The sequence below is a fragment of the Lontra canadensis genome, unplaced genomic scaffold (genome assembly GCF_010015895.1).
Source record: "Lontra canadensis isolate GAN:19392208 unplaced genomic scaffold, GSC_riverotter_1.0 scaffold109, whole genome shotgun sequence".
In the NCBI taxonomy this organism is placed as follows: domain Eukaryota; kingdom Metazoa; phylum Chordata; class Mammalia; order Carnivora; family Mustelidae; genus Lontra; species Lontra canadensis.
In genome coordinates, this window is record NW_022631103.1 from 1800560 (window position 1) to 1941616 (window position 141057).

At 41.5% G+C, this 141057-nt stretch overlaps 1 protein-coding gene and 1 pseudogene across 2 annotated transcripts; both read right to left on the bottom strand.

Annotated features, from left to right (window-relative positions):
- Positions 1-212: 212 nt before the first annotated feature.
- FYB2 (FYN binding protein 2) lies at positions 213-119913 on the bottom strand. 2 transcript variants are annotated; one of them, XM_032839717.1, is made up of 21 exons: positions 119677-119913; positions 91328-91360; positions 90454-91195; positions 87187-87354; positions 84050-84083; positions 55097-55197; positions 45056-45090; positions 42469-42500; positions 38496-38604; positions 35473-35632; positions 28416-28530; positions 28287-28327; positions 26506-26569; positions 25148-25246; positions 20657-20685; positions 18457-18517; positions 6995-7081; positions 4065-4146; positions 1429-1585; positions 1275-1308; positions 213-1030 (listed from the first exon to the last, which is right to left on the bottom strand). In XM_032839717.1, exons 1-21 carry the CDS (start codon positions 119911-119913, stop codon positions 1018-1020), a joined length of 2433 nt encoding a protein of 810 aa, XP_032695608.1. In that variant the 3' UTR covers positions 213-1017. The 2 variants fall into 2 exon arrangements, with proteins under 2 accessions (XP_032695608.1, XP_032695609.1); XM_032839718.1 differs by lacking the exon at positions 91328-91360 and having other exon boundaries at positions 119677-119761.
- LOC116856426 lies at positions 57905-58061 on the bottom strand (annotated as a pseudogene).
- Positions 119914-141057: the final 21144 nt, after the last annotated feature.

The following is a 141057-nucleotide window of genomic DNA, read 5'->3' on the forward strand; positions in this document are numbered from 1 at the left end:
AAGAACAGAGCAAAGTGGGTGCCTGAATGGCTTGTTGGTTAAGCGTCTGACTCGGTTTCAGCTCAGATTGTGATCTCAGGGTTGTGAGACAGAGCTCTGTGTCAGGCTCCATGCCGAGCATGGAGTCTGTTGGAGATTTTTCTCCCTCACCCACTTGTGCTCTCTCTCTAAAATATACAAATCTTAAACCAACAAACAAAAACAATGGAGCAAAATTGTCCAGTTTTTCAGTGTTGAAAATGCCAACATTTTTTAAAACAGCTGTATGCCCCGTAAAATGTCTCCCCTGGCTAGGCAGTTATTTACAGCTCCATCTCATTTTTTCATAGGTGTTCAGGCATAGAATTATTTTTCTTACTTTGGACGACAGGATGTTTTAAATTGACAGCATATGTATAGTATTTAAATTGTGTTAAATATATTTAGGCTCTTCGTTTAGGAATAAATTACTATTTAGCATGCTGTTCTCAAAAGGAGCCAATATTGAACAACATTGATATTTTTGATTAAGGAGAAGGATATTTATAGACTGAGCCATAATTACATTTTAAGATTATACCTTAAATCTGAGTATTTTAAAGACCTTGGTTACACTATTTACTTCTCAGAAGTAAATTGCACCCAATTTAAATGCACAATATCTTCTGGAAATTATAAACATTCATTTGCTAATATTAGAAGCAAACTAACCATATGCACAGCTGCCTAGGTGCCATAAGGCATGATTTCCAACTTGGGCTATGGCTCATTAAATAGATGCTCAAATGCTAACACACAGTGTTTCATACTCTCTTGAGTCAGCAGTGAAACAGAGACTGAAATAGACATTGAAAGATAATCATTTAGGAGTAAAACCAACATCTGAATGTGGAGGGTTTGTTTTTCTCTTCTCCGTTTCCACAGATCCCCCAGCCCATTTGACATGCCAACTGAACCTGAAGTGAGGCAGGTCTGAGCTCTCAGACAAGTCCTTAATAGAGCAGCCCCTGCCACTGGAGCTTGATCTTCCTAAGGTGATCAGCCTTGATGCCTGAGAAGACAGAAAAGTAGAGGCCAGTGGAGTAGTGAGTGGCAGATTTCTTACCCAGTTTGATCATTCTACTCTGTAGAGAAGTCATAATGTACACAGGAGACAAGAATAAAGTCTCTTCCAAAGTAATCCTTAAAACTTCCTAAATTAAAATAAATTCAGTAGTCTTTCTTTGAGACTAATGTGCACAACAGTGTATTAAGTTTTTTAGAATTCATGACTTGTATAAAAGCAAACCACTTACTTGAAATCTAGATGTTCAATCAGTACATATCCGTCTGTAGAAACAAAAGTCACCATTACTAATCTGAAAGTTATAGCCAGAATGCTGCAAGAATGCTTTGATAGTTTTCTTTTAAACAGTGAGAGATTTTATGGGTGATAAGCCAGCAGCTTACATTTGCCTTTGGAATTGCGACAAATCACTAGATTTTCTTCAGTGGTATCAATGACTTGTAGTTCTTCTCCAGGGGTTATTGGCAAATCGAATATTCCATTCCTTGAATTACTGGAACATGCCATTGCTGTGTTGATGACAGTAATCTCTTTATCATACTGAAAGCAGAAATTACTAATCAGACTGTGTGTGCAGTTTTTATTCTAACAAAATTAATGGAGGCTCTAAGATAGTAACCTCAAACTCAAAATACTAAATATTAAATAACCTCAGAAGGAATAGGAAAATAGTAGTAAAATGCTACAATCTTACATTTAATTTGGCACAGTCATATTTTCAAAGTGTTTTCATACTTCTTATCTAGTTGTACTAGAATGACTTCCAGTGGATGAGATATTTATAACATGGTTATAAATTAATTTCCATGGATGTTAAGTGTTCCAGTAATAAGGATACCACCCCACTCAGGAATGGGGAAGTTTAAAAAAGAGGGAAAGAAAAAAACCTCCTTGTGTATAGCGCTTTAGAGTGTATAATGTCCTTACATACCTAGCATTCCTAAGTGGCCCTCTTTCTACTCTTCCTCTCTGGGTGGGCTTATATATAAAGTAGTAGGTATAGGGGGCAATTCCCACTCTCCTGGCGTCAGAGACAGGCATTTGTGAAAAAAAACTGATGAGAAATTCAATTTATGACCTTAAAGGAGGTTTTCTTCTGTATGATAAACTAGCCAGCCTATACAACTCTAGGTATACCACCTTCTAATGGGCTGATATCTATTGACTCAGAAAAAGTTCCACAACACAAAGCTTATATTTACAGATGTGTACTTAACCAAATTAGGGTGGCCAGACATCTCCCTCTGCTCAGGACAGTCTGCTTCTATTTAGTGTCTCTATACATACTTAGGATTAGGATTAGGTATGCCTTCTTCCACTCTCAGAAGTGTGCGGAGTTTGAATGATAAAATACATCATTCTATACCAAACGGGATCTGATCCACAAGATAGATTTTTCTTTTGTCTAACAAAGTGATAGCTTCCTCACTGATTGATTTCTTACCCTTTTCCAGGCCATTGTTCATTATGAATACAGTGATTTCTTAAAATGAAAATTAATCAGGCATTTTGCTTATTGTCAAATTCTAAAGATTCTTCATTGCTTTCATGATAAGATCCACATTTCTCAGCTTGACATTCAGGTTCTTTGGCATATGGTCATTTCCCATGCTCCCATTTCTGTCCCATTATGAAGTCACATCAAACTATGTGATGGTCCTGAATATACCAGCTACCTTTTATACTTACCGGCCAATGCTCATGTGGTTTTCTCTGCCCAAAACACTTTTTTCCTCTTAAACCACTTCTCATGAAGACTTAAACAACAGCAATGTATAATTTTCTGTTTAACTACACTTTGTATATACTCCTATTACAGTATTTAATAAACATATTATCTTAAAATGAAAATGGAAGACAGTTTTATTCAATCTTGTACTCTTAATGCCTAGCACAAATGAGGCACTAAACTTTTGTGATTTGAGCTGAATAAAATTACTAATGTGGCATAGTTTTTCTAAGGATATATAAGGAAAAGTCACCACAGGTAATAAGGAAGAATGGAATCATACACATGAGATATGAGACAGTCACAAAATGAGAAAAGCACTAAATGGAATGTAAGGTCAATTCAGCAAGTAATTGTTACACTAATGTTTCTAAATTAATAATATCACAGTTGCAGTAAATAATTTCATATCATGGCTTCTAGATATAACAGCTCTAATCAGCTTGGGTCCAAAGCAAGAGTTATTAATGATTATGAGGGATTTATGTATATTCTTTTTTGTTCAGTCCAAAAACATTTTTGGACATTTACAAAGGTAATTTTATTCTGCTCTGCACATGGATATAAAGATAAGATAACCCTGTCCTCCAAGAGCTCATAGTTTAATTGGTGAACACATAATTGCCATAATGTCAATGCTTGTAATAAGCTCAGATGTAGAGGAAATAGAGGAAGAGGAATTTCCTTAATGAGCAAGTGTGGGTCAGTCTTCCTGGAGGAGAGGAGATGCCTTGATGGGTGTTGATAAGTGAATGAAAGCTAGTTAGATGGGGAAAAAGTAGTAAGAGTATCACCAGATAGTTGGAGCAGACCAAGTAAATGCCTGGAGGAAGGGAGCAGCAGGACAGGGACTGAAGTGAATGTTCATAGAAGGGACAGAACTGAAGAGTTTGTTGCCAAAGCCTGAAGTGCAAGGTGAAGAACAGCAGGAAATAAAACCTGAAAGACAAGAAGTTATGAAATGAAGAGCTTTTTATGTCAGGTTAAGAAGCCTAATCTTGACCCATTTCGTAATGGGGAGTAGTAGTGACGTGGAGAAATTAATTACTTTCCCAAGAAGAGTGGGTGACAGTTGAACAGAGCCTTAAGAATAACTTAGTTTTCCAGACAGAGGGGATAGCAGGTATAAAGGCATGATAATATAAGAACGCATCAGGAAAAAACGTTATCAGCTGTTTAGTTTTGGTCCTATCTATCCCAGAGGCAGAGGTGCAACACTTGTAGGATCTTTAGTAATATTAAAAGCTAGGAATTTCTGTTTATAACTTTTACCTTCAGAGGAGAACATACCTCAAATTGTTCTCTAAAACGTTTTTCTTCTTTTTCCATTCTCATCTTTTCTAAGTTTTGCTTCTTGGTTTGGAAGAAATTTCTAGAAGATAGAGTGGCAAGAAATATGCAGGTCAGGTTAAATGTACCATAATAAAACTCTTAAGTTCCCAAATCTGAAAACTCATGCTACTTCAGGATAAATTCAGGTATAATTTTGTATGTATATACTTTTATATAAAATCATATATATATATACACATATATATGTGTGTGTGTGTATATATATGTATTTGTAGATGATTATGTACATAACACATATTTCCAGTAGAGTGTCAAAACAGTTGAACAGTGTGACTAATACCAATTGCTTTTTCCTGTAATTAAAAAGGCTGTGCGGACACCTGGGTGGCTCAGTTAATCATCTGTCTTCAGCTCAGGTCATGATTCCAGTGTCCGGGATCAAGCCCCACATCTGGCCCACTCTGAAACAGGGAGTCTGCTTCTCTTCTACCTCTCCACCCACCCTGCTCGTGCTTTCTTTCTCTCTCAAATGAATAAATGAAATCTTAAAATAAAAATGTTGTGGGGTTTTTTTATACCAAGATAATAATTAGGGATAAAATAAAATTGGTTAAGCAATTTAAGTTAAACAAAAAATTCTGAATCAGGATTCAAAGTATAATTAGCTTGTTCAAAAAATCATAAATCTTTGTACTTCATTCAGAGAACTGTTCTGTTTGCTGAATGGTTCTGGAGAAGATTCAGATTAAGAAAATAAAGTAAGATACCACAAAATAAGTGCAAAATTGTCAGTATGTAAAAGTCGATAGATAACCCTACAGCAGAGGCCTATTACACTCTTAATCCTCCCTTTTCCTCCCTCCTGTTCTTCACATGGGGGTTGGTGCTTTTGTAGCAGTTCAGTATATTGACAGAAGGAAAAAAGCAAGTCCTGTTAGTTTTATTCAGAAGTGTCTCCTACATCTTTTTCATTCTGTCCCAAGATTATAGCCACTGCCACATTTTCACTTCTTACTTGAGATACCATCTTCCTCTTGCCTCTCCTTCCTCAAATCCAACTGCATACTTGTCTCCAGAGTCATCTTTCTAAAATGTAATTGATGTCATGCTTTTGCTTAAAACCTTGTCTCTAGTGCCCACAAGATAAAGTCAAATTCCTTAGCGTGGTACACACAGCATTTTATAAGCTAGCCCCAATCTACCTTTCAAGCTTCTCTCTCTCTCTCTCTCTCTCTCTCTCTCACACACACACACACACACACACACACACGTCTATGTTAGAACATCTTAGAAAGTGGGCTATTGTTTCTATGCCTTTGTACCTGGGATATCCTTCTCCAACTTCTCTGAAAATTTGTCATTTTTGTTTCATAAAAAGATTATAAAAGGGTTGAGCTAACATAGAATGCATTTCTTACTGGTGGAACAAGTTATGGCAGAAACCATTTTAAGGGGCACCTGGGTAGCTCAGTGGGTTAAAGCCTCTGCCTTCGGCTCAGGTCAGCCTGCTTACCCCCCTTCTCTGCCTGCCTCTCTGCCTACTTGTGATCTCCGTCAAATAAATAAATAAAATCTTAAAAAAAAAAACATTTTAAAAGGAACAAAAAGCACTCAAAATTGATAATCTACAGGAATATGATAGCTCCAATATCACATTTCAAAATTTACCATATTTTAAAATTAATCCAGTTGAAAGTAAAAGTAAACTATAATATCAGTTTGTTATAAGAAAAAAAGCACTAGGGGCACCTGGGTGGCTCAGTGGATTAAGCCTCTGCCTTTGGCTCAGGTCATGATCCCAGGGTCCTGGGATTGAGCCCCACATCGGGCTCTCTGCTCTGCGGGGAGCCTGCTTCCTCCTCTCACTCTCTCTGCCTGCCTCTCTGTCTACTTGTGATCTCTGTCAAATAAATAAATAAAATCTTAAAAAAAGAAAAAAGCACTAGAAAATTGTTTCCTGAAAGACGTATGTGTACATTGAAATACTAAACTTTTTTTTGTGGAGAAGGGTCAAAAATTCCATGGATATTTTCTTTCTTGAAATTCTGTTTTGGTATGTTATATAAAATTATGAAGTTTAAGGTGGAGAGATGCTTTTGTAGTCTACATCTTTTGAACTTGGGGAGAGTAAATTAACATCAAGTCTAAGCCCAAAGAAAATAAGGTTATGGGAAAGGCCATCCTGTGCCATCCTCTGTGTTTAAATATGTTATAGACAGAAGTCTGCTTTCTTTTGGGCTTCCCCTTTACAACTTTTCTAAACAGGTTTCCCAGAGCAGACGGACCACACAGTGTTCCCAGTTCAATGGCTACTTAAACAAGGATTTCCCCAAGACAACTGTTAAAAGTATCCCAGATCCTGTGCCCTGTGCTCCACAGCACAGATCACATAGTAACCACCTGAGACAGTAAAAACAGCACCTCCTGCAACAGCCAGCTGGAAACTTGAATCACAAGAATGAAGGTTTGATCGTGAGTTGATAAAACATTCTTTTTAAAATTCTAACACTAATATAGTCATAACTAAAATTGTGTTTTAGGGAAATTAGTCTTGTTATATGATCGTATTTCTCAAAGTTTAAGTTCCAATTGGTGTATTATTTAAGTTCCATCTATAGGGGAAAAGTTCATATAGCCTAAAAGAAGACAAAGTTTTTTCATCATTTGATAATGGTTGGTTTGAAATCTTTCCTTACTCCCTATCTACCAAAGTCTGGATGATGACAAGAGAAATGTGTGTGGCACTGTACATTTTCTTTTTTTTTTCTCTTTTAACCCTCTCAACTATGTGCTGTAGGTGCTATTATTCTCATTTTATAGATGAGGAACTTGACAATCAAATTTAATGACTTGCCTAAAGTCACACAGCTCTAAGAGGTATAAATTTCAGCAGATTAGCAGTAATCAAAGTATACCTGTGCTCCTACCTTTCTGATTCTTCAGCACCTTTTCTCTCTCTCTTTTCCTTTGCCATCAAAAACTTGGGTTTCCAAGTTTTTAGTTTATTTTCATCTCTAAGGAGAAAGACATTTTGAGCAAGTAAATATTTAACTGAAACTTTTATGGGAAACATCAGTACTTTTGGGACAATAAGGTTTTATTAAAAAAAAGTTAAAACATCACCTAGAAGTATATTTGGATAATCCATGTCAAGATCAGGTTGTATATATCTTAAGCATTGCAATATATCATCTTTGTGGTAACTACTAAACTCTGCTATTGTGACTGTATTTACAAAAACAAGTGGCCAGCTGTTTTGGCCCATAGATCATAGTTTGCTGACCCCTGATGTGTGGTGATCCAAATTTGAAACCAGAAGCAAGAGATCAACCTGCTTATAATCACATTTCCCCTCCTGAGCCTCAGTGTCTTTGCCTCTAAAACATGAATAATATTAACCATTACCTTGAGATCAGACAAATCTAGTGTTTAGCACTAGCAGAAAAGGATAGAGGGAGGAGCTGGGGAAGATGGCAGAGTAGGAAGACCCTAAGCTCACCTTGTCCCATGGATACAACTTAGATAACATCTACATCAGTGTAAATAACCCAGAACATGATTTGAAGACTGGCAGAACAGACTTCACAGCTAAACGTAAAGAAAAAGCCATACTGAAGAGTGTAGGAAGGTCAGAGTACTGTAGGGAGCTAAATAGACCCTTAGGACTGTACACACGAGGGAGGGATGCTGTAGGCATGAAGAAAAGAAACAGACACTCCAGGGAAGGTGAACCCACACCCCAATATTTGGCTTTAAAAACCAGAGGGGCTAAATTTCATGAGTTCTTAAAATCAGGGGCTTAACACCTGGAACTTCAAAAATCAGCAGGCTCGGGGTGCCTGAGTGGCTCAGTGGGTTAAAGCCTCTGCCTTCGGCTCAGGTCATGATCTCAGAGTCCTGGGTTTGAGCCCCACATCGGGTTCTCTGCTCAGCAGGGAGCCTGCTTCCTCCTGTCTCTCTCTCTGCCTGCCTCTCTGACTACTTGTAATCTCTGTCTGTCAAATAAATAAATAAAATCTTAAAAAAAAAATTAAAAAAAAATCAGCAGGCTCAATCTGGGAGAACCAAAAGGACTAGAGTAAGTGGAGTCCTTGCCCTTAAAAAGAAAGCAAAACAAACAGCTCCAAGGAGATACATGCTAGAAGCAGCAGTTTGAAAAATGCCTGGGGCAAGCAGGAGGGAGAGTTGTTTATCGATATCTGAACAGGCACTGGAGGGATAAGAATCTTCTCCAGAAACAAAGGAGCAGGCAGGCATCCTTTCCTCCCCTGCCTCCTAGCCTTGACACCACTGGGAACCAGTGCCGTGAACACTCTCCACCTAGCTTGCTAACACCACTCACCTGCCCCCATGCACTTTTGGGGATCCACCCCCTCCAACCTCTCCTACCTCACCCTAGAGGTTGCAGGTCCCCTCCCATGGTGCAAGGGGGGAGACCTTGCTGGCAGTGCACCTACCCTTCCTTGTCTTCTCCTATGAACATGCCCCTCCCATATGCACTTGGCTGAAGCCTGGCAGTGTGCAAGCAGCCCCTGCAGGGGCCAGCACCACTACAGGGTGAATCCTGTTCCAGGAGAGGGAAAGATAGTCATACACATGGGTCAGACTGTCGCTCCAGCAGTGGCCTGGGAGCAGACATCTGGTCTGGCTGCAGGCCCCATCCACCAATGAAAGCTTCTTAGGGAACAACACAAGGAAACTGCCCTGCAATTCAGTGCTACTCCACCTCTGGCAAATACCTGGACTGAGTCATCTCAAACCCAAGACAATTCCAGACTGGCCCACTAGTAACACAGGGAACAAACCCTGCCTGCAACAGGTTAGAGAGCCATTGGGATGACTGAAGGCCATTGTGGCTCAGCCACAACAGCAAGAGCCACACAACACACATAGGAGAGATTCCAGAAGCACCAGGTTCTGGTGAACAGGGGACACTACACTGCAGGACACTATAGGACTTCTTCATAAAGCTCCTACTTTCAAAAACAGGAGATGTAGGTGACTTTTGTAACACATAAACACACAAAGAGTTAGACAATGTAGGAGACAGAGGAATTGTCCAAAATGAAAGAACAGGACAAAATCATAGCAACAGACCTAAGCAAAATGGAGATAAGTAATATGCATGGTAGGGAATTTAAAGTAATGGTCATAAAGATACTAGACTAGAGAAAAGAGTGGAAAACCTCAGTGAGACCCTTTACAAAGAGATAGCAAACAAGACAAAAAAAAAATCAGAGCTGAAGAACTCAATAACTGAAGTTAAAAATACACTAGATGGAGGGGCACCTGGGTGGCTCAGTTGGTTAAGCATCATACTCTTGGTTTTGGCTCAAGTCTTGATCTCGTGGGTGGTGAGAGCCAGCCCCACTTCAAGCTCCCTGCTCAGAGTAGAGCCTACTTGAGATTCTATCTCTGCTCCTCCCCTGGTTCATGCTCTCTCTCTCAAATAAATAAAATCTTTTAAAAAATACACTAGATGGAATAAAGGGTTAACTAGAGTAAGTGAAATAACTGATTAGAGACCTGGAGGACAAAGTAATGCAAAGGAATTAAGCTGAATAGGAGAGAGACCACCACTACCACCACCAACAACAAAAATGGAAAGAGACTTAAGGAATTCAGTGACACCATCAGATACATTAACACTCACTTTATAGGGATCCCAGAAGGACAAGAGAAAGAAAGGGGGGCTGAAAATGTATTTGAAGAAATGATAGCTGAAAAATTCCAGAATCTGGAGAAGGAAACACATTCAGAGCCAAGAGGTACAGCAAGTTCCCAACAAAATCACCCTAGGAGGTCCACACCAAGACACATACTGATTAAAATGGCAAAAAGTAGTGATGAGAGAATTTTAAAAGCAGTAAGAGAAAAGAAAACAGTTACATACAAGTGAAACTCCATAAGGCTATCAGCTGATTTTTCAGCAGAAATTTTGCAGGCCAGAGGAGAGTGAGATGATATCTTCAAAGTGCTGGAAGAAAACAACAACAACAACAAAACAAAACCCCCCGAAACCCTGCCATCAAGAATACTCTATCCAGCAAGGCTATCATTCAAAATAGAAGGAGAGATGAAGATTTTCCCAGACAAATAAAAGTTAAAGAAATTCATGACCACGAAATCAATTTTACAAGAAAGTTTAAAGAAGATTCTTTGAGTGGAAAGGAAAGACTTTATGTAGGAGTAAGAAAAATAGGAAGCCTAAAAGCAGTAAAATATCTATAAAAATCAGTCAAGGGATTCACAAAATAAGAGGATGTAAGGCATGACATCATATACCTAAATGTGGGGAGAAGAGGAGTAAAGAATGGGTTCAAACTTAAGCAAACATTAACTTATAACAGACTTCTATATGCAGAAGATGTTATATATAAATCTAATGGTAACCATATATAAAAAACCAATAATAGGTATGCAAAGAATAAAGAGAAAGGAATCTAAATCTATCATTAAATAAACCAGCAAACTGTGAGACAAGAGAGCAAGAGAAGAACAGAGAAAAACTACCAAAACAACCACAGAGCAAGTGACAAAATGCTAATAAATATATACCTATCAGAAATTACTTTGAATATAAATGGACTAAACACTCCAATCAAAAGACACAGGGTGACAGAATAGATAAAAAAGCAAGACCCATCTATATGCTGCCAACAAGAGACACTTTAAACTTAAAGATACCTGCAGATTGATCATAAAGGGATGAAAAGGCATTTTTCATGCAAATGGAAGTGAAAAGAAAGTCATGGTAGCAATGCTTTTATCACAAAAAATAGACTTTAAAACAAAGACTGTAACAAGAGACAAAAAAAAGATACTATATACTCAAGAGAATGATTCAACAAGAAGATATAACAATTGTAAATATTTATACATCCAACATGGGAGCACCCAAATACATGAAAAAGGTAATAACAAATGTAAAGAAAGTAACTGACAGTAATATAGTGGTAGGGGGCTTTAACATCCCACTTACGTCAATGCACAGATGATATAAACAGAATCAACAAGGACACCGTGGCTTTGAATGATACATTGGATCAGATGGATCTAAGAACATTCCATCCTAAAACAGCAGAATATAATTCTTTTCAAGTGTACAAGGAACATTCTCTGGAATAGGTCACATATTAGGTCACAAAACAAGCCTCGATAAGTTAAAAAAAAAAAAATCAGTCATACCATGTGTCTTCTGATCATGACACTATGAAACTAGAAACCAACTACAAGAAAAAAATCTAAAAAGAACATGCATACATGAAGGTTAAATAACATACTACTAAACAATGAAAGGGTCAACCAAGAAATTAAAGAGGAAATCAAGAGATATATGGAGAGAAATGAAAATGAAACACAAGGGTTTCAAATCTTTGGGATGCAGCAAAAGCTATTCTAAAAGGGAAGTCTATAGCCACACAGGTCTACCTCAAGAAGCAAAAATCTCAAATGACCCAACCTTATACCTGAAGAAGCTAGAAAAAGAACAAAGAAAACCCAAACCAGTAGAAAGAAATAATAAGATCAGAGAAGAAATAAACAATATAGAAATTAAAAATAATAGAACAGATCAATGAAAACAGGAGCTGCTTCTTTGGAAAGATCAATGAAATTGGTAAGAACTTCCAGCTAGACTCACAAAAAAGAGAAGACTCAAACAAAATCAGAAAAAAGAGAGGCAAATAACAAGATACCACAGAATGGAACGGATTATTAGAGAATATTATGAAAACATATAACCTACCAAAACTGAATCAGGAAGAAATAGAAAATTTGAACAGACTGATTACCAGCAATGGAATTGAATCAATAATCAAAAAATTCCCAAGAAACAAAGCCCAGGAACAGAAAACTTCACAGGTAAATTCTATCAAACTTTCAAAGAAGATTTAATACCCATTCTTCTCAAGTTATTCCAAAAAATAGAAGAGGAAGGAAAGCTTCTAAATTAATTCTATGAAGACAGCATTATCCTTATTCCAAAACCAGATAAAGACACATCGAAAAAAGAGAACCTCAGGCCAGTATCTCTGATGAATATAGATACAAAAATCCTCAACAAAACAGTATCAAACCAAATCCAACAATATATTTAAAAAGTCACTCACCACGATCAAGTGGGATTTGTTCCTGGGATGCAAATGTGGTTCAATATTCACAAATCAATCAACGTGATATGTCACATCAACAAGAGAAAGAATAAGAACCATATGATAATTTTCATAGATGCAGAAAAAAAAAATTGACAAACTACAACATCATGCATAATAAAAACTCTCAACAAAGTTGGTTTAGAGGGAACACACCTCAACATAATAAAGGCCATAACCGAAAAAAACCCACAACTAACATCATCCTCACTGGTGAAAAACTGAGAGCTTTCCTCCTAGGATCAGAAATAAGGCATATATGTCCATTCTCACCACTTTTATTCAACATAGTACTGGCAATCCTAGCCATGGCAATCAGAGAAGAAAAAAAGGAATAAAAAGCATCCAAATTGGTAAATAGCAAAACTTTCACTATTTGCAGGTGATCTGATACTCTATACAGAAAACCCAAAAGACTCCACCAAAAAAAACTACTAGAACAGATAAATGAATTCAGTAAGGTTGCAGAACATAAAATCAATATAAAGAAATCTGTTACATCTCTATACACTAATAATGAACCAGCAGAATGAGAAATTAAGAAAGGAATCCCACTTATAATTGCACAAAAAATAATCTAGGAATAAACTTAACCAAGGAGATGAAAGACCTATAATTTGAGATCTACAAAACACTGATGAAAGAAATCGAAAATGACACAAATGAATGGAAGGATATCCCATGCTCATGGATTGGCATAACCAATATAGTTAAAGTATCCATACTACCCAAAGAAATTTAGAAATTTAATGCAGTTCCTATCAAAATACCAATATCGTTTTTCACAGAACTGGAACAGACAATCCTTAACTTTGTATGGAATCATAAAGGACCCTGAATAGGCAAAGCAATCTTTAAAAAGATGAACAAACTGAAGCCTTCACAATCTCAGATTTCAAGATATACTACAAAGCTATAGAAATCAAAACAGTATGGTAGTGGCACAAAATAAACACAGATCAATGGAACAGAATAGAAAATCCAGAAATAAACTCACAATTATATGGTCAATTAATCTTTGGCAAGAAAGCAAAAATATGCAATGGGGAAAAGTGTATTTAACAAATGGTATTGGGAAAACCAGATAACTACATGCAAAAGAATGAAACTGGACCACTTTCTTATACTACAAACAGAAATAAACTCAAAATAGTATAAGGACATCGGCCACAGCAACATCTTTCAAGACATGTCTCCAAAGGCAAAAGAAACAAGCAAAAATGAACTTTTGGGACTTCATCAAGATCAAAAGCTTCTGCACAGCAGAGGAAACAGTCAACAAAACAAAGAGGCAACCCATAGAATGGAAGAAGATATTCACAAATGCACTACAGACAAAGGGCTGATATCCAAGATCTATAAAGAACTCCTCAAACTCAACACACATAAAACAGATAATCACATCAAAAAAATGGGCAGAAGACATGAACACTTTTCCAAATAAGACATACAAATGACTAACAGACACATGAAAAAATGTTCATCATCATTAGCCATCAGGCAGATTCAAACCACATGGAGATACCAGCTTACACGAGTTAGAATGGCCAAAATTAACAAAAGTAAACAACAAGTGTTGAAGAGGATGTGGAGAAAGGGGAACCCTCTTATATTGTTGGTGGGAATGCAAGTTGGTGCAACCACTTGGAAAAGTGTGGAGATTCCTTAAGAAATTAAAAATAGAGCTACCCTATGACCCTGCAATTGCACTACTGGGATTTACCCCAAAGATACAGATGTAGAGAAAAAAAGGGCCATCTGTACCCCAATATTCATAGCAGCAGTGGCCACAGTCACCGAACTGTGGAAAGAGCCAAGATGCCCTTCAACAGGCGAATAGATTAAGAAGATATGGTCCATATATACAGTGGAATATTATGCCTCCATCAGAAAGAACGAATACCCAACTTTTGTATCAACATGGACGGGACTGGAGGAGATTATGCTGAGTGAAATAAGTCAAGCAGAGAGAGTCAATTATCATATGGTTTCACTTACTTGTGGGGCATAAGGAATAACGTGGAGGACATTGGGAGAAGGAGGGGAGACGTGAGTTGGGGGAAATCGGAGGGGGAGATGAACCATGAGAGACTGTGGACTCTGAGAAACAAACTGAGGGTTTTGGAGGGAAGGAGTGTGGGAGGTTGGGTGAGCCTGGTGGCGGGTATTAAGGAGGGCACGTATTGCATGGAGCACTGGGTGTGGTGCATAAACAATGAATCTTGGAACACTGAAAAAATAAAGTTAAGGACATAAATTTGAGACTTGAAACCATAAAAACCCTGGAAGAAAGAACAGGTAGTAATTTCTCTGACATTGGCCCTAGCAACATTTTTCTAGTTATGTCTCCTAAGGCAAGGGAAATAAAAGCAAAAATAAACTATTGGGACTATATAAAAATTAAAAGCTTCTGCATAGCAAAGGAAACAACAAAACCAAAATGCAGCCTATTGAATGGGGTAAAATATTTGTAAATGACATAAATGATAAAGGGTTAGTATCCAAAATATATAAAGAACTCACAAAGGTCAACACCAAAAAAATCTAAATAATCCAATTAAAAAATGGGCAGAGGACATGAACAGATAGTTCTCCTAAGAAGACATACTGGCACATGAAAAGATTCTCAACATCTTTCATCATTAGGGAAATGCAAACCAAAACCACACTGAAATGCCACCTCACACCCATCAGAATCCAGAGGGAAAGTTGGTGGGGGGAATGGTTGAAATGGTGAAGGGGATTAAGAGTACATGAAAATGATGTAATATACAAAATTGTTGAATCCCTATATTGTACTAATCCCTATACTGAAACTAATATAATACTTCATGTTAATTTAACAAATACTGGAGATGGGGAGGTAGGTGACAGTGTAAACAAGGTTCATCACAAACTAGTAATTTTTAAAGCTGGGTATTGGGTATATATGAGTTCATTATAAGATTCTATGGAATTTTCCGTTTGGAATTCTCAGTAACAAAAAAAATTTTAACAAGATCATTAAAAAATGATGCAGAGAGGGGAGAGGGTATTATAGAAGGAAGTAATACTTTTTGAGCACCTACATGTCAAGTTTTATGCTGGCATTTTTTTTAATACTGTAATTTTTTTTCAGTGTTCCAAGTTCATTGTTTATGCACCACACCCAGTGCTCCATGCAATACGTGCCCTCCTTAATACCCACCACCAGGCTCACCCAAGCCCCCATCCCCCTCCCCTCCAAAGCCCTCAGTTTGTTTCTCAGAGTCCACAGTCTCTCATGGTTCATCTCCCCCTCCGATTTCCCCCAACTCACGTTTCCCCTCCTTCTCCCAATGTCCTCCATGTTATTCCTTATGCCCCACAAGTAAGTGAAACCATATGATAATTGACTCTCTCTGCTTGACTTATTTCACTCAGCATAATCTCCTCCAGTCCCATCCATGTTGATACAAAAGTTGGGTATTCGTTCTTTCTGATGGAGGCATAATATTCCATTGTATATATGGACCATATCTTCTTAATCTATTTGTCTGTTGAAGGGCATCTTGGCTCTTTCTCCTGTTCGGCAACTGTGGCCATTGCTGCTATGAACATTGGGGTACAAATGGCCCTTCTTTTCACTACATGAGGATTTTTATTACCAAATCATAGGTTAAGAAACTAAGGTTCAGAGAATTAAGAGGATATACTACAAGTCCCATGGAGGCCATGTTGTAGAAAATGTACCAGCGTCCTTTTCAAGATCCCCATCTTCTTCCTTCCCTTGCTAAGTCCCTAGGAGACATTCTAGTGAACAAAAGGAAATGAAAGCAGAGGTCTGGAATATCTAGTGACCATCATCTAGAGCTCTTTAGGTTTCTCAATCTAATACCTACCCACCAAGGTGTGACATGCAAAGTAGCCACGTTTGTGGAGAAACTGACCCATCTACCATGTTTATTTAAGATTTCAACCCATTTCTTTCAAATACCGATGGGTAAAGCATCTTAAAATGCACAAATAAATAGATTTTTAACAAGAGAATGATTTAAAGAACATCAGTTGATCATTGTACCAAACAATTAGAGAAGTCATGTTTTTCTAAAATGTTCAAAGAACATTTATAAAAATTGACCACACACTAGGCATAAATCACGTCTTAGAACATGTCAAAGCACTAATATCAACTACTCTCTCAGTGTACTATTATCTTATCTATACTTCTATATCTTATTACTTTAGTATTTATTATTTAGTACTTACTAATATCTTATTATGTTTCAGAGCACCATGCAATTAAGATGGAAAGGACAATAGAACAGGGAGCGTGGACACAGACCTTCAGACATATGGAAACTTAGTATGACAAAGATGGCATTGTACCTCCATGGGGAAAGGTGGGACTAGTCAATTAATCATGCAGGACATTTATCCATATGGTAGAAAATTTAATTGGATTTCTAGCTACTTCATTATAGTACGAAAACACAAAAATCAATTCCAGATAGGTCTAAGGTTTAAATATAAAAGGCAAAAACTTTAGCAGTTTTAGAAGAAAATACAGGAGGATATCATATGATCTTAGAATGAATATTTCTTTAAAAGATTTTAAAAGGAACACTCAATTGATAAATTCAAATACATTAAACTTAAGAATTTCTATTCATTTCTATTCAGTGTTCTAGGAAGAACACTGCAAAGTCAAGTTACAATGTACAAGAAGGTGTCTGCAACATATGTAACTGACAAAGGAATGGTATCTAGAATACATTAAAAAAAAAAAGCTACCGAATGACCCAGATATTGCACTACTGGGTATTTACTCTAAAGATACAAATGTAGTGATCCGAAGGGGCATGTGCACATGAATGTTTATAGCAGCAATGTCCACAATAGCCAAAATATGGAAAGAACCTAGAAGTCCATCAACAGATGAATGGATAAATAAGATGTGGTGTATATATATATATATATACAATGAAATACTATGCAGCCATCAAAAGAAATGAAATCTTGCCATTTGCCACAACATGAATGGAACTAGAGGGTATTATGCTGAGCGAAATAAGTCAATCGGAGAAAGACAATTATCATATGATCTCCCTGATATGAGGAATTTGAGAGGCAGGGTGGGGAGTTGTGGGGGGTAGGGAAGGAAAAAATGAGACAAGATGGGATAGGGAGGGAGACAAACCATAAGAGAATCTTAATCTCACAAAACAAACAGGGTTGCTGGGGGGAAAGGATGTGGAGAGGGAGGCTGGGGGATGGACACTGGGGAGGGTATGTGCTATGGTGAGTGCTGTGAAGTGTGTAAGACTGATGATTCACAGACCTGCACCCCTGGGGCAAAGAATACATTATATGTTAATAAAAATAATATTTCAAAAAGAAAAAAAAATCTACAAATAAATAGGAAGACCATCAGCCCAATAGGAAAATAGGAAAAAAGTGTCAACAGGCCTACAGAAGGAAAGATATGAATGGTGAATAAACATATTAAAAGGGGCTCAATACTTAGTATTTTATACCTACTAAATTGATGAAAATTAAGAATTTCCTCTGTGGTAAGTATTGGTGAGAAGGTGGATCAATATTCCCCTTAGAAATGGGTGGGAAGGGTGTAAATTGGTATAACAACCTGGAAAACCAGGTTGGCACTTTTCTTATAAATTTGCCTTCTCTACATAATTTGCATTTCCCTTCCCTTAAGTATCTCCTAGACAAATTTTTAGACATAGTCATAGAAGAGATTAGTAAGAATATTTATAGCAATAGTGTTTATAAGTGCAAAAAATTCAGAACCCTATATGAATAAAAAATGTGCACAGGGGACCTTTATTTTTAGTCATCTAGTTGAGATAGAAAGCACAGATAACAAATAGCTAGAGAGAGGTTATCGAGTTTCAGGACAGTTTCTCGATATGTTATAGTTATTTCATATTTGAGACCAGAGGTTCTGTCAGACAGTGCTTGCTATCCTCCAGGCTGCCTTGTACATAAGAGGCTATTAAATAACGGTGTGTTACATTGAAATGAGTTCCAAGCCTCTATATTCAAAGATATGAAACAGATTGAAAAGCTCCAGTAACTTCTGAATCACCTACTAATGTTAGGTGATTCAGACTACTAACTGTCTATGTTATATCACAAGCTGACTTTTCATCCAGTCTCTAAGTCTCTGAAAAGGTGGCCCTCTGACCATATTTAACAAAGCATTGGAAAATGCGTTGCATATCAGTAGGGATGACCAATGAGGTAAAATGACTTACCTTGACTCTTTTTCACTTATGTCCACATTATCATAGATAATAGCTTCCTGAGACCTAAGTTCTGGGTTCAAGACAGGACCAAAATAGTCATTAGGTGTGGTTTATACAATCCCTCACTTTACAAAATTATCCACAAAATCCAATTATCCAGGTATATACCCACAACTGTTTTATCAAAATCTTATCATAGAATGCAGATAGGCTGGAAGAATCAAAGAACAAAAACAATCTCCATTTGAGAAGAAATTTAAATGAGAGATTAAAAAACAGTAGCATGCCCTAATATCTCAAACACAGACATATATTTATATCAATTTAATTTCATGCAGATTTTTAGAAAATATGCATTGCTGAAAGGATCATTTTTAGAGTAGGTTCCCATCATCCTGAGCTGGACAAAGATATTCTACTTCTGGAATAGTAAGAGGGCTTTTCCTAATTCCTGGGAAAAAGACAGTTTAAGTAGAATATTCATGTAGATTTTTCTTCCATTATTTTTCTTTCAAACCATAGGCAACTTCTCTTCTATAATAATCTTGCATAAAATTGAATTTTAGTGCATAGTCACAATTAGACATTTTCTGTTTAGGATATTCACATTCCTGGGGCTCGGCAGAGAATTCCATAATTTTTTTTAAACAGGTGGGAGTGGGACAGAGGGTGAGGGAGAGAGAAAGAATCTTAAGCAGGTTCCATGTCCAATTGTGGAGCCCAGCACAAGGCTCTATCTCACAACCCTGAGATCATGATCTGAGCTGAAATCAAGAGTCAGACATTTAACTAAGCTACCCAGTGCCCCAGAATCCATAATGTTTATTTAAGTGATTCACCACTTGAGTCTGAGAACTTCTTGTATAATTATTCATAATTCATATTTGATTATTCATAAATTTGGGTGGCAGTACAATGCATACCTGTTCTTTTTTTGTTTTTTATTAACACATAATGTATTATTAGCCCCAGGGGTACAGGTCTGTGAATTGCCAGGTTTACACACTTCACAGCACTCACCATAGCACATACCTTCCCCAATGTCCATAACCCCACCATCCTCTCCCTACCTCCCCTCCCCCCCGGCAACGCTCGTTTGTTTTGTGAGATTAAGAGTCCCTTATGGTTTGTCTCCCTCCTGATCCCATCTTGTTTCATTTATTCTTTTCCTACCCCCTAACCCCCCACGATGCCTCTCAACTTCCTCATATCAGGGAGATCATATGATAATTGTCTTTCTCTGATTGACTTATTTTGCTAAGCATAATACCCTCTAGTTCCATCCATGTTGTGGCAAATGGCAAGATTTCATTTCTTTTGATGGCTGCATAGTATTCCATTGTATGTATATACCATATCTTCTTTATCCATTCATCTGTTGATGGACATCTAAGTTCTTTCCATAGTTTGGCTATTGTGGACATTAATGCATGCCTGTTCTAAGTTGGCTTTTTAGATTTTTATTTGGACCAAGGGAATTTTGAGATACCTGTGATTTTACCAGGTTTATTTATATAACCTTCATTGGTTTAGTACAGCCAACTGATATTTCTGAAATATAATATACATTTATTTGAATTGCCTAATCAGAGAGAACTCAAAGTACCATCATGACTAGAGCTCAAAAACAAAAACCGAGAAACAACTCAGCCCTCTTTTATTGATAGATTCAACTTACTGAACATGTATTGAGATCATACTGTATATCAGGCAATATGCTAATTTGTGCACTACTGTTTTCATATTGAAGCAAAGAATATTCCAATGACCCATTCTTGATGTAATTAGTATGTGTACTGCAATGTGATCCTGCCCAGCTTATTATGTCTTAATTAGGGTGATTTGGCTGTCAATTCCTTCAAGAAGCTATGTGGTATACTGTAAAATGCACAAACTTTGTAATCAGAGAGATTTGGGTACAAATCTCATATCACTAAAGTATGGATGTGGGTCTAAGCCTCCCTGAAAAGATTATACCTATTTTTCTGGGATTTTAAGAGGCCTGGTATACAGTAGTTATTTAAGGAATGTTACTCGTTACTCATCTTCCTCAAAGTAAGTAATAAGGTTGTGTAAAACATCTTTGATTTTTATGTATCAATTTTTCATTAAATGTAGAATGAAGGAAGAATGACTCCTTCTCTCTCCTTGCCCCTGAATATGCTAATGCTGCATAGTTTTGTACCAGCAATTACTGAACGTCACTTACCTAAATCAGGCAACGAAATTGAAAATGCACTGTAGATTGACAAAAGACATAAAAGGGTTACAGAAAAAAAACAGGTTCAGAGAGATTAGTTGATCCATCTCAAATAACCTATTGATGACTAGGTTTCTTGATGCAGGTGTGTCTAGGCAAAGTTGTGAAGCAAAACTTCCCTACAGCTTTGTTCTGATTAACCTTCCCCTTGATTCCAAACCACCATTTAAAAATGAGCTTATGTATCCCCAGGACCACCCATTATCTGCTCCCCTTTCCTAACTAGACAACCTCAGGCTCTGCCTTTGTCCATCCACAAGATCCTGTTTCTGCCTTCTAACCTTTCCAGATGCCTACCAAATACAGTCATGCCTCATTTTATTGTACTTGGTTGTACCGCACTTCATACATAAACTGCGGTTTGTATAAATGGAAGGGTTATGACAACCCTACATCAAGCTAATCTATCAGCACTATTTTTCCAATAGCATTTTCTTACTTTGTGTCTCTGTTTTGTTTTGGTAATTCTCACAATATTTCAAACATTTTCACTTTTATTATATTTGTTATGGTGATCTGTGATCAGTGATTATGACTCACTAGATTACTTTTTAATTAAGTTATATACATTTTTTAGACATTGTTCTCACTTAATAGACCACACCATAGTGTAAATACAACTTTTCTATGAATTGGGAAATCAAAAAATCTGATTCATTTGATTGTAACATCTGCTTTGCTGTAGTGGTCTAGAACCCAACCCATGATATCTTGAGGTGCATCTGGATATCCCCTGTGGGATAAATATGGTGAAAGAGAACTACCCTCTGCAGACACAGGATCCTGCCTTGGTATATCATTAAGCCAAAAGAATATCTTGAGAACAGAGTTTCAAGCCAGGGAGAAATGGAAGATAGCAGATTGCTAAGTGGGAGAGGACATTTGGCCCAAGTAGACTGGTTACACAGTTAAGGAGATGGAAGGAAGTATGGTGAGGTAGAAAAAAAATTCATGTATTTTATGCAATTAATTTAAGTTCAGCCTTACAGGTATTAAGGGGACGCTGACCATGGTCCAGGCCCATGTGTTGTGTATACAAAATGATCAGGCCAAGTTTCTACCCTGAAGTAGCTTAGTGTTTAATGAGGGAGACCTAAAGTAAATTAGTACAACACTGTGATAAGAACACAATACAGGATTGTCCAAAGAAACAGCACTTTTAGGAAAAACCAGCTAAACTTTGTGCAAGTGTTGGTTTCTTCATTTCTAAAGTGCATACCAGCTCTATCTCGCGGGGTGAATATTAGAGCTGGGCGGGGTGTACCTAAGTGGATGTGCCTGGCCAAGGAGCTGAGGGAGTTCACTGGTCCTGATGTCAGTAACTGTATGACCAGACTGGGTGCTGGCAGAATAGAGGAGAGGCAGCACCTGGTCCCTGGAGTTAGACAGCTGAATCCGACTCTCAGCTCTGCCACTTACCCACTTTGTACAAGTCACATAACTTTTCAAAGCCTTAATTTTTCATCTGTGAAATGGAGAGAAGAGTTTCTATCTCATGGGGTCATTGTGAAGATTGGACAGAAAACCCATGTGAAGCACTTCACCCTCCTTGTCCTCAAGGCCTAGTTAGCACATATCCTTGGCTTCTCCACTCAAGGGCTCTTCGATCAACGGAGCCTTTCATAACACTGTTTCAGTTGGGCCAGGGTGGTTGTAGCACCTATTTAAACCTAGAAATTCAGGCTACAAAATATCTAGAATATTTCCTTCCTTTAGGTCATTTGTTCATTCAATAGCCATTTATTGAGTACCTATCATGTCCCAGGCATGGTTCTTCATGTTGGAGATCTAGCAATGGACCAAACAGTCAATATCCCTGCCCTCATGGATTCCGGTAGGGTAAAGCAGACAAAACAAGGAAATTTAGGTTGGGTCATGCAAGGAGATAAATACAATTGAAAAAAGTAGAGCAAGATAAGGGGGCAGGAGAGCTGTAGTTGAAGGTTGGTTTGCCATTTTTCAGAAGATGGTCAGGGAAGGCTTTACTGGTAAGGTGACTTGAGCAGAATCCTGAAGGGAGTAGGGGAGTGAGCCACATGGTTATCTGAGTAAGAGTGTTCTGGGAAAGGGAAGAGCAAATGCTGAGACCTTAAGGCAGAGGTGTGCTTGGTCCTTAAAAGAAAAGCAAGGAAGTCAGCGCATCTGGAGGAGAGGGAGTGAGATCAGGTTTAACAACTAACTCCCGTATAAAATTTGTAGCGTAGCTACGTCTGGTGGCATTTAATTCTTGACTTATTTATACCTAAATCAAGCCATTTAATGACTATCCTAATAGGCAGTGTGTGTGTCTGAGACAAAGAGAGGGTGGAGAGCCTTACTCTTTTTTTGTTTTGTTTTTGTTTTTGTTTTTTGGTTTTGGAAGAACCTTACTCTTTTTAAATGTCACATTCCCATGGTTACAACTTCCCTCTGAAGGCAAAGTAATCAACAGGAGTTGGTGTTCAAAAGAGGAGCCCTCAATCAAAAGGCTCAACAGAAGATAATGAAATTTCTTTCCTGTCTTGTTATAGCTACATGATATTAAATGAAACAATTAAGGCAGAGAGGCAGATTTTGCTAAAATTTATGAGAAAAAATCTTAATAGACCTTTCTAAAGATGAAACATCTTTTTCTGCAGGTGGTAACTTGCTTTTATAGAGGTGTGCAGGCACAGATACTTTTTAGGAAGTTTGGATACTTCCTAAAGATACTTTAGGAAGTTTTTTTAGGAAGTTTGCAGAGAAGCTTGTGTACTGGGTTGGACTAGATAATATGGATTTCTCTTGTACCTTGAGGCTCTCTGACTCTAAGAAAAATGGTTTCTCAGAGTATTAATAGATGTTATAAGGGAGATACACAGGAGAAACAGGAGATTCAGGTTTGGGGGGGAGGTTTAGGGAGGGTATCCCTGAAGGGATACTATTTGGACATATTTTAAGGGAAGACTACAACTTTCAAGTCTAATTAAAGGAGGTTGGAGGAGGGCAGGTGCATTTAAGACCAAAGGAATGTCCTGGTGGAAGGCAAGAGGCATGCAATATGATGGCAGAGTTAGATCTGTGGGGCATTTATAGGGCATGGTAGAGCATGAAAATCTGAGTGAAAGACAAAACTGCACAGGTAAGAAGGGAGCTGCCATAAAGTATTTACTTGCCATGGGGAGGTACTGGATATGTGTCCTAAGGTTGTAAGGATTCACTGTAATAGTTCTAAGAAAAAGGAAATCAGATTTGCATTTAAAAATATTAGCATTCTCACCTAGATCAATTTTTTAAAGATTTATTTATTTATTTCAGAGAAAGTGTGAGTGGGTGGGGGCAGAGGAAGAGAGAGTCCCTTTGCGGGACTCCATGCAGACTCCATGGCAAGTACAGAACCCAATGTGGGCCTTGATCCCATGACCCCAAGGTCATGACCTGAGCTAATACCAAGAGCTGGACACTTAACTGACTACACCATCTAGGTGACCCTCACTTGGATCAAATTTCTAAGGGACCACAGACATAATTTTTTGTCAGAAGCATCTAACCCGTTAGGCCCAGAGAATGCCTTTGTGCAGCTCTATTTCCATGATCAGGACTATAATTTATGAACCTTATGTTCTTTTGGCTCTCTTGGTAGATCTAGATCCAGCAGACAGTTGGACTTAAAATCATGTAACTTTGAGGTTTTATAATTGACAAGAACTTCAGGGTAGAGTAACAGTCCCATGCCAGTATGCCTGATGACACTGGGGAAATTATTTTATCATCCCCTGACTCATAAAACAGATCTATCCATTTCTACATATTAGAGAAGTACCTCTGAGTCTCCCTCGTATGCAAGAGGAAATGTGGGCTGGATCATGATTTGCCCCCGACTGCACAATGAAAAATGGCAGAGCTGAAACTAGAACCCAGAATTCAGGCTTCCCATCTCTATTGCTAGTAAATCTGTAGCCTTCTCAAATGTTGGTAATTAGGGAGATCTGGGAGGGTCTTCTCCAGGTCTAAGACCTTGAGATACATGAACCACTTAGCTGGAAAGTTCATCTCCCCTCTATACACATTGCCTCACTCCAGAGAGGCAAATTAGAATACAAAGTGCAGACAACGAAAACCACTGGAACTTGTAGGGCTAAGAAGGCATAAAAGGATACAATTAATAATAGTTAGTGCTACCAGGAATATATGCCAAAGGTGATAGAAAAAATTTACTGTCTAAACTTTGCTTAAGACTTTCCTTCTATCCTTGTTTACAACCACTTATTATCAATTTTTTTTTCTCCAAAAGGGATGTGGTCACTGTCTTATTAGTATGGTTCACTCACAAATTGGAAAGGAGGCAGGTGTTAACTAGGGCCTTTGGTTTTAGTTTCAGATATCCTCTGCTCTGTTTCTGAGAATAGGATATAAAACTACCAGGTTAGCACAGCTAGGCCTCCCCTGGAGGGGGGGGGGTGAGTAAGAAAGACTTTTTACCTTACGTTTTCTTTCAACTTGTTTTTCTTCATTTTAAATCTATCCTTTTCCTTCTTGAAGAATTTCCGCAGTCTTTTCAGTGCTTCTTTTCCATCTAAACTAAGAGGAATCAGAGGATATAAATAACATGGCATTTCAGAGAGTCCTGGAGATGGAAGAGGCTCATGCCAGAACACACCTCACTCCAGGAAGAGACAGGAAATGCCTTATCAACATCCATGCTCTTCTTCTTTGTTTAGGTACCAATATGAAATAACACATACCAGCCAGCTTTGAAAGGAATTATACTTCAGTGCAAATTTTCATCTACCCCAAATGGTCTCTATTTTGAGGATACAAAGCAAGGTCTTCCTTTTAGAGAAGATGAGTTAGGGAAGCATAGTTTATAAACTATACTGGAAATAGGTTTTGAAATTCCTAGCTCCTGAAATCTATGTCATTGACCTTTATTTATTTTTTTTAAAGATTTTATTTATTTATTTATTTGACAGAGAGAGATCACAAGTAGGCAGAGAGGCAGGCAGAGAGAGAGGAAGGGAAGCAGGCCCCCTGCTGAGCAGAAAGCCTGATGTGGGACTTGATCCCAGGACCCTGAGATCATGACCTGAGCCGAAGGCCGCGGCTTAACCCACTGAGCCACCCAGGCGCCCCTGTCATTAACCTTTAATTTATTGAATGATGTCACAACAATGGTGGTATATTTACTGCCCAGTTAAGGATTAAAATTCTTCCAGATATGCTCTCAGGTTTTTTAGGGGGTAGGGAGAAGGAATGATACACCCACGGCATCCCACCCAGTATGGATCCCTACTCTTCCCTTTAACCCGCATCCTTCTTGCTTTCGACCATTGCTATCTCATTTCCAAAAAGTGCCCCACTAACTAAACTTGATGCATAATGACCATTTGAACAAGTATTCCTGATAACATGGAATTCCAGATATTAAATTAAGCCAAAATCCTAGAGACAGTCTTATTAACTTGCAGAGACATAAGTTACGTCATAACCATTGATTTCTTCCTGGACTGCTATGATGGAACTGAAGCAAGTTTTATTGATATTTACTTCTCCTTTCTCGTTTATGTCCTAACATGATATGAAAGCCCTGTACTTTGAAAGGTGGACATTTTCTCAAAAGAGGAAGCAACATAATTAAAGATTATAGCACACGATTGTATCTAATCACAAGTCTCTTATTCATCACAATATAGTATTAAAATATCTTATCTTTCCTCTTGATGCAAATCTTCCCTAAGGATGATAGGGTCAAGGGAAGGGGGTTGTTTCTTGAACTCTGGTTTTCTTACACTAACAGGGAAATACCATTAGCTATAAAGCTGAGAAAGACAGAAACTCACTCTATTTTTGGGTAGTTGCTCTTTGTTTTATAGACCTCTTCATACATTTCTTCATTATTTTCTTCTGCAATTAAAAAAATGATTTTCATTTATTATAATGACAATAGTTCAGATTCATATTTCATAAGAAATTACTGGATACCTACCAGGTGCTAGGTACGATGTCAAGCACATGTTTTTTGTGTTTTTTTTTTTTTTAATAAGCATATGGTAAGAAATAATTAAACCTCTATAAAAGTATATACAAAATGAAAATTCATATTGGCTTCCACCTGATTCCAAGTCTGATCTGATGTAGTAAAAGAAAGTGGGTTTACTAACAGATTTTATCCTTCTACCCTCGTCCTTTGCATATTTCATATAGAACATTCAGAGTCTATTAAACATCACACGCTGTGTTGAAGGCTGGGGCAATAATGGAGAAAAAGAAAGCATCTTGAATTATCTGTCCCCTAGCCCAACGCATGAGCTTAAAGCATATAGATACACTTTGAGGCTACCCGGCAATGGAGGATTTTCAAGTTTACAATGTGAGTCACACATAGTGAGCTGAGGAGAGTCTCTTAACTTCTTCTCCATGCCTTAGTTCCTTTCTAAAATGGCATACTGGATTTCATGATCTCTGAGGTTGTTTTACCATCTAAAATTCTGACGTTCTGAGGAAGACAAAAGCAACCAGAGCGGCATTTGATTATCCCTCCTTTATTATTTCTTTATCCATTCACATTCAGTAGGTAGTTTTGGTGTGTCTCAGATGTGCCTGGCATTATGCTAAGGGCTAGGAAAAGTAGCAAGCATGAAGAAAGTAACAATCCAGGAAGGAAGATGGTTATTAATGGAAGAATCGCGTACATACAAAATTATAACTGTAAAGTGCTAAGAGGGAGGGCCTAGGTATTAGGAGACTGATGAGACTGTATACCAAGGGCAGTATTCCCTGGGGCAATAACGAAGGAGTTGGGATCAGAGGAAATATTAAGAGTCACATGGGCAAAGGAGCCCAGGGGAGGGAAGAAGGAGGAATGCACAAGAACACCCTGTGGTGGAGCTTGGCAAGTCAGAGAAGCTAAAAGGAAGAAGGCAAGAATGGATCTCGAGGGTGAATACTGAGTATGGTGTGAAGAGTGCTCAATGGCAAGTAGAGGCAAACCACTCAAGGCTCTAGACCATGCAAAAGTTGATCTTAAAAGTATTGGGAAACCATGATTCTGTGTTAAGTAAGCAACGTTCCTGGAATTTAAGAAAGAAAACAGATGAACATACGGGAAGGGGAAAATAAACAAAGGAGAGAGGGAAACAACCCATAAGTGACTCTTCATGATAGAGAACAAACTGAGGGTTGATGGAGGGAAGTGGGTATGGGATGGGGACTAAGGAGGGTATTTATTATGATGAGCACTGGGTGTTGGATGTAAGTGATGAACCACTGAAATCATACCCCTGAAACCAATATTGTATGGTATATTAGCTAACAAAATTTAAATTAAAAAAATAAGCATTCCTATAATCAGACCTGCACTGTGAAGCAGTCAGGAAGGAGGACATTTCATAGTGAAGCTGATTTATTGCCGCAAAAGCCCCATTATTAGCGTCTTCACCTTCATGATTCTAAGTGCATTTGTTAACATATACCTTGGACCACTTCTCCTACCCAGCTTATCATCACCCTGCCCGACTGGCATTATTGAAAGTATATATAGATAAAAGACACCTTACACTAATCAGCCGCAGAAGCACTCAGCAATTCCTACTGACAATTCCAAATGTCTTCTTATACTTACCATTATCAGAAGCAAATGAGTTAGAAAGGTCTGACTGTGGTCTGCAAGGAGAAAGAATGCAAAGACCATTAACCTGTTGTGTTGTACCTTTAGTCTCGCCACAGTCATCTCTGGTCTCACCACACTTACCCCGCTTTCCCGGGGTACTCAACGTCATCATATGTCTCCTCTGAGTTGGAGTGAGGCTTACAGGTCCCCCCACCTGGCATTTCTGTAGTGACTCCCAAGGCCTCCACATACCCACCTATAAAGAAAACAGAGAAAGTCCCGAAGAGTAGCTCATCTACTGCTACCATAAATGCATTCGCATATGCCATGGCGGTGGAGGCAAGAATAGGAAAAGCAGATTTCATATGCTGAAACTGGGTTATAATCTCTGTATGTACACTTCTTTAGCACACCGCTTCACCTTGCAGAGACTCAGTTATGGTTCTCTGAAGCTGGGACAATAATAACACCAACTCTTATAGGACTGTGGCAAGGATGAATATGTATTTATGAAGAGTGCTAGCCTAGTGACCAGTAAATTTTTTTAAATTATTTTTATTACCATATAATGTATTGTTTGCCCCAGAGGTACAGGTCTGTGAATCATCAGGCTTATACATTTCATAGCACTCACCATAGGACATACCTTCCCTAATGTCCATAACCCAGCCACCCTATCCCTACCCTGCTGACCAGTAAATTTTTTAGATGGCTCTTCTCTAATCTCTGACCTCAGATAGTGAGATCCTCCAGGGTACAGCCCTGGAATTTCTACCTTTTTCTACAGATTGATTTATTTATTTGAGAGAGACAGAGCACACACGCATGCATGGGGGGAGGAGCAGAGGAAGAAGAGGGAGAAAGGATCTCAAGCAGATTCCCCACTGAGGGCAGAGTCCAATGATGTAGGGCTCTTTCCCACGACACTGAGATCACAACTTGAGTCAAAATGAGAGTCAGATGTTCAACTGACAGAACCACCCAGGCGCCTCTTCTCTCTCTTTAAATCTAGATGAACTCATCCTGTTTTGTGGCATTTTTTTCTTCAAATTTCTTAGAGGAGTTGATTGAACATGTTAACATTTCTTATTTCTTAGTGAGGGAATTAGCCAGAAGATGGTGTGCCAGGTTGAAAAATGTACAGGGATTGTTGGCCCAAGTAGCTAGTTGCAGGTGCTGGTTTATTTTACAGAGCTGTAAACTTGTCATAACCATAAAACTGCCACAGTTTTATCAACTGGCATGGGTTAATATTTTGAATATTGATTCAGAACAATTCTTGAACTATTAATCAGGAAGAAGAAGGGATACATCTGAGAAATAAGCAATAAGCAAATTGCCTTGTGTCAATTAAATGAACCAAGCAACAAGGTGTTACCCCCTGATCAGAAGACAGTTAGTAGGCAGACCCTGAACCATCTCAAGCATGTCACCTCCTTATTACCCCATAAAGTGCTCCTTTTCCTTAAGGAGTTACCAGTAAATTTCTCCAGCACAAAGCAGAGATGCTAAACACCCAGGTGCTTAATTCCTAGTTCAAGACATTTTTTTTTTCTTTCTTAATCCTTCCTTTTTGGCTGCGGCATATGTAAAAGTTTATGGCATCTTTTTAAAAACACAGACAACTCCCAAATTTACATCTCTAACTTAGAGATCTTTCACGAATTCTAGATACTCCATCAGCCTTCACACCACTCCCATTTGGTTGTCTAAACACATTATGCTCCAAACCAAACTGACAGTTTCTCTCTGCAAATCTGCTTTTCCTGAAGTCAACTCCATCTCAATAAAAAGTGGCAACCCGTCCTTTCAGTTGTTCGGGTCCCAAACACAGAGACATCTTTGAGTCCCTTCTCTAATTCCAAATGCTATCCTGAATCCAAACGCATCTCAAGTCTACCACGTATGTTCCTCCAGGCTCCCATCATCTCTCTCACGTTACCGCAACGAGCTCCTAACGGGTCCCTGATTTATCCCTCCGCATTTCTTCTTTCATGACTTCAGCCAGGATGATTCTTTAAATACAATCTGATCATTCTGTTCTTGTGCTCAAAACCTCTCATTCATTCTTAAAAATCTGTCAGAGGAAATGCCAGAGTTCTTGGAATGGTCTACAGGAGCCCCCACGCTATTTGGCCCGCCCCTTGTCATGTCTCTGACCTCATCTCCTACTACACCCTGCTCCAGCCGCACAGCCTTCCTGCTCTTCTGCCCCCACATCTGGGAGGTTCCTGCCTCAGGTATTTGCATGCTTTCTCCTCTCTCCCCAGAACATTCTTACCCTAGACACATTTGGCTCTCATCTACTTGACATCTTTGGAGTCACCTGTGAACAACTTTAAAATTGCAACTGCTACTGCCTGCACTTGCTTGATTCTTTTTCCTCATGTTATATTTTCCCATAACATTTACTGCCATACCATTCCACAGAGTGGGTATTTCATTATTTACATATTTACCATCTGTCTCCTCTGATCAGAATGCAACCTTCATAAGCATAGGTATACTGGTCAGTTTTGTCTACCGCTATAACCCCAGCACCTAGAACAGGGCCAGGCACATAAAAGGCACTCCCATATTTTTTAATACTGGATGATTTGAATGCGTACATCTTCTAACTGCAGTGTTTTGTGTATTGAGTTAATAATGTTTACTGATATATTAAATTTTACACCTGCTATCTCATTACATACTTTTTGTATGTTCTATTTTCCCTCCTCATCTTCCTCTTTCTTTGTTTTCTGTTTGTTTGGAAGGAATATGTGCTATCTTTTAATAGTTATCCTAGTATGTTTTATTTTATTTTATTTTATTTATTTATTTGACAGAGCTCACAAGTAGGCAGAGAGGCAGGCAGAGAGAGAGGAAGGGAAGCAGGCTCCCTGCCAAGCAGAGAGCCCGATATCCTAGTGTGTTTTAAATTTTAATGGTAATGTACAGGAAAAAGCACAAATCTTAAGGGTCAAGCTCAATGGATTTTCCCAAATCTAACATATTCATCTAAAAACCTAACACTGCCAGTGCCCCCAAGCCCTTCCCATGCTCTGTTCTAGTCCTTGTTCCCTCCCACAAGAGGAGCCATCATCGTACCGCCTAATATCAGAGGTCAATTTTGCTCATTTCTGAACTTCATGTTAATAGAATCATTCAGAATGTTCTCTTGGTGTTGCCTACTTCTCTTCAATATTGTGTGACATTCATCCGTGCTGTTGCGTATGGCTGTAATTTGTTCATTCCCGTAACGATTCCATTGTGTGAACATGCTACATTTATCCTTTCTACTTTAGATGGACATGTGGATGGTTTCCAGTTTGAGGTTATTATAAAAAGTTCTGCTGTGAACATCTTGTATATGTCTTGGTAAATTGAAGTATGCATTTCTATTGGGTATAAGAATAGGCATGGGGTTGCTAGTCATAGGATATGCATATGCTGGGCTTTAATAGATACTGCCAGACAGTTTTCCAAAGTGATTACCCCAGTTACAGTCCCAGCCATGTAGGAGAGTTCTAGTTCTTCCATAACTTCACTAAGACTTGATATTTTTAGTGGTTTTTATTTTAGCCATTTGGGTGGGTGGGTAGTGATATCACATTGTAGGTTTCATTTGCATCTCCCGGAGACGTAATGAAGGTGAACAGCTCCTCCATAATGTATTTGCCTTTTGAGTATCTTCTTGAGTGAAGTATCTCTTCTTTTCCCAATGTCTCTCAATTTCTTTTTCTGATTTCTACTTTATATTTTCTGGATATAGTGATGTTTATAGAAGATTTATATATTCCATATTGGAGTCCTTTGTCAAATATATGTATAAATCAAGTAACTTCTCCCACTCTGTGCCTTGCATTTCACTCTGGTATCTTTTGATGAATATTTTCTAGCTACTCTTCTAAAGCTTGCATAAATTACTATTGTTACTCACAATTAAAGACCTTAGAATGCTTTGAGTTACCTTCCCAAAGTATGTGCTATTAACGCTCAATATTTTTCCCCTCTCCATAGTTTGATGTTGTTTTATTCGGTTGACACTTTTGCTATTCTTTCTTGTATCCAAAATTCTCCATCTGGGATCATCTTCTTTCTGCCTTAACTGAACACTTTAGAATCTCCATCAGAAGGTTTTATTTTGTGATTAAAATCTCTTTTTATTTGTTTTAAAATACCATATTTTTTCCTCCATTCCTGACATGCATTTTTACTAGTTATACAAATCTTGGTAGACATTCAATATCTTGCAATAGCACTGTTGTATTCAAGTTACACACTCTTGTTTTTGAGAACTCAGCAATCAGCCTTCTTGTTTCTTTCTGGGTGACTGGCCTTTTCCTTTGTCTGCTTTTAAGATATTTTAAGATATTTTCTTATTCTTCAATATCTTTCCATTTCCTTAAGATATAACTAGGTGTGGAGTTCTTTTATGTATGCTGCTTGAGAACTTAAGGGCTTCTGGATATACAAATTGATATTTTTCAACAATTCTAAAAAATTATCAGGCATTATCTATTTTTTCCTCCTTTCCACTCTTTCTAGGATCCTTTTGTAGAACTCTGATTTGAGATTTATTTTAAGTCTTCTCCTTTTATCCTGGAGGATCCTTATCCTCTCTTTCATTCTTTCCTATCGTTTCCTCTGTGGAATATATTTTGAATAATTTCTCTAGATTTATCTTCTCATTCCTTAATTTCTTCTCCTGTGTCTAATCTGATGTATAATTAATTCATTTCTATATCAACTTATCAAATTATTTATCTTTTTCAAATCTGTTTATTTTCTGTTCATATTTTTTAATTTTTAAAATATATTAAATATTATGTTTTGTGTTTAATAATTCTAATATCTGTACTATATTGCAGGTTGGCTCCTAGAGTCTGTTGTTCCACGGGTTTTCAGTCACTGTGACTTGTTTACTTGTGTGTTTAGTAATTTCTATCTATGAACTGTTAATTTTTAGAAGTATATATTGTGGAATTATTTAAACCTGGGATAGAAGTTTGTTCCATCAAAGAGGATTTTGTTTGCTTCTACCAGTTGTCTGGGAGAGCTACCAAGCTGATATCACATTAGATTACATTGGTCTTCTTTTGGACCACACACATAGTGGTGGGGATTTGAACTGCTGATGGATACGAGGATCAGCTCATGGTAATCATTCTTTTTTCTTCTCCCAGCACCAAGTTTCCTTTGATTACAAGGGTTTATGTTGTGTTAATTGTTTTCAACGAAAAGAAGTGATACTTTTATTTCATTCATTTTTCCAAGAGGTCTATTTGCATAGAAGGAGTATAGAAAGACACTCTATTGTATTTTTTTCTTCTCAAAACTTTCTGATTTTATGCCCACTGTCCTTGATTAGACATTTTGTGCTACTCAAACAAGTACTGCAAAGAACTATTAATGGACTCAGCAACTCCCTTTGTGCTTTAGCAGCATGTACAGTTTACTCAGAATAATCCTCTTTGGACTATTTTCTTCATGGTATAATCTTCAAATCTACAGTGACTCCTCACAGACAGTACACAATTGCATGAAAATAGCTTTCAGCCCCATATTCAAGGCTCTCCTGTAACTCTTTAGTTCACTTCAGCTGGTCTTCTCACTTCTGGTGTGTGTTTGTTCCCCCCCCCCCCCGTATTCCAGATTGAGTCTACCTACTTCTCAATTTAAGGCATGGTTTTTGATTTTATGCCACCTTTGTGCTTTCTCATGTGTCATTAGTATCAAAATGTCTTTTCCTCCCTTTTCCATTTATTTTTGAAAAAATTTGTATTGTGTTCAGAACGCTTGAAATCTTTTTATAACAAATTTATAAGTACACAATATGGTATTTTTTACTATACGCACAGTCTTATTCATTCTGTGTAGACATAATCCTGTGAGGTCCTGACTTCATACAGGAGTTCCCAATTATAAACTCACTTGGGGCAGGCCCTGGGTTATAGCTCCTGTCCTCTGTACATCACACAGTCAAAACAGGAGCTCAAGAGATTCAGATCTCAGTAAAAACCCCTACGGCCAAGAGTAGCTCTGGCACTCACCTTCCAGGGTTCCTGGTTCCTGCGAGTATATGGATGCTTTCTTTTTACATCTGTTCTGTGATACTTTAATACATTTTCCAAAAATCTATTTTCTTAGTCAAGAGAATAATTCATGTTGTCAAATCTACCATAGTTTCACTGAAGTTGGATTGATTCTTTTACTCCTTTCTTTAACAAAGTTTTGTTGGGGGATCTCCAGTGTGCCAGACACTGTGCCAGGTTGCAGAAATACAGAGAAAAATACCAAATGGTCTTTGATCACATGGTGCCCACCATGTACCATGGGAGACAAACATGTACCCCATGTATTATAATGTAAGGTATGCTATACTTTTTTTAGAGAAGGAAATAAATGAAGAGAACTAACAGTTAGTGATCACATGAAATATACACTTTACAAACATTAACAAATAGCCCTGGAAAATAATATCAACCCCATTTGTACATGAAACCCTGTAAGTTTCCTAAGATGATGGGCTTAGTATATAGGGGGCCTGGGTCCCAGAAATGCTTAACTGCAAAGCCTAATATGGAGATGAGGTCACTTGGTTGTCGTTTCAGTGCCACAGAAACAGAAAGAGTGGGGAATTGTGGTCCCTGGGGAGCAGGGAAGAGGAGGATGGACGGAGGTAAGGGAGACCTCAGAAGAAGTGACTTCTGAGATAGAACCTAAAGGATGTCCAGGACATCAGCAGGTAGAGAATTCCAGACAGAGATCAGGTGAAATTACAGGGACATTTAAACACTTAAAATAGGATATGCAGAATACAGCAGAGTATACAGGGAAGGACCTGTGAGGCAAGGATGTGGCCAGTTAGCCCAGAGGCATATTTTAAGGGACCTGGAGTTCATCTTATGATCACTGCATATTTATTCTTCTTATAACTGATTTGTAACACATGAAATGTCAGTGGTCTGCCGTGGTTTATCGGGCTGGAGTGGATATCTGTTTTCTTTGTGTAACCAATACCTATTCCTCTCTGGTCTTCTACTTCTAAATCCAGTGCTCTTTCCATGACTGCACAACTGCCTCATGAGGGTAAGTTTCTTGGCACATAATAAATGTTCAATAAATATTTATAAAAGAAAGGAACATCTTAGACACCCACAACTTGTAAATCATGTGACGACGGTGAACAGAACCAGGAAGAAAGGCAACTCACAGTGGCCTAGGGAGCGCCTGGCCGGTTTCTGGTCTTGGAGGCAGGCCTTCGTCTGGGCGCCATCGCTCACAGGGCCCTGCTTCCTGGGCAGCACGCTCCTGCGGCCTCCAAGGACTTTCATCACCTGCTTTCTTCCCAGCATCCCTCCATGCGTGGCTCCCTAAATACATGCAATAGGGAGGGTGCTATAGAGCTCTGACTCACCTGCTCCGCTTCCCACTTACTTGTGCTTTTCTTCCGTCATTCATGCTTCACGGATAGCAAGGATTTATCGTGGTACTGAACGCAGTCCCCCTAGACAAAGTTTCACAAGGATGCACACCAAGTCTTCGGCTCACCTCTGAATGGCCACCGAATGCCCAGGGGAGGCAGCCCCACAGGAGGCCGCAGCATGTAACAGAGAAGGTTCTTCAAATATCTTATCTCACCTCATCTCCAGGACCCCCCACTGGGAAAATATCACTAGTCCACATGATAAAGAGTTTTGAAAGGTTAAATAACAGGTCTCCAAATCCTCTGGTTTCCTAGCCAGTGGTCTACTGAGGCAGAACTTGATTCCTGTGCTCTTGACCACCAAGGGATGCTGTGTTCCTTTCGCCTGATATTTCTTCTGGCCCCCTGCCATTCTGTTCCTCTGTACTTCCTTTCCCACTCCCTCCCTGCAGTGTTGGTCAGACATGAACGCTGAGTTCCGGAGATAGACACTAAGGGCACGGTGGCCTACACTGATCACAGAGACAAGGCACACAAACATTAAGGTACCACGTGGCAAGGGCCATTTGCAGCTGTGTTGTTCACTGAGACAGAAACGGAGGAGGGGAGGTCAGTTCTCTCGGCTGGGAGACAGGGTGGAGGAAGACTTCCAAAGCAGATCTTATTAAAGAGTACTTTAAAATGAAAGGAAGAGATTGACCAAGGGGATAAAGGGACAAATCAGCACGAGCAAACACATGGGTATCTGGAGAATTTAGGGTCCTCAGATGGGTTTTCGGAAACTGATGCTGAAGGAAGACTGGAAGGGACAGGTTGAAAAGACGAGGTGAGAAAGATGTGACAGAATGAGGCTGAGTCATGCAGGGTCTCGTGTGCAAGGTTCAATGGGGGCCTCACTGAGCCCCAGGCAGCAATCTGAGCAGATGTGCATTTCAGAAAGCTCTGGATGGATTTCCAGGAATAGACACCGGAAACCAAGGAGAATTACAGCCTTTCTGGCTATTTATCAGATGGCGATAGGAGAGGAGATTATTGTCCTTCCGTTGGCAAGTGGACAGGACCATTGACTATGACAATACATCTGAAAGCAGTCGGAAGAAGCCGAAGTACTTAACAGTTATAAAGTATGGGATTTCCTGAGCTCTTGGTGTGGTCTGGACAAACTAAAACGAGGGACATTTTTTCAAGTCACAGAGCCAAGAATGAATTTTTTTTTAAAGATTTTTATTCATTTATTTGATAGACAGAGATCACAAGCAGCAAAGAGGCAGGCAGAGAGAGAGGAGGAAGCAGGCTCCCTGCCGAGCAGAGAGCCCGATGTGGGGCCGATCCCAGGACTCTGGGATCATGACCTGAGCCGAAGGCAGAGGCTTTAACCCACTGAGCCACCCAGGCGCCCCACCAAGAATGAATTTTTTAACGGGGAAAAATGACAAAGTAATAAGTCAGAGTTTCACACAAATGCGTGACTGCCTTCCTTCACTGTGGCCCCTAATAAGGCCCTGTGTGGGTTCCCCTTGGCCTGTCCTTGGGAATGCTTCCTAGGGTCAGTTTGAATTTGTATCTACTGACGTACCATTGACACCTGACCCCAAACAGCACTGCCCAGCTACACCACCCACTACTTTTACCTAACATAATCCAAATCACCTACAACAATTTCCAAAACTCAAATCCACATCACAAAAGCAGGAATATGTCCCTTTGGTGGCAGCCTGACCCCATACCTGGCTCTTGTCAAATGGCCAGCACTGATAAAGAACATATCCCTGCTTTTGCTCTTTCATGGTCAATGTCCATAACCGTGACTTCCCCATTATCTTTCTCATCCTCCTGATAACCCCTTTCTGATCTCTGGCCCCATCACCCACTTATGGCCTTGTCTGCTCTCTGGCCTCAGGATGCAATGCCCCTTCCCTAACTCTGGTCCCCTTCTTTCACAATTAGTGACTTACTTATTCCTTGAATTATGCTGCTTTGTGATACTCTATAAACACATAGTCTTGGCTCTGAACCCTGTGGGCCTACCCACCAGTTCAGGCCCACAACACCACCAAGCTGCTTGATTTTCCCAAGCCCTGCAGCTGGGACTGGAGCAATCTGATATTCTACGATAGGCACATCTCAAATAGGTTTTCAGAATGTTGTGAGCATTACTAGCAGCACTGGTGATATCGATAATTTAAGACTCTGACAACTCTAGCTGTTTTGAGGGGGACAATGTCAATTGGATAGGAGTATACAAATGCATATAGTATTTACTAATAAGTAATAATTAAGAATACCTTACATTTTTTATGGTATCTCATGGTCTACAAAGCACTTTCACATACATTTTCTTATCAACATAAACCAGACAGAATCAGGGTGGGACTGGGGATGGTAATTGAGTAGGGATGATTTGTTCTTCTATTACAGATAAAAAGACTGAGCTCAGAGGTTAAATTGTTCTTCTAAGTAGGGCCCTCAAGCACACACCTTAAGGAGGCCCTCCTTCTGGGGCTGTTCAATTGCAGGGTATAACACCCGAATGAGTGTCTATGTTTTGCCCTCTGGATGCCTTGCTGAACTCATGCTAGACCCAGCCCCACCCCTAAGGCCTGCTTCATGGCTAATAAGTGGACACCTGAGGCTAGAGCTCATTGTTACTGTCAAGTTCATTTCTTTGAGAAAACATCCAATACCCCAGGGTCTTCTGATGCTGTCTGTAGAGAGCTGCTGTCTCAGGCTCTAAAAAGTCACTCCATGAACTACTCCCATGATATCCCTCAACTTTTACTATTTGGCCCTGAACCCTAGAACACTGATACCTTGAAAAGATGACTTGAAAGTAGATCTTTTTCTGGTTTTTGAGGTTCCAATTCACATGGCTCTTTTTCCTTCTCCTCTTTATCTTCATCTTCATCTTCATGTTTAGGGCTTAAATGTGAGGAGATAACAAGGGAAAAGTGAGGTTTAGAGTGTTTAGATCATAGTGTATTACCCAATCCTAAAAAAAATGAATGGAAAAAGTGAATGTAAACAACTGAATAATTCCTCTTCTCTCCCTACCTTCTTCTAAGATGAGGATCAGGTCACCCACTAGATCATTTCACTGAGTTTCTACCCGCTCCAATCAATGCCAGAAGGAATCCCTGCTTAAAATCTCCTAGGAACTCCCCATTGCCTGTAGGCTAAAATATAAACCCATCATGTTGTGGTCGTAACCTTTCTTTCCAACCCCACCTCCCTCTACTCCTTCCCTCAACTTTTGCTCTAGACTGACATTCCCCAAACCAACCATCCTGGTTCAAGCAACTCTTCCTTTTTAGTTGCAATTTCCCTTGACAGACATGCCTTCTGCATCTTGCTGGAGAACATCAAACCCTTCTCAATTTGTCTGAATCATCTTACTTCTGAGAAACCTTCCCTGATTCTCCCAGTCATACCTTCTTATATGCTGCCCCAACACTTTGTCATTCTATTTGTATTATAAAGCACTGTTTATGGATCAGCCTCCAGTTCTTCCACTTTGTCTTGTAAACGAACAATCAAGTTATAAAGCGGCGGAGCTCCGCTATTTCTATATGTATTCCCAGCACCAATGCTGTGTGATCTAGAGCAGCAACAGCATGGGACCTGAGGTCCAAGGAGAGAATGCTGAGGAATCATCAACCCCCAAATGAGGACTTCTGTTCTGGCACAGTGAACTAGACTTACAACCACATTCATACGGAAGGCAGAAAAAGAGGAACCCTCAAAGAAACTCAGAAGAGGAGGTCAATAAGGGAGGAAAAGCACCAGAGTCAGTACTGTTCTGAAAGACAATGGAAAGAGTTGTCAGGAGTTTCATTCATTCACATAATTACTGAGCACCGTGCCCACCAGTAAGGCCATCTGCCAGTTCCATGATGATCAGGGGCAGTGAGGGAGGGCTGGCTTCTTCTTCTTTTTTTTTTTTTTAAAGATTTTATTTATTTAACAGAGGGAGAGAGATCACAAGCAGGCAGAGCAGCAGGCAGAGAGAGAAGGGGAAGCAGGCTCCCCGCTGAGCAGAGAGCCCAATGTGGGGCCCAATCCCAGGACCCTGAGATCATGACCCTGGCCAAAGGCAGAAACTTAACCCACCGCACCACCCAGGCACCCCAGGAGGGCTGGCTTCTAATCCCCACTATATATCCCTCTTTCTGCAAGGCCACGATTAACCTTTCTATAAAAAAAATCATATTTTCTCATTCATAAATGAAAGGTCACAATGCCTATGTCCATGGTTGCCAGGAGAATGAAATGTGAGAAAAATGTTGAAATCTCAGCATTGTTCAGAGCACATAATGGACCTGCAATAATTGTTGGGATCTTTGTCTTCATGGAAGCATTTGCTGTGTTAGAATTACCCAGTTCTTATTCCTCATGGCACATTGTTGGTATTTCTCCTAAAACATAAATCCTTGTTGATGTACATGCCCTTGGTAATCCATCCTAACTTGTCAGGTCTTGTCCGGTAACTTATAACTGGATCTTTATAAGTAATTATCAAAGTAAATTCAATATGGTGACTTCTAGGAATACTGTGAGGGGATGGAGTACATTATCTCTGCTTTGAAACTCTTTGTGGCTCCCCCTGACCTAGAATATAAAGTCTAAATCTGTGCTCTCCACCTGCGGCCACTGTCCATGTATGGATATCGTGCATTCAAAATGTAACCGGTCTAGACTGAGCTATAAGTATAACATATATTTGGATCTTGAAGAATTAGAGAAAAAAGACTATAAAATACCTCAGTAATAGTTATTATATTGATTACATGTCAAAATGACAATATTTTGGATATACTGCGATTAATAAAACACATAATTAATTTCACCTGTTTCTTTTCACATTTTTAAATTTAATTTAATATTATGTTAGTCACCACACAGTATGTCAGTTTTTGATGTAGTGTTCCACGATTCACTGTTTCCATATAACCCCCAGTGCTCCATGCAATCCGTGCGCTCCTTGATACCCACCACCAGGTTCACCCATCCTCCACCCCCTCCCCTCCAAAACCCTCAATTTGTTTCTTGGAGTCCACAGCCTCTCATAGTTCGTCTCCCTCTCTGATTCCCCCTCATTTTTCTCTTCCTTCTCCTAATGCCCTGCATGCTATTCCTTGTGTTCCACAAATAAGTGAAGCCATATGATAACTGACTTTCTTTGCTTGACTTATTTCATTTAGCATAATCTCCTCCAGTCCCATCCAAGTTGATGCAAAAGCTGGGTTTCCTTTTTACTTTTTAACATTTGGCTACTAGAAAAATTTTAAATGACATCTGTGCTTTGCCTTACAGTTCCATTGGACAGGGCTGGTCTAATTGTAAATTAGGGGGTGCAGGCCCTCCTGGACCCAGCTCTGCATACTCCCCGTGGCTTTGTTCCTTCTGCTTCCACACTGCACTTCATGCTGTTTGGGGAGTCCTTGACCGACCTCATGTCTTTGCTCATACTCTTCCTTATGCCTTAATGATGAACAATCATTATGACAACTCCTATAGGTCTTTCAAGATTGAATTCAGCTGTCAGCTCTTCAAGACAGTATGCCCAGAGCCTCATCTCTGTGTTCCTACAACTACTTAGCAGTGATTATATTTTAACTTCCTACTGAGATGATCATTTCCCCCCCTTCAAATAGCCCCTTTCCCCCATCCATTCTAGCCTCCATGCCCATCTGGAACCAAGGGCAGAGAATATACTCCATTCCTTTTTGTATCTCAGAATCTAGCAGCATCTGAAAAGAGTAAAATCTCAATAAACACAGAATTAACCATGTGACATGTACCTCTCAAGCGCCCAGCACCATGCTAAATGCTAGAGGGTAGATACGGGGGGCATGAATCGAGGCAGACCAGAACTCAAGGACAGACATGAAACATGGTTTCCCCCATGATCCACTGCTTAGGTGTTTAACCTCAGCCAGGGAATTCTGATACTTGCTTCTCTAGACTTCACCAACCATGCTTCCTCTAATGCATTAAAAGTAACTCCAGGGGAAGAATGATAGACACAGACTCTGAAGAGGGGGGTCAAGCACAGCCTTGCCAAGGCCCTGCTTTGGACCCAGAAGTGTGAGAGGTGTCAGGAACACCAAGAACGAGAAACATAGGCCCTTCTCATAAGGAGCTCACATACAAGAAGCAGGGAAGGGAAGGAGAGTCAGGATAAACTGGCACATTAGCAAACAAATGACATACAGTGAGGTTAGTGCAAGCTTGTGTACCTTGGTGGGGGTGGGTGGGAGGGTCTGGCTACTTCTCTTTGAAGGAGGGGAATTAGGAAGGCTTCTTACAGGTGGGAATGTTTGATGGTCATTAGATATTTACCAGATCATTAAGTTGGAATGAATTAATGAATTAAGGAAACAAAGGCACAGAGATTTAAAACAGCATGGTGCATTTTGGAAACTAAGTTCTTTGGCAGTCACATGATGGTTATATGCCTATTTAACTGTGTGATTCCCACAGGCCGGGAGCCCCTGAGGGTAGCGGCCAGGTTGCCATCACTGCTACTCCCCCAGTGGTTAGCAAGTGACTGGCCCATGCTGGAGACTCAGTAAGTGTTACCAATAAGGGTGGTGTGGCCTAGAACAAGGCAGGAGGGAAAGGCCAGGCAGGACCCTCGAGCACCTTCTCTGTACCAGGTACCTTACTAGGCACTGGGGAAGCTGAACCAGCTCAGTCTCTGCAAGCATAGCTGACCCATATAAGAAAACTTGTTCAGTCAACAGAGGTTGGATTAATGCTTTTCCATTTGAAGATAAAACTCACCTAAGTTCTTGATGGAGACCATTCTTCCAAGGCTGAAAGTAAAGAGGGAAATGGTCATTTTCATAAATCAATCCAAGCCATGCCTTTGATGTGTGATTACAGATCATTAGAGACTTGACTAGAAGACCAGGCAGGTGAGGTCTCAGGATGGAGCAAAGGTAGACACTGACAACAGAAACTTCCAGAAACCCTGGTCAGTGGAACTGAAGGTCAGTGGAAAAGGAAAAGCAGCATGCCAGAGGGAATGTATAATCTAACTTAGAAGAATAAATTGTTTTCTGCATGCTTTTCCAGGAATGTGTTTGCAGAATAGAGCTTTCCATCATTTGGGGAAATACACACTTGGGCTATCAGAGCAATGTTTCAGTGGGCAGAATCGGTAACACAAATGTGTAAGTCATGCTGGGAATTCTCCCTGGCTGGTCACACACCCCCTGATCCCAAATTCACTCCCAGACGATCTAGATTTGGCTCCGTTAAGATTATATCCCAGTGACCACAACATAACTCTTTGATTCAGTCATCACATAGATCTGATTCATTATTTTGAATCTAGACAACAACGTTGAAGAAAACAGAAAATAGCTAAGCCTTGAACATGCTGTGACCAAGACCAGCCTAAAAGCTCATTTGCCCTCCTTTGGGGAGGGCCCCGCAGGCCTTCATTCAGGGACGACTGGTTCTTATCTCCCGTATAATTCTAACAACATGGATGGTAGAGTGACAGGTAAGATGGACCCCTGCTGCATTACTGACAGGTTGCTGAACCTCTCTGAGCCTCCAGTCCTCACCTGTAAGAGGCAAGTTGTGATACTAGCTCACCGGGGAACATGGAGGATGAAGTGCCCCACCTTTGCACGAGTGCCTGACATGCAACAAGGTCTTGGTACAGAATTATCTATGTGAAAGACTCCCTGCTCAACACAAAGATATGATAGAGAAATTGAAACTGTCAGAGAACAGGAAACAATGACAGCAGACAGACTTGGGGTTTGGTGGAAAGACAGCTAACTCTGAACACCTGAGAAAGGCCTAACATCATCTTTTTCTTTTTTTTTAAGATTTAGCACACGTAGGCAGAGAGGCAGGCAGAGGGAGAGGAAGAAGCAGGCTCCCCGCTGAGCAGAGAGTCCGATGTGGGGCTCGATCCCAGGACCCTGAGATCATGACCTGAGCAGAAGGCAGACACTTAACCAAATGAACCCCCCAGGCACCCTAAGGGACTGGGAGTGTAGAGTGTGAACTGTAGCCATTCAATCCCTTATGTTACAGAGGATTCCATGTCATGAAGACAAGGTAAGATCAGATTTCACCTGCCGAGACAAGAATATGGAGATGAAAGCAATACATGTCTGAAAGTTAAGATTTAAAATTTAAAAATATATTTTTAAATTTTAAAGGAGTCTACTGGAGATTCTCTCTTTCTCCCTCTGTCCTCCCCCCCACCCTCTCTATCTCTCTCTCTCAAATAAATAAATGTCTTTAAAACATGTTAAAAATACTTTATTTTTTTTTCTTTTGAATGGGATAAACTCTAGTTATTTACAGAGTTTACTTGTACAGAAAAGTTTATTATTTTGGAGATATTGCCAGATAATTGAAGCATTTTAATAAATGTTTCTACTTTCATTAATAAGAATAATCATTTATAGTTTTCTAGCTAGAAAGTATACCACAAATGAACAGGCCTTTCCAGTAGGTGTAAGAAAACAAGCAGAAAGATGAAAGGTCTGGACTAAATGAACTCTGTGAGAAACAAGTGAACCTTCATCGACCGAGCTGAAACATGAGGGGAGGCCCTACTGTGTACCAGGCTCTGTACTGGGAGCTTAGCTAATTTGAGTTCTCTCAGCAACTCAGTGAAACAAGTACAAACCCCCTTATTTATTGGGCATCTACTACAGCAAATGTGGTCACCACAAGGCATCTGCTTTCTGCCCTCACAGAGAAGATGCCATTTTCCAGAAGACCCAGCAGGAGCCCAGAGAGGCATAATGTCTGGGAAAGGTACAGGCATTTACCATCACACGGGTTCCTTGAATTTACCTCACTCTCATTTCCACAATGACCCAGACTCGGATACTTCTACTATCTCTATCTTACAGGTGAGGAAATGGAGGTTCGAGATCACAGGGTCAGGTGCTGGGACTGGGGCCAGCAGGGACTCTGCTTGGGCTCTAATCAAGTGGCTCCAAGGGGCACCTTGCACTGTGCCCACCAGGAGCCAGAAAATGTGCCTTCAGAGGGCGGGCCATCCTCCCGAAAGCACAGGAGGTACAAATTTGGCTTGGGCCACAGCACTCCTCTCTCTGAAGGGACCGTTATTAAAGGCCAGCTGATGCTGTTCGCCACAGATAACGGGCCGGGAATGGATTAGGGCCAGCTTTCCCTCCCCACCAACACCACTTTTTCTATCTCTGTTATTACAGGCGACAGAATCTTAGCAGCTGGAGTCTTGGAAAAGCCTCAGGAATGGGGAGAAAACCGAAAACAAAGACCTCCCTCCTGGCTCCTAAAAGAAACCACTCTACCGTCAATTCTGCATACCTGTTGTAGTTATGAAGTTGGTAAAAAGAGGGAACAATACCTTTCGGGGTTCTTCAATTTCGACTTCATAAGTTGCTAAAATAAACATGAAAAAAATGATGTCAGAAGCCGTTTATTCACCATTTCTTACAGCACCCAGGATTCAAACAATTATGCAGGACGGCAGAGTTCAGTTTTCTCAGCCTCCGGAACACGGAACGGTGTGAGGCTTTGTCTGTGTGGGAAGTTCTCGGGTCACTGACCATGGCTTTTATCTCTGTGGGGATTTCCAGGACGGAATGTATGGTCAGTGAAAACATGTGAAACAATTTTCAGTTTCCTGTTTCAGTAAATAGATATCCATACTGAAGAGACAACACTGAAATTTAGTGGTTTGCAGTCAGAAGGGGAACGTGAAAGGGAAAGGAGAGGAAAAAAGCCCCCCTCCAAAAAAGAAAAAAAAGAAAAAGAAGAAAAAAAAGGAAAAAAAAAAAAAAAAGCCTAGATCCCACTTCAACAAAATGAACTCCACAGCACACTCATAAGTGTTTTTGTTCCTTAACTGTTCTGTTTCCCTAGCACAGCTTGAAAAGAGGAGACTGGCCACCAACTGAGGTTTGAATTCCTTTTGGATTTTTTTCTGATCGTTCTGTGGATTTTATTGAATGATGTGACACTGACCTTCATTAATAACAAACACAAGTAGTGGCAAGAATGTGGGTTCAGAGCCCAGTCCTGCCGCTTCCTACCTGAGGGATTGCAGACAAATTACTTCATTTCCTAGAGTCTCAGTTTGCTCACTTGAGAAATGCAGTCAATTAGTACCTGCCTTACACAGTTAATGGGGAGATTAAAGGAGATGATGTAAAAAAATGGGACATGCCTAGCAGAGCACCAGATATTGTATAGAAAGTGATGGGTTTTTGATAAAATTACTTATTTGATTTTTCTTTGCTGAAATGTCATCTCTAAAAGTTTCCCCCTACTGTTAATGAATATGCATGCATAATAAGTAGGACTCCCCCTGTTTTTCTTCTCTTTCTTGCTGCTAGGTTACTGAAGCTGTAGTTTAGAAAAGTGACCAAGAAACATGTTGCATTTTTTTTTTTTTAAAGTAGGCTCCATGCCCACTGTGGGGCCCAAAGCAGAGCCCAATCTCATGACCCTTAGATCAACACCTGAGCTGAGACCAAGAGTCAGATGCTTAACTAAGTGAACCAGCCAGGTTGCATTTCAAGGTCATTGTTATTCGACACATAAAATCCATTGATAAAACAAATGAAATCCTAGGTTTTCTTTAGACACTGCCTGCACGCGATTGCTTGACACAAAGACCTAAAATTCTCTGTGGATGATTCATACCATGCACTTCAACTGGAGCCATTGTACACTTTTATTTTTACTGATTTTTGAATCAAAATGTATTATTTTGCCAGTTTACTTTAAAACCGTTGTTTAGCTATTAATACACAATGAATATTTGCTTATAATGCAGTTTGCTCCATATCCATTCCAAACATGGGTTTCTTTTCCAATTTTAAAAATGATAATCTCCCTCCCTCAATTGATGTATCATTCTTTGTTTTACAAAGAAATAACACATCATGATCTTTTTGCTTCTCATTGTCACCTGGGGAGAGGGGAGATATTATTCTTAGAAATGGGGAAACCAAGGCTCAGAGGAAGCTTACTTGTCAAGGCTAGTACACAAAAATACACACTGAATTAATAATGCATTCATAACTTGATTATGATTTTTTAACAAACCAGATGTTCTCCAAAGTTTTACCATCACAACTTGCTCCCATGGAAGGAATATAAAAGACAAAGGATTCTACTCCATGGGGTCAGGAAAGGACAGGGACTCATAACTGGAGGATATGTCCCACAGCACAGGAGCCCATTCTCTCCACTGACGAGCTTTGTTTCAGCTGGGGGAAAAGGACACTCATCCCAAGATGGTCCTCAGTACCCTCCAACTGCTGGCCCCATAACATGACCACAGCTTGCAGGCTTTTTCTCAGAGTACTAACTCGCTGTATGACCTTGGAAAACTAGGAGGCGAGAGCACTGTTACTAATAATATAAAAACAATAATAAAAAGCAACAAACATTTTTTATACTTACAAATAGTAGGAACTGTGCTAAGTGCTTAAATGCATGACCTCACTTAATTCACTCAGTGATCACTACTGACACTGGCATTTCACCCATGAGGAGACAGCTGCCCAAAGAGTAAAGTAACTTGCCCAAGGTCACTCCATTTAGCAAATGGCTTTCAAACTTCCTCCCAGCTACGGAATCATTCATTTGAGTGGAATATTGCCCACGGGCACACATAGAACTTCTCTGGTTGATGTCATGCTCAAAGTCTCCAGTAACCCTCAGGACCGCCCTAGGGCCTAGGAAGCACAGTCTGAATGGGTGGTCTAGATGACCTCTGAGGACAATTCTGCAGAACTTTCAGAACAGCCTAAATCCTGCTTACCCACATTCTATATAAAAGGGCAAAGCCTCAGAAAGACACCCATGCTGAACTATGCACCCTAAAGGGATAGTCTTTGTTTTCCTGGCATTGTTTAAGGGACAATCTCGTACAATGGTGACAGTGAAAGCTAACCACCTCATCTTTCCCCTTGTTTTCCTCCCTCCCTCTCCCCCTCTCCTCCAGAAAGGTAATACTTAGATTCCTCACCCTTGGTGGGCAGAGAATGAAAGAAGGATCCCCTTTGAGTTAATCTTTATAGAAGATGTGAGACTTACATTAAGATTGATTGATGGATTGAATGATTTTTATTTATGGCTATCCAACTGCTCCAACATCACAAAAGGCAATGTTTCCTCCACTAAATTTCCTTTTACAATTTTGTAAGGGAGAATATTTTTTTCTATATGCAGTTTTTCAATCCATAAACATGGTATATCTCCCCTATTTATGTAGGTTTCCTTTGAATTATTTCATCAGCAATTTGTAGTTATCAAATTTAAGTCTTGTAACATTTTGTTAAACACAAGTTAATTTCTCTTTCTTTAGCTTTTGTGAATGTTGTAGTATTTTCTGATTTTAGTGTGTTCATTGCTAGCATATAGAAATAGGATTTTAAAATTCTATTTTGTATCCCGTGACCTTGTTGAACTCATTTGTTAGTTCTAAGATTTTTTTTTTTTTTGTAAATTCCCTGGGATTTTCTATCTAGACAATCCTGTCATCTGCAAATAAGGGCAGTTTAATTCTTTGATTTGTATTCATTTGATTTCCTTTTCTTGACTTGTTGCATTGGCTAGAAGTTTTAGCACTATGTTGAATAGGAGTGGTAGAGTGGACATCCTTGGGGCACCTGGGTGGCTTGACCATTAAGTGTCTCCTTTCTGCTCAGGTCACGATCCCAGGGTCCTGGGCTTGAGCCCCCTATCAGGCTCCCTGCTCAGCGGGAAGCCTGCTTCACCCTCTCCCACTCCTCCTGCTTGTATTCCCTTTATTGCTGTTTCTGTCAAATAAATAAATGAAATCTTAAAAAAAAAAAAAAAAGTGACCATCCTGCCTAGTTCCCAGTCTCTAGGGGAAAGTATTCAATATTTCTCCATTAAGTATATTAGCTATAGGTTTTTGTTTGTTTGTTTGCAAATGCTCTTTTTTTTCAAATTGAGAAAGTGGCCCTCTATTCCTATTTTTCTGAGTTTTTTTTTAAATCATAAATGGGTATTAAATTTGTCAAATGCTTTTCCTGCATAGATTGATATGATCATGTGATTTTTCTTCTTTAGCCTGTCAATAAAGAGTTAATTGACTGATTTTTTTTGAGTGATCTTTGAATATTGAACTAGCTTTCCATCCCTGGAATAAACAGCATTCTATTGTGGTATAATTCCATTTTACGTCTTGCTGAATTCTATTTACTAATATTTTGCAAAGGACTTTTATGACTCTGCTCCTGAAGGGTGTTAATCTGTAGTGTTCTTGTGCACTGTCTCCGTCTGGTTTGCTGTCAGGGTAATACCAGCTTCTTGAATCAGTAAGGGTTTCTTCCTCTTCCATTTTTCTTGGAAAGATTGTACAGAATTAGTGTTAATTCATTTTTAAACATTTGGCAGAATTCTCCAGTGAAATCTCCCAGGACTTTGAGATGGTCTTTTTCAGAGTTCTATTTTCTCTTAACTAATTTATTTATAAATTTTAATTCCAGTATAGTTAACATACAGTGACAGTGTTTTAGGTTTTTTGTTTTAGTTTTAAAATTATAGATTCAATGTCCTTAACAGTTACAGCGCTATCCAAATATTTATATTGAGTGATTTGAGGTAATCTGAGTTTTTGAGGAATTGTTCCATCTTTAAGTTGTCAAATTTAGATGTGTAGATTTATTCATAATATCCTCTTATAGTCCTTTTGAAGTCTGCAAAGTTTGTAATGATATCTTTGTTTCATTCTTGATATTGTTCATTTGTGTCTTCTTTCTGTTTCTTTGTTAGTCTTGCTAGAGGTTTGTCAATTTTATTGATCTTTTCAAAGAACAAGCTTTTGCTTTCATTGATTTTCTCTACTCTTTTCTGTTTTTTATTCTTTATTCTTTCCTCCCTTCCACTTGCTTTAGATTTATTCCTCTATTCTTTTACTATGTTCTTGAGGTAGGATCTTAGATTTAAAGATTTTCCTCTTTAATGTAAGCATTTAGTGCTATTAATTTCTCTTCTGCATTCCTTAGGCTCTGTCCCAAGGATTTTTATATGTTTTCATTTTGGTTCAGTCCAATATGTATTTTGATTTCCTTTTAGAAATGTGTACTTTTGTTTCTAAGTGTTTAGAGAGTTTTCTGTTATCCTTTGGTTACTGATTTCTAGCTTGATTACATTGTGGTAAAAAATACACTATGATTTCAATTTTTCAAAATGCACTGTTGTAAGGCCTAGAATAAGGTCTATCTTGTATATGTTTATGGATGCTTGAAAGTATATGTATTCTGCTCCTGGTGCACCTTCTATAGATATCAATTAGATCCTGTTGTTGATGGTGTTGCTGAATTCTTCTGTATCCTTGCTGATTTTCTGAGTAGGTGTTCTGTCAATGTGGACAGAGGGGTGTTAAAGTCTCACACTATGAGTCCATTTGTCTATTTTTTCTTTCGGTTTGTGCTTCACATATATTACAGCTCTGAAGCTTGGTGCACACACACTTAAGATTGTTTTGTCTTCTTGATGGATTGACCCTATTATCATTACATAATATCCCTCTGCATCTCTTGTAATTTTCTTTGTTCTGAAATTTACTTTATCAGTTATTAATATAGTCACACTAATATTCTTTAGATTAAATTTACATCTTCCAATCTCTTTCAATTGGCATATTTAGGCAATTTACATGTAATGTAATTAATGCAATTACTGATATATTAGAGCTTAAATCTGCCATTTATTTTTTATTTTCTGTTTGGGTGTTTTTTTTTTTTTTCTTCTCTGTTACATATTTCCTGCTTTCTTGTGGGTTATTTGAACATTTTTTAGAATCATTTTTTATTTACCTATAGTTTTTTGTTTTATGTTTTTTTAATATCTCACTGTATACCTGTTTCAGTGGTTCCTCTAGGGATTACACTATATATACATGTAACATCACAGTCTACTGGTATGGACATTTTATCAGTTCATATGAAGTATAGAAAACTTATTTCCCTCTATGTCCCTTAACACTTTCCTTATAATGGTCTTATGTATTTCTCTTATAAACATTTAGAACTATATCAGATAATGTTAAGAGTTTTTGCTTCAACCATCAAACATAATTTAAAAAAATCAAAAGAAAGAAAATATGTCATACTCACATGTGTATTCTTTCCATTTTTTCTTTCTCCTGAAGTGAAGGTCCAAAGTACTTCCTTTTATCATTTATTTTCTGTCTAGAAATCTTCCTTTAGCCATTCTTTTAGGATTGGTCTGCTAGAACAAATTTTCTTAGTTTTCCTTCATCTTAGAATATCTTGATTTCCCCTTCAATCTTGAAGGATATTTTCACTGGTAATAGGATTCTAGATTGATAGTTCTTTTCTTCTTGTACTTAAATGTTGTGCCACTTTCTTCTGGCTTTCATGGTTTCTGATGAGAAATTCAGTCATTTAAATTGTTTTTCACCTATAGGTAATATATCATTTCTTTTACTGCTTTCAAGATTTTTACTTTTTATTTTTATTTTTAGAAGTTTGATTATGTTTTTGTGTGGATTGGGTTATCCTGCTTGGGATTTTCTTGGCTTCTTCAATCTTTTGTTTAATGTCTTTTACCAAATTAGGAAAGTTTTCAATTTCTTCAAGTATTTTCAGTAGCATCCTCTTTCCCCTTTCTTTCCAGTACTAGAATTTAAGACTTTCATTATAGTCCCACGGGTCCTTGAAGCTCTGTTCATTGTTTTCCCCTGATCTGTTTTCTCCTTATTGTTAGATTGGGTAATTTCTATCATTTCTTTCAAGTTTATGAATTCTTCTATTCTCCCCATTTTGCTGTTGAGTCCACCCAGTGAGCTTTTTATTTTTCTTATTGTGTTCTTCACTTATAAGTTTCTATTTCTTTTTCTTTACATCTTCCATTTCTTTGCAGAGGCATCCCATTTCTTCTAAAAATAGAGTGAAACTATTCTTTGTGTGTTTCAATCATGTTCATAATTGTTCACTGAAGTCTTAACAGCTGCTTTAAATTGTCTCTCAGAACATGCTAATATTTCAATTGTCTCAATGTTGTCATCTATTGATTATCTCTTTTCATTCAAGTTTAGACTTTCTTGATTTGTGGTATGATGAGTAATTTTCTGTTGAAACCTGGGCATTTTAAGTATTATCTTATGAGACTGGATATTATTTAAACTTCTGTTTTAGTTGGCTTTTCTGGTGACAGAAATGGGATGACTTTTTTCTGTCAGCTGAGGGTACACATCTAGGTTCTCCACTTCTTGGCCTTCCAATATCCAACTGAGGGCAAGGCTCCTCACTGCTCCTGGTCAAGGGTGGGCATTCCAGTTCCCCACTCAGCTTTTGCTGATAACATCCTGGTGGTAGGAGTGCTTGTTTTTGCTTCCCATTTGTCCTACTTACTGCTGGGTAGTTGTGAAAGTCCTGATTCTCCAATGGGTCTTCTCTAATAACAGACCAACAGAGAGGAGAAGGGTACTTTTGTTGGGTGGGAGACAGGAATACAAGCTCCTCATGTGGTCTTCATTATAGGTGGAGTTTTGTTACTCCTGGAAGGGTTGAAAGTCCAAGCTTCTGACATAGCTTTCTCTGCACCACCTCAGCCAAGGGGTTGGGGTACATAACTGCAGCCTGATAAGGGTGCGTGTCTAGGATCCTCACTCATCACTGGCTGGTGGGGTAGAGCCATAGTTTTTACTGTGATGTTTGGCTAGAACAGAACAGTTATTGTCTAAGGCTTTTTGTTTTTCTAGACTGCCCCTTTTCTGGCTCTTAGGCTAGAGAGAACAGTCTTTTGTTGGAGATGTTTCTGTTTGTACCCACTGGTGTTTCTGGATTGCCAGCTTCTTTGGCTCCAAGTCTGGGATATATGAGGCAAGAAGAAAACCCAAGGAACTCACCTATTCTTACTTGGGTTCCTAGGTCTCTAGCTGCTATACCTTCTTATTTTTAACTTTTCAGAGTCTCCCAGTTTTCTTATGTTTGTTTCACATATGATATCCGACAGTTTTAGTTGTACTTAGCAGAGGGAATAAGGAAGAGTATACATGTTCCATCCTTCCAGAAGCAGAATTCCACTTGAATTTAAATGTATTGTTTTATCAAACTCTCAGAACAATGCCATGAAGGTGATATTATACCCACTTTTCAGATGAATACACTGAGGTTCAGATGTTATTCATCTAGTGAGTGGTATAAAAATAATTAGAAGATAAATGAAGAAAGAGCCAAGTGAATAATACAAGTGGGGGGAAAATAGCTCAACCCCTACTTGTTTGTTTGTTGTTTTGTTTTTTTCTAACTGCATCTTGGTCCTTTAAAGAGGAAGAAGGAAAGGGGTGGGGACATGTAGCAGGATCCTTTTGATCCCAGGCTGTAGTACTTCAGTTTCTTTAGCCCTGGTAGGTCTATTCCTATCTCCCACCAAGATGTTCTCTCTGGCAAGGGACACCCTCACCGCCCTCACCTGTCTCCCACCTTCCTCCCTTTCTGCTACTCCATGCTCTGTTACTCTCAATTGCGTCAATGGCTTATTTTCTGAGCCCTTTCTCTTTCAGCCAAAAACACTTGCCTCTTTATGAAGTACACAAAGAATCCCTCAGTGAAAGACTGAAGAGAGGCTTGAGTTAGCGGCTTCTTCTTTGGGTACCTTAGGTGATTTCCCCTGGCAGGCCACTTTGAGCATTTATGGCCTGGGAAGAACAAATACAGGCCTCTGGTCCAGCTTCCCACTTTTAATCCTCAGCTTCATCCTACATGGAAAGGGGCCCTGCAAGGTCCAAATCCCATGCACACTATCCCCCATGAACTTCTCTCTCTGCAGCCCAGTCTGTCCTGGGACTTAGGGAAGAGACCCAAGCATGACTTGGGAGGGAGCATTCTGGGGGTCTCCTGTATCCAGAAAGGGAAGGTATAGGCTCCAACAAGGGCATCTAAATAGCCCTATGAGCCCTTTGCAGAAAGGCATGCAGTTGGAATTTAGTCCAAATAGGGCCCAAGGCCTTTCTATTCAAAGGCTGGTTTATAAACCAGCAGCATCAGCACCACCAGGGAAATTGTTAGAAATTGAGAATCTCAGGCCCAGCCACACAGCTACTGAACCAGAATATGTTAAACAAGATCTCCAGATGATTTGTATTTTAAGTGTTAGAATTTGAGAAATCATATTCTGATGCAGGTGCCTAGATGCTCCAAGATTGGAACAATATTGCCTTATGGTAAGAAGGGACAGGAGTTGCTTGTCTTATGACTAGTATTTTATAAGCCATATGGGAGAGTCTAGACTTTGCCTAGCCTAAGAGAAAGAGAGAGAGAGATCTTCCAGTAGTTCTTCAACCCTTTATTGCCTTGGGAAGGGGAGGGAAATTTCAATGGATCCTAACTTCCACCTCACAAACCTTTTATGTATGTATTCTCAGGCAAATGACTTCTCCCACACTCTCATGCTTTTTCTCCATACAATAAAGAAGCTAAATCAGATGATCTCTCTCTAACCCTCCCTCCAGGGAAACAAAACATCCTTGAATGGGAAGCAGCATAAAACTGTGAAAACAGCATGCATCTTAGAGGCAGTCTGAGCCTATTTCATATTATGTCTCTACCATATATTCCTCGTGTGACCTTGTACAACTCAACATCTCTGGTCCTCAGTTTCTTGTCTCAAAAAGTGGGCTAATAAAACTGCTGTATCAGCAGGGATGCACACAGAGAACCTACTACTGAACTGTGATCCATAGTATATGTTCACAAAATACTAATGTTTATTCCAGCACAAATGTTCATGCCTTTTGTAGAGAACCAGCTGATCCTACAGGCAGAACAAAGACACAGAAACTGTAGAAATGTTATGAGTCCCTGCTTCTTCATTTTGTTACCTGACAGGGTTTCTTTTCTTCATAGAAAGGTCTGAGCTTTGTCGGCAATACCAGAGGTGGGAAGATTTAGCTCTGAACCAGTGGTCAGATCCATTAAATGAATTCTCTGCTCCTATTCAGACTAAACAGAGGGACCTAATTCTCATAGTCTGTTATCTCCCTCTCCACACACGGAGTTACCAGGGGAGTTCAAGAAAGACACCACAAGAAGAGAGATGAAGTTTCTATAGGAGAAGGAAGAAAAATGGATTATTGTATCTTGATTTTCCCTCCCACATATCTACAGAAGGCAAGGCATCTAAGTAGATTGGTGAAGGAGAGAATAGAAGAGGTAGAGAGAAGGCAGCACTAGGAGTTGTGAGATAGCATTGATGCCCAACTGGATTTATTTATATTTTTAAGAGACCAGGCAGGGGAAAAAAAAGAAAGAAATGAGATGGTAGAGCAGCATGGCTTTGAATTTTTAAATTTATAGTTAGCTAGAGGGAAAATACCATTTTTGCCCCATTTTCATTCCACACAGGGTTACAATATTAATTGGCTTAGCAGACTTACAATCAGCAATTTCTTTTGCGGTGCACAGGTTAATGGAGTTGCCAGAGTGTTTCAGATATGAAATTGTTGCCTCATAATTATGTGGCTCTTCAAATTCAGCACTGAGAAGCATGGAGAAAAAGGTTACTTAAAATAAAACATTGCTTTAAACATATTTTAAAACTTTTTGTATTTTTTCTTCATTAGAGAAGTAATATGTTTGACAAATATGGTGATTTAAACAGATATGGAAGACATTGCCCCTACTCGAAACATACAGAAATTTTGAAAAATACAACAACACAAAGAATTATATGAAAAATACATAACTCATCTATAGAAATCAATAAAGTCTCCAGGTGCCAGATATAGGGAGGAAAGCAAAACTAAACATGTAAGTGAGAATTATATGCAAAGGAAAAGTGAGACAGATAAAGAAAAATCTTAATGACTGGATGGCTGAGGATTTACTTTGAGTCAGGAGTTAATTCTGAGCCACAGGCCTCATCTGATTGGGAATCTAGAACCAAGCTATCAGCATAAAGTTCAGAGTCACAAAATTCCATTTGATCTGTAAAACAAATTGTAAAAGATATGTATACACTTTCCCAGGGAATAACAGGGAAGCTTAGTATAGAGCTATGACTGCTGGAGCTAAAAGAATCACCCATGAGAAATCAGGAACTTGAAAGCCAAGTATAGGTGGGGCTCTAAATGTACACTGTGTATTTCAGAGACACAGAGACAAAACCGTGCTTGTAATCTAACCACTGTAAAGTAAATCTGAAATCATTCTGTAAAGCTGCTTACAACCCAAGACATGTATGGTAGGCAAAAGAAAGAATTTCCACTTAAATCAAGTTTATAGTAAAAAAAAGTAAACCACATAGAGATGGGCTACCACACATAGTCAGATGATATAACAGAATGACAGGATTCAGTAACAGAATGACATTAAAGTGACTTTAAAATAACTATTTTTTAAAATGTTCAATGAAATAAAAGAATGAAAACCATTAGGTAAAAAACAAAACAAACAAACAAAAAACACTTTCAAGAGTGTGAAAAAAGAACATAGATTTAGGGACAAGAGAAAGGAGTACAGAAATCATTAGTTCTTATAATAAAAAAAAATTAATGTAGAGGTTGAAAAAGAGATTAGACACAGCAGAAGAGAGAACTGGGGAATTACTTAGATCTAAGGAAGACACCCAGAATGTAGCATGGAGAAATGAAGAGATGCAAAATATTAAAAGAGAAGTTAACAGTGGGGAAGACAGACAGGGCTCTCAACAGCTTAGTGACCAAACCTTGAGGGTGTGCTCACAATAGGGAAAGTGGGTCATTGCAACAAGCTGGTCTGAAGGCAATCACAGCTCAGATGCAACAGTGAGGCCCACATAGCCCATAAGGGGGACACCCCTGGAATGCCTGGTTCTTGTGACCCAGAGGGACTGTGCTACAGGACATGATTGGACCTCTCGTACACAAGGCCACTACTTTTAAGACCAGGAGATGTAGCTGACCTCCTTAATATACAGAAACAAACAGGGAGTTAGATAAAATGAGACAGAGAAATACGTCCCAGATATAAGAATAAGACAAAAATCACAGCAGAAGAGCTAAATGAAACTGAGATAAACAGTATGTCTGATAAAGAATTCAAAGTAATGGTCATAAAGACATTGGACTTGAGAAAAGAGTGGATGGTCTCAGTGAGAACTTCAATAAAGAGGTAAAATATATATAAAAAAGAACCAGTCAAAGATGAAGAACTCAATAACTGAACTACATGAGAAATACATGAGAGGAGGGACATCTGGGTGTTTCAGTTGCTTAAATGTCTGACTCTTGATTTCAGCTCAGGTTATGATCTCAGGATTGTGAGATTGAGCCCCACAGTAGGCTTCACACTGGGCACAGAGCTCACTTAGGATTCCCTCTCTCCCTCTCCCTCTGTCCTTCACCTCCTTAAAAAATACATGAGAGGAAATCCACAACAGATTAGAGGACATAGAAGAAAAGATAAGCAATCTGTAAGAGAGGGTGATAGAAAGCACCCAAGCTGCATGGCAAAAAGAAAAAAAAAATTTAAAATGGGAATAGATTAAGGAAACTCAGTGCCATAATCCAGTGCAAAAACATTCACATTATAGGGGTCCCAGAAGGAGTAGGAAAGAGCAAAGGAGAGGCAAAAACTTATTTGAAGAAATAATAGCTGCAAACTTCCTGAATCTGGGGAAGTATACAGAAATCCAGATCCAGAAGGCAAAGAGAGACTCTAGCAAAATTAACCCAAGGAGGTCTACACCAAGACACATAATAATTAAAGTGGCAAAAAGTGATGATAAAGAGAGAATTTTAAAGGCAACAAGAGAAAAGATTTACATACAAGGGAAACCCCATAAGGCTATTAGCTGATTTTCCAGCAGGTATTTTATAGGCCAAAAAGAATGGGATGATATATCAAACTACTGAAGAAAAAAAAAAAATCCTGCAATCAAAAATAACATACCCATCAAGGTTCTCATTCAGAAAGGAGAGGCAAAAAATTTCTCAAACAAAAGTTAAAGGAGTTCATCACCACTAAACAAGATTTATAAGAAATATTAAAGGGAATACTTCCAGAGCAAAGAAAAGGCCATGAATAGAACAAAATCATTAATGGAAAAAAATTCACAGGTAAAAGCAACATAGAGTGAAGGTAGTAGATTAATCACTGATAGAGCCAATATGGAGATTAAAACACAAAAGTAGTAAAATCAATTATATCTACAAATAATAGTCAATAATACATAAAAAGATGTAAAATATGATATCATATACAAAAAACATGGAGTGGGAGTAAAAATTTAGTGCTTTTAGAATGTGTTTAAACTTCAGTGACCATCAACTTAATAAAGACTTGTATATACATAAGATATTATAGCAATAATCGCGCCTCGGATAAACCTCATTGGCTACGATACTGCCACTGCGCAAAGCTACATAAGATATTATATATGCACCCAATGGTAACCACTAATAAAAAAACCTTTAACACGTTAAAAAAAAAAAAAAAAAAGAAAGGAATTCAAGTAAGACACTAAATAAAGACATCAAATCACAAGGAAAAAGAGTAAGAGAAGAAATAGGGAACAAAGAATTACACACACACACAGAAACCAATTAATACCATGACAGTAAGTACATACCTATCAATAATTACTTTAAATGTAAATGGACCAAATGCTTTGATCAAAAGACACAGGTTGACTGAATGGATATAGAAATAAACCATGTATATACTGCCTATAAGAGATTCATTTCAGTTCTAAAGACACATACAGACTGAAAGTGAAGGTCTAGAAAACATATACCATTTAAAGGAAAGTGGAAAAAAAAAAAGAAGCCAGGGCCACAATACTTATATGAGACAAAATAAACTTTAAAACAAAGACTAGCAAAAGACAAAGAAAGGCACTACATAATGATAAGAGGATCAACCCAACAAGAGGATATAACAATTATAAATATCTATGCACCCAACATTGGAGCACCTAAATAAACAAAGCAAATATTAACAGACTTAAATGTAGAAATTGAGAGTAATACAATATTAGGGGACTTTGGCACCCACTTGCATCAATGGATAAATCCTACAGACAGAAAATCAACAAGGAAATAGAGGTTTTGAAGCACACATTAGACCCAATGGACCTAAAAGATATATACAGAATATTCATCCAACAACAGAAGAATACACACTCTTTTCAAGTGCTCATGGAACATTGTCTAGGACAGATCACAGTAGGCCACAAAAGAAGTCTCAATAAATTTAAGAAAACTGAAATCATACCAAGGATCTTTTTGAACCACAACAATATAAAACTACAAATCAATTTTAAGAAAAAATCCAGAAGGAACACAACTATAGGAGGCTATGTAATATGCTACTAAACATTGAATGAGTCAAACAAGAAATAAAGGAAAAAATTTAAAAAATACACAGAGATAAATGGAAATGAAACACAATGGTCCAAAATCTTTAGGATCCAGCAATAGAGGCCTACCTCAAGGAACAAGAAAAATCTCAAATAAATAACCTAACTTTACTCCTAGAAAAGGTAAGAAAACAACAAACAAAGCACAAAGTTAGTAGAAGGAAGGAAATAATAAAGATTAGGGCAGAAATAAATGAACTTGAGACAAACAAACACAATAAAAAAGACTGATGAAACAAGAAGCCAGTTCTTCAAAATGATAAACAAAATTGATAAGCCTTTAGCCAAGTTTCATAAGAAAACTGGAGGAGTTAAGTAAATATAATCAGAAATGGAGGAGTAAGATCTGACAGTACAGAAATACAAAGGATGATAAGAGACCATTATGAACAATTTTATGCCAAAAAATTGGACAACTAGAATAAGGTCCTAGAGATATGACATCTTCAGAAACTAAATTAGGATGAATTACAAAAGTTGAACAGGCTGATTACTAGTAATCAGTAATCAATATTGAATCAGTAATCAAAAAACTCCCAACAAACAGAAGTCTAAGATCAGATATTTTCAGGGTAAATTCTACCAAATACTTAAAGAAGAGTTAATATCTATTTTTCTCAAGCTATAACAAAAAAAAAAACAACAGAAGAGAAAGTAAACTTCCAATTTAATTCTATGAGGTCTGATACCAAAACCAAACAGACACTACTAAAAAAGAAAACTATAGGCCCATATTTCTGATATACCAAAAATACTCAACAAAATACTAACAAACCAAATTCAACAATACACTTTAAAAAAAATCAAGATCAAGTAGGATTTATTCCAGGATGCAAGTGTGGTTCAATATTTGGAAATCAATCAGTGAGATACATCACTTTAATAAGAGAAAGGATAAAAACCTTATGATCATTTCAACAGAAGCAAAATAAAAGGGCATTTGAAAAAATACATCCAAAAAATAAGAAAAGAAAACATACATCTATTTACAACAAAAAAAATCTCAACAAAGTGGGTTTAGGGGTAACAGACCCGAACATATAAAGGCCACATATGAAAAACAGCTAATGGTATATTCAAAAGTGAAAAACTGAAACTTTTCCTCTAAGATCAGGAAGAAGACAAGGATGTCTTCTTTAACTATGTTTACTCAATACAATACTGGAAATCCTAACCACAGCAATCAGGTAAGAAAAAGAAATAAAAGGCAATCTAAATTGGTAACAAAGGACTAAAACTGTAATTATTTGCAGAGGACATGATACTATATATAGAAAACCCCAAAGACTCCACCAAAAAATTATTCAAACTGATAAATGGTTCAGTGAAGTTGCAGGATACAAAATAAGTATACAGATATCTGTTGCATTTCTAGACACTAATAATGACATAGCAGAAAGAAAGAGAAATCAATAATTCCATTTACAATTATACCAAAAAGAATACATTCAACCAAGGAGATGAAGACCTGTACCTGAAAACTAAAAAACACTGATGAAAAAGATAGAAGATGAGACCAATGGAAAGATATACTATGCTCATAGGTTGGCAGAATTCATATTGTTAAAATGTTCATAATATGTAAAGCAATCTAGATTCAACACAATCTCTATCAAAAGACCAATATTGTTTTTCATAGAATTAGAATAATTGTTTATAAATTAACATAATGCATATAAAATATTTATAGCATGTAAAATATGTAAATGATAAAATTTATATGAAATCATAACAGACCTCAAATATCCAAAGCGATCTTAACAAGAATAAAGCTAAAAGTATCGCAATCCCCAATTTCAAGATATACAATAAAGCTGTAATAATCAAGAAAATGTGGAGCTGGCACAAAATTAGACACCTAGATCAAGAAACAAGATAGAAAGGCCAGAAATAAACCCATGCTTACATAGTCAGTTAATCTAGGACAAAGGAGGCAAGAATATACAATGGGGAAAAGACAATCTATTCAACAAATGGTGCTGGGAAAAACTGGACAATGCAGCTGTCCAGAAAGTTGTCCAGAATGAAACTGGACAACTTGCTCGCAACATACACAAAAATAAACTCAAATGGATTAAAGACCTAAATGGGAGACCTGAAACCATAAAACCCCTAGAAGAAAACACGGACAGTATCCCTTTGATGTTGGCCTTAGCAATATATTTGTGGATAGGTCTCCTCATGTAAGAGAAAAGCAAAAATAAACTATGTTGCTGCATCAAAATAAAATGCTCTTGCACAACAAAGGAAACCATCAACAGAACAAAAAGCCTGGGAGAAGATATTTGCAAATGACATATCTGATAAGTGTTAATATCCAAAATATATAAAAAGCTTATACACATCAACACTGAAAAAAATAATCAAATTTAAAATTGGGCAAAGAGGGGTGCCTGGGTGGCTTAGTTGGTTAAGCATTTCTCCTTAGAATAGGTCATGATCCCGGGGTCCTGGGATAAAGTCCTGCTGCTGGTCCCCCTGCTTCTGCTCTCTCATTTGTGCTCTCTCTCTCAAACAAATAAATAAAGTCTTAAAAAAAATAGGCCAAGGACCTGAACAGACATTTTTCAGAGAAGACATACAGATGGCCAACAGACATATGAAAAGATGTTCCACATCACTCATCATCAGGGAAATGCAAATTAAAACCATGATGATATATTACTTTATACCTGTCAGAATGGCTAGAACCAAAAAGTCAAGAAATAACAAGTGCTTGCAAGGATGTAGAGAAAAAGGAACCCTCATGTACTGTTGGTAGAAATGTAAATTGGTATGATCAGTGTGGAAAAAGGTATGGAGGTCCCTAAAAAATTAAAAATAGAATTCCCAGACAATTCAGTAATTCCACCACTAGGTTTTTACTCAAGGAAAATGAAAACACTAATTTGAAAAGGTATACACACCCTTATGTTTATTGCAGTATTATTTAAAATAACCAAGTCATGAAAGCAGCTCAAGTGTCATCAGTAGATGAATGGATAAAGAACAAGTGGTATACATACACAATGGAACATTACTTACCTATAAAAAAAGAATACAATCTTGCCATTTGTGGCAACATGCATGGACCCAGAGGGTATAATGCTAAATGAAATAAGTCAAAGACAAATACCATATGATTTCACTTAAGTGTGGCATCTAAAAAACAAACAAATGTACAAACAAAGAGGAAACAGACTCATAAATACAGAGAACTGGTGGTTACCAGAAGGATGGTTGGCAGGAGAATGGGTAAAACAGGTGAAAGGGATTAAGAGGTACAAACTTTCAGTTATAAATAAATAGGTCATGGAGATGAAAAGTGCAGCATAGGAAATATAGTTAATAATATTGTAATAACAGTATGGTGAGAGATGGTGACTACACTTATTGTGGTGAGCACTGAATAACATGGAATTGTTGAATCAGTATATTGTGTACCTGAAACTAATAAGACACTGTGTGTTAATTATATTTTAATTAAAAAAAGAAATGGTGATCAAATAAATTAATAAAGCTATTGGTAAATATAAGTACATATCAACTATAAAAATGACTAACTTTTAGAAGTTTAAAAATAAGATGGAATTAAAAATATTAAATAATAATATGAAAGATAGTGGGAGAGGGCTGTAAGCGTTATTCTCACAGCTTTGTATCATTTAAGAGCAAGAGAAAGATTTTGATTAACATTAGACTTAGTTAATTGGATGTCAAAATTTAACTGTAACCACTAAAAAGAATAGAAATAGAGTGTTTAACTTCTCAGCTGGTAGAAGGAAACTATGGAATGAGAAAACTTAAAGAAGGCAGAAAAGGAAAAAATATACATGTAAAAAATTTGTAATATATTTAAAACATAAAGTATGATAAAAATTCAAATAGATCAAGAATCACAATAAATGCAGATAGATTACTTTAATAAAATAGTATCTGCATGTTCTTAAAATCTAGCTAATGCTGCCAAAAAGCACCAAGCAAACCAAAGCTCCTTTATAAATGAATGGAAAAAGAGATGCAAACAAAATACTAAACAAAAGAAATCTTAGGTCAGTTTATTAATATTAGACCATATTTCAGCATGACTGATCAAGAAAATGAGAGGAGGTACACACATGCACACAAATTATAGATAAGGAAGACAACAAAACTGGACATAGATTTACATTTTCAGAAACCTAAGAAAATGTTACGATGAGCTTTCTGTTAATAAATTTGAAAATTTGGAATGTCCCTCAGTAAAGGAATACATGAAATGTGTTATGTTCACATAAAACTGGCAAACTTATAAATATAAAATTACCCCAGCAATTAAAGAACTACATACAAAGGCTGATAGGCCAATAAAACGTTAATGAGCCTGAATCAATAGTATACACATCTACTCTCCCTCCCATTTACCTTCACACTCAATCTATCCCTCCCTTTCTCCTCCACTAAATAGTTTAATGGGCAAGTTTGAATAAGTAGTTTCAGAGAACAGAAAAAGAGAAAAACTACCCTACTATTTTAAGAGGGCAGTATGATTTTGATATGAAAACTACAACAAGACCAAAAAGAAAAAAATATAACCCAATCTCACTTAAAACATTTAGCCCAAACCCACTAAATGCTAAAAAAAAAAGAGTTAATCAGTAATAAAATTAACCCAAGAAAAACTAAAATTTATTTCAAGATATCAATGATCGCATGAGAAAATCTACCATTGCAACTACTTACACTGAAGCAATAAGAGAAAACCAGATTATTTTAATAAATACAAAAAAATTCCACACAAACTCTCTTAACTAGATTAATCTCCACCAAATATCTTAATTGTGAACTCTAACAAAGAGTTAATATCTCTAACAAAGAGTTAATATCTCAGCTCCACTCGAAACTTCTGCAATAGGAAAAAAAGAAACTCATAGAAAATTGGACAAATGGGTATTACAGACACCACAGGAGAGAAATTTTGAATAGCTCATAAAAATAAATTCACACCAAAAAAATTAAAAATAAATTCACAACCATGTATTAAGCAGGGAAGTGGAATGAAGACAATGAGAATTAGTTCACACCCACCAATTTAAGAATCCCAAAGTTTGAAAATAATATCTCATTTCGCAAGAATACTGAGAAACTGGAACTTCACACTAGCTGGAGAACATAAATTGGCATGACCATTTTGGAATATAGTTTTTCAATATAGAGTAAAACTGAAGTTATTTACTATTGTTTAGGAGTTTTATTTCTAAGAAAATAACCTAGGGAAACCTGGTTACACATATATGAGATGATTATTATAGCATCATTTGAAAGGGTGAACATTCAAAACAACTGGAATGTCCCTCGGTAAAGGAACCCATGAAATGTGTTATGTTTGTATGATGGAATGTCTACAATATGCAATTATATTGAATAAACTAGACTCATGCATCAATGTAGATAGAATATGAAAGCACAGCTCTGGGAAAAATCATATAATAGGTTAATAAGATGCCATTTATTAAAGAATGTAAAATACTATATCATTAACAAATATGAATTTGTAGTTAAAGATATACACTAAATGGATACATTCTTATATCCATATTACAATTTGCTGCTGGGAGGGAGGAGAATGCGATTAGGGATTGAAATGAAGGGGACTTCATTTGTATTTGTAGCAAATGGAAAATCACTATTTCACTAAATGTGGAGCATAGGAGAGAAAAGAAAAGAATCACCTATGATCTTCCTACCTTAACACAAGTGAGGTCTTAGTATTTTGGTATTCTTCCTGATTTTTTCCATTTATTGGTATATTTGTCTACTTGCAATTACAGACAATGAAGAGGCTGGAGTTCTCTCTTGTCCCCCTCTTCCCCATTTATTATTACAAGCACATTCTATCCAATTGTTTTCCCTCATTTGACCAGCTTGGGTATTTTCAGATTTTTCTAAAATCATATTCTTTAAAGATGTATGAATAGTTCATTTTTGCTGAAAAGGAAAAATTATGAACTCTAATGCATCAGTAATTTCTCCTCTATTTTGTTTCCCTCCCCTATCATAAAGTAATCGAGAGAAAATTTCTTAAATTATAGACTATGCCATGTATCTCATGCTCCAATGACCTAACAATCTCATCAGGTCTATGGTAAATTAACTTTATTAATAAGAAACAATTTGTGGAAAAATTGAAAGAATATGTCTAATCAATTTCTTGGACTACTTTTGTCAGAAATGAATAAGTATCTGACTTTAGATGATCAAAAAGAATTTCAACTGAATATAAAAGAAAGCATCTTTCAGATCAATTGTCTTTACAGAGGGGTAGTCCCAGGATTAACGTTAAAAATGAAAAAAGATATTGTGGATGTATTTAAACCTCCTTTTTTATACCTGAGAATATCTTTTATCCTTTTCCTGGTCCATTAAAACCAGATCTGAAATCTGCTGTGATTTAATACAGCCTGGGTCAATATAAAGAACTTGGATTGTAGAGAAGAAATAACTATGATTTAAGTAAATCTTTCTGTCAATTTTTTTGTTTCCACATTTATTAAAATTTCTGTCTATAGTCTGTCTCCAGGACTATAGACATTATTGGGAGGCAGCACAGGATTATAGACAAACTTGGAACTTGGGGTCAGAAAGATATAAACTTGAATCTTAGCTCTTCTACTTTCTAATTATAAAGTACTGAATAAATACCTTAATCTCAGTTTCCTACTCTATAAAACAGTAATAATAAAATCTAATTTAAAGTGTATTGTGGATATTGAATGAAATATTTGCTCTCTGCACACAAGCATTCCAATAAAGTGTGCTAGTAATATTATTATATTGGAAGAAAGAAATTATAATATTAAAAAAAATGTTTTGACACACATCTAATGGGTGACTGTGATCCCTTCCAAAAACCTTGGAGGGTGGGTACTATCTTCTCAGTTTCGCTCTGCTGTGCTCCAGGCATGTGACTATCTCTCAGAGAGGAGCTATTACACATACCTGATGCCCTGGTTTTTAGTCTAGTGCCATGGTTTTTGTGGATGCTATCCAGAAAATGCTTCTTGATCACCTGATTCTGGTAGCCAGAGGGGCTTAGTACCTGTGTCGCACAGAACTGAACAATTGGAGAGATAGTTCTTGGCAGGCTGTCACCCCTAGAGTATTATATAAACATCAGACTGAAACACAACCCCAGTCATTTTCTAAAAGAGGCCCATTTGCTTATCCTGGAGTTTCACCCTGAGGGACAGTCTTCAGGTGTGCCACATATCTAGAGGCCTATTGAAGGGCTCTCAGGGAACATAGGCCAGTGGCCACCATCTTCGTACTCTCCCTCTGCCTTGCTAGTACTCACAGACGTCTTCCAGAAAGGATCTTATACACTCATCTGGTGCCTGGATTGTTCTGACTGTCACCCAGAGAACACATCCAGATTACCTAGCTCTGGTAGCCAATGGGGCTTATGTATGTAGTCACACAAGACTGTAGATATTTGCATACTTTGAAAGCTTCTGCCAGAGGGTCTGGCTCCTAATCAGCCTGAATCTGGGTGCTGACTGAGGCTCTCTCCTTTGGGACACTGACAGTTCTCGGCATAGCCTCACTATTGGGAGCTATTAAAAATATAAAAATAGAATAGGCTGCTTGGATGATCAGAAAAGTTTGAGAATACCAAGAGCTAGGGCCGCGAATGATAAGGTTTATTTCCTACACAAGGCCACTCCTTCAAGACTGGGTGAGGAGGCTGTTTCACCTACTATACAGAAACCAAAAGAGAGAGTCAAGCAAAATGAAGGAATGGAGGAATATGTTCTAAAAAACAAAACAAAACAAAACAAAACTCATAAGATAAAACCATGGGAAAAACCTTCATGAAATAGAGATAAACAATCTAACTAATAAAAAGTTCAAAGTAATGGTCATAAAGATGTTTACTGAACTTAGGAGAAGAATGGATGAACTCAGGAAGGACTCCAACAAGCAGAAAATATAAATAGTACCAATGGAAGTCACAAAGTTGAAGAATACAATAACTGAGCTGAAAAGTACAGTAAAGGGGTTCAAGAGCAGAGCAGATGAAGCAATACAAAGGATCGGTGACCTCAAAAACAAGACACTGGAACTCACTCACTCAGAGAAGTAAAAAATAAAAAGAATGAAAAAAAGTGAAGAAAGCTTAAAGGACTAATAGGGCAACATCAAGCTGACTAATTTTCACATTATAGTGTTCCCAGGAGAAAAGAGAGAAAGGGTCAGAAAGAAATAATTACTGAAAATTTCTCTAACCTGGAGAACACATACATACATACACACACACACACACACACACACATCTAGGAAGACTAGAGAGTTCCAAATGAAATAAGCCAAAGGAGACTCACACAAAGACACATTATAATTAATATGTTGAAAATTAAGGAAAAAGAGAATGCTGCAAACAGGAAGAAAAAAACAATTTGTTACATACAAGGAAACACACATAAAACTGAGATTTCTTCAGTAGAAACTTTGTAGGCCAGAACAGAATGGCATGATTTATTCAAAGTGCTGGAAGAAAAAAACTTCAAACAAGAATATTCTACCTGACAAAGTTAATGTTAAGAACTGAAGGGGAGATAGAATTTTCCAAACCAGCAAAAGGTAAAAGAGTTCATCACCACCTAACCAACTTTACCAAAAATGTTAAAGGAATTTCTTCATGTGAAAAGGAAGGGCACTAATTAGTAACAAGAAAATATATAAAAGTATAGGCAAAGGTAACTATATGGTAAAGATAAATCTATAATAAGGTAGTGGATTAATCACATAAAGCCAACATGAATGTTAAAAACAATCTAAAACAATTTATAAATCTAAATTGCTATATGTAAGCCTTATGGTAACCACAAAGCAAAAACCTATTGTATATACAAAAAAAAAAAAGAGGAAATCTAAGCATACCCCTAAAGAAAGTCATCAAATCACAAAAGGAAAGAGAAAGAAGGGGAGTAAAGGAAAAGGGGAAACTATAGAACACTGAAAAACCAATTAACAAAATGGCAAGAAAAACTTCTTAATAATTACTTAAATGTAAAGGGGTGAAATTCTCTAATCAAAAGACAAAGAGTGGCTGAATGAATGAGAAAAGAAGACCCACCTATATGCTACCTACAAGAGACTAATCTTCTGATTTAAGGACGCACAGACTGAAAGTGAAGTGTTGGAAAAAGATATTCCATGCAAATGAAAACCAAAAGAAAGTTGGGGTAGCTATACTTACATTAGACAAAACAGACTTTAAAACAAAGACTGTAATAAGAGACAAAGCATTACATAATGATAAAGGGGCCAATCTAATAAGAAGATAACAACATTTGTAAATATTTATGCACCCAACACAGGAGCACCTTAATATAGATAGCATACATTAACAGACCTAAAGGAAGAAACAGACAGTAATACAATACTAGTAAGGGAATTTGATAACCCAATTCCACCAATGGATAGATCATTCAAACAGAAAATCAGTAAGGAAACATCGGCCTTAAATGACACATTAGACCAGATGGACTTAACTGATATAAAAGAACATTCCACTCAAAAGCAGCAGAATATACATTTTTCTCGATTGTGAATAGAACATTCTCCAGGATAGATCACATGTTAAGCCATAAAACAAGTCTTAACAAATTAAAGAATATTGAAATCATATCAAGGATCTTTTTGGACTACAATGGTATAAAAGCAGAAATTGCAAAAAGAAAACCAGAAAATTCATGAATATATTTTTATAGCAATTAAACAGCATGTTATTTGTCAAAGATGAAAAGAGAAATCAAAAAATACCTTGAGGGACATGAGAATGGAACTACAACATACTTAGACTTATGGGATGCAGCAAAAGCAGTTCTAAGAGGAAAGTTCATAGAGATAAATGCCTACCTCAAGAAACAAAAAAAATCTCAGATGAACAACCCAACACTAACCCTCAAGGAACTAGAAAAAAAAAGAACAAATGAAGCTCAAAATCAATAGAAGGAAGGAAATTACAAAGATCAAAGAAGAAATAAATGAAATGAAAAGACAACAGAAGAAACCAACAAAGTAAGATCTGATTCTCTGAAAAGATAAATCTTGCACAGTGAAGAAAACCACCAACAAAATAAAAAAAGCAACCTACTAATGGGAGAGAATATTTACAAATCAGATCTGTGATAAGACGTCATGATCCAAAATATATAAAGAACTTCTACAACTCAATAACTAAAACCGCTAAACCATCCAGTTAAGAAATGGGCATACTATCTGAATAGACTTTTTTCCCAGAGAAGACATAGAGATGGCCAATAGGTACTTTAAAAGATTCTTAACATCACTAATCAGGGAAATGCAAATCAAAACCGCAAAGAGATATCACCTCATATAAGTTAGAATAACTATTACCAAAAGATAAGAACTAAAAAATGTTAATGCAATGTGGAGAAAAGGGAACACTTGTGAGCTGTTACATGAGAATGTAAATTGATGTAGTTGTTACAGAAAACAAAATGGAGGTTCCACAATAAATTAAAAATAGAACAACCATATGATCCAGGAATTTCACTTCTGAGTTCTTTTTTTTTTAAGATTTTATTTATTTATTTGACAGACAGAGATCACAAGTAGGCAGAGAGGCAGGCAGAGAGGGAGAGGAGGAAGCAGGCTCTCTGCTGAGCAAAGAGCCTGATGCGGGGCTTGATCCCAGGACACTGAGATCATGACCTGAGCTGAAGGCAGAGGCTTAACCCACTGAGCCACCCAGGCGCCCCCACTTCTGAGTTCTTATCTGAAGGACCAGAAGACATTAACTCAAAAAGATATATGAGCACCCTCATGCTCATTGTACCATTATTTACAATGGCAAAGATAGAGAAGCAACCTGAATGTCCTGATGGATGGTTAAGGAAATGTGGTACATATATACTATGAATACAAACATACACACCCATTCAGCCATAAAAAAAGAAACCTTGCCATTTGTAACAACACAGATGGACCTTAAGAGCATTATGCTAGGTGAAACAAGCAGATATAGAAAGGCGAACACCATCTGATCTCACTTGTATGTGTCATCTAAAAAAAAAAAAAGAAAAGAAAAGCAAGCAAGCTCCCAACTCATAGACATGGAGAACAACAGAATGATGGTTGACAAAGGTGTGGGGTGGAGTTTGGAGAAATGGGTGAAGGGTGATGGTCAAAGGTACATACTTCCAGTTATAAATAAAATCAGGGAGACATAATGTACACCATATTGATTACAGTTAATACTATATTACATCTCTGAAAGTTGCTAAGATAGTAGAGCTTAGAAGATCTCATCACAAGAAGGAAATTGTAACTATGTATAGTAACAGACGTTAATAGACTTATTGTGACCATTTTATAATATATATACAAATAATCATTATGATGCATGCCTGAAAATGATATAACATTACATGTCAATTATACCAAACTGAAAAAAAATTTTTTTGAAGTATGCATTTTGGAAAGTCCTTTTTATTCCAGATATAGCATCAACTTTCTCTCTTTTCTGACTTTCTCATAGAAAACCTCTAATAACTTAAGTATTACATTGTCTCTTAATGATATCTTCAATGTTATGTATGTTGGAGAAGAACCAGCAGCTCTGTAAATGCAGACTTAGTGTCACAGATGATTTACAAAAGAAATTTTCCAATTATGTTTGAATTCTTGGAATCCTATCTTTAAAATCAGTTTTTGAACAGTGGGGTCTCTGGTTGAATCATGGGCTTGTGACCTCCTCTGATAGTTGTTTCTACTTGCCATGTCAACCCCTAGACCACAGCCTTCTTTTGGAAAATAATCTAGTCAACCTCCGTGAGGCTGTAAGTTCTCAAGACGCGGCTCACACAGCTCATTCCAACACCTGTTCACCGGTGGAATGGTGAAATGATCCACCACACTATTAGCTACAATTGTGGAAGGTTTGCCATGTGTTAGGGGCCATACTGAGACTTGTCACATCCTCTCTTACTGGCTGTGTGGGTCTCAGGCAGTCATTTAAGATCCCAGAGCCTTAATTTCTTCATTGGCTCACTGTGCTTTAGTGTAGGAGTAACTCCATTAACATGTGGTCAATGCCTGACAACAATCTCAATGAGACATATTCTGTCTCATCTTCTCCTGTGCCACATGACAAGAGGTTAAGATGAAAATTTCTAGGCCAAGAAGGCTCTGGAAAATCTAAAGAAGATTTTCTATTAGGTGGAAAAACTGAGACTTGAACAGCAAAGCCTGTTAGGTGCACTTTTGTATTTATTTTATTAGGGAGGTAAAGCAAAGTTGAAAGCCCAGCTTCTTTCACTTCTCCTTTCAGTGGGCCATCCATTTTGCAGATAGGAACAGGAGTAGCTTATGGGGCACCTGGGTGGCTCAGTGGGTTAAGCCTCTGCCTTCAGCTCAGGTCATGATCCCAGGGTCCTGGGATCGAGCCCCGCATCGGGCTCTCTGCTCAGCAGGGACCTGCTGCCCTTCCTCTCTCTCTCTGCCTTCCTCTCTCTCTGCCTGCCTCTCTGCCTACTTGTGATCTCTCTCTGTCAAATAAATAAATAGAAATCTTAAAAAAATAAAAAATAAAATAAAATAAAAAAGAACAGGAGTAGCTTAGCCAGGCGTGGCTCTATGTGACATTCTGCTGGTGCCTGGTGACAAGGAAGTAGAAGACCATCTGATTTGCCAATTATTCAACATCCCAAACTGGGCAAGTTCCATCTCCAATAAATAACTTTCAGTAAGATTACTCTGCCCACAGGACTTCACCTTAAGAACTCCTCCTCTTGAGTTAAGTGACTGCTGCTGAGACTTTTTAAAAAAGACTATGACTAGATGCTACAATGGATCTCGGAATGTGTTTATACCAGGTTCACAAAAATACACGATACATTTTTAAGGACACTCTTCTTTCACAAGCTGTTGAAACCCTGTCCTCTACATTTCGTCTTCTACTACTTCTGCTACTCTACACTCCTACCACCGGTGCTCAACTGTCCCTACCTTGACCACTTCCTCCATTTCAACAGAACACACACAAGCACGTTTGTGCATACATAGCTCTGTATATGTTGCATATGGTTTTTTTTTTAAGATTTATTTATTTATGCAACAGAGAGAAAAAGAGAACACAAGTAGGCAGAGAGGCAGGCAGAGAGAGGGGGAAGCAGGCTCCACACTGAGCAGAGAACCCGATGTGGGGCTTGATCCCAGGACCCTGGGATCGTGACCTGAGCCCAAGGCAGAGGCTTAACCTACTGAGCCACACAGGTGCCCTGATACATGTGGTTTAAATGTCTATATATACATATGTGTGTCTGTAGAGTTACATATATATGCACATGCATATGTGTGTGTAAGCTCAACCTTACTAGTACATGTTTGATGACCTTCCTAATTCTTTGGTTTTAACAACAGCTGCAACAAACAACAAATTCAATGCCCCCAACATCACTCTAGAGACTAGGTACTTGTTTTTAATCTATGCATATAGAACCCCATTCTTCCTATAAAGGGCCACAAAACTATGATGCCTGTGATAATTCTACGTGTTAACCTGACTGGCCACAAGGTGTGCAAATTAAATGTTATTTCTTTCCGTTTTTTTTTTTTTAATTATTTATTTGAGAGAATGAGTGAGCACGCACAAGCAGGGGAGGGTCAGATGGAAAGGAAGAGAGAGAGAATCCTGAAGCTGCCTCCCTGCTGAGCACAGAGCCCAATGCCGGGCTCGATCTCATGACCCTGAGCTGAATCCAGAGTTGGCCACCCACCCAGCTGAGCCACCCAGGAGCCCCTTAGGCATGCATGACTTTCTTAAAGCACTCTGACTTCTGTAATGCCACCACTAAAGCAGAGTCTTAAATACTGGCCACTTCTGTAGCCTGAAAAAAAATAACCTTAAGACCTCATTTTCAGTAGTAAGGTCAGCTTGTAACATATCAGCATGTCAAATTTCAGGGTGTCTCTTTGAGGTGGCCACAATATCCAACCCCACCCCTTTCACCGAGAGTGAGAGCAGGTCATCCTTGGAGCTAGCAGCAGACTTCAAGTTGGAGCCCTGTCTGCGGACTCCAGCCCTTCTGTGCACTAGACCTTGTTACAGACAAACCGTGCTCCTCCCAACAAACAACGAAGAGTGGCCATTTATCAAGTGTTGACAACACTGCCAGGCATGCTGTGGAGTTAAAGATATTCATCTCAACCCTCACAGCAACCCTAGGAGGTAGGATTTATTGATGGCACCATCCCCTATGTGAGGAAATGGGAGGCTCAGAGATATTAAATTACTTTCCTAAGATCACACAGCTCATGTGCAGAGCTCAAAATAGGAATCTGAGGTCATCTGACCCAAAGTCTATGTTCTTAACCCTTTACAACATACTCCCTGGATCTTCTGATTCTCAAGGGTTGCAAAAGCATTCCATTTAAGCAAACTTCAGTTATGTAGCTGGTAAGAGGTGGCAGATCCTCTCCCTGCTTTCAAAGAATTTCTAATTTAGGCAGGAAGGTGGGGGTGCGGGACACCCAAGAAGCTGGGAAGTAACAAAAACAGATTGTACATAATCATACACAGTTAGGTACACAAAGTGCCATCTAATTCAGCCAACACTTAATGAACTATTCCGTGCTACACTGCCCCACACTCACCCTGCCACCATCCATTCTAAACATGTCAGGTGATGGTTCCTGAACACACCAGAGTGCCTCCTGACCCTTAGTTTCCATATATGTGACTCTTCTGCTTGTCAGATCCTTACCACCAATGGCCTCTTCACCAACTTTGACTTCTTCTTTAAAATACAAAGTAAGTGTCATTCTCTTTGTTCCTTCTATAATCTATTGTCTACATCTCTACAAAGTGGTCAGCATGATCTTTTAAAAAGAGGATCTGAACCTTGTCACAATCCTGCTTAAGACTCTTCTGAGGCTTCCTAGGATTCTTTTTTTTTTTTTTTTTTTTTTTTTTTTTTTAAGCAGGCTTCATGCCTAGCATGGAACCCAGCACAGGACTCCATCTCACGACCCTGAGATCAAGATCTGAGCTGAGATCAAGAGTCGGATGCTTAACTGACTGAGCCACCCAGGCACGCCCTTCCTATGACTCTTTTTTTTTTTTTTTAAAGATCACAAGTAGGCAGAGAGGCAGGCAGAGAGAGAAGAGGAAGCAGGCTCCCTGCTGAGCAGAGAGCCTGATGCGGGGCTCGATCCCAAGACCCTGGGATCATGTCCTGAGCAGAGGCTTTAACCCACTGAGCCACCCAGGCACCCCCCTTCCTATGACTCTTAATGAAAAACAGCAACAAAACCATCAAGTGTCTCCCCTTCATTATCTTACTTCAAGCAACCTCTCCAAACTCCTGTCCAACCATTCTTCTCCTCCCCTATGACACTCTGACCACACTGGCCTCCCATCTGTCTTGCAAGGATGCCACACTCTCTCCTACCTCCAGGACTTTGCAAAGGCTCTTCCTGACACCTGGAATGACTCTGTATGCCCAGCTCTTTTTCGACCATGAGGTCTCCCCTTATAGGTTGCCTTCAAGAAAGTCCTTCTACTTCCTTTTCCAAATAGCCCTCTTCCCAACCATCTGTAGCTATATAACCTTTTGCTTTATATTATACTTAGTAGTTGTCCTCATCTTTAAATCATTTCATTACTTTTTATTACTTTAATTTTCTTTTTTAAAAAGATGTTATTTATCTGAGAGAGAGAGAACAAGCAGGGGAACAGCAGGCAGAGGGAGAGGGAGAAGCAGGCTCCTGCTGAGCAAGGGGCCCAAGCGGGGCTTGATCCCAGGACCCCGGGATCATGACCTTGGCTGAAGGCAGCCACTTAACTGACTGAGTCACCCAGGTGCCCCTAATTATTTTTCTTTTGCTCTGCGATCTTATAGATCATTCAATGCTGGGACCCTGGTGACAAATACAATGCCTGGCACATTATAGGCTCCCAATTGTCTAGAACCCCCTCTGACATGCACGCTGACACTAAAAACTCTTACACAGACAGATGATGTCGCATCATGAACATTTTCACCGAGCTCCTCCTCAGTGCCAAGCACTGTGCCATAATATAAAAGCAAATAATAGACAAGGTCCTTGAACTCAAGACTCTCATGGTATAGAATAACCAAGAAAATAAGTCAGAATAATTATTACTCGAAGCATTAATAAGTACTAACAGAAGAGTTAAGCAGGCCTCTGCATGGAAGAGATGGTGCTTTGGGACAGGAGACACAGGTGTGGTTGGGGAAGTAGACATGTAAGCATTTACCATTGCCTTACATTTTATCATTATTTGCTTCTTTGTCCTTCTTCCCAACTAAAAGGTATATTCACGACGGCAGAGACTTTGCTTTCCGTTGCTTTATCAGCATCTAGAACCACGTCCGGCACATAGCTGGACTCAATAAATGTTCACTGACTAGCTCACGGACTGAACGAATCCTGCACAATGAGAAGGAACCATCAGCTAAAGATATGGGAGGAGATCACTCTCCTTCCTTCCCAGGAAGCAGCGAACATGTGTGCTTGGTATGAACGTGCTTGCTGTGTTTGAGGAGAGGCCAAAAGGCCAGCCAGGGGGCTGAAGGCAGTGATCCGGGGAGAGAGCACAGAATAGCCAGAACCTGGAGGGCCCTCTTGGCCCTGGTAAAGAGTTTGGGGTTTCTGGATTTTATTCTAAATGTAAAATGGAGGCAAAGTGCTTGATGACTAGTTTGAGTAAATAACTATAGAATGGGGCACGAGAGGGGAGTGCCTTCTGGGACGGCTAGAATAATAAGGATGAGCTTCGTGGCAGGGTCACTCGGAGTTGACCCAGACTAAGGAGGAGCAGAGGACAGAGAAGCTCTCGTGGGAGTCCACATCTTCACAAGGCAAGAGCCCTTCCATGACACACAAGGGCAAATGAAGAGCTCAGATTGTCCTGATTATTTGGCTTTGTTTCATATCAGAAGGACATGATACTGGACATGCAGGTCAATACAACATATACAGATGACAGAGCCTAGAAATGTTTTATTTATATGAAAGTTCATGGAAGGTGGTATCATTTTATTTGTCTATCTTTCTCCCTCAATCTGTCACTCAAATGGTCCATTACTTACTTCATCATTAAATAATTACTATTTGTACATCTACTTTCTGGTAAGTGAGAAAGGTGAGAGAGACAGACAATCATGGAATTTAGAATCTAACAGATAACCTCCCCAAATCGCTCATGTTGGGAAAATTCTGAGACAGGACAGTGCAGTTGCAAATTCTTACAAACATCCAGTCCTGAGTTCACATCCTCGATTAGCTCTGTGCTATCATATACTTTAAGGCAAGTCATGGAACCTCTCTGAGCCCTTGCTTTCTCCTCTACAAAATGGAAATATTAATTTTGCCCTCCAAAGATGATCACGGGGCTAAAATGAGTCTAACAGATGGAAAGGGCCAAGCAATGCCTAGCCTGTGCCCATAGTCAAAGATTAGTTTCCAGTCAACCTTTCTGAACAAACCTATGTACCAAAAGGGGCTCCAAGTCTGCAACGTTACTGCCTGGTTTCTTCCTAACTCATGAGTCTTTCCAGCTTGTCATGTGAATGCAACGGAAGGGAAAAGCTGAGAATTGGCTCCAAATGCTTCGATGCTTTAGCTACAACATGGCCAGGCTCCCTCATACAGATCTCTCTGCAGATAGAAAAGGAAATCCTGAGGCAGGAGAGGTATTCAAGAATACCCGCCTGGAGAATGTCTCGGCTCAACTTGAGGAGCAGACCAGGAGTCTGGTAAGCCCTGGCCGCCTTTGTTGTAGGCAAAGACCCAATGTGAATCCTCAGGAAGACAGTCTGCAGTGGGGGGTGAGAAGTGAAGCTCTGGAGCCACACTGACCAGGTCAGACTCTACAAGGGTGATGGCCCAGAGGCATCAGGTTGGGTTCCTAAACCCGATTCTATGGTCAGAGCGTCCACTGGCCACCAACTTCATGGTGTGGTTGTGGCTGAGAGTTTGCAAATGAGAGAGTGGACATTAAGTATGGAGAACAAGCCTTTGTCTATGGTAAGTGTTCAACACACAGAATCTAGGTGAACTTTTTAAAGGAAGAATCCTTGAAACTATGAAAGAAAACCCCCAAATAAATGTACCATTCTGGCCACCACCGCGCTTGGAAAGACAGGCCAAACAGTAGCCTTGTTGTGTTTCTAGAAGCCAATTCAAAAGGGGTAATAAGAATTTACTGAAGTGACTTGAGCTGAAGCCACCTGAATATTCTGGGTCTAAAACTTCATAAGGCACAGGTTTAAAAAAAAATCCCGGGTCTTCCTTCTTGCCCGGTAGTGATTGCGTTTAGCACACTGGGATGTGATGGCCCACCTTCACCTCCCAGATACCATCATGAGGAACCTATTTTGCTGTTGGTCAGTCAGAGCTGGTCTATACCAGTCCTGACTACCTGAAACGCAGCCATTTACGAAAGAGCGCTGTTGGTCCAAACAACTTAAAAACCAGTCCTAAGAGCTTCTGGTCCTACATGCACATGTAAGACATGCTTGTTTTAAATAAAGAACAATCCCAAATAGTTTTGAGGGAAGGTCAGTCTTGTACTGAGCACTGACAGTGTACCAAACATTCCACACATGCTGATCCCAACAACGATGGAAACAGCAAAGCACCTGGAAAGGGTCTTATAGACCTCTCTTGCCCACCTGTCTCATTCTCCACAGCTGATCCCACAATCACTGCATGTCCTCCAAAATACAACTCGAGTCCCTTCTTTTTCTAAATAACAACAACAACAACCCCCCCCATTTCTACCACCTTATCCATATCAAGAGATTAAACCTCTTTGTGACTCAGTTTCCTCATCTATAAAATTAAAATACCCTCTACCTCTTAGGATTGCCATAAATGGAGCCCTATATTTTAAGTGCTTAAAACACCATCAATACGAGTGCGAATCACTATATTTATTGTTACTGTTCTGTTGTTGCAATGGCTTCTAAAGCTGTCTCTACCTGTTTCCACACTAATTTTTTTTTATGCAGCCTCCAAAGTGATCTTTACAAAATAAATGTCAGCTCATGTCACTCCCTGGTTTAAAACTCCTGTAGTTTCCCAACATATTTAGAGAACAGCCTCCAGATTCCACGACTCTCAGTACAACCACCATTCCATCAGTGCACTGTGCTTAGCTATTGTCCCCCTCCTTTCTAGTTACCTCAGTGTGCCAACACTGTTCTCCCCTGAGACGCTGCTCCAGCTGGTCCCTCTCCTGGAATGTCCATCTCCTAGACCTTTCATGACTGGGGTCTCATCATGCAGGTCTCAAATCACAGGTCACGACCTCAGGCCTGATCATCCGACACTTCCTTTATGCCACTCCCCGTCCCCAGTTACTATCTGAAGGCTCTTTAAAACACTCTCTTTATAGCACTTAACCACTATTCAAGTGAAGATAAGAGATGCATTTTGTTTTACCACAGTGTTGTTGTTCTGCTATTATCAATATTTCTTTTAGACTTTTTAAAAATTTATTTGACAGAGAGAGATCACAAGTAGGCAGAGAGGCAGGCAGAGAGAGAGGGGGAAGCAGGCTCCCTGCTGAGCAGAGAGCCCGATATGGGGCTCCATCCCAGGACTTTGGGATCATGACCTGAGCTGAAGGCAGAGGCTTTAACCCACTGAGCCACTCAGGCACCCCATTATCAATATTTTAATTGAATGCCTAAGGTAAGGTATCTCTTCCCATTTCCACAGGTTCTCTCCTTCCTGTTGTCTAATGTGGGTTCTACACAGAGTCACATAATCCACCGAGCCCGGGGAGGCATCTGTGTTTTTCACTCTGCAGGGGGTAGAAATATCAAAAACACAAATACAAAAGTGTGTTCCAAATTATTAGGTCGAAAGAGATCATCTGAAAGACTCAAAATAAACTTATATTATCTTTTAAAGACTGTCATTAAGATGAGACCCAAAATTAAAAAGTTCAGGAGAGAAAATGGTGGACTCCTGGGACCCACCCAAGGATCCTCATCTGAGAATCTGTAGGAGTCTTCTCTTCTGAAATAAGAAGGCTCTTCCCTCCTTAGTGTCTGAGTCAGAGATTTCCTGAGTCAGGACTAGCCTCTGACATTGCTTAATGGGAGAAAAGCCATATTTATAGCTAATGAATAAAATATTAGCCGACTCTGCTAAGTACTGACAGAGACCCAGTGCTAATTGCTGTCATGGGACTAACCTGCTTTGCTCACGCAAGTAGGGGCTGCTCATTCTAGAGGGATGCCAGCCAGCGTGGTTTGCGTGAAAGAGTGATGACAAAGAAGAATCTCCAAAGAATCATTGCACTGTTGGGAACTAACAAGATATTTATTCCAGAGATAACAAGGGATGGAGAGGTCAAGGGTTGAGGACACCAAGACTCACCGAGCATCTTCTGTATACTGCATGCTTTATGCAATTCATCTCATTTCGTCTTCATGACAGTCAAGGAAGTACTATTGTGTCCACTTCACAGATGTGTATATCAATGCTCTGAGTGGTCATAGGCGTAGAGGAGGGGTCTGGCTCTATGGGAGTCGGACTCCAGACCTGTACTGGTGGCAGGACACAATGCTGCTTCTCATATTTAATACAGGATGTGAAGAGGTTCAAAGGTGAAAGTGGCTACTGTAATGCACTGAGTTTCTGACAAGATGACTAAAAACATATATCCATAAAAATATGGCAAAAACATAAAACATATTTGGGGAATAGTGGTTGAAAATGATGACAGTTTTATTTAACAGAATGCAGTCCCTAGATGTTTTAAGAACTGCCAGGTAAGGAAGGGTAAAGACCCTGTCTACTCAACCAATGAGCAGATCTTGGACAGAGGGTTGGGAGTCTGCGGTAGGGACATCAGTTTTTGGTCCCAGTTCAATTGGGACTTTGAATAGATAAAACAAATGCATGTGTGCCTGTAAGTGTGCATGTGTGCCCTGCTATATTCTCAGTGTACATAAGAGGCCTTGACATATAGTACGTTGTTAGTAAATACACGTTGAATGCATATCTGATGAATTGTTGAACACTGCCTCTGAAACTAATGATACACTGTGTGTTGGCTAATTGAATTTAAATAAAAAAATATATATATATGTTGAATGAATAAAATCTGTCCCAACAGGACAAATACGTTACTTGTTTAAGCTAACTCATCATTATAAGCTACGGGTCCAACTCCTCAGCATGGTACCTAATTAACTTTAGGATCCAACCTCATATCTCTTATTGTTCAGGGAATGAGCTCCTCCTCCAAGGATTTTAGAAGAGATTAAGGTTCTGATCATGGATTCCTGCCTTTAGAGGGGTTATAGGAAGCTAAGCAAGCTTTATGGAACACTTTCCAAATGCTCAATTGCGCACTCGACCCTTTACAATCATTGTTGCATTAAACATCACCACGACTGTATGAGTTAGGTCCTATCAGCCTCCCATTTTATGTAAGTAGAAACTAAGGTTTGCAGAGGTTAAGGCATTTGCCCAAGGTTACATAGGTATGAAGTGGTAGGGCTCAGATGAAAAACCCCAGACTTGTTAATAATTGCCAAGTCCCCCTCCAGTAATGAGACCCGATATATTCTGTTTCTAATCTGGTATCTGTACTGAAGATTAATACCATGAACACGGGAGATGTTCTTTCCAAACAAGCACTGGTTTCCATGGAAGTTGTTTCTAAGGCTGCTTAGCATCATGGCATTTACTTGTTTAAACTACATCATGCAAGCTCATGGTCCTAACTACTCAGCATGGCTCCTAATTAACATTAGGCTCCAACCTTCTCTCTTATTCTTCCACATCAGAATACTTCGTGTCTGTTTGTCCTCCACTTTCTTACTACTGCCTTGCTTTCGGTCATGGTCTGTCTCTGCGCTGAACATCCATTGGTCCATCCATCATCCATTAACCAATGATAAGTCAGGAATGTGGTTCTTTCTGGGAACCATGTCCTGCCCTCACCTACTGTACAGTTTCACAAAAGGGAATAAGTAAAACTACTAATTCAGACCCATCACACAGAAGACATCTGAAGATCTTTCATCCTCCATGAAGCCACCCCTAAGCATCCCGGGTCCCTCTTGGTCTGTTTTGCTTTGCACTCTGACAACACTACGGTCTGTATCAAATCTGAGGTACAATGAACCTCATTTCCAATGACGGTTAGGTTCTAGAGCCAGTGTGAAATGACGCAATAGTCCAACTGCCCTTCCACAACCCTTAGGAAGAAGCTGTCACATTGGAGACTCGTCACTGTTTCCCAATACTTGCCTGTCAAGCAATTTTGTCTTCCATGTGGAGACAGACGGCTGTCTTTGAGTAAAGGCCAGAGAAGAAGTCAGCTTAGTTCAGAGCCAAACGGTAGGAAGAATACCCATCTAGTCATACACTACAGTCGCAGCACACAAATAGTCATGCTGAGAGGCTCACAGAATGTGTGTCCTGACAGAACCGAGACTGGCTCAGAGCACAGCAGAATTACACTGTCTACTCAAACTGTCACCCTGGGGGGCCCAGGCTCATTGAGTGAACAGTGCAAATCATTGTCTTAGCTGTCTAAATTTTCTCTTTCACACAAATGCACATAGCATGTGGCTTCAGTGACCCATGCTGTGCTGTCATTTTATTCTTCTGAATGGGCAACTAAACTAGGAGATCCTGGGACACATGAACCATGCCCAACACCACACAGTCAGTCCCTTGAGGAACAAGATTATCGTATCTAGTCCTTGGTAGACAAGAACATCCAAGATTTGGTTCCTGTCTTCCTCTGCGATAGCTTTTATCTCCATTCATACCACCCTTTCCACACCAAGTCTACTTAGCTATTTCTGATTTTCCCTGTTGGGACCTGCTTCCTTACACCTCCTGCCTCTGCCTACAGCACCCCTCCCTATGTCACCCAGCACGTGTCTATCCTTGGTACTCCCTGTAAATGTTTCCTTCCTGGATCCCTGCCCCCATATAGGTAAAGGTTTGGCATCCTCCCACTCCAAAGCTGGGCCATGTGATTTGCTTTAACCAATAGGAAGTTAGCAAATGTGACATGGCAGAGTTGAAAAAGTGTTTGTGCAATGGGGATTGTCTTGTTTGTCAGCTGTGGCTGAAGATCGTTCCTCAGGTAACTTGCTGGAGGATGAGACAGCTGTTGCTGAGTCATGTTGCCCCCCTTGTGCCAGCCAAGGCAACCCTAGATCAGCTGATTACAGGCTGATCCTCCTACACATAAGAAACCTGGGTCCATATCAGCAAAACTGCCTGGGTAGTCTGCAACATTCTAGCAATACCAGCAGAGCTCAGCCCAGCAGACCCCACACTCCTGCTGTGTGCTATTGATATTTTGTTGCTTATTATGTGGTATGATTGTAGCAAAAGATAACAGATACATTTTCTATCAACACTTTCCTGGCCTGTCCAAGGACAGGTGATCACTCCCCTATTTGCGTAACCTCTAAATCTTACACTTTCCTCTATTAGAAAACTAAACACACTCTACTATTATAAAAACTTAGTAAATAATAGGATTATTTGTTTTTATGCTTACTTCTTTGAAGGCTGACCTTCTTGAGAAGAGGAATATCTTTGTGAGGGAAGGGACATGATACAATCAAAACAGTTTGGGCATACCTGTTAGCACAATCATTACAGAAAGGAGTAGAAAAGTTCCATTAAGAATTGAACTGTCGCATGACCCAGCACTCCTGGGTACGTAGCTGAAGAAAATGAAATCAGCATCTCAAAGAGAGACCATTACGCTCATGTTAATATGGCAGCATTATTCACAAGAGCCAAGATATGGAAACAACCTAAGCGCCAGTCAACAGATGAATGAATAAAGAAGATGTGAAGTGTATATACAATAGAAAGTTATTTAGCCACAAGAAAGAAGAAAATCCTGCCATCTGTGACAACATGGGTGGACCTTGGGGGCATTACGCTAAGTGAGATAAGTCAGACAGAGATAAACAATTACTGTATGGTATCACTTATACACAAAATATAAAAAACCAAACCTTATAAGAACAGAGTAAATCATAGTTACCAGGGGCTGAGGGGTGGGTGAACTGGAGAGATATTGTTTAAGTAGTAGTAGATAAGTAAGTTCTGGAGATCCAATGTACAAAGAGTGATTATGGTAAAAATATAATGTATTATAAATTTTAAGTTTGCTAAGAGATTAGATCTTAACTGTTCTCAACACAAAAAAGAAATGAGAATTATGTGAGGTGATCAAGGGGCTAGCTAACACTACTGTAGTAATCATACTGTGATTTGTAAATGCAACAAACTAACACCTTGTACACCTCAAACTTACACAATCTTATGTTTCCCTTATAGTCAATAGAAAAAATGGTTTAGGGATACTTGGGTTGGAATCATGGTTCTGCAAGTGGCCAGACTTTCTGAGCCCGAGTGTCTGTAGTTACAAAATAAGGACAGCAGCAGCAACTTTCCAGCCTTGAGGAAAGGAAGTAAGAAAATGTGTAAAAAGTAGCCAGTTCAATGCATGACACATCAAAGGGCTCAAGAGATAGTATTTGGTTGGGTGAATTAACGGACTGATGGTTCCATGGCAAAATTCTCAGAACAAGTACAGCAAAAACAGAAGGTCCTTTGTCCCATTATCAAGTTCTAATGTCACACCAGCTGCCCACGGCATTCTGTAGCCTCTAATTCGATTTATTACTATGGAAGCTGATGTTTCAATTTACCCAACCCTGCTGTATAATAAATAAAAGTAGCTCAGAGGACCATCTTTGCAACTTAATGTCAGCACAGCAGTTAAATGGAGTTTATTTAATCTCGCCTCTAAAACAAAAGTTGCAGTTTGTTGCTTATAAATCTGTTCTTCCTGCAACCCTTCTGAGATACCCAGACACCTGGCTTGGGCTTTTTGCCTGCTCCCAGGCTGGCTAAGCAGTCTGTCAATGCTCCACGCGCTGTGCTCCCCCACGACAAAGAAACAGGTACTCACCTCTCTGGAGGCAGGCAGCCCTCTTCCACAGCTGCTGCAAGAGCAAGAGGTAGAGTGAAAAGGGGTGTAGGCGGTAGCCTGATGAAAGCAGCCTTTGTTTGTGCAATGCCCTGACCCCAGACACAGAATGAGGAGTGGTGACTCACTGGTGCTCCCCACCCCGGCACCTAGGGGACCCTCCATCCTTCCCACAGTGCAGTGCTCACCCACATCATATAGTGCTTCTTTATAAAGATGATCTTGAGCTTTCGGATTAGACTTTGACCTTCTGGAGCACCCAGAACTGGTGTGGGGGTTCTCTCTTTAACTCTTGTGTCTATCACAGGGTCCAGGGCAAGGAGAGCATAGCTGCTCAACACAAGCTTCCCATAATGATAACTGATAACCGTGCATTTACTGAGTGCTTCCTGGTGTGCCCAGCACTGTTTAAACCCTGTCCGTGACTCATCTCATTTATCCTCACAAAAATCCTGAGAGAGGAGTGTTACTCTCATCCCCATTTTACAGATAAGGACAATGAGGCTCAGTAAGTAACATGTGCAAACTTAAACAGCTAGTGTCAGGGGGGCTGGGATTTACAAAGGCCATTTTATGACAGAAGACTTGGTGCTTTGTTCTATGTTCTCTGACAAACTTCTTCACTTTCAGAAAGAGGGTTTGAGGTCTGAATTATTTAATGTTTATAAAAATCATACTTAGTCTTCTCCGTTAGTGAGGTGTCCAAACTATTATTCAAGTATACTTATAAGAGAGCTCTTTCATTTTCTTTTCTTTTTCTTCTCTTCTTCTTCTTCTTTTTTTTTTTTTAAACCAAGTAAAGAACTTCATGAACCTTGTTTCAAACTTCCCAGGCTTCTTCAGTTTAATGAGCTGCAAAGAATGAATAGTGTCTAAGCAAAAACTGGAAAGTGCTGATGTGTCCAAGGGGCTGAGCTTAAAAATACTAGAGATCTAGAGTCCACCAGATCCATGAACAAAATTTTAAAAAGCAGTCATCATATAAAACAGCAGCTCCAGTCACCTCTTTAAGTTCCATCTTCTTCAGAAATTGACTTAATTCTGTTTGCTTCACTCTTGGAAGCTTTGTCAAAATTCTCCACAAGATCTGGAATTTCTTCCTCTTCCTCCTCGTCCCCCTCCTCCTCTCTGGTAGCAAGTGGTGTGGTCCCATCCATGCATTGTGTGGCCAAAGCTTCAGCCGGTCTTCTCTGACTAGTCGGACTCTCTGCACTAAGCTGGTTTAAGACACTGGGTAGCATTCCTGTCAGCTGCTTCCTCTCAGCATGGCCTGTGATGGTGAAAGCGTTCGCTGCCCCTGATACCTGGACTTTCAGGTTGTGGGAAGGGATCATGGTTCCTTGGTTTGTGAACTTACTCACTTCTTCAATACCAGAGATATTGTTTACCCCTAACTTCTATAAGGAGAACTAAGGTTTGGGTCCCTGGGTGGCTCAGTCAGTTAAGCATCTGCCTTCAGCTCAGATCATGATTCCAGGGTCCTGGGATTGAGTCTCTCATCGGGCTCCCTGTCCAGTGGGGGAGTCTGCTTCTCCTTATGCCCCTGCCCTGCCCCACTCATGCTCTCTTATGCTCTCTCTCTCTCAAATATATAAATAAAATCTTTAAACAAAAGAGAGAGAGAACTAAGGTTTTATCATCTGCTGTAGCCATTCTATAAGCCATCCTCTTCCAGCCAGCTGTTCCTTTTCTACCAAGGCGTACCTGGGCTTTCAGTCTGGTGTGTTTCTCCTGGTTCATGATAGTTTCTCTTATCTTGGTGGAAATGGGACTAGAGTTGGTGCTCAGGGTCTCGGTCAAACCAACTGAGATTAGGTGCATGCACAAGGGGACACAAGGTGGCAGCCAGAACTCTATTTCTTTATATAGAATTTCTTTTAGGATAAGACTTTAGATGTTTTGCAGCAGTAATTCTTCAAGTGTGGTCCCTGGACCAGAGAGCATCAGCATCCCCCTGGGGAAATTGTTAAAAAGGCAAATTCTTAGGCAGCCAATCCAGACCAAATAAATCAGAAACTCTGGGAATGGGGTCCTGGGATCTGTGCTTTGACAAGTCCTCTAGGTGATTCTGGTGCAGGCTGAAGTGTGAAAACCATCAAGTGAGTTCAAGAAATTTAACAACAATGAGGTTGTTCGAAGCGGTCAAAAGAACAAGGCAGGGGTGCCTGGGTGGCTCAGTGGGTTAAGCCTCTGCCTTTGGCTCAGGTCATGATCTCAAGGTCCTGGGATTGAGCCCCACATCAGGCTGTCTGCTCAGTGGGGAGCCTGCTCCCCCTCCCCGCGCCTGCCTCTCTGCCTACTTGTGATCTCTGTCTATAAAATAAATAAATAAAATCTTAAAAAAAAAAAAAAAGAACAATGCAAGATGGCTTTAGCTCTCTGAGCATACCATCTGCTGGCACTCGTGGCCCCAGTAAGATCAATGTTAGCATTTACATAGGACCCCAAAGTGTGTGCTCCCCTCATGTTTCATTAGAGCAAACATAAGCAAAGGCATTTGAAGTGTCCACAGGATCAGAGCACAGTGCAGGTAGAGAGGGAAGGAGAAGGTGTTCCTTTAAGTTGCAGAGGAAGACACAAAAAGAGCACAGAAAAAGGACTTGTAAGGAAGCTTTAGTTTCTGGAAAGGACCAGTGGGGGTGGGGGTGGGGGTGGGCCCTTCAACTAATTACTAAAGGCCAATCACAGAGACCTGAGGGACCCCCATTAAGATCACAGGTCAAGTTCACACTGCCTTTCCTCCCTTTCCACTCCCTCCCCTCTTGTACTGCACCAATTGTGTTGACAACACAGGCTTTGTAGGAAACACAAAAGCTGCCTGCTCCCTGCTCGACTACTTTTCTTTTTCTTCCTCTTGGACAGATTCCCAGTGATCAAATGCAATGTTCTCAGGGGAAGCAGCCTGGCCTGGGAGCGATAAGGGGCCAATTCCCGCAGATTTGTCATTTCACGGGCAAGCTGCCACAGCCTCTACGTGAAATAACCAGTGATGGATGTCCGGTCCCGTGGAAAAGCAGTTGGGCATTATCACCTGGGAGTTGACACGGAGAGGGAGGTAATAGTGGGGACACGGGCATTGGGGCTGTGACTTGCGCTGGCTGGCTGGTGCATTTCCGTACCTTCTGTGTGGGTCTTAGAAATTGCAGCTGCCTGCCTCTGGAAGGCCTGGAGATCCACACCTGGGGGTTTTAGAGGCTTTGGGGGAGGAGGCCCCAGGGACTCAATGGAAGGCAGTGGTTTCGTTTTGAGAAGTTGTTGATGCTTATCAACAGACTGTTTCTCTGAGCCTGGATAAGAAAAGAAAACATGTTATTACTATTTCCATTTCATGGTTTCTCAGATGAAACTGACCAGTCCCAGCCTCAATCTCTCTCCCCTCTAATCTATTCTCCTCCTATTGGCCAAAGTGCCCTGATCAAAACACAAAGCTGATCATGTCACCAGTCTGCTGCCCAGAAGCTGAAGCCTGGCTTCCTTGGCATGACGTCCATGTATGTACTCCAGCCTCTGGCATGTAAATATTACATGACCCCAATCCACATTTCCAGATCCTTCTCTTACCACACTTTACCATCCTACTTTCCCAACCTTAAGCCCAAATATCTTTCACTCACACCAATGGCTTCTCAGTTCTCCAAATTGGACTTAAAAAGCCATTGTATATCTAAGACTTTGTTCATGCCCTTCTTGGTTCTGGAATGTTCCCTCACTTCTGTCTTAGACTCATTCTTTAAGTCCCTGCTCCAAAGACACCTCCTCTGGGAAGCTTTCATTCATTTCAAACTCAAGGGGAGAATTAATCATTCTCTGTTTGGTACCCCCATGACGATGTATCATTAACACCTCTCTATCAGGGTTGTGGCATATTGGAGGGGTGAGTCCATCCTCACATCGAGTGATGGCTGTCAGCATCAAGCACAGTGCCTACTTCTGAGGAAAGGGATGGTGACTATTCCCCGAAAGGATGCTTCAAGCACTGAGAACATACAAATTACATGGGGGATCTGAAGAGGAGGATGAGTTGATCTCTGGTTTCCAGGACTCATAGCCTGGGACAAGCTTCAAGGCTAACTTTGAGGTACATGGCACATGTGGGTTTTGTGGGTTTTGTGTCCTGGAATTTTCCAGGACAGTCTCAATTTCATACATTTTGTCCTTCTGTACTCAGAAGCTAAACTTCAACAGAAATTCCAATATTATATATGAAAATCATATCTGCCTCTTACACAGAAAATAGCACAAAACCTTATATGATCCAAACGCCTTGATTTGGGGTTCATATAATACTGAATGGACCATCCAGACCAAAAATAAAGATACTGGCCAGTGTTTTACAAGTTCCTCAGTTCAAATTCCTCAGAGCCCTGCTGCCCTCTGGGAGCCAGGATAGGGGAGAGAGGCAGGGAGGGAAGCTTCCTTCTTGACCCTCCAGCAGGGGTTACAGTAGTCAGGACCAAGCTCCTCTCTTCTTAGGCTTTAATTAGAAGTCTTGATGTCAGAAATTCCAGTCTTTGTCAAATTAAGGAGAAAATGTAGTGAAAATGAATGATCCCTTACTAATTTGGTTCCTAATTTTTTTTTTACCAGGTGCTGTGCCAAGAGATGGACATGGATCATCTCATTTAATCCCCTCAACAGCTCTGTCAGGCAGGCAATCAATCCTTCTTTCCTTCCTCCCATTCATCCTTCTCTCTTATCCCTTTGTCGGTAGCAATTTATCTACTAAAGTCCAGGCGTTGTTCTAGAAGCTGGGTATAGAGTTAAGAACAAGAACAAACAAACAAAAGAATGGATAGAGCCTTGCCCTCAGGAATGTTCATGCTAATAGCAGGAGACTGATGAGAAACATACACACAAACCAGATAATTACAGAGACCTGTCAGTTCCATGAAAGAAAGAAAACGGGCTGATAGGAAACAGTCACCTGCAGACGGTGAAGGAGTGGTGTTCAGATAAAGAGGTTAAAGAAGGATTATCTGAGAAAGTGTCATGTGAACTTAGACCTAAACTTATAGCTACAGAAAGCTCAGAGAAGAATTTTCTAGGAAGAGGAACAGCAAATGGAAATGTTCTGAGCATAACAAGGTCTCTTCATGGAATATCAAGAAACCAAGTGTGTCCACTCATGAGCAAGAAGGAGAAAGGAAGCAGTAAATAAGATGCCTAAGCAGGGCCCAGAAGGTGCAGAGCCATGAAATCAGTAGTCAGTAGTTTATATTCTTTTCCAAATACAGAGAGAAACCATATATGGTTATAAGCAGGAGATCCCTCCTCCCACCCATCTGTCTACCCATTCAATCAGGTATTCTTAATAAATAGTTTTTGAGGACCTATTGAACCTGGCCTTGGTCTTTTAGGTGCTGGGGATATGGTTATAAAGAAGGCAGTTTTTATCCTTGTGTAACTTACATTTTACCAAGGTAAACAAACAGATATGTAACAATATACTGGGTAAGGATGGGCTATAAAGAAAAAAACTAAAGCAACATAAAGAGACAGAGACTCGGGGTGGGGTGGGGTGGTTATTTTAGCCGGTGACTTACAAATTCCACTCATGACAGGTGACCCTCAGCAGAGGCCACGATGAAGTGAGGGAATGAAATATCAAAGACCTGGGGAAAACATGTGCCAGGCAGAGTGATCAGCAAGTGCAAAGGTCCTGGGGTGGAACTAGCTTGGTTTATCTAAGGAAAAGCAAGAAGGCCAATGTGATAGAGAGGGTAAGAGAGGTAGGAAGGGCCAAATGGCATCAGCTGGTGTAAGATGGCTTGAGTTGAATTTGAGCAGGGGGGTGGTGTGATCTAATTTGTGCTTTAGAGGATCACTGTGACTGCTAGGAGGAGAATAGGGTAGGAAGGGGCAAGAGGCTGGAAGCTAAGAAACCAGCTGCACCACTGTGGTCCGGGTAAGAGATGACAGTGGTATAGATAGGACAGAGGGCAGAAATGGACCAAAGCGGAGGGATACGGAACATATTTTGGTGGTAGAACCAGGAGCTTGCTGATGGACTGGATGCAAAAAATGAGGGCGAGAGAGGAATAGAGCATGGCTCCTAGGTGTTTGGCCTGAGCAACTAGGCGGATGGTTGTGCTATTTACCAAGCTGGGGCAGATGGGTGATACATCTAATTTACAGGACAGCAGAACAGGCTATAAGAAATAAAGTAGACTGCCCAAGTTCATTCATGTTGTGAGAATCGGAGCTAGGATTCAAACCCAGCTTGCCCAAATTGCCTTTCAATAGAATTCCAGGAGAGTAAGCACTTTACCCAAACCTGCCCTGGCATTTGGAGCAAAATTCACCCAGATCATACAGGACCATCAGCAAGCTCTAAATTAGAAAAATGTAGTGGCTCCTCCCCTGGGGCCACAGGGATTACATCTCACCTGGGGCCTGACTGGAAAATTCACTCTCATAGACAAGCTGGCAGGAGCCTCTCACTGGGCTCTTCTCAGGAAGACAGTTTTCTAGGTTCTTCCTGCCATGTTGAAAAAGTAGAAAAGTGGGATCTTCAGGAAAGGTAAGTGATTCTCTTTGAGCCACCAAATGCCTCTGGGAAGGCAAGGTCTGTGTTCCTTTTATTTCCAGCATTATCCTGGGCTCCTTTGGAGGAAGCCCTCTGCTTTTCTGCTCCTCCACGTGGCAGATCCTGCAAGCGCACCTGGCAAGGAGAGAGGCTGAAGACGACTCACTTTTCTGAGATGAAAACTTCTCCCAGTTCCAGAGCTTATCTTTGAAGCTATCATTCACTGTGACTCTCCTCTTGTTGGTTTTCTCAGCATTTGATGGGTTCCTGTCTAACAGTGGAGGACTTTTCTGGGAATTTACTGCAGGACCAGGGGACCTTTCTGGAGGTCCTGGGGAATTCGAACATTTCTGAATCTCACTCCTCTGGGCCAGCTTCATTTCCTGGTCTTTAAGAAGCTGGGAGTCAGCACTAGAACGTAGTGGGAGTGAACTGTGGTTGGATGAGAGGGGTTTCCCATTGGCCAAAATTCTTGTTGACTGTGTGTTTCCAATGTCACCCTTTTGAGAAACACCCGCTGAGAATTTAATAGGTCCTGGAGGCAATGGCATATCAAACTTTTGAAATTTGGCTCGAAGTTCCTTGAAGTTTCTTAACCCTTCCTAAAGCATCAGAAAAAACAAAACAAAACAAAAAAAAAGTCTTATTATTCTAGGAAAAAACCGGTGTGGTTAGCTGATGTCACTGTGCATGTAAGGGGTTCTTGGCACAGGTACAACACATCCATCACTCACCCGGTAGGTGCTGTCAGCTGGTGATGCAATGGCCTATGTGAGATACAACAAAAATAAACACTTCCGATATGTTTAACTTCTTTACAACATGTAACAAATACTTATAAAGGAGACAATATTGATCATTGCAGATAAATCCCTTGATACAAATTTTTGGTGGTGACTTGTTGCCTACACAAGTAAGTTCTACACAAGGAACAGCATGGAGGACATTAGGAGAAGGAAAGGAAAAGTGAAGTGAGGGAAATCAGAGGGGGAGACAAACCATGAGAGACTGTGGACTCCGAGAAACACACTGAGGATTTTAGAAGGAAGGGGGGTTGGGGGAATGGGTGAGCCCAGTGATGGGCATTAAGTAGGGCACAGATTGTATGGACCACTGGGTGTTATATGCAAACAATGAATCACAGAACACTACATCAAAAACTAATGATGTATTGTATGTGACTAACATACATTAATATACAATATTACACTATACACATATATATATTACAGTAATATATAATAATACACTAATACATTTTTTTAAATTTTGTTGTAACATAACAACAGAATTTTTTTTTAAATGTAAAATATCTTTTAAAAAAGTAAGTTCTAACCCTCTTAGTACAGCATTCAAAGTTCTTCATCATCTTGTGCAGTTCTGGTCTCCAACCACAGCCCAACACAACTACCCTTAAACCAAACAGGATTATTTACCATTTTCTAGAAATCTATATTCTCCACCAACCTGACTTTGCTTAAGTGTTCTTACTTCACAAAATGCACCCTCTGTCTCCTTGTCGATTGGTTTCTTGCAACTTTGGTGCCTACATTTCTCCATGCAGATTTTCCCGGGGGTTGAAAGGTAGAGCTAACTTCTTCTCTGTCTCTTCATGCTTCCATAGCTCTATATAACTTGGCTGTTGAATTTAACTTTGGAACTAGACAAATACTGACTCTGTTCTTTATCATCTAGGCAAATACTCTGGGAAATATGATAATACCTCTCAGTGTATTCTCATGATAAAAAGTTTTCAAGTAGTAGAAGGGTTAGGGCTAATATACGTGAAATGTCCATCACAATGCCAGTAAACCCGTGATGAACTAGAGCTATTTTGAAGAGGCTAGCTGATCCCCCCTTGGGAGAGTGTGTGCTCTACCTTCTAAATTTAGTATGAATTCAGTAATGGAAAATGGTGGTAGGAATAGCAGCCCAACCCTTGGGGCTGAGGAAGGATGTGCCCAGACTTACATGGGGAGTTGGTGGTCTGGGCAAGTAGGATTGTGCCTAACTCCTGCTCAGAGCTGTTCCTGCTGCTCCCCTTTTCTCTTACTAGGTCTGATTTAGTTTTGTAAGCACATTTTGTCATCTTTCGTCTCCCCAGGAGCTAGGAAGGCGTAGAGGTAAAGTGTGAGAGGACAGCTAATGGAACCATTTCTAAGAGAGCCACTGTCTTCTCCTGGTCGTCTTACAGGGCTGAGTTTCATGTAGACAAACAATCCACACCAGTCACTTCTCATTTTGTCATCTGAGGGAATGCCGGGTGACCTTTTCTCGCTGTGTTTACAGTTGACTCACAGCTGCCTTCTGAAGATCCAGGGAGGGAGGGAAATTGAAGAAGCATGAGGCAGGTGTCTAGGAGCTTTCTTATATGCTCTCTCTCCCAGTCCGCCCACCTGCCCTCCCCACCTCAAACATACACACACACACACACACACACACACACACACACACACACATGCATTATAGTATTTTTCCCTCCATGAAATAGTTAAGTCTTAATTTCTTGCATGTATTTCAACCAGAGGTCAAATTAATTCAACTATCCTTTCTCTCCCCCGATGTGAGGGAAGCCAGCATTGGGCACGGAAGCAGGAGATCCAAGCATGAGGCTCTGCTTCCCCATTTTCTAGTTATGTGCCTTGGGCAATTCACTTTACTTCCTTGAGCCTTATTTTCCTCACTATAAAATGGGACCATTCTAACCGTTCAAGGTTATTATAAGGATCAAGCAAAGAGCTATGCATACCTCAGTGTCCATACTTTTAAAACTGTGGTTAAGGGGGCGCCTGGGTGGCTCAGTGGGTTAAGCCGCTGCCTTCGGCTCAGGTCATGATCTCAGGGTCCTGGGATCGAGTCCCGCATCGGGCTCTCTGCTCGGCAGGGAGCCTGCTTCCCTCTCTCTCTCTGCCTGCCTCTCTGTCTACTTGTGATCTCGGTCTGTCAAATAAATAAATAAAATCTTAAAAAAAAAAAAACTGTGGTTAAGATACACATAATCTAAAATTCACCATCTTAACCATTTTATGCATACAATTCAGTGGTGTTAAGGGTACTCACATTGTTGCAAATATCGAGAAAACATTTTGCCTTGCAAAAAAAAACCTCCACAGCCATTACACAATAATTCTCCACTCTCCCTACCATCTACCCCCAGCAACCACCGTTCTACTTTCTGTTTCTAAGATTTTTTTTTAAGATTCTATTTATTTATTTGACACAGAGAGAGAGAGAGACAGCAAGAAAGGGAATACAAGCAGGGGGAGTGGGAGAGGAAGAAGCAAGACTCCCCACTGAGTAGGGAGCCCGATGTGGGGCTCAATCCCAGGACCCTGGGATCATGACCTGAACTGAAGGTAGCAGCTTAACAACTGAGCCACCCAGGCGCCCCTCTGTCTCTATGATTTTGACTACTCCAAGTACCTCGTATAAATGGAATCATACAATAATTGTCTTTTTGTGTCTGACTTATTTTTCTTAGGATACTGTCAAGTTTCATTCATGTTGTAGCTTGTGGCAAAATTTCTCCTTTTTAAGGCTGAATAATAGTATTTGTATATATTTACCTACATTTGTATGTATCCACCTATTAGATCTATCTATCTAATCTACCACAATTTGCTTATCCATTCATCTTTTGGTGGAGGCTTGTCTTGCTTCCACCTTTTAGGTATTTTAAATAACACTCTTATGAAGATGGATATGCAAATCTTTCTTTGAAACCCTGCTTCCAATGCTTTTGGGTGTTTGCCCAGAAGTAGAATTACTGAGTCATATGGTAATTCCATGTTCATTTTTTTTGAGCAACCACCATACTGTTTCCCATAACAGCTGTACCATCTCACATTACTCCTAACAGTACATAGTATTCCAACTGCTCTACCTTCTCGTAACATAGTATTTTTACAGCAGCCATCACAAAGGTGTGATGTGGCCAGCAGTTAATATTTTTAAGGGAATGTAAGGATGAGTGAAAGGAATATAATGATGATAAGGTCATTTAGCCAAATGAACCATTCAGGCGCCCCACTGATGTCAGCTCTTAAGGAGCCCACTAGCCTGTCCCCTCTTCATGCCATGGTCCCTGCCTCTGAGTCCTCCTCATGCACTGCAATGACCCGTGGTCTCCTCATTGTCTGTCTGCTTCTACTCTGCGTCCCTCCAATCCACCACTTACCCAGTTATAAGACAAAGTGAATAAAAAAACACACATCTGATCAGGTATGTCCCTTGTTTAAAGTTTTTCAGTGCTTCCCCAAAGCTTTCACATCAATGTAAACTCTTTTGCTTACACATAATGCCCTTCCAAATCCCTACTCTGTTCATTTCGGCCATGATAGCCGGCCCTTCCCCAACATGCTTTCTTCCTTCTGGCCTCATTGAATTAGCCATGTTCTCCCACCTATTCTGCTTTTTCATGCCTGGGCCTTTGAGTGTACTATTTCTTCTGCCTGGAAAACCCATCTCTCTCCCAAATTCTGGAATTAGCACTTTCCTGCTTATTCACGGTTTAACTCACGTCACCTCAAAGTGTTCATTGGTTTCCTGTTATGTCTAGGTATGAGGGCTACCATGATGATTAGGTGTTCCTGAACTTCCAGAGCTAGTGGAACGAAGGAGAAGACACAACCTGATCACTATCCTATAGGAGAGATGGTTATCAGATACACAGTGTGACATCTGTGAGAACATGGAGAATGGGTCATGATGCCAGTGGGGGTGCAAAGAAGGCTCCCTAAAGATGACTCAGCTGGAAGAGGCAGGCAAGTGAAGGTGGCAGGAAAGGTGACCCCAACATCAAGAAGAGCAGAAAGAGAGAAGGCTTGACAGTGTGAAGCAGCATGGTGTAGACCAGAATAAGCAAGCCCACGTTGCTGAAGCCCCAGTGTTCAGAGTGGAAGGCTGAAGAAGAAAGTCAAGGGCAAGTCTCCATAAAGTAATTGGGCTTAATCTTCAGAGTTGATGCAGAGCTACTGATGAGTTTGACATGGGGCTAGGACAGACTTTGGCTTATACTTCATGTATATTAGAGACCAGGAACAAATTAGGAGACAACTCGAAGGGCCAAGTACAAATGATGAAAGATGGGACTTGGGCAGTGTTGGCAGGAATGGAGAAGAGAAATGTGCAGGGGGTGGTATGAGCCAGACCCAGAGAGGGGAGGGAGGACTCCAGGATGATCCCCGGGTTTCTAAATTGGGAGAGAAGATGGATGTCGGTCCCTGAAACTAAGACTAAGTACAGAAAGAAGATAAAAGTACTGGGGAAAGATGATCAGCCCAGTTCTGGATGTGGTTTACCTTCTTAGGGAAGCCATCTAACAGGTAGTTAGTTATGTATGGAATCTTTGGGGGGTTAGAAATTTAAACTGGTAGTTATTCATTTCTTGGTGAGCACAAAGCTTAAAAATATGAACCCTGGAGTCCAGCTGCCTAAGTTTAAATTCCAATCCTGCCGTTAATTGTCTTTAGGACATTGAGCAAGTGACCTAACATCTCTGCATTTGTTGCCTTCTCTGGGATAGTAATTACACCCTACCTCATAGGGTTGTTGTGGTATGTAGAATGATGGCCCCTTAAAGGCGGCCACATCCTAATCCCTGAAATCTGTTAATGTCACCTTGTAAGCTAGAAGGGACTCTGTGGGCATAATTAAGCGAAGAATCTTCAGATGGGGAGATAATCCTAGATTACCTGGGTAGACCCAATATAATCAGAAGGGCCCTTATAAGTGGGATGCAAGAGACAAGGAGGTGGGTCAATGAAACAAAGATGAGGGAATGGGGGTTGAACATGCTGTGTGCTGCTTTTTGGAAGACAGAGGAAGGGTCCATAAGCCATAATGCAGGTCACCTCCAGGAGCTGGAAAAGGCAAGGAAACAGGTTCTTCCCTAGAGCCCCCAGAAGGAATGCTGTTCTGCCAATGCCTTGATTTTAGACATCTGGCTTCTGCAACTGTAAGATGATAACCTTGTTCTGTTTTAAACTACTCAATTTGTGGTCACTTGGTACAGCAGAACTATACTGGCAATGAATACAACTGTTAGGAGGATTCAATTATTAAGTACACATAAAGCAATCAGAAGGCAATAATAGGTACCCGCTAAATTTTAACTCTGGCTATTCTAGGTGGTTGTCGAGACCACAGGGCTAGATGGGATCACTTAGGAGAATCTGTCCTGGCATCAGAGCCAAGGGACAATAGCAGAGGGCAAGAAAAAAGTCTGAGCAGACACAAAGAGGTCAGAGTAAATCAAGAGAATAAGAGAAGGGGTGGGCAGTATTAATGAGAAATGAGTGCCCAGCAGTGGTATAGCAGAGAGGTTCTAAGAAGATAAAGATGGAGGGGTGCCTGGGTGGCTTAGATGGTAAGGCGTCTGCCTTCAGTTCAGGTCATGATCCCAGGATCCTGGGATTGAGCCCCGCATCGGGCTCCCAGCTCGGCAGGGAGTCCGCTTCTCCCTCTCTCTCCCCACTGTCCACCCTGCTTGTGCTCTCTCACTCTCTCTGTCAAATAAATAAATAAAATCTTAAAAAAAAAAAAAGAAGATAAAGATGGAAAGATGTCAGGTGGACTCAGTCAAGGTGGAAACCATTCCATGGACATCACCAAAGAATGTCACTGCAGCAGCCAAAGTGCAGGCGGCCCCCAGAGTGATGGGGGAGGGAGGGGAAAATAAATGACTAACTTTTTTGCCTTTAGGAAGCTGGCCAAAGAAGGAGAGGGGATAATTAGAATGGGATTCGGGGTCAATGGAAGGTTTTGATTAATTTTTCTTTCTAGCGAATCTTCCCCTAAGCCAGATCCTGGAACGCTAAGAACTACACTTCCCAGGAGCTCTTTCAGCTAGAACTCTGCCAAGCAGAGGCATCCAGGGAGGAGTGGGGGATGAACAGCGGAGGGGATTACGGCTCACTGGAGAGCAGATCTCGGGAGAGCAGCTAGAGATGCTCCTGTGTTGGGTAGAGGGCAGCAGCCCAAATGTGTTCCTACTGGAATAATCCCACATAGACGCGAGACTTCTCCCTTACCCACAGCATATAAGCTCCTCCCCAGCCCCTCTGGAAATTCCTAAAATAACCTATCATAAACCCCTTTCTGCTCAAACTGGCAACACCAGATTTGGTTGTCTCCAACAAAAAACACTGAGCAATACATTCTGGTTTTTCCTCATAGCACCTATCAGCACCCGACCTATAGCTCATCTCTCTCCATAGGTTGTAAGCTCCCAGAGGACAGGAGCCTTCTCAGGACCATTCTGTGCCTTAGCACCAGTGCCTGGAAGCATATTTGGCCCATAGTAGGTGCTCAGTAAAAATTTGGTGAAAGAATGAATCCTTGACGGACAAATCCTTCAGTAGCCCTTTAAGATGGGGACAGTGCCTTATTTATCTTCATACCCCCATTACTATCACTGGGTCTCACAAAATATTTGGTGAATGAATTGGTGAATGAACACTTAAAAAATTAGCAGGTTCATGTAATTCATGAGCTGTAACTACACAGAATTTTTTGGTTTGGTTTTGTTTTTTTGTGTGTGTTTTTTTTTAGCTAAGGGCAGCTTAGAAGGCTCACAGAAACAAATTCTCCAGTTGCTGTAATGTCAGAAGATGACCCTGAAAATAGCCCTGAAGACAGCATGAGCACTTGAGATCTAGACTGGGAGCACGTCAAATAAATACCTCATCAGGGAGGCAAAGGCCAAAACAATCTCAGAGATGTTGTGGGAACAACTGGAGATAAAAGATAGGGGTGTCCTCTAAACGCAAAGGGTTTATCTCTTTGATATGGAAATTGACCAAGGAGGTAGCAACCAGCCAAGAGTACAAAGATAATGCTATTTTAGACACATCCGGAGGCCAGTGTGAAACAGTTACAAGCCTGAATGTCAGTTCTTTAAATGCAGTATTATTATATTTACATGAATATATTTAGCCCAACTAGGGGACAAGACTCCATCAGACACATGTCTCTCATTCAATATTTATTTTATACAATTCTAAGCAACGATAACAAAAGTACGCATTTATGCCTAGTTCTCACACACGCGCACGCGCACACACACACACACACACACTTAATATGATGTTACCATGTGCCAGGCTCTATTCTAAGCACTTAAGTCATTTAAGCCTTATGTTTAGCCCAATGTTTTCCCAAGATACAGACCAGAATATTGAGGCACTGAAAGCCCACAAAACCTGTCCAAGTTCACAGCACGGAATGGTCAAAGCTGGGATTCAAATTCACACAGTCTGGGTCCACAACCCATGCTCTATCCTGGACTCCTTAAAGCCAAGAATTTGTTGGTGTCTTTAGAATTTTTTTTTTTTTGCTAATTTTTTTTTTAGAAACAAACTAATATTTGATCAAAAGAATATACATACTGTACTATTAGCTTCCTGGGAAGTCTTTTTCTACTTTGCCAGTTTCAGAGAATTGATAACTACACTTTTTCTCCTATCCCTATCATCCTTATTAATGACTCTTATGTATAATCTCTACAATAACCCTACAGAGCTATTGTTATTGCCCCATTTTACAGATGGGCGGATAGATACACAGAAATTGAGAAACTTTCCCTAGTTTACAGACTTAGAAGTTAGGAATCTGAATCCGAGTCTGTTTGGCTGTAGAACTGTTCTTCCCTCTTCTGCTAATATGCCTTATTTATAAATTAACCTCTAATTTACAATTCTTCTGTTATCTCAGAGACATTTCATAATCAATTTTGTGTATGTCACACTTACTTTAGAAATGATATGACAAATGTACCTCTAATCATATTTCTTAACAAACAAATAATAATTCTAGGAACCAATCTGCGTTTGCCTTTAAAACACTCTGTCCATAAATAAATAAATAAGTAAATCCAAAAAGTGATACACTCTCTCAAGACATTTTGTTATTTATACAGAGATGAGCAAAACATTGGATCTATTGCATGGCTCTAATGGGATTTTAAAAATTTCTTAATGTTCTAGGACATTGTGACTGTGTGTCTTGCATTTTCAAGGTAGTTCTGACTTAACATAATTTAAAGGTGATACGCAGATGTAGAACCAGGCAATAAAATACAATTCCATGCTACACCCTTTCAAAATAGATCTGCAAATGAGAATTCCATGTTCTGACTCCCGGGTTAGAAAAGAGTACAGAAAGCTGCTACACCCTCCCTGGAGTTTCCTGTCTTGGCAGTCTCTGTCATAAAATATACACAAAATAAGTTCCAAAGAGAGAAGACACTGTTTTGATGCATTTTTCTTGATTTAAGAAAAAAAAAAGTGACTCATTTCTGAATGTCTGCAAATTGCTGAATATTGCCTTCCGGGAGGGAGGGACAATGGCAGCATCAATGGCCAGCGTTTACCATACACTGCACATTCTTCTCCTGATAAGCAAATGAAAGAGCCTTAAGGAAAAATGCAGACTCAAAATCCAAAGCCCAGAGAGAGGCAGCAGAAGCTAAGAAATTATGAGCGCAGAAAAAGAGGCAGTAATAGCTGTCAAACCTTTCCTAAGATGGAAAGAAAGAAAAGTCGATTAAGAATAGCATCTGAGTCATCCTTCATGAATAAAAGAGCTTCGATCCAAACTTCACCACTACAAGAGCTATAATGATGGCAAAATGGCCTATGTTCCTGGTACCAGTGATTAATTCCAAAGCCCCCAAGGAAGGGGTAGGAACAAGAGAGCAGAGAAGGACTGTCTGAATCTCTCACTCGCCCTCTGAACAAACACAGGACAGAAACGTTGAAAGCTTCCATCGTAAAGGTGTAAGAATCAATAATTTCCCACCCCATTTCCTATCAGGCCAAATTAGTACTTTTCATCCTTCAGTTTATATATGTGCAGGAGTCCCAGTTTTGCTAGATGTGTGACTTTGAGCAAACTACTGAATCTCTCCGCATCTGTAAAATGGGGCTAATGATGCCCACCACCTGGGGCTATCAGGTCTCAGTCCCCAGGCCTCTCAAAGCCTCATGAGCATCGGCCTCCGACAGGTGTTCTTGGTAAGCCTGCTTCTCCTCTAGTGGTGACCTCCACCCTGCATGTCAGGAAGGAAAGATCCAGAGCTCCCCAGGCTACCTCTAAAATCCCTCCTTGTCCAACTGTGACGATGCCCACTGCTGACTTTCCGAGCAGCCCCCTGTGTCCTGCGTGGTCCTAATAAAATCACCAAGTCCCCCTCCCCACAACACCCCCTGCATCACTGTTAGAGCTGCCTGAAGCCCCCACTTCTTACTAGTGGGCACTGGTGAACCAAGGACTCCTGCTTCCCTAAAGCAACAGCTACCATGCCTCCCATCTCTGTTACCCTGGTCATCACCAGAAAGCCAAGTTAGTCCATTAACAAAGGGCTCCATCTCCCACAGGCCTCTTTAATGCCCCAATGGAGCCCATTTCTCACCCTTCCCTCACCTCCCAACACTTCCATGTAGCTATGTGGAACTCAGTCAGTGGTTAGCAAAATCGCTAATATTCTCCACCTCTTTGCTCTAACTCAAACTCATACCTCCCCTCAAGACCCAACTTCCCCTGATGCTCTCCCAAGTATGGTTTTTGTCTTCTATGCTCCTCTACCCCTGAGCGAGGGTGTTGGGGGGGAGGGGTGATGGTGTTCTCTTAGCTTCTCGCTGTGGCTCCTGCGTCATTTCTTCTTCACAGACACCAACTCCTACTAATGGTATACCTAACAAACCCACTGCTCCCTATTGAAGAGGTCTTTAATATTCCTGGCCACTATCCTTCATTTACTTAAGTTTTTAGCGCCCATCACACTCCTTTCCCTCTAGTACCACTCCAAGGACAGTAAGCAGATTTAGAATCCATATAGGTAACCTTCCCAACAGGATGGTTTCATTCCTAATGATCTCGTCTCTCCCCGTATCTCAGCCGCCACTCAACATGCATCCATCTTAGTCTTTGTCATTACCAATAAGTGGACCATCTCCAGCACATCAATTTCAAGGACCCAACTCTTGAGTCACCATCTTGTCTCTCACCCACTTGCCTGTTCTGGTACCCCAGCTCTAGAAGATTGCTGGTTCCACCAAATGAATCCCTGGGCCTCAATACTTCTTCCCTGGCTAGTCTCTCCGGTAGCCTAAAATGTTGCCCTTCTCAGATCTCATTTGGTAATATTCTTAGGTCTGGCTGTGCCTTGGAATGTCCTGGGGATTTTTGAACCTGCCCCCGTGAAAGAGAATCTCCGGGGAGTCCCTATTTCATGAATCACCTGGAGGACCTACTGTATGGTCAGCTGAGTGCCTGGTCCAAGGAATCGATTGGGAAACATGTCTTACAGCACCTCAACGGCGTATCTCTTATAGCCTCATGCCTCTCACCACTTCCCGGGTCCCACTGCAATTACTCAAGTAGATGCCCCATCTTCCCCAACAGTCTGTGAACTCTTTGAAGGCAGGTAGAAAAACACACTTATCTTTGCAGAGCTCACGGGCCCCAGAATGAACATTTACTCTTTTTAAGTACTCAATAAGTATTTGCCAAACTAACACTGAATAAAACAAATGAATGGATTTCTGGGAGTAATGACCTAGAAGGAATGTTCTTTCAAAGGTTTTGGAGGGGTGGGGAGTGGGGGGGATGGGTGAGACTGGTGGTGGGTATTAAGGAGGGCACTATTGCATGGAGCACTGGGTGTGGTGCATAAACAATGTGTCTTGGAACACTGAAAAAACAAAATTAAATTAAAAAAAGAAAAACAAACAAACAACAACAATGAAAACAAACAAAGGGCTATCTGGAGAAACCTACAGATGAAATCTATGCCAAGGATGCATCTAAAATGCTGGTTGGAGCTCATCCTCCTCTGTTAAAACCTTTTGATGGGCCCCATCATCTTGATGGCAAATTAGTCTGTTGCCATACACATAAGGCCCCTTGATCTTTTCCTGCCTCCATCTCCAGCTTCAGGTCCCACCACTTCCTACCTGTAGCTCACCCCTTCAGTAAAACTGGACTGGCCTCCGTGCATTTGCTCCTGCTGTTCCCTCTACCTGAAATGCCTTTTCCATACCTAGTTGCCTGGCTAAACTTATTCATCTTCAGAGATTTGGCTGAGCTATCAACCCCTCCCGGGAGCTTTTTCCAGTGCTCAGGCTGGGCTAACAATACCTGCTCCCTTCTCTATAGAGCTCTTCATTTAATCATCCATGGCCTGTCTTCCCCGAACCCCACTTATATGGCTATCCCCGGGGTGTGGACCAGACTGCATTCTTTCCCAATCACATTTCTGTCACTACACCTAGGTCTGAGGCATGCAGAGGACAATATTTTTGAATTGAACTGAGTTGATGAGAAAGCACTGGATGTATTTATGGGCAGAGGGAATGGTGGAGAAATTAGAAGAAGTGCTTGATAAAAGAATATGAAAAGTGCGCTGAACCCAGAGAGTGTTACATCTTATTATGTTAGCATCTTTCCAAGCCCCATGCACAGCAATGTACAGACTCCATCTCGGTTACTACCCGTCCTTACCATGGGCTTCGGAGCTGCGTCACCGCAGAGCAGGACAAAACCCAAGATCCAATTTGCTTAGGTCTGATAAAGGAAAGGATATTTTCAACTTTTCATGTTTATGGGCCTCGCCCCTGAGCCCCTAGGGAGGCTATACTCGAATATTTACCAATGTTAAAATGACTCTGCCAAACCTCAAAGCATGGGCTCTATTTCTGCCCTGACTCACACTGTACATCTGCTTCATTAAAAAAATAACCAAAAAAGAACATTCCAAACATAAAGATAAGAGAAAAGCTCCCTGAATCCCAGAGGATTAAAATCATATAGCCTTGCACATGCTGAAAGCATCAAGTCTGTAACTTTCTGGCATATCTTTGGTCAGGATGATTTGTAACTCTTTATGTAAAAACAAACAAAAACAAGACACATCAATAACCTTGCACCAAATGTTCCTTCCTTGGAGCTGCTTCTTTTTTTGCGAAGATTGAGTATCCTGGACTATCCTAACTTGGGGCTCAAATACACCTTTTTTCCTTTTGCTTTAAAATTTTTAAAAAGGTTGGTTCCTTTTGTATCAACATTCTATATGGCTAATGAGTGTCTGAGCTAATGTTAGAGAACTCAGCCCTGATGCCCAAAGCCTGGGTGCTTCTGTTTTGTTATTTTTTTATTGTCGTTGTTGTTTGGAATAAACCTCTTTCTCTGGAGTAACTTTAGGTTTAAAGAGAAGCTGCAGAGAGGATCCCCCGTGGCCTCATCCAGGTAGCTAGTATGACGCCCAAGTGGCTTCGTGTGGCACCGAGGACAGGGGTCAGGGACATTTAAATGAACTCTGCTATGGCACGCCTTTTCTGCAGGGACAAATCTTCATTCACTCACTCCCAAATGGATCCAGCAATCATTTGCTGTGTGCCTACAATGGGTCATGTAAATGAGTGAAACACACAGGCCTTGCCATGATGGGGTCCACAGTCTTACAGAAAAGCCAGACAAGGAAACAGACAATAACAGCTGTGACAGGACAGCACTGGGTGCAGGCAGTGGGGAAACCAAACTGGGCTTGGGGGGCACAGAGACCTTCCCGGAGAAAGCCAGATGTGGAAAACAGGTGGGGGCGCACGACAGGAGACATTTGTGAGAAAATTTGTGAGAAAGGGTGGCAAGTATGGGCTTCCTGAGTGGGCCTGTGGCTAGACGGTGAGATGGGGAGGTAGAGAATAGGGCTCCACCTGAAAGGCCCTGCAAGCCATTAAAAAAAAAGACTTTTCAACACACATTCGCATTTTCTGGTTCAAAACACCGTCACAGAATGTACAGGGAGAGGGTGATTTAGGAATCGGTATTCTGCATCTTCCAAATTCCCTCAGTCACAGTGGAACCCTCAAGCACAGTGGAAACAAAAGGGAAAGGGGTATTTAGAAAATCCTCAATATATCAAAAACAAACAAAAAACCACAGTGACTGGGGCGCCTGGGTGGCTCAGTGGTTAAAGCCTCTGCATTCGGCTCAGGTCATGATCCCAGGGTCCTGGGATCGAGCCTCACATCGGGCTCTCTGCTCAGCAGGGAGCCTGCCTCCTCCTCTCTCTCTCTGCCTGCCTCTCTGCCTACTTGTGATCTGTCTGTCAAATAAATAAAAATCTTAAAAAAAAAAAAAAACCACAGTGAGTTCCATATTGCTTTAAGATTTGAAAATGTTGCTGACCAATGGCATTTTATGGTGGGGGTAAGGGTCTCCGAGGAAAGTTGGGTTATACATTCTCAGATGCTAAGTTCAAAACACAGCTCCCAGCAAAAGGGCTCCTGTTGGACTGGTTAGCAGACAGAGGATAAGGTCCTCAAGTCAGAATGGACGATCTCTGTACACGGGCCCCTCTTCAAGCTACCCCATTACTGACCTCCCATCACATTCCCTTCTGCTCATTTGGCACTGTCACTTGGGGCAAGAGCCAGGAGGCGTCCCTTGAAACCTGCTGCCAGCAAGTTGGAATAAGTTGAATACAGAGTGTCATTTGAAGGGGTTTCCCTCTCGGGCCCCAGACGGAATGGCCACTCGGTGTCCTTGGGATTCATGACAGTTTTATTTAAAGTGCAATTTATTGAAAGCTGAAAAGTGAAGGGCTGGAGAACTTTGTTGAGCTACTTTACTGCCTTCACCCCCCTCCAGCTTATGATGGAAACCCCTTAGCCAGTAGAGCCCTTTTAATTTCTTAGGTTTGTTTTTCATGTTTAAGTCCCAGTTGCATGAAGCAACCATCAAAGAATTCAAAGACACCATCCCAAAGGCAAGTGGGACAGTTTTACAGGTGTTAGATGTTTTTCTTTCTTTTATGTAGGTTCCACATCCAGCCTGGAGCCCAGTGCAGGGCTTGGACTCAGGACCCTGGGGTCAAGACCTAAGCTGAGATCAAGAACTGGATGCTTAAATGACTGAGCCCCCCAGATGCCCCTCATTTTTGTTTTTCAAATAAGAGAAAGCAGCTTCTGTCTGGTCTCTTGTCTGTTGCCCCTCATTTTTGTTTTTCAAATAAGAGAAAGCAGCTTCTGTCTGGTCTCTTGTCTGTTCAGCACCTTCCTTATCCAATACCAGTAATAGACATCATCTCTGAGATGTGGGGGACCCTTGTCATCATTGTTACAGATCATCAGCCTCCCCCTACCACACCCACCACCCCATTCACTGAGCTTGTACTGCTGTAATCTGTGCTTTCCGGACAGAAGCTCAGATTGTCCTAACAGCCTGGCCAGGCAGGTGGTACTAGTCCCATTTTATAGGTAAGAAAACGGAGGCCTGGAGAGCAAGCAGTTTAGCTTAGAGCTTAATAAACCAGGCTGTAGACTTCAGAGTCAGTGTTCAGATCCTGGCCTTCTCACGTTTAACCAGGAGACTAAGCCTTACTTGCCTTACCTCAGCTCTTGTCAATAACATGGCAACAGTAACAGTATTTATACTATTGTTGCCTGTGTATTTGGGCAAACCATGTTAAGCTTTATTTAGCACAGTGCTTGGTACATAGTATATTTTCTACAAATGCTAGCTAACTATCATTACTCTCATTATTATTGTTGTTATTGTTTCTAGTTGAAGTTGCATCATTACTATTGGTAAATTTGGACTTTAAAATGAGGTCTGATTCCAAAATTCGAGCTCTGTATTAATTACCACATTGGGTTAGTCCTTTTTCATGCACCACTTTGTCTACTTTTTTTCCACGGGCAATGGAGAAGTGAGTGGCTTCCTTTCACAGACAAAGACATTAAAGCTGGGGGGCCCAGTTGCTTGCCTACAGCTAGGGAGCTTATTAGCTGGCCAACTAGACCTTCTGACCTCACTCCCCTAGCTCCTACAAATACACCAACACAGCCTCAGTTGTTGCCTGCCAACAGTCAAAAAAAATGTAACCAAAGAGCGTTTGGGAGGCAAGGCCTTTTTATCTGTGACAAAATTTATTCAGCCAAAATTGAGGCTTAAAAGTCATTGTGCTTTCTGAATATGTATTTGGCTAATCCACTCACTAAACCTCAGAATCTTCTTTACTCAAAGAACGAGAGAAGCCAGAGCCACTTGCGAGAGAGCTTTACAGCACCAATCAGTCCCATACTGTCTCTGAGGGTCTGGAACCAGCTCACCGTTGCTGTCACCATAGTCTTGGGAGGCTACCAGCTGTGTGGGGCCAAGGCCACCCTCTGTAGTCCAGCTGTTTCCCAGGAAAGCAGCCCCCTCAGTCTCTTGGAGGGAACCATGAACTGATGGAAGTCCCAGAGAAACTTTGTGCTGCGGTAGAAAAGCACTGACCAGGAGAACCCCGGGTCCCCTTTGGCTCCTGCCTTCACTAGCTGGGGTGTTGAGGCAGGCACTGTGGGTCTCTTCTCCACCCAGTGGGGAAAAGATGCTGATTCACAGCAGAGTTAACTGGTAACAGCGATCTCTGTTTTGCCATCCTTCCTGCCCTCTTCATTCAGTGGCTTGTTCAGTCCACAAATGTTAATCTCCTAAACCAGATCTGACTCCGCTCCCCCATGCTGTATGAAGGGACACTAGTCACACAGTGGTCACATGGACGGCTATGTGACCTGCTTCCCTTGGAGTTGTGGGACTCAGGAGCCCCACTGTAGATTCAAGTGGTGATGGGATGAGCGAGTATTCTCCATCCTCAAGGAATTACAAGCAAATCTGTTGTTTTAAAGGTCAACAGAGATTATTCATTCAGTAACTAATTGAGTGCCTACTATGTAATAGGTCACGATCTAGGCAAGTGAAGGTGCATCGTAAAGCATCATACAGGAAAATTATTAATAGCTGTTTTTCCTCCCATCATCCCTCTAGATACTGATGGCTCTTGAAGCTTCCGTTTTATCCCCCCTAGTTCATGTCCCACACTGGATGCACTCTTCTGTTCATCCTTGGGTTTCCTAACATGGTGCCTGGAGCAGAGGAAACAGGAAGTATTTGTTGGAGGACTGCATGCCCCCGTGCCTTTGCACACATTTCACCCACTGCCTTGAGTGCTCATCTCCCTTTTCATTGTATGAAAAATGTTTGTCTTACTTGACTGGGCTCAGTTGCAACTCCTTGAGGAAACCATCCATCAGATATGTACCAAGAGGTGGTGATTCCCCTGTGCTCCAAGATGCCCTGCATTTCTCCTGTATTTTATAAATTCCCTTCCTCCCTAGACTAAGAGCTACTTCAAGTGCGGCAATGGGATTAAGAACATCGGTTCTGGGGTTGAAAAGTCTTAGATCGGAATCCTAGCTCTATGAATTCAGGCTCTGTCTCCTTCACAAAACTATTTCAGTTCACTGTCCGCTATTTCCTGATGAATAAAATGGGCACACAACTCTTCACATCCTAGGACTGCCATGACATCAGTGCTGGCCGGGTGTCTGGCATGAAGGAGGCCCATAGTAATGGAATTTTGATGAGGACCATTGGGATATGGATAAGGAGACAAAGGAGGAGGAGAAAAAGGAAGAGAGGGACAAGGATAAGGATGATGACCATGATTATCATGGTGATTCTGACAATGACGAAATGCTTATCTGTGACAGGGGACACACTTAGGAAATATGCACAGAATTAATTGGCCTGGTAGGTTCAGATGGGAAACAACAGATACAACAGATTGTATCTCTTCTGATAGGTGGCCATTTTGGTTTCCAATAATAGAAATACTTCCATTTTGGCCTTCCTCTTCTTTTGACACACAGTATCTATAGATCTTCTTGGAGCTTACATTCCAATCTACTGCCTGGTCCTACTCATTTTGTGAAATGATCCTATGAAATTGCCCTCTCTCCCTTATTACCCACCCCATTTTCCCACCTTGTACTCAGCCAAGTCTACAATACTAGTTCAGAACAATGGACAGCAACACAGGACCCACCCTTTCATGCATTTAGTTCTGCTGTCCTTTAACCCATGCACCCAATTTTGTCCTCACTCCTGGAGGCTTCTCTTAGCTTATTGTCAGCTAAATCTGGAAATTACCAAAGGGGACCCCAGCAAGGAAAAAAAAAATGAAAAAGGCAACTAGATGTATATGGTCTTGAATTGATCAAGTGTCGGGTCAGACTTTGTTACTTAGCTTGTTACTAGCTTGCTGCAAACAGCCAAAATACTTGAAGGGCAGACTGAGTCAGGCTCTGCTGATGAGAATGCATGGCCTCACGGAACATTAAATGAGATTTCTCTGTGTGAATTGACAAGAAGAAATAATAAGGCTTTAACATCAGGATGCTGGCAAAAAGAAAAAAAAAACATGGGCAATTACTTAGCTTTGAGAGAAGAAAGAAAAATGAAGAGGTACTCCAGCTTTCTTATTTGTAAGACGTGTAACCTTGGGTCCTCAAGAAGAGTGTATAAGACTTTGGCTCACTGAGGCTAAAATGAAAATAGAAATAATACTGGAATCAACTCAGGATCTGAATGTCTGCTATGTCATTCTGTGATCTTGGAGAGCCCACCCAGCTTCTCAGAGCCTCAATTTGCTCATTTATAGAATGGGATACCGTCTGGTTTGGAAAACTTGTGGTAAGGATTAGAAATCGCTGAGTTTAGCTTGTGACCTGTCAGAGGAAACAGCAATTTTACACAAGCATGCATATGTGAAATTCATTAACCTCAATCTTATGCATCTGTACAGAAATTATTTCTTGCAGAACTTATCATGAACTGAGAACATAAGTGAAAATCTTTGTTGATGAACTGAAGCTATAAAATCCAATTCTTTTTTTGGTAACATTTCAAATATAAATAATTGTATTTGTCCTGTCTACCTCACAAGGATCTTACGGATATCAAATATGACAAAACTTTGAACAGAAAAAAAAAATGAGAAAAACAAAAACAAAAACAGAATCCAACACAGATTGAAGACATTACCTTAAATATGTATAAATGCTAGACAACACAAGAATTTTCCAGATGGGAAGCTTGGTTAACCCTTGGAATGGTTTACCAAAGAGAAGGAGTTTGCATTTCAGTGTCTCACACAGCACCTACCACATGGAGAGTACTCAAAGGATACATAATTAATGAATGGATGAGTAAATCTCATGGGAGCTAGGATTTGGTGGGGAGTAAAGGGGAAAGAGGGGAGTGGTTTAAAGCAGGGCTCATTATAATGATTCTGTGAAATTATCTCAAACTTTGGAATTAAGCAATTCTCTAACCACATACCCACTGGCTCATGAGCCACGTGAGGAAGAGAAGGGGTTGGTGAACTTGGCCCCAAGTGTATCTTTCCTGCCAGCCACTCTACACCCCTGTACTTGTCCAGTGCTGTGTGGAGCGTGCAGTCCTCAGCAGAGGCACGGGACTCTCCATGTCTCTCTTCTGCCCTGTCCCTGTGGCCCCAGACATGCCCTGCTATATTCCCACTTAGGTTTCTTCACATATACTATTCTCTATGCCTGGAATGCCTTGCCCTCCCCATCATCTATTGCTTGGTGAGCACTTTTCATCTTTTATTTTTATATTTTAAGATTTTATTTAGTTATTTGACAGACAGAGATGCAGTGAGAGAAGGAACACAAGCAGGGAAAAAGGGAGAGGGAGAAGCAGGCTTCCGGCAGAGTAGGGAGCCCAATGCAGGGCTCGATCCCAGGATCCTGGGATCATAACCTGAGCCGAAGGCAGATGCTTAATGGCTAAGTCACCCAGGTGCCCCACTTTTCATCTTTTAAAATTGGGAGAGAAAATGGTCTCCCTTGTGAAAGTCTTTTCTGACTCACCCAAGCTGAGTGAAGACATTCTTATAACATTCTTCCTCTCAGCTCTGTCAGTTACTTGAACATACGGGCATTACTGTCCACATATTACATTAAAGTTATCACACCATATTATTTTTGTACATCTTTCCTTTTAAACTCTGAGCCATCTGAGGGAGGTCTAAATCATGTTTTACTTCTTAGGCCTCAAGTACGTTGCCTGTTAAATGAAAGCTCTCTAGGGTCAGAGGTTTGCGTTCAACTCCTCAACACCTCGTAGTTGTGTGGCCTTGGGGGCTGGTTCCTTAAACCTACTTAGGCTTAGTCTCTCCACCTGAAAACAGGAACAGTAATGTTCCATCTCCTTGCCAGACCTCTGTTCAGATTAAATTTTTTTTTTAAGATTTATATATTTGAGAGAGAGGGAGAGAGCACAGAGGCAGAGGGAGAAGCAGACTCCCCACTGAGCAGGGAGCACAATGTGGGGCTTGATCCCAGGACCCCGAGATCATGGCCTGAGCCAAAGTCAGATGCTTAACCAACTGCGCTACCCAGGCACCCCTATGCAGGTTAAATTATATTATTCATAGGAAGAGCTAAGCACAGGGCCTAGCCCCTACAGTGCTATCCATTGTCATCATTGTTGTTAACGATTTAAGACATCAGGAGAGAGAACAGTGACTAATAAGCATGGTCTTTTCCTATGGAATTTATGATCTAGAATGGGAGAAATTAAATAGCTATTTATGTACTTTTCTTTCTTTCTTTCTTTTTTTTTTTTTTTAAACAAATGTGGCACATGCTCTGAAAAATAAGACAGCTTTGGAGTGAATGATGGTCATGATAGTCTACAAATGTGGGAGGCTAAATAATACCTCCTCCTGAAGATGCCCTAATCCCCAGAGCTCGGGATAGATTACCTTATATGGTAAAGGAGATCTGTAAATGTGATGGCCTTAAAGCTCTCAACATGGGGAGACTCTCCTGGAGCACCTAGTGGGGACAGTGTGATTATAAGGAAGAGGGGGCGATCAGAGTCTTAGAAGATGTAAGGATGGAAGCAGAAGAGAGAAGAGACGGTGCTCTGCTGCTAGGGAAGGGTTCACAGACCCATGAATGTGAGTGACTTCTGAACTGAAAAAGACAAGGAGAACGATTCCTCCCAACAGCCTCCAAGAGCGCAGCGCTACGGACCTTCTGGAGACTCCTAACCTCCCAAACTGTAAGAGAATGAATTTGTGGTGCTTTTAGCTACAGACTTTGTGGTCATTTTTCACAGCAGTGATAGGAAACTAACATACTTGCTCTGTAAATAACACTTTGCGGCATACAGTGGTTAGGTTAGGTTTTGTTGTAACCTAGCAACCCCTAATCTCTGTGATTTAACCTAAAGGTTGCTCTCGTGCACGTACACATTCGTGTACACACACACACACACACACACACACACACACTTTAACAGCCCAACAGGCGCTGGAGGGCGTTCTGCTTCCTTATGCTTACTCGGGGCTTTCCATTTAGTGACTCAACACATGGCTTGAAAGTCACGGAGCTAGAATTTGAACCGAATGCTTGACTTGAGGCTCTTAGACACTCAGGACCATCAGACTCCATTTTGAACTCACTAGCCAGAGAAGCATAAACAAACATGGAGACAATTAAGCCAAAAGTTGTCTCAAATTCTACCTGGAGTAAAACCTTGGGTTTACCAGCAAATAGAACAAGCATCACTCATCTTCTTGACCTCCCCATGAGCCACACATCTCCCGTGACAGCAGGTATAAAATCTTTCAACGTCAGTGCTCAGAGTGGTGCTTGATGACCCTCTGATTCAACCCATCATCTTACAGATGAAGATTCTGGAGACTTGCCCCAAGTCACAGGGACATGCTGCCAGGACCAAGACTGGTTCCTGAAATAGGACTTTTCCGACCTGTCTGGTGGGAGAACTGAATGAGATAAAGGCCTTTCCTGTAAACCTTTGAATGATCTTAATAAGATACACCCATGTATTGGCGCTCTAATGTTTCACACAGGAAATCTGATTTGATGGCTCATGTCCCAAGAGGAGGAGCCTAAACTTGAAATTGTGGAAGCCCTGTCCATGACCTCACCTGTACTATACAGTTTCCTCTTCGAGGATAGGACCCTCTCTCACCCAGTGCTGGGGGTATGGAAGGGGAAGACATGGGATTCCTTCTAGCAATGCGTGGGATTCCTCACAGCTGCCCCGGGCCACACTGCATTCCTGGGTTGGGGCAGAACACAGAGTTTTATGGCAAACGTTCCCAACAGGGAGTCTAGAATTTGAATATGTTTTCCCACATCAGTCTTGTGAAGCTAAAAGTCAGTTAAGTACTTCCACAGCAACAGTAAAGCTATGGGAGGTTTATAGCCCCTGATGCTACCACCTGTTGGTAGCTTACAGTGTTGACTGGGAAGGTGCCCAACAGCTGTAGCGAGACTTCAAGTGACCTTTCATGTGAAGGGTGATAAGGCTCTGATTTTCTGCTGGGAGAGTTCTCATAGGTTTTCATTGTGAATGCACGGCATGAAGGGAGGCCGCTTTTTCTGAAAAAGAGTCTTGAGGGACAGCAAGAACGGTTTGACTAGGTCATTCTACCTGTGGGTTGTTTTATCCTCCCAAGCGGACACTCAGAGCAAATTGTGTTCTTGGTTTCATGGCTTCGGTGCCTTAGGTGCCTCTCTGTTTTTAGCTAGCTCTGTACTTTCGGCAGCATGATATCACTATCCAGGAGGTTTTGGGGGAAGAGGAACTCTTGCAGAAAGTGTCCTTGAAACCTCCAATTCTGGGCTGGAATCCCAGGGTCGTCACCGACTGGCTGTGTGTCCTTCAGCAAGTTACACACCCTCTCTGGGTCTCCCAACAGCAGTGCTTACTCTAGTGCTGATGTGATTAATACATATAAAGCCCTTAGAATTATGCCTAACATACAGAAGCAATCAGAGTCAGTTGCTACCATTAATAATGATGATGAAATCATGCAACCCTAAAAAGCTTGTTTCTTCCTCTAAAACGAGGATCATCTCTAGCTCATGTGTCCTGTGAGGTTTAAATGAAATAATGCATGTAGGTGTGTCCTTCACCAATACTAGGTAAAAAATTGGGTCTCTGGAATCAAGTAGGTGTTCAATTCCTGATTCTGTCTCAATTATGAAATGGAGATGGAAACAGTAGTATTCATAGCAATAGGGAAGAACAATAAGTAAAACTTTGAGTTTTTCCAGTATTAGGATCCAAAAATTGCTTATTGTTTCTGAAGCACAGTATTTATAACTTTTTTGTATTTGGTACTTCCTCAGAGAAGGTTAGGGTTAATCTTTAAAAACCATCCCCAGAGTCTGCCACTTGAGATTTCTACAGATGAGTAAAACCAAATCCACGAGTCAGTGATCAGGGAGGAATCATGACCATGGTCCCCAGAGACCTTCCATCCATTTCCCACGCCGAGTGGTAATAAATACTTCTCAGATTTCCTCACCACAGAGCTAAGCACAGCTGCTGTTTTCAGAGTGGTCAAAATAACAACATGGTACAAAACACCTCCCAGACTGGTAAGGGGAGGCTACAGAGTATCCTCATTACCTCTTAGTTAATTAGCTGAGAAGCTCCATGTAGGAGTGTGGTGGGCCTGCCCTAACAAGGTACACCAGACTATGTGGCTGGAGAGACAGAAATTGACTGCCTCACAGTTTTGGAGACTAGAAGAAGGCCCAGACCCTGCTGTGGGCAGGGTTGGTTCCTTCTGAGGGCTTCAAGGGAAGGCCTGCCAGGCCTTTCTCCATAGTTTGTATGGATTCCTCCCTGTCTTCCCTCTGGGTCTTTCTCTATGTCCATACTCTTCCTATTCATAAGGACAGCAGCCATATTGGAGGAGGCTTGCCCTAATAACCTCAATTTCACTTACCTCTGTAAAGACCCAATCTTCAAATAAACTTACTTCTAAAACACTAGGGGTTAGGACTTCGAGGTATGGATTTTGGAGGATGGGATGCAATTCAAGACATAGCAGTTCATTATGACGATAACTTACTGTTATTTTAGGGTGTAAATTACCTGCCTTTTGGAGCTGTTCAAGCTCTTGATATGAATCAACTTATTTAAACCGGTTGACAGCTAAGAAGTCACTATTATGTCTCTTTACAAGTGAGGTAATGGGGCCACAGAGCAATTCAGTAACTTGCTTGAGGCCAAACAGCTCGTAAATGGCAGAGCCAGAAACTGAGACTGCTCAGGGTCCATGCCTTGCTGCCTCTATGAGCAAAACGTAGTCCCTGCTCTCTGGGAGCTCTTAGTCCAGACCTAGATGGGGTCTGCTCCAAGGGCTGAGCTCTTGCAAGGTGAGGAGAGACCATTTGTGACCAAGGGGCTGGGGCAGGTTTCTCAGGGAGGTGACAGTGGTGTAGAGTCTTAGAGTGGAAATCAGCATTCTGGAAAGACATGTGTACATGGGGAGACGCCAGACTGGGGCACAAGGGACCGCGGGAGGGGCAGGAGGATGGAGGGGGAGCATCTTGGTGGGGTCAGGCAGGCTACCCGGTTTGGACTCTACCCCCCAGACAGAGGGGAAGTACCAAGGGGGATCCAGCAGGGGAGCAACAGGATCAGATTCACCTGTTAGAACCATCTCTAGCAGACAGATGAGGGTACATGGTTTGGAGCAGGGGGTACTGCACTCAGTGGGATGGTCACTCAGTTGTGGGGTCTGTGCTGGTGAGTAACACAGCCCTGCACTTGTGTGTGTCCCTTACCACCTCACTGTCAAGGACTCAACAACAGAGTTCACGAGGACCCAGTGGTAGTTCTTTGCATAGACAGGAGTGATGGGGCCAGTCTTTCAGAACTGTGAATGACTGAGTGAGCCTCCCTATTCCCCTTTGCAGAGATTCTTCTGGAACTCACAAGAAACCTCACCCTGGCAATCTGATCTTAATCCCCAGTGCACACTGCTCTCCCCAGAACAAGCTCTTAACAGGAGACAGCCCTTTCCAGTACTATCCCTCTCCATGGGCTGGGGCACTTTTCTTTTTTTATTTCTTTCCTTCTCTTAACACATACCCTGTCTTGTGACTTACTCATTAAAAATCAGATTATTCAGGAAAAAAACAAAAACAAAATAAAACCCTCTGAAGTTGCACTTGAGGGCTTGCTAAGGAGTTCTACAGACATTCAGAACTGGGTTCTAGACTCAGCTCTGTCAAAAATAAGCCACCTGGGACTCTGAAAAAGCCCTGTGGTGCCAGAATGTCAGAGTGCAAGGAAACTTCAAGGGTGACATTTAGTTCACTCTTCCCACCTTGGAGGGGAAGGTCCCTCCAGGGAGCTCTTGGCTTAGAGGATAGAGAGAATATGCTATTCAGTCTTTGAATATCTGGCCCTCTGGGAATTTGGTTCTGGCTCTGTTCTTTTTGTCTCTGTCTCTCCCTGTCATTGTGTCTTCCTGTCTCTGTCTCCCTCCCTCTCCCCATCTACCCACCCCCTCATCTCCCCTTCCCTCCTCCTCCCCATCTCTCCTCCCTCCATCTCTCACCAATTTTTCTAATGAGCCTGGGATGAACCCCACTTTGGGTTAGGCATCCATTTTGGGTGCTTCCTGTCAAAACTTAGATTTCTTCATCACTCTGCTTTTCATTTAATACCCAAATTGTCTGTTTTCTTGACATTCTCCCTTGCAAGACTGGAGTGACTAGATGGCCTCTGTGACTGACGCCTTGAAACCAAGGAGAACAGTCACGGAGCATTCACTGTATGTGTGGCACAGTGAGGAAGTGGTCACCACGGGTGTGGCCACATTTCCCCGTGGGCCCCAAGCTTCCCCATCTCTGAAATGGGAGTTGTTAGTCTGCTTGGGCTTTGAGAAATCTCCCAGATCCTACCTTTTATTATTCAAGGACTTGCTTGAAATCACTTGACTAATAAGAGGCAGAGGTAAACATCAATACGGGTCTTTCAACTACAACTCCAAGGCTCATTCATCAAAACTCAAGTGCCATCTGGTAAGCATCCTGACTGAAAAGCATTCCCAGTTCAAAACGCTGTGGTAGGTGTGTCTGGGTGGCTCAGTGGGTTAAAGCCTCTGCTTTCGGCTCACGTCATGATCCCAGGGTCTTGGGATCGAGCCCAAGCATCGGGCTCTCTGCTCCCCAGGGAGCCTGCTTCCTCCTCTCTCCCTCTGCCTGCTTCTCTGCCTACCTGTGATCTCTGTCTGTCAAATAAATAAGTAAAATCTTTAAAAAACAAAAACAAAAAATGCTGTGCCAAGCGTTTCTCCTGCCAAGACCCCATGCATAAGTACAAATCTCTGTGGCTGGGGGAGATCACGGAGGCATCCCTTCATGACAGCTCTGGAGAAGACTCCTCAACCTCTCTGTCTGGATGCCTAAACTGTATGATAAAGCACATTCCTACAGAATTCTCTCGAGCCTCCTACCTATGGGGGAGAAGGATACATTTTTTTAGGACTAAAAACAGCGAAGGATATCTAATTGTTCAGATATCTATTGACACAGAAGAAACCACTCCAAAACTGAGCGGCCCAAAGCAACAGTCATTTCTCCATATCCCACAATTTCGTGGAAAAGTAAAACAAACTCTTGGACGTCTTGCAAACAGATTCCATCCTAAGTCATCTCACTCAGATTCTTCCAGGGGCTCAGGCTTTGCAGCTTGGAGTCATGGACGAATCCTCCTTCCCCCCCACAATTTTTATCCACTCCATCAGTAAATCCTTCTGACCCTACTTTGGTGCTGTACCCCCGACATGAGCATTTCTGGCCACCTTTATTGTGAAGACCCTGGCTTGCATCACCACGCCCTCTTGCTTGGAGGAGGGCAATCACCTCCTCACAGGTCAGCCAGAGTCTGTTCTTGTTCTCCCTCTCATCTATTTTCAAAACAACAACCAGGTGATCCTTTTAAAATCCAAGCTGGACCATTCCATTACAGCAGTCACAACATTCAGACGGAGCTCCCGCTCCCAGAGGAAAATCGGAAGTGCCAGGGCCCTGCATGATCTGACCACTCTCTGCTTCCTCCAGGCCAGCCATTCAGGACATTTTGCTACCCCTGAACACACTGACAAGCTTCTGCCTCAGGGCCTTTGCATTTACTGTTCTCTCTCTGTAGAATGTTTTCCCCTAAGACACCCACATAGCCAACTCCCTTACTACCTTCAGTTTCTGCTCAAATGTCACCTGTGGATGCCTTTCTCGAAACGATCCCATTTACAATGGCCTTACCCTGGAGGAACCTGGGGGGCTTAGTTGGTTAAGCATCTGACTCATGATTTCACCTCAGGTCAGGATTTCAGGATCCCCACACTGGGATCTGTACTCGGTTGGGGGTTCTGCTGGAGATTCTTTCTCCCCTCCCCCTACTCATGTACATTCTTTCTCTAAAACAAATAAATCTTTAAAACAAATAAAAAAGCCTTACCTGCTCTCTCAACATCCTTAAACCCTTCCCTGCTTTACATTTCTACACTGTAATCACTGCCATTTCACCTAACATATGTGCATAATATGTATTTTATGTATAATGTATGTTGTATAATGTATATATGACATAATATATGCTATATATAATGTGTCATATATAATATATATTTATGTATATTTAAATATATATTTAATAATATGTGTATGATTTAAAATATATATATACAACAAATATATATATTTGTTGTAGTTTCCTCTGCTAGAATAGGTTTTATAAAGGCAGCATTTCTGGTTGGCTCACGGCTTCATCTGCAACACCTGAATCAGGCCCTGACAGTGCAGGGGCTTGATACACACAGGTGGCACTGATGAATATTTTGTCAACTTCTTAAAAACAAAACAAAACAAAACCCTCTAAGATGAGAAATGACCCATATTGCTCTGACATTTTTTTCCTTTGCATGAGCAGAAAAAGTTGCATCACTACATTAGCTAACATGCTCTTTTGTACTTTTTTTTCTCAATTTCCTAACATTTTGCTGGCTGGCCTGTTGGAATCCTGGCCTGTGATCCCTGGCTTACAGCTGGCACTCCATATTTGTTACTGACCAAGCCCCCTCCTGTTCCAGCGCTGCTACCAACCAGCTGTAGGATGCGGGGTAAGTAACATTCTGACCATCAGTTTCCTCCCCTGGCAAAAACCAAACAGCAACCACCACCCAAATGGGGCAAATGGCATTGATCTCACTGTGCTAATATGTAGATAGACTCTAACGGATGCCAGTGCACACCTCGGTAGATCAGAGAGGGCAAAATATGTCACTTTCTCTTTCTTTCGATCACACTAACTCTATTCAGCCTGACATTTCTACATCAAGGAGGAGTTTCTCAGCCGTTGCTGAACCACAAGTTAGGGAGAGAGAGAATCAGAAGGGAGATGGAATACCAACGTGCCCTTGCTCCCTCTTCTCCAAACTCAGCTGATTGGACTGATCAGCCAGAGAGACAGGTCTCCTGCCCCTGGCGGGACAAAAGGGAGCTGTTTTCTGATGGCTGAGAGGAGATGTGTCCTCCCCCTCAACTTCAAACCAAACCTCGGGGAGGGAAGCCAGATGATTCATGGGAGAAAACAACTTGACTCCAGATGTCTAATGAAGAACATATGAAAGCAAAACACTTCCCTGCCCCACACCTTGGAAAGGAATGGACTTTGAAGAAGGGAAAAGAGGGGAGTAGAGACTTGGAGAAGGAAAGAGAGGAGGGCATTCCGCTGAGGAATTCTGCAACCACGTCAACAGCGCACTGCCGTGCAGGAGCGCGGGTCCACCTGGCTTGGCACTGGGCACCGGCCCACGGTCATCTCTAATTTTACAAGCACTTCCAATAATCTCACCAACTAGTTACTCTAATAGTCATCCTATTTTATGAGTGAGGAACGCAGGGGACGCAGGAGGATGAACTCACTTGCCCCAGACCACACAGTTAATAAGGAACAGAGCTCGCAGTAAAGCCACAGCCACCAAAGAGCACCGGGCAGCCCAGCCCTCTGACCAGGAAACCGGCTGATCACCAGGGGGACCAGCAGGGCCCACAAGGGCAAACAAACAGAGAAAAGCCAACAGGCACATAGCCACAGGCTGGGGGGATAGGTTTGAAACCCAGCGGGGGAAGGGCAGTGAGAGGACCCCTCATGCCACCACTCCCCAGAGCCCCTAGCTCCCTCACCCCCGGAGGTGGCAGGGGCACACCGTTCACGCCCCACCCCCCAAGTCCCCTCACCCTGTAGCAAGGCCAGGTTGAACTGCCTTGCACCACACAAGCAGCACATGTGTTTGCTCCCCTCCAGGAGGCAGAGGCAGCCCTGTCCCACAGCTGTGGGCAGGCACTAGAAAGGACACAGAGAAAGCCAAGATCGAACTGACCTGCCTTACCCCTTCCATGGCCTTCCTCCGAGGCAGAGTCTGTGAGACAAAAGCAGTTTCCCAGAGCTGTATCCTGGGGCCAAGAGTCTGCTTTGGTTTGCGGGCACCAGCCAGGGAGCAACCACCTCCCAGAGCCCAGGACACACCTGAGCTCAGGTGCCCCACCTGCCCCACCTGGGGAGTGGCTCCTCCCTCTCCCGGGGCTGGAGCTTTCCCAGCACTGGTTGGGCACCGTCCAGACTCCATCTGCCAAACTTTGCAGGACAGCTGCAGCAGGGAAGGGGTCCTCTCTCACCTAGGACACACCAAACCCGCCCTTTGTAGCAAGCGGCTCTACCCCAGGCTGGTCCACCAGTCACTCTCCGGAGGAGTTTACTTTGTGCCTGAGGCACGGGGGAGCTGCTGAAGAAGCGGGTGGCAGGACTCCTGTTAGAACAAAATGCTCAGGCTGGACAATGTAATCTCCGTGAATAACAGCCTTGGCTCCGCCCCACCCCTCAGATGGCTACTTAACTTCACCCAAGGCTCCCACAGGGGACAGAGCGTCCCTAAGCTTGCAGGACAGTACAGTGGGGGCCAGAAAGGGAGCTGCTATAATACAGCACCTATCTGGGGGCTGACCCTATCTAAGCCTGTGGACATGTTCTTATATTAAATCCTGCCACACCCTTGGAGAAGCTATTCTCATTTAAATGGTGAGGACACTGGGGCTCAGAGAAATCCTATAACCTGCCTGCAGTCCCCAGAATCAGGGCCTGAACCTAGGTCTGGCTGACTGTAAAGTGGTTTTGTTTTTCTGGTGCAGGTGTTGGGGGTGGGGGTTGTCGGGGAAGGGTTTTTTGTTTTTGTTTTTGTTTTTTTGCTTTTGTGTTTTGGACAGTTGGTGCTGGAAACCCAAGCCTCATTTCCCAGTTCGTAAGAGCTCAGGGCTATCCTGGGGTTGGAAGCCACCAGGGCACCAGCCTGAGCTGCTCCAAGCCAGGTCTCTGTGACTTCTCCCACCTTGTTAGGGCTCAGCATGAGTGGGAAGCTGTCTGGGAAGAGAAGGTAGAAGGCAGGTGAAGAAAGCCCAACTGTGGACTCATGACCTCTCACAGGTGTTTCTCACAGCTGGCTGATCACCACCGGGACCTGGGGATCTAGGAAAAACACAGGTTCCAACCTCCCAGGGCAGATAAGAATCAGTTCTAGTCTAGGACCTGGGAATATGGATTTTAAGTAAGCTTTGCAGGTTTGTTTTAATAATTAATGACTTGCAAGAAGAAAAATCTTCTACATCATGACCCGACGCATAGACGCATGCATACCCAGATCCTAAAATACAAATTTCTCAAAATGAGAATCACTCTTACTATGGGTGTGATCGCACTGTTACTTTCCATTCTTTTCTGAGCCATGATGTGACACTAAATTAAAAACATCAACGGTCAGCACACCTCACCGTATTGACTGCATGACTCTCTTTGATCCAGGCTACTGCTCTCCTCACAATCAGATCGGAGGCCCCACTCCTGCATGCAGCACAGGCCAAAGACTCTAGCTCTGCCTCTCACTCCCTTCTCACTGCAGTTCAAGGCAAGGAGGTCCTGCATACATTTTTAACTGCTATCAATGATGGAGCTCTCAAGAGAATGAGGCACCTCCTCCCCACAGCAGCTGGCCATGGGGGCTGTCAAATTCCCTTTGCTTCTACTCAGGGGCTCCCCCAATGGCTTCAGACAGGCCTACAAAAGTGGAGGTTGCGGGGGGAGGGGAGCACGGGGTGGGGGTGGAGAGTGGGTTGGGAGGGTTCTCACCTCCTTGCACCTGGAAGGACCATGAGCTCTGTGCTATTTGGGTTTGGTTCAGGACAAGCTCCAATGGTAGGGGGTGGGGTGTAGGAGACACCAGATATTGGTAGTTGTTTGGAGAGTTTTACAAGCAGGCCTAAGAACCGTGACTCATGGAACCTCATAGGATCCCCTGTTAGTACCTCATGATCCTCTACGTGCTAGACTCTGTTTCCCCCTCACTGTTGGCCTTGGGGATGTTAACAGCCATCTCTGAGACGGACATTCCTTATCTGCAAAACCAGGTAAGAGGGCTGGCAGTGTTGGCCCGAGGGTTCATGGGCCACCTGAGTATCTCTACCACGCCGAGCATGAAATAGGCACCAACAATGCCCGTTTCCCTCCCTCTGTCCTCAGTTCAAGGTGGCTGTGTCACTGTCACCATGCACATGCTATGCATGGGGGTACAGATGTTGCCTTGTTTTATTGCCCTCTAAGGATCCCATTCTGCTCATGGTCCCCATCCCTTGGTGGCAGGTCCTTGCCTCCAGCTCGATGCAGGAGCTCATACACATGTCGTGGGAGGATGGGGGCAGGAAAGGCAGTTACAAGGTACCAACGTGACGGGGCTCTGGCTGTGAAATCAGGGGTTCGGTCTGAGTTTAGACAGATCTCATGACACCATAGGAATAAAGAATTAAATTGAATAAAGAAGAGAAAGATCCTACCATAGACACAAGGGGCTTTGGTGGCCTGCCTCTGGCTTCAGACCAGGAGGACTCGCCCCGTGCCCCCAACTTGATCATAGATAGGAAATAACCGACTGACTTGTTTACGGCCTGCCGAGGACCGTGCCCCAGCCTCCTCTCGCAGTCCTTCTCAGACACCCATTGTCCAGCTGAGGCAACAGAGGCACATCGGAGTTCATCACCGATTTTGGGAAATGCAGTTAGCAAGCAGAAGGACAAACATTCCAGTCCAGGCGGTCTGACTCCGGAGCCCATCCCCACCCCATTTACATGTTTGAGAAATACGGAATAATAAACACACAAATCTAGAAGCCTGAAGGTTTCTTCCAGCCATTTTCCCCAAACTCAAGTTTGAAAGAAGTCAGCAGAAAGCTTCGCAGATCCTTGGGCTGAAACTTAGCAGACACTTCTAGGCATTTCTGTCTTTCAAGGGCCTGGTTTTGGTTTGCTTCTGGGAATGGTGATGGTGTGCCATCCTCTCCAATGAGGTCCATTTGCTTAGTTTGCTGAGCCACAGAAATCCGTGTTTCCAACACATTCTTGATGCTTCCCAACCTTACGCTGGGTCTCAGGTACTGCTTGTGGCTTTGCAGTATTCCCATTCACGTGTGTCATTCATTTCTTGGCAAAAACAGTGCCTATACTTTGCCCCACAAGTAATGGTTTGTAGCAGAATACTCTGATGTAGAAAAGGAGGATTTAAAAGATATCTGGAAATGTGAAATTAGGGGCACTCAGCTCTTTCTAGGGTAAACTGTGACCACTACGTGCTATTATGATGGCAGAGCTGGAGCATGTAGATTGATGGTCAGAATTAGGGCAGCGCTGCCGAAGTAACTTATTATTAATATTAAAATTATTATTGGTTACATTGATCATTTCTGAGCATTTCCAGTGTAACATGTAATTTATTTATGTACAATTTATCTCCTGACTATTTTCAAAAGGAGAAGGAAGGAGGAGAGGAACTTAAATTTATGGAGAGTCTGTTGTGTGACAAGGTACATGGTCTGCATGTATTTTCCTGTACTCCTCATGACCACGGGGTGAGATCACCCATGTCAGCCCTAGCTGAGGAGTGGAGATGAGGGAGTTCAGGATGGTCAAGGCAGATGGCCAAGGCAGACGCCCTGGCCATGCGGAGTATGGGTCTGATTCTCTGCTCCGATTTGCCCTGCCCTCATCTACTGCTCCTTCCTCCACTCCGTGCTGCCCCCAAAAGGACTTGAGGGAGTGGGAAACATGAGGTCAAGTACCGTAGGATTATTAAAAGTGAAAGGGATAGCCTCACACAGGACAGAGTGGATAGGAAGGTTAGGAAGGGGTGGAAAAACAGCACAGAGACTAGGGATGATTACTGCAAGGCATACAGTTACTGGAAGGCAAATTATTCAAGGATAAAATGCCCAAAATTATCTCGGGAGTTATGTGAGCTCAAGAAAGGGTCTCTTTCCTTTTACCAGCTTATGAAAACTATGGTCCAGCTGATTTTTCTTTCACTTTGAAGGAAGCTCCCACCTCAATTCTGTGCTCGTCTTAAGTAATCATATTAACCGAATATTGTGATTTAGTAAGAGCTCTCTTAAAGGATGCTAAGCAAACATGACCAAGGCAAGCTGCTTTCCTTTTAACAGCCTTTGAACCAAGGATATGAGCACCTACTCTGTGCCAGGTCCTGTGTCTGGACCTGGGGATGTAGCAACACTTTAGTTTCTTGTAAGGAAACCGGCTTTTCCACTAATGCCATTACATTATGTATGTGTCACTCAGATGAATTATTAAGATGCTTTCTGATATGCTTCTTTTGTTGAGATCGGAGGAAGGCCACTCCCCTGTGGGAAGGAGATGGGGCTTGCCTGTAAATATGGGATCATTCCCAAGATCAACCACTTTCGTGTCCCATCATTCAGAAAAGTGGGTCCTCAGATGGCAAGTTCAAGTAGGGAACTCTCTCTCTCTCTCTCTGTCTGTCTTTGGATCTTGTTTTCTTGGGTCTAGATTTGAAGGCTCAGAAATTCTACATGACTACAGTGCTTGGAGGCTCAGGGTACTAGGACAGAGGAGAGGTAGGTCTCCCCAGGAAATCTCCAGGCCAACTGGCATGTGACTTGTGAATCCTGATTTGGGGAGCTGATTTCCTATGTGTCTGGAAGCTCTATTTAAGTAGAAGAGTTAGAACCACTTTCCTTGCAAGGAGTAAGGGAGGCATAGCTTCTTTCCTTCACACATAGGTATATCCCCTTCTCTAACCTCTCCCTTGTAAATATCATGCCTATGCTTTGTGGGCTTAAGACACGTGTGCGGGCATTCCTGTGTAGTTGGGGTCAGGGGTCTCTCACCTGGGGCTGCAGGACAGGAGCGTGGCAGGAAGGAGTCCTTACGGAAGATTCAAGCTGAGGATGCATAAACTCTATTAAAAAAATAAGCAGATTAGTGGGGGTGCCTGGGTGGCTCAGTCGGTTAAGCAACTACCTTTGGCTCAGGTTATGATCCCGGGGTCCTGGGATCGAGCCCTAGGTCCAGCTTCCTGCTCAGTGGGGAGTCTGCCTCTCCCTCACCCCCTGCCCCCTGATCCCTGCTCATGCAGGCTCTCTGTCTCAAATAAATAAATAAAATCTTTTTTAAAAATCCTAAAATAATAAGCAAATTAGCAACTATAGCTTACTCTCTGTCTGTTCCTCATGTATCATTCGCCGATCTTTGGTAAAATCTAGTATAATCAGACATTTAACCTCAGCTCTGGCAGAGTGAAAAAGGAAGTAGCTTGGTCCACTTTTAGGATGGACTGCTAGATAAAGATGTAGGGAGAGCAGCAGCCTCTGAGGTCAGCCTGGCCACAGCACGGGTTCCTGAGAGACTCCACAGGGCTGACAAGATGGAGAAGAGCTCATGGGAGCTTCAGGCTCACCGAGGCACAGCTACCTCTCCTCACCAGGCTTCTGGAGGCTGTTTTATTAAGGGAAGTAAGATGAGCAGAGAAAAATGCTTTGTGCTCACCAAGTCCCATTCTTGGGTATGTGATAAGACTCTATTTTCCAACCTCCCTTGTGATTAGACTTGGCTCTGTGATCATGTTCTTGTCCATGGGCTGTGGAAGAAGGAATGAATGTTCCTCCAAGATCTGCTCAATTGTCTACTTCTCCTCTTCCCCTTTGGCAGCAACCTCAGAAGAGGATCTTTGCCCCAAGATCCTCACTAAGCCACACAATTAGCGCCCAATTAGAAATACAGAGAAAGAGCTGTGTCAACACTGTGTACCTATGATTTTTGACCAATCCTGGCTCCACCATTCACTAAATTTATCTTTTTTTTTAAAGATTTTATTTATTTATTTTACAGAGATCACAAGTAGTCAGAGAGGCAGGCAGAGAGGGGGGCTGAGCAGAGAGCCCAATGCGGGGCTCAATCCCAGGACCCCGAGATCATGACCTGAGCCGAAGGCAGAGGCTTAACCACTGAGCCACCCAGGTGCCCCTCACTAGATGTATCTTTGACCAAGCAACTTGTGTCTTCGACCCTCAGCTTTCCAATCTGTAAAATGGGGCCAGCAAACTCCACCTTGCCAATGGTTCTGTGTATGAAACAGGTAGAAGGTACATGAAGAATCACACAGAGTCATCGACACCCAGCTGACACTCGGTAAAGCCTGGATGGGTCCCCTCTTTCCTGTCTATAGAAGAGGAGGTATCTGTGTTTGCCCAGATGGGAAAGAGAGGCTTCATCATGGGAACAAGGCTGGATCTTTGTCCTGAAGTCCTCGGGGGTAGGGTAGTCCAGAGGGAGAGAACAGCCTGTGCAAAGAGCTACCATCAACAATAAAGTCTAAGTGGGCCCTTCAGGGAGATTAAAAATTTTAAGAAGCATCGTCTCTGTTTGCAGGAGTCGCTGTCCCTGACCCTTCATTGTCCCAACAGCAGGCATTGGGGCTGTGCATCCTTTTGGGCTTTTAGGGTCTACTTTCTGTGCTTGCGAGCCCCATTACCAGAGTGGCCAGCAGCTCAGGCTGCAAGCTGCCAGGAGCCGGGCAACAGCTCCCAGGGAGGCAGGATGTAGCCAGGCCCCACTAGCATGGCTGCGGAGGGACAGATCTCGGTCAGCTCTGAATGCAGCGCTGGACGGGACAGGCCATTTGGCCCTTGTTCCTGCTGCAGAATGAGTGAGGGTCTTTCTCCCCGGGGAAGGGAGGTGGTGAGTGTCAAAGAGATCTTCTTTCCCACTGCCTCCCAGAGCAGAGGATGCTATTCCAGGCCAAATGGGATGGAGCGTGGAGGTCAAGGACTTTATTCTAAGGTATTTATCACTATGGCATTTAACCACCTACGTAAACATTTGTTGAACGGAATGAGCCCATTAATGCTCCCGGCCGTCTAGTAAAGCAGGGAAGGGTACGCAATAAATCCCCCTTTCACTGATGACAGAACAGCCGCTCAGAGAGGGACTTGAGAGAATTGCCTCCAGGTTGGACTCTGGGGATGCGGCGCGTGGAGGAGGCGGACGGGGGACGTGACATTTGAAGACGACTGTAACAAACACGTCACTTGGAACGCGGAAGCCCCACGCCTGATCCTGTCACCAGCTTGTCGTGCCCCATAGATTCCCTCGGCTTCTGTCTCCATCTTGCCCATGCACATGTCCACACGTCTAGCCCTTCACTGATTCAACAACTGTTTACCTAATCTCTATCATGGGCTCGGTTAGGCTAAGACATAGCTAACGAGCACAGTTAGGGAAACAGTTAGGGAGTCAGGCATCACACCGGTGAGCCCTTGTATGATCGCTCACACCTGTAGTACCTGAGTACTACAAAGGAAAATGGCAGGGAATAGTAGGACAAGGGTCCCTGCTCTGTAGAAGGTGTTCAAGGAGTCTAGGTCCTTCCTGAACTTCAGACCCATTCACTCATTCGCTGAGCCAACGAGTATTTATCGAGTAAGTACTCAGTGCGTTGAGCTAGGATGCATTCTCTGTGGTGAGGACTCATGGCGTGTGTCTGCAGAACTACCGCTGGACCGCTCACATGCGGTTTCCAGAGATGCTTCGGACTCGAGCACAACCAAAACTGAAGCAACCAAGCTCGTCCATTTCCCCAAACGAACCTTGGACCTTCCCGACCCCCATCAGTCCTTCAACTTCACCTCCCAAATGCAGCCGGCTGTGTTTCATCCCGGGATCTTCCGCAAATCTTTACTCCCCACCCGTTCTGTGAGGTACTGGACCTTCTCTGGCACAGAAGAGGTATAGTTCTTTCCATCAAGGCAATTCTAGTCTAGCTTCACCTCAGGAAATGACCAGACTACTCCAAAACCTCTGTTTGATCACTTTGCTTCCTTGTTGCCTCTAGGAGCGGGTGGTCCATTGAGGGTTGTGGTGCCCCTGCCTCCGATCTCCCACCTGACACCAAATCAGCCTTCTTAATGTTACCCGAGAGATCTTTCCCAACACAAATCTCACCATGTTCTCTACCACTAAAAACCTCCTCTGACTCTCTCATGCCACAGTGAAAAGCCCAGACTCTGTCCCAGGACTCACAAGTCTCTTCAGACTTGGTTAGCCCCGTGGAGCTTCTCCAGCCTTAGCTCCTGTCACTTGACTCCCTACACACCTGCCATACTGAATTTCTTCATCCTTGGGCTCGCACTGCCATTTCTTGCCTCTGGACACTTGCCTCTCCCATTTCCTTGGCCTGGAATGCTGTGCCCTGGCATGCCTGCCATCCACCCATGCGTTCTCCCTAACCTTTCAGAACTAGGACAGGTGGTCGTTGGCCTTGAGCCTTTCCTGACAATTGCAGGCCAGGTGATTTACTCAAGCTTCTGTTCTCATAATTCCTGCATCATTGATCTTGTAACCCGACCGTGACCACACGACTAGTCCTGTTTAGGTCCATGTGATAATATCTCTGAATGCTTTATAAATTCCTCACGCTCCCAGGAGTTCTGAGGATGTTCAAAAGGGGTTCCCTAGGTTCCAAGCAGGCTGTCAGCCGCAGTCACCACTGGGTATCCCCATGGTCTTCCTTTCCAGCCCTGGTTCCTCCTTGCAATGTCCAGAGCCCATGAAGCAATTGGTGGAGTCTCACTACCGCCATCATCGAGGGGGCCTCTCATGACGACATCAGTGTCCTTGGGTTCACATTGCATCAGACAAGGTATGAAGAACTTTCTGTGCTTAAGCTCATGTTGCACTCACAACAATCTGTGAGGCAGGCACCAAATCCTCCTTTAGAGATGAGAAAGCTGAGACTCAGAGATGTTAAAGTCATGAAGATCATCTGGGTTTTGGCTCAGCCCATCAACCTGCCTTTGTCCCTCTGTCTGTGTTTGTCTCTTAGCAGTAGACAGCAGAGCAAGAGTTGGTTCTTACTTATTCTAATCCTCTGTATCGAACTCAGTGCAAAGCACAATAAATGTGTTACCTCTCAGGTGAGATTTCAAGAAATTGTGTTATTTTCCTTTTCCTGCATTAGTGCTAAGAGTCTTCTCAATAGCTGTTCAACCTCATTTATGGCCAAGCCCAGGAGGAGTCAAGGTGAGCCGAGAGATGCATGGGGCAGGAGGGGACAGAAAGGTGGGCAGACCATCCTCTTCAGTGAAGACCATCTTCTTCACTGGAGCAGAAACTTTAACCCCCAGCCATTCCTAGATCCCTTCCAAATGCTATTTTGTATTCACCTGGCTTCCAGATTGTGGAAATAAAGTAAAGCTCTGGGCAGCAATGTGGAGACCATCAGGCTGTGGGCTGGCCTTACGCACTGGGGAGCATTTTAGCACCCGGTCCAATAGCCACATCTACCACTTTGGCCACAAATGTGCATCCTCCTTTTATCTGCAAATTGCACTGGGCTCTGGGAATAATTGTAAATTGGCCTGGCTCTGGCTTAAGTCATATATCAGACCTGAAAAGTGGAAAGATAATGAATCCTTCACCATTGTCCTGTGGGTAGCAGCCAACAACCTCAGCTTTTGGATTCTGTAACTGTTCTAATCTTGATGATTTCACTCTGGACCCAATGTCTTCACCATCTGTCAGTAATGCAGATGCCATGTAGGACCCGAATACGGGGAAACTTGGACCAGGACTCTGAGGTTGGGAAATCCAGCTAGGAAAAGTGGATAGAGCTTGGAAAAAGATAGTTTTGGCCATGGGAGGAAAAAGAGATAGACAGGAAGAGCCATGAAAATATCTCAGAAAGCAGACATATAAAAAACTGCGTCTGACATGTAAACATGGCTCTCTATCCATTCACAGGTCATACCTGAAATCAACCATCCTCAACTGTCACGTGGGGGAGAAGAGCTGATGTGTTAGTCAGGGTCCAGTCAGGACCACAGAAATCATTCTAAACATTTGAAACAGAGGGGATTTAGTGCAGAGGCTTGGTTACATCAAGGATGGAGGAGTAAGGAACCAAGATGGCGACTGTGAGGAAACAGAAGCCACAACAATTGGAGGACTAGCAACAACTGGAAGCCACTAGGTTGGAGGGACAAAGCAGAGGTGGTATCACCAGAGCCCAGAAGCTGGGACCACCTAGAGGAGATTAGAACCACTGGAGGAGAGAACAGGCCATGAGCACATATAGCTCCTGGGGCTTCTAGAGAAGGGACGAAATATTCAGGCTTCTCCCTTCCTCCAGTCCTTCAGTCTCCTTTCAGTGTCTCCCACTGGCCAAATCCAGGTGCAGCCAGCTGACCCAGGAGCCTGAGCCATGCAGCCTGCAGGGATCAGGTCGTCCTGCCACACGGAAAATTGCTGGGCTGGGGTGAACAATGGATCTGTGGAGAATCTGTCCTAGGCCAAGCAGATGTGATAAATGAAAATAGTATAAGAGAAAAAGTAAGTGTTATATGGACTTTTTTTTTTTTTAACCAACAAGATCAGAAAAGAAAGAGCAACAAAATCCTTTTATTGTGGTAGCAAAGGATTAAGAACAATTTTGGAGAGGAGAGATGAGCTGGGTCTTGAATGAGACACAAATCTGACACAAACCCGAGAGGAGGTCAGGGTAGGCGATGGCATGAGCAGAACCACCACGTAAATCTCACGTGCTTTCCTCAGTACTCACTCTTTACTGTTTATTCAGAATATGTGTGCAATCCTCCAGTAACAATTATCTTCTGGTCCCAAGCTATGTCATTTGAAAAGACAAATCTTTGCTTGGAAGATAGATTCATTTTGTTGAAGGTCTTATAAGGGACTGAGAACTGAATTGGATACATAGCATGGGTCGATCAAGTCGCTGCACTTTTTTGGTTAAAATTGAGGTGTAATCAATACTATTTGAGCTACAGCTGCGTCACTGAAATAGGAAAAATGTATCTTTAGGTGACTGCTCAGAAGAGCAGCACACATTCAAACAGCTACGTAGTCAGTTTTGAAATCTGTCTCATATTTTATGATTATGTATCGTATGATTTACTTTAGGCATGAAGAGCCGACAAAAAAAAAATCCCTCCCAATTGTATAGCGTCTTATGCTTTCTAAAATGCTTGCACGAAATCAAAGGAATTCACAAAGAAACAAAGAGGGGGAAAAGAAAGAAGAGGGAGAAAGTAAATTATTCTTAAGAGACTTTTTTTTTAACACTGCACTGTCAAGAAAGACAGGAAGTCAATATCTGAGCATATTTCAAGAAGTCAATATCTGAGGATATTTTAGGGAACTCATCATCAGATGTTAGGAAGTTGAAAACCATAATGTCCAGTTAACTTACAGGATTCTGAAAGGTTGGATCGCTGAAAGTGATCACCAAGTAACACTTACCATGCACTGGTACAACTTGTTTTTTGCCTTAAGGGAAATAAATATAACCATTGCAACCACAGGTTTGGAAGCTTACCTAACATTCATGCCCCCGTGTTTTTTCTTTCCTTTGCTTAAAAACATCCTTTTTAAAAAAAAAGCATGCTCTCATTCTTTCCCCAGCAGATTATGTGATTCAAGGAAAGCCGATCTCAGCTCTGGCTCTAGGCATGGGTCCTGATAGGCAGGTTATCAGCATTTTTTCCACCCAACAAAGTAATTGATTCTAGGGTGAGCATGTGATCCAAACCAGCGGAATCAGAGGAATCAGAAGATTCTTCGTTAGAGTAGTGGGATGAGATATCTTCTTGCTCCCAGAGTAAGCTAGGAACATACAGTAGTAGTAGCAGGAGCTACTGACAACCATCTTTGACCATTAGAAGAGTCAGGTTTAGAATGAAACTTACCAGGCAGAAGAAGAAGGAGTTGAGCCATGGAAAGGACCTGGGTCCTCAAGCTGCTGGCTGGTTGAATCCCTATGGTTTAACCTACCCTTGAAGTTTCCAGCTCTGGGAGCTTGTGAAATCACCATTTGGTTTGCCAGTTGGAGTCGGGCCTTCTTTCTCTTGCATCAGGAACCTGCGGGATACCAACAAAAATATTTTTTCAGAATGAAAATGTTGCTTCTGTGAGACACAATTGCTTTGACCAGCATTTATCAATCCCAAGTTAGCCAAATGTTTTCACATACATTGTTTCACCGAATCTTCTGCACATCCTTGTTTTCAGGTGAGGAAACTGTGGCTAAGACTTGCTTTAATAGGGTAATTAACACTGGTTGCTGTAACAAATAGCCCTCACATCTCAGGGGCTTAGCAGATACAAGTGTATTCTCGCTCACATCATAGTTTGAAGAGAAGCGGGCGACTCTCCTGGACAAGTGTCCTTTATGTGATGAGTCATGGCTTTGGCTCACTTCTCTGGTGTGACTCTGACATCTTGGATTACTTCGCTTCCAGTGCAGTGGACACAGAGATGGGAAGTGTAGGAAAAATGACTAAAGCTGCTTGAGGGGCAAGGTCCCTCTCCCACAGAACTCAGTCACACAGCTTCTAGCTGCAAGAGGGTCTGGGAGATAGCCTTCCAGTGTGCCCAGGGGAACAGGGAGGGTGTCCGGACCCTCATGGAGGGCCACCTTAGGATGCTGCCTGCCAGCATCCTGGAGCCAGGATTCTAAGCTAAGCATGGCATTTCCATGGGCTTCTCTTTCTTCTGCTCCCCCTTCCCCTGCCGTACCTGCATCTTACACACATTTGTGTTTCTTTAATACCCTTAGTAAGCAGCTACCCTGCTTATGTGAAGATCAATTTGTATTTTTTTTTCTCAGTATCTTCTTAAGGGAAGAAGAAACCCCCAGCCTCCCTGACATTTGGTAGAGCCACAGAAGCTGTTACTAACTCACAGAAATGTTCACCGCATGATGATGTATATGAGGGATTGATCATTTACTTACCCTCAAAGCAGATGGACTTTATAAGGAGAAGTGCTCTGTAATGCAGACATGACTGTGAAGAATAAATCAAATTTCTCTGTGTACTTAGGGGAGAAAGAATGATTCAAACGTTGGATCTGCAGCTTCAGGCCTGGTTCCCGAGCCCGCAATGTCACACAATGGCCACCAGGCGGAGCGCTAGGCCCATCCCCCGCGCAAACAGCTATTTTTAGAGGTTGCTTCTAGCCTCAAGGAAGAAGCCAAAGAAATAAAAGACCAAGATATATATATTTTTTTCAAACTGGACCAACTTATAAATTATTTGTGAGTCCAATAAAAGGCAATTATCAACATTTCCTACTATTTCAAGAGTAATATATTCTATGTTAGAAAAAGATTCAATTTATTCCATGGCTATGATTCAGGCAATGGAAATTGGAAGCAACCACAACCCCCACCCCCCCAACCCCCGCCAAAAAAAAATTGTAATCCTGTGTACATCTCTGTCTTTAAAACTCAAATCAGAGGATGTGAATTCTGGCCCTGGTGGGCAGGAGATATTTGCCTGGAGGCAGTGGAATTTGATAGGCGTGGGGGAGGTGGCTGGTGGAGGGTGTGTGTGTGTGTGTGTGTGCATGTGCACGTGTGTGTGTGTGTGTGTGTGTGTGTGTGCCTGGGTGTGCGTGCTGTCACAGTAAATGTGAATCCTTATCCTTTCCCCAGCACAAGGGAGGTGAGTCAGAATAATCTTGTCCAAACAACTGAATGATGAACATTAGAAAATTATTTTAGGAAGTATAGTTTTTTCTTTTTTTAAAAAAAGATTTTATTTATTTATTTGACAGACAGAGACCACAAGTAGGCAGAGAGGGAGGCAGAGAGAGAGATAGAGGAAGAAGTAGGCTCCCTGCTAAGCAGAGAGTGCGATATGGGGCTCGATCCCAGGACCCTGGGATCATGACCCAAGCCAAAGGCAGAGGCTTTAACCCACGGAGCCACCCAGGTGCCCCTAGGAAGTACAGTTTTATGATTTTCAGCTCCGCAGACATACAATACGATGGAGCTTTCATAAGCCAGGTTGCTGTGTGAAAAAGAGCCTTTGTGTCCTCCCCAACCAGTCCAACGATCGGCACCTTTTTTATCTTATATATATACTTTTTGCCAAACAGCAGTATGATATAATGGGATGAGTGAGGGGCTTGGAGGGGCTTGGCTCCAGAGAGCCCGAGCCTGAATCTTGCCTCTGTGGAGCATTAAGTATGAGAGTTTGGGCAAATTAACCTCTCCACTATTCCATTTCTACAGTACTCATCTCACAGAATGAACATCAAGATGAAATGAAATGGTATACACGAGCACCTAGCCTATCATGGCCAGTCAATAAATATTAGCTTTATCCTCTCATCTGTTCTCCTTTGCCTAAAGACTATAACAAATAAATTCAAACTGAGTCTGAGTCCACATCTTCAGAAATTCTGCATCTGTGGGCCTGGATTCCTGAGGATTTACTCTGTGGCAGCCACGGCAGGAATGAGGAGTGGGGGACAGAGGGGTCCCCCTGTGTGGGGACGTTGTGTCGCTGAACCCCTTAGCATGGAAACAGGCAGGCCCTCTGAGGAGGTGTGTGTTCTCCAGAGAACTGGGCACTTCACCGAGCTGAGAAGTGTTTTCTCAAGGACGGGGAACAAAGCAGTGGAGAGCGGGAACAAGAACACACAAACCCCGAGCTCTCCACCAGCTGCAGTGACCACTTAGACACCCTTTCCCTGATGGTGTGGAAAGCAGAACGACAGGAGCTGATCAAGTCCAGAGGCTCAGCTAGTATCTGGAGATGTTGAAGCACAAGGGCTTGGGCCCAGGATGAACGACCGGCATCTCGGGGAGTGCCATGCTGCCGGGGATCAAGTCAGCACTCCGCCAGTCCTAGAAGGAAAGCCCCCTGGGCTCCAGTCTTTATCTTTCCTCTCCCATTCCTCCAACTGTCTGGACAATAATGACATCCTGCTCTTGCTAATCTCTGGGTGCCTCAACATCCCTTGATCGTTCCATCCACCTCATCTAGACCTCCATGAGAGGACCCGTGTTCAAGTCTCTCCTTCTGAGTCACCTGAGGGGAATTCTGTTTTCCACCAGGGCTCTGACTTTTCATGTTTTAGAAAGGAGCTTATCAGATGGTATCAAATGTGAAAGCACCAAAAGTAAAAGTAGAATTAAAAAAACAGGAACAAACACATACATTGGAAGCCAAGACAAAACCAAGAAAACTACCCAGCTTCATCCCTTCGCCACTTGACTACTGGCAGGCCACACCTGTAGCCTCTTATGTTCCCCCAAATGCCTGTGGATATGGTGTAGCATCCATGAAGGTCAGAGTCCATAAAATACAAATAAGCCCATTCCCCCACACAACTACAAGTGTGCGGAAATGGAAGTCTTAGTAACACTCTCATAGCAGTAATGAAAAGAGACTTATATAGAGCACTGGAAGGAAGGAGGAATGACAGGTGTCACCGTAAGGATGCCTTTGGCAATGAGGGAGAAGGAGCTATCCAGGGAGTCCAAGAGCAGGAACCAGAGTGTGGCCAGGACTCCCGGTCAAGGCACCTGGATCCAGGGCAGAAAGGCTCAGTGCATCTCCATCCCAGCGCTTAGCTCTATGCTAGTGCTACCTTCTCTCTGCTTCTCTTCCCACCAACAACTGGTTTCCTCACATGTCCTTGGTCTTCCTCAGAGCCTCTGCTTACTTGTGTTTTCATATTGTCATAATTTTTATCTATACATCATATTAATTTATTTAGTGTCTCTATTCTACCTGATAGCTTTTCTCTGGGCATCCAGCCAGCCTTGGTTTCTGCTACAAATAACTATATTTTCCTTACATCTTTCCATTCACTTTCCCTGAATAGAAATCTGATTGACTGGCTCACCCCTCCCTGGACAGAGCTTTTCATATTGGCCACATTTTAGCGGGCCCTGGGTCACGTGTCCACACTTAGCACAGTTGGGAGCTACCAAGGAGTCAAATGCTGAACATGGCAGCTCAGGGGTCATGCTGTGTGCGGGCAGGGCCGCTGCCTTTAGAAGAGGACAGTGGACAAGGAAGACACTGGAAATCATGTATGCTCTTCATAAGACATTGTGAATGATTTGTGAGTATCTGTGGATTCTGGTCCCTTGAAGCTCCTGGGAGTCTCTATCATGCATCAATCCTCTCAGAAATTCTTCTGATCCACCTATAGTCTTGTGAGCAGGACCTAGAAAGCAGGCGGAATGCAGCCTGGGCCAAAATAGTAGGCATTTGGGTTTGGTGAGGTCATTGGTCCCCAAGCACACCAGAAAGTGAGCTGTGGGTTACAAGACAGATGATGGAAATCATCTGCTGGTGAGGACAGAGCCTGCTCTGAACCGTCTCAGGACATAGAGAAAGTGACCCATGGCTGGAGATCTTTCTGCTGAGCAGGGCTGAGGAAGGCTCAACCAGTCTGGATAGCATGTTCTTCTGGAGTGTGGACAGCCCTCAGAAAACTTTCAGAAAACTTTCCCCAGATAGTTAGCAATGGTCAATGATGGAAGACCTGAAATTCTGACTCTGTCTTTGCCAGAGAAGACATCCAGATGGCCAACAGATGCAGGGAAATGCAAATCAAAACCACAATGAGAAATAAACTCATCCCTGTTCAAAACTACAAGAAATAACAATGTTGGAGAGGATGTGGCAAAAAAGGGACCCTTATACACTGGTGTAGCCACTGTGGAAAACAGTATGGCAGTTCCTCAAAAAATAAAAACAATAGAATTACCATGTGAGCGAGCAATTCTACTTCTAAGCATTTTTCCAAAGAACACGAAAACATGAACTCAAAAAGTCATATGCACCCCTCTGGTCATTGTAGCATTATTTACAAGATCGAAGATATGGAAGCAATGCAAGTATTCACTGACAGATGAATGGATAAAGAAGATGGAGAATATATACACAATGGAACATAACTTAGCCACAAAAAAGTGTGAAATCTTGCCATTTGTTTCAATATAGATGGACCTAGAGGGTATTCTGCTAAGTGAAATAAGGCAGACAGAGAAAGACAAAAATCATATGATTTCACGTCTATGTGATATCTAAAAAAAAAACAAAAACAAATAAACAAACAAACAAAACCAGAAACAGACTCATAGATACAGAGAACAAGTTGGTGGTTACTGGAGAGGAGGAGGATGGGAAGGATGGGTGAAATAGGTGAATGAGATTAAGAGGCACAGACTTACAGTTATGAGATAAATAAGTCATGGGGATATACTGTACAGCATCAAAGATACAGTCAATAATATTGTAACAACTGTGCATTGTGGTGATCATCACATAATGTATATGAATATCGACTCACTATGTTGCACACTTAAAACTAATACAATGTTGAATGTCAATTATCCTCCAGTTAAAACATTCTAGTTCTGCCACATATTAGCTGTGGGGCCTTCGACAAATAACTTGGTTATTGAACCTCTTTCTGCATACATGAAATACAGACAATAAGATCTACCTTTTACTGAAGCAACAAACACATAACATAGTGGTTATTAAGCCCTTGGAGATGGAGCTTTCAAAAACAGATAGCGATTTTTATGACGATGATTATGATTACTGGTGGAGCTGCTGACCTGTTTTCTAATATTTGCAGTGGGATTTGGGCCACTGGAAGGACAGTCATCTTGCAAACCAGCCTGAGGAATTGTGCCGTCTGTGACGACACAGCCACGGCATCTTGGGACAGACAGGGCTGGGTGTGTACTATGTGCAGCACCATTGGCTGTGGGTGAAATGATCTATTGCAAGGCCTAGATTTGAAAATAAAAATTAAAAAAAAAAAAAAGGCAGGGGTACAAGAAAAGAGTACAGTTCTCCCCAGAGGCATAGCAGACTGGAAAGCATTTTCCCACGTGGGGACGTCAGGATAGCTGAATCACAGCAGTACCCTGCCTCTGAAATCCTGGAGGTTGTCAGGGAAAGTGCAGGCAACCTTGACCTCATACTGCAGATGCCATCTCTCAAGATGGCCCTCCCCACCCCTGCCCGTATCCAAGATCCTTTGTTCAAGTGAGAGGGTGAGCAAGTGATGAGTCTCTGAATTCCACCTGTGCCATCTGGAGAGGGCTTCGGTGGGGGGGACCGTGGGGAGAGGTTTAAGATCTCCCTCCTCTGCCTCCCTAAGGAAGAAACTGTTCCCCTTCAGTCCAGGGGAGAAGGGACGGAGCCCCTGCATGGTCTTGCTGCCAGACGCAGGCTGAATTATCTTGCAAGAGCAATTGGAGTTTACCTTGGCTGAAGTCAGTGAGGTTGTAAAATCACTTCCCTGAGGCACTCCAGCACCCAATTTGGAGATGAGTGGGGATTTACATGATTCAACAGAATGTTTCTTTCCAGTATCGGGGCTCAGTCAGTCGTGAAGGAGGAATTTGTGAGCAAAGCTTACGGGCTGTGGTTTGAGCTTTATTCTTGGCCAGAGGGGCTGCAGGAGTGGAGGCACAAGGGCTAAATCTTCGAGGAGGTTAAAATAAATGAGGCTCAGGGGTGGGATGCATCTGTCTCATCACAACCCTACGGAGCTCTCCCTTTAGGGTCAGGAGGAATGCGTGAAGAAAAGCCTTCTCTCTGAGTCCTCAATATTAGGAATATGGGATGTCTTGAGTATCTATTTGGGGCAAGGTACTGTGTTGAGTCATTTACCAATATGTCCTCATTCAATCCTTGCAACAACCGTATGAGGCTGATGGCGTTTGTGTCCTTATCTTACAGATGGGGAAACTGAGGATGAGGGAAGTTAAGTGATGAGCCCAGCCGGACAGTTGCTTAGCTGATGCCCTACCCTGGCGGGGGTGGGGTGGGGGGATGCTCCTTGGAATTGTGCCAGGAATTCAAACCTGGATGCATTTACTATTCCCAAATAAGCATCATGCAGCCTAAAAACAGAATGGGTTGTACACTTGTTTTATACTTAGGTCCTCGAAGGTGATCAGGAGCTGCAGAATGATTTGTCTCTACCTCGCTGCCCCACGGTTCAGGGGACTGGAGAATTTATCCAGATTGAATTCAGATCCATGTTGAGCCACTCATTATACATGGCGTCTCAAGGGAGTCTTGTATCTCTCCTGATCCTTGGTTTCTTCGTCTGTTTAAGTGCATTGCTCTAAGAATGCAAAATGATTGTCGATGGTATGACCTTGGCATATAGTAGAGACTCCACAGATAATCAGGCTCATTTCTCTTCCAATTGTCCATTGCTGTGTATCTAAGCACCCCAAAACACAGTGGTGTAGAACTATAACAATCATTTATTTTGTTTATGAATCTGCAGTTTGGTCAGGGATCAGCCAAGACCCCCGTTCCATGCTTTGCCAGCCGGGTTGGCTCATCTGGGGACCTCTTCCCAGACAGCTCACTCCCAGCACTAGCAAAGCTGCCTGTCCGCTCCCCTCCATGTGGGTCTCCCTACAGTGTGGTTTGGGTTTCCTCACTGTGTGGCAGCTAAGTTCAAGGGTAGGTGACCCAAAAGACAGGAAATAAAAACTGTCCATTCATTAAATCCTAGCCCTGTGGGGTGCCTGGGTGTCTCAGGGGGCACCTGGGTGGCTCAGATCATGATCTCGGGGTCCTGGGATCGAGCCCCGCATCGGGCTCTCTGCTCAGCAGGGAGCCTGCCTCCCCCTCTCTCCCTCTGCCTGCCTCTGTCTGTTTGTAATCTCTGTCTGTCAAATAAATAAATAAAATCTTAAAAAAAAAAACAACTTTGCCCTGAAACTAACACAGACCCCCTTCGTTGTAGTCCATTGGCCAAGCGGTCCCAGAGTCCAGAATTGGTGGGAGGGGACAGAGACTCCTTCTGCTCCTAAGGGAAGACTATCAACAAGTTGGAGTCAGGTTTAAAAACAGCCATGGCACAGTTCTGCCCACAGGCAGCAAATTATTTACATTTTTATGTAATTCTTTACTAATTTCACCCAGCACCTCCCAATATCCCCCAAGGTCTCACCCCATGATGGTGTTAGATTTGGGCTCAATGTTCAGGGCCTCGCCGCCTAATCTGGCTGAGGTGTCATGAATCTCCTTGGATACAGTTCCTCACATACAGCTCCTTTTTGCTCAGAAGTCCTGTCAACTACAGACAAGTCATCTACTTCCACATATGACAGTGAGACAGACTGACTCAAGCCGTCAGCACAGCAGAGCTCAGTGGAAGCCAGGCTGCCAGTTAGAGCCTGCCGGCCATGTCCTCGTGCTGTGGACTGAGCACAGGTCTGATGAATGATGGCCTGGGCTCAAACACACTGATTGTAAGGGCAGTGGTGAATGTGTCACACTGTCACCCAAATCCTTAATTTCCTTTTCTTCAAGATAAGAATAATAATCTCTACTTCATAGGTGCTTGCTGAGATTTAAATGAGGTCTTATACTAGAAAATGCCCAGAAATGGCATATTCTTGGTCATTAATAAAGGAGAGCTGAATTTGAAATCTGAGCTATGCCAATACTTTGGGCATAATGATGTTTATTTCACAGGGTGGCTGCAAGACTATATACAAGGACATATACAGTGGATGCAAAATATATACGAGGTACTTGTAAACTCTAAATTTTGTGAATGAAAGAATAATGTCTGTGTTTCTTTGGCTAACACCCATTGGCTTCTCCCCAAAGGCCCACCATCAGCAGGGTAGGGTACCCTCTGCCTGGAAGCTGTGGTGGTCTTGTCTCCCAGGGAGAAGCTAAGTGAGGAGCTGCTAGTTATACATTAACTAAAAGTCATTGGACTTTTCCTTTCTTTTTGTGCTTGCCTTTGCCCTGGGGTCACCAGATTTCATCTACATGGGATGCCACTCAAATCTTGCCTTCCAACTTTTTGGTGCTAGAAAAGATCTGTAGAGTAGATGCACAAGCCAGTCTCAACTGGGGACAAAAGGTCAGTGTAGCAAGAATAGCAACATGGCTTCTGCTTCTGGGAAACAATCATGAAGCAGAAGGAACAGGGGTTTAGAAAATGGCAGACCAGTTCAGATCCTGACACTATGACTTCTTGACTGGGTGGTGTGAGAAAGCCCCTTCACCCACTGGATCAACCTTCTCTTCTAACAAATGAGAAAATTACCATTCCAGAGGAAGGGGTTGTGGGAAGGCATTGAGACAAGGCATGCAAAGGGCTCCATTCAATGTCCAATGTAGAGGCAGAGCCAAACATACGTTGCTGTATTATTACTGGAAGAACATGGGATAATCATACCCACCTAATTGACGGGTATGAGACTGGATAAATGGCACACAGAGCACCTCTATAGAGCTAGGCTTGTAGAAAGTGCTCAGGACATGGTAGCTGCTACCACTGCCATGAATCATTTGAATTTTAGCAGTAACAGTCTTGATCACACTTGAATAAATTCCTAATATTCCTTGAAAGTTTCTATAAGACAAGGTTTAAATTATGTATAGAGTCAAACATCCTTTGAAAGATTTCTTTTGCAAAAGCAAGGTATATGAGCAACAGACTGATACAAAACAAGGAAATACAATGGAAACAAAAAGGGAGCCATACTGAGACCAAGGTCCATAATTTTAGATATGATCTAGAGGAAAGAGCATAGACTGGCA

Bases quoted from the DNA above. Each gene is read 5' to 3' on its own strand.
- FYB2 (XM_032839717.1), bottom strand. From the start codon at position 119,913: ATGGAGTCTGGACGGTGCCCAACCAGTGCTGGGAAAGCTCCAGCCCCG. The intron at 55,198-84,049 runs GTGAGTACCTGT...CATGCTTCTCAG, and splicing joins GGCTGCCTGCCTCCAGAGAG to TGCTGAATTTGAAGAGCCAC. The intron at 38,605-42,468 runs GTGAGTTTTATC...CTCACATTTAAG, and splicing joins GGTCTCCATCAAGAACTTAG to CCCTAAACATGAAGATGAAG.